The sequence below is a fragment of the Tyto alba genome, unplaced genomic scaffold (genome assembly GCF_018691265.1).
Source record: "Tyto alba isolate M040663 unplaced genomic scaffold, T.alba_DEE_v4.0 Super-Scaffold_2, whole genome shotgun sequence".
Taxonomy (NCBI): domain Eukaryota; kingdom Metazoa; phylum Chordata; class Aves; order Strigiformes; family Tytonidae; genus Tyto; species Tyto alba.
This window is the reverse complement of record NW_024881282.1, coordinates 18,576,490-18,720,668: the sequence shown is the minus strand read 5'-3', so window position 1 is coordinate 18,720,668 and position 144,179 is coordinate 18,576,490. Positions and strand designations below refer to the sequence as shown.

The 144,179-nt window shown below is 40.7% G+C and overlaps 3 protein-coding genes across 5 annotated transcripts in view; 1 reads left to right on the top strand and 2 right to left on the bottom strand.

Moving 5' to 3' along the window:
• Positions 1–1,981, bottom strand: part of FDX1 (ferredoxin 1) — a 14,353-nt gene extending 12,372 nt beyond the window's left edge. The window contains exon 1 of the mRNA XM_032991109.2: positions 1,689–1,981. Within this exon, the coding sequence (XP_032847000.2) occupies positions 1,689–1,849 (161 nt within the window). The 5' untranslated portion in view covers positions 1,850–1,981. The remainder of the gene's footprint in view (positions 1–1,688) is intronic.
• A 33,881-nt stretch (positions 1,982–35,862) lies between these two features.
• On the top strand, positions 35,863–77,374 carry RDX (radixin). Its single transcript, XM_042792377.1, has 14 exons — positions 35,863–36,185; positions 43,874–43,945; positions 53,980–54,063; positions 58,956–59,051; positions 60,441–60,715; positions 65,665–65,748; positions 66,193–66,339; positions 67,782–67,878; positions 68,516–68,679; positions 69,329–69,459; positions 71,621–71,781; positions 72,752–72,844; positions 73,688–73,930; positions 74,931–77,374. The coding sequence occupies exons 2-14, from the start codon at positions 43,934–43,936 to the stop codon at positions 75,093–75,095; spliced, it is 1,752 nt and encodes a 583-aa protein (XP_042648311.1). The 5' UTR covers positions 35,863–36,185; positions 43,874–43,933; the 3' UTR covers positions 75,096–77,374.
• A 15,258-nt stretch (positions 77,375–92,632) lies between these two features.
• Positions 92,633–138,256, bottom strand: ZC3H12C (zinc finger CCCH-type containing 12C). Of its 3 annotated transcripts, XM_042792622.1 has the most exons (7): positions 136,164–136,194; positions 135,863–136,082; positions 116,522–117,288; positions 104,704–104,843; positions 101,618–101,852; positions 100,570–100,676; positions 92,633–99,821 (listed from the first exon to the last, which is right to left on the bottom strand). In XM_042792622.1, the coding sequence occupies exons 3-7, from the start codon at positions 117,214–117,216 to the stop codon at positions 98,425–98,427; spliced, it is 2,574 nt and encodes an 857-aa protein (XP_042648556.1). In that variant the 5' UTR covers positions 117,217–117,288; positions 135,863–136,082; positions 136,164–136,194; the 3' UTR covers positions 92,633–98,424. The 3 variants fall into 3 exon arrangements, with proteins under 3 accessions (XP_042648556.1, XP_032846961.2, XP_042648555.1); XM_032991070.2 differs by lacking the exons at positions 135,863–136,082; positions 136,164–136,194 and adding an exon at positions 138,164–138,256; XM_042792621.1 differs by lacking the exons at positions 135,863–136,082; positions 136,164–136,194 and adding an exon at positions 137,584–137,965.
• Between the last annotated feature and the right edge of the window lie 5,923 nt (positions 138,257–144,179).

Genomic DNA, 144,179 nt, shown 5'->3' with positions numbered 1-144,179 from the left:
ACTAAGTATTTGTTCAATATCCAAAACATACCCTTTCCTCTATTATATGGTGAAGCGATCACAAGTAACATGGACCAAAGAGCAAGATGTTTGGCCATCCATTAGACCACTGGAACCTTTGTAAAAGACAAGTCATCCTCCTCCCAGTTTTCAAAACACACCTGAAATGGTCTTCACCTGTGATTACACTCTAATCTGGCATAGCACCACAGTGTCACAAGAACAGTCCTGCCCTCCTTCCTTTGCTCCTCCTACCCCCAGTGCCCACACTGCCATGCAGTAAACTGCGTCCGGAGACAAACCTGGCTGAAACCCAAACCTCACAGGTCAATGGCCGTATGAACATCAAAACTGGTACATTCAGATCTGCCCCTTAAATTAAATTTACATCAGTTTAAAACAATTGCTTTATTAAAACTTTATGATGCAAAAACATAATCTAAACTTTATGATCAGCTTAAACTGATCTCTTTCTAATGGAGAAATGTGAGGGTCAGTCATTCAGTGGAGACTTATTTTTAAGCCACTCAGCAGGGTCACTCAGACAAAAGATCTAAACTAGCAATTTACCAATCTCATATGAGAGTCCTAGACCAAAAAGTTAGTTTGTCCCTCCACAATAAAAGTATCTGCTGGAACGAAGTAAAAGAGCACCTACAGGAAAGTTTAAAAGCAAGCTATTGGAACAACTTTGATGGCGAGGGCACTACCCAACCCTCAGGAAACAGAGTAGGCTACGCCCCTGCTGTTGGACAACTGAGTGTGGACCCTGTTCCAAGTCAAAGAAACTTCTCTAGCAAATAAATTAGGCTTTTAAAGCTTCTGTATTTTAAATACCAACAGTGACCTGTAGACTCTGACCTATCTTTGAATATAATAGCCAGAAGGCCATGCATAAACACAGCCTTTAACTACATGTACCAAGTTACAAGTCTATAGTTGTGGGCTGTGGAATATTAAATGCCTACAGATGTAATGCATTTTGAAACACCTACTCACACACACTGGTGAGGAGAGGAGGGGTTCTGCACACTCAAGATGCACGAGTGCTCTTCAGTAAAGAAAAACTATACCAAAGGCAAAAGAGATCTTCAGTATTAGGCTCTCACTCATGTGTGCTGTACTTCTACCTAGTCAGAGTTTCACCAAAAAAAAAAAAAAAAAAAAAGCAAGCACTGCACGGAAAAGCAACACTGATAAGGTCACAGGCTTTCAAAATGCTACTCTGAGCATGAGGAACCCTAGTTTAGCTTTTCATAACGTTACCAGCTTTCAACGGGACCCCGGATCCCCTGGGCCCCGTGGCCGAGCCACCCCGCAGGGCCGGCCCGCAGGCACCTCCGGCCCCCAGTACAGCCCCGCGGGGCGCGGCTGGCGCCCCGGGGGCAGTCAGTGGAAGGTTTCTCCTCTCCCGCAGAGCCCTTCGGTGCCACCGCCCCGGGGCGAAGCGGGGCCGGGACGTGCCCCGAGCGGGCCGGGCAGCGGCAGGGCCGGGACAGCGGGGCACGGCGGGGCCGCGAGCGCCCGGGGGAAGGTCACGCAGCGCCCGCCCCCGCCCGGGTGCCCTCAGCCCCGGGGCCCAGGCGCCCTCAGCCCCGGGGCCCAGGCGGCGGCCCAGCACCGTACCGAAGGCGGCGGCCGCCGCCGTGAGGAGCCCGCCCGGCGCCTCAGGGCCCCGACCCTCTTACCTGAGGACCGCCCGGGCAGAAAGGCTGAACAGCCGGGCTGCCCTCACGGCAGCGCTGCCGCAGCCCGGCCTCGTCCCGCCTGCCGGCGAGGCGGAGAAGAGCCAGCGGCGGGAGGAAGCAGCGGCGGCGCGGAGGAGGCGGGCCGGCCCCGGGGCAGCCATGGCGACGGCGGCGGGACGGCACGGGAGCGCGGAACCTCCGCGCCGGCACCGCGGGCGGGGCGGGGGCAGAGTCCCACCCCTTACGCCTCCGGCGCCAGCTACGGCGATTCTCGCACTCGCCTGCGTAGCGCACGTCCCGCCCCCTTCTGACGGCGGTGAGCGGCGACCGCGCGACGGAAGGAGCGGGGTTACGCAAAGTGCGCAGCGGCGCGCGGCGGGACGGGGGCCGGGCCCTTACGGAAAAGTCGCCGGGCGCTACTCGGCCCGGGGGCCGGCGGCGGGGTTCCCGCCAGCTTGCCTCTGGCTCCTTCGGGCCACACCGCAGGCCGGTGAAAGCTCTCTGGTTCCCGAATGCAAGCCCTAGACCCAGTCTTTCCGGGAAGGTGGTCCCGTACAGCCTGGCGTGTCCTGCCCCTCCGCTCGGTTGGGTCTGAGGGGTCTCTTGTCGCGGCCCGGGCCTGGCCCCTGAGGGCGCCTTGGCTCCGGGCAGGGCGGGAAGCACGGCCCCCGGGAAGTGCAGCTCGGGGGCCTCAGCTGGCCGCGCCAGTTCCTCACTGGTATTTCTTAGAAGTCAACTTCTAAAAGCCGGGCACCGGCAAAGGGACGGCAGTGCTATCAGAGGTTTTAATGGGAGGTGAGCATTCATGGTGAATGGCTCAAATACTGATGAAAGATTAAAACAAAAAGAGACATTTCACAGGACAAGGCCTTGGTAGGAGATAATAGCCCTGCAAAACAAAGAAAAGAACAGACGGAACTTTGAATTGAGGAACAAAGAAACCTCCCTTGGTCATGTGCTCAGAGATACCGTAAAGACTGCCCAAGTCGTGTCCTTTAGAAGAATTTAGCTCATAATGTGAAAACTACACCTCTTGATGAGAAAAAGCCCTAAAACACTCACCTTTTGGGTTAGGCAGAATAGTAAAAAGGTGCTGTAACTTCAAATGGAGATGAGGTCTGTTGTTAACCAATGAGGAACAAAGTGGTAAGAAACTAACCACAGGGCATTACATTAAACATGTATTCTTGTAATTTGAAGTGTATAAATACTTCGCTTGCCTGTGTGTGGTGTGCTAGCTTTGTGGAATTACCACCTAGCACCCGTCGCTGCGCAGAAACGGATTAAACAAATGTCTTGACTCTGGTTTTCGGCTCATTGCACACCAGCTGAAAGAACCCAGATTTAGGGACAACAATACCATTATGTGCAATAGGAAATTTTGATATTTCCTGAGCAATTACAGACAGCACATGTACACTTAATTAGGCTCTCTACAATGTACACATTGCTCTACACGTTTTGATTAGAAGGTACTGGAGAGTGCTGAATGAATGAGAAAGAAATAGAGCACTTACTTCAAAATAATTCATTCAAACAAGAGTGGGAATAAATGGGGAAAGGGAGGAAATGTTGTTTACCTCTTATGTGCTTGACATAGCTAAGATTATTCCTGATGCCTTATGATATTAGGAGTGTGTTTTTGTTACAGTAAGATCAGAGGGAGATATCAATATACTGTATAACTTAAACTCATGTATTTTCTTTAAGGAGAGGAGAAGGTTGTGGTGGATGTTATAAATTGAGACCACAATGGATCATAATCCAATTATAATTTTATTAATTATAGCAAGTAGAATATGAGCAAAGACAGCGCTGGACGACAGGGGAGTCTGCGCTCCGCCAACTGCCGTACTGATCAGTTCAAACAGTTCCTTTTTATACATTTTTACATTCGTGGTTGTCTTTGATCAGTACCCCCTTCTGCTTGCACAAGTATCTGGTTTGTGTAAGCAATTGCGGTTATCTTATCTCACGCAGTCATCTTGTCTCACAGGTTATCTTGTCTCACACAAGTGGTGTCTGGCAGCTATTTGCATAAGCAGTTTTTTTGTCTTTTGCCGCCTAACCTTTACATTGAGCTTAACATAAATTTCAATAAACAATACCCTTAGTTCATAGTTTCTTACAATCCCCCCTTTTTCTTTTATCCTATTATTGTTTATTAGATGCTACTTTCATTTTCGTCACTGCAAACAAACCTTTTTCCACAATTCCAACATTTATCATAACACTCTCAAGATAATACCTTACAATTACAATCATAGTTTTCACGTGGCATAACGCATTCACAACAATCTTTTCCACCAGGAAGCTCCTAATAGATCATCCCACCATTCTGAGTCTAACATTGAGGGTGTTTTCAGAGCACCATAGGTAAAACAGCTCTTATTCTATCTGCTATGTGCAGTTGTCGCCTTAATGTTTTTGCCGTGTGTTATTTATTCCTTGCTTTGTTCAGTTAATCCAACAAGTTGTGACCAACATGCAATTTGCTACTACTGTTTCACCTGTTGGTGTTAAGCAAATTCGAGCTGTGTGCCGAACTGCACAGTCAACCGTACTATCAGACACTCTGTAAACAATAATCAACAATTTATTAGCAAACAAGAACCTGAAATAATTAACTGTATAACAATCCAGCAAAGTCCCACGCGACACAATCAGAAAGAGAAAAAGTAAGAACCAAAGATATCAGCACTGTCCTTTGGATGTTGTCCTTCGATGTCTTGTTACCCTTACTCACGGGGCGATAGCGACAGAAAGATAGAGTCCAAGAACAACAGTCACACGCCGCGCGGTAACTCCTCTGATCAATAACATTTTCTTCTTTGAACTATAAGTCTGTTTCCATCACCTCATCAAGGTTTCGAGGGCGTCTTAGTTGTCTTCGTGATCTTGGAGGATTGGGGGGAGGAGGTGATCTCCGACACCAGCCACGAGACATTCCCTCGCATACCGCGATGGCAACGACAGTCACCACCAATATAATGAAAAATCCCAACAGCAGGCCGGCGCACACGGGATCGTCCCCTACTCCCATCTTCCCAAGATTGCAATCCAGCGGGATCAGTAAGATTAGTGGGATAGTCCAGCCCCAGGCTAGCGGCTTGTCCGAGGAAGGTCCAAGTGCGCAATGAGCGGAAGTTTCTCTTCCACCCAGAATGCCTGTGCTGCCTAGATCTGGGCGGGCCTGGCAGTTGTTTTTGCCATCCGGGTATAGCCGAACTTTCGAGACCCTCCAACAACACATGCGCTTTGGACTGGGGGCGTGGAAATCCATTTTCCTGCTGCGTATGTGGACCCTGACTCCTGATCCCTACAGACCAGGCAGGTTCGCCACTCGCGCTCTCACTCTTGTACCTCCGATACCGCGAAAACAATGGAGCGTGCTTATGCATGGGCAGCAATTTATTGTGCAGCCTTGATGTTGGTAGCCCTCACTTTGTTTGCCTTTTTACTACATATCTTTTGCCCTTGTAAATGTTCCTCTTTCAAGTGCCCATGTAGTTGTATCTGCTTATGTAAACCACCATCTCCTTTGGTTAACCATGTCGAAAATTCTGTTATAGGTCTTTTCGGCGGTTTTGGTACTGGCTGTTTTACTTCTGTCACATCTTTTACTTGGATTCTCTTCTTCCCACTAAAATATCTCCATCCACCCTTCTGTCTTTGGGAAAGCAAAGCCACTCTGATGTTGGACATAACAGTAAAGCACTTGCTGCACAAATTTGCCACTATTAAAGCAAACCATACCAGGATGATTAGCAGAGGTCCGGTATAACATATACTCCCACCTCTCATGCCTATGGGGTTGCAGCCCACAGCTGAGAAAAAAGGTCTTCTTGGTGGCGAGCACAGAGGTTAACCCGGTCTTGCCCTCTACTGTTTAACAAATCCGTGTGTTAAGAGTTAGTCAGTTCAAGTGCAGCTCCTTTGTAGCCACTTCCTTTGTTTCTAAGCAAAGCAAAATTTTGGCACTTTCCGATAGTGTCCTCCCATCAACTCTCAGGGACATCACAAATTCTGGGGACTAACCTCTTTTTCCCCGTAAATCAAGGTTACAGTTCATGCCCCTTCCCTATACAGTTATAAGACAATTTTCTCCATCTGCAAGAAATACCACATCCGGTAACACATTTCACATTCACACAAAACCCACGCTTCATGACATCCATACATACACTCGAGACAAGGTATTACCCTATTAGGTTGATTTTCTAGCAATGCCTAATCGAATCCAAAATGCTCATAATCTGTTACCAAAAGCCACTCTGTAACATGTCTGTCAGTTAATGCTCGGTAAACGCCAGCTTTTCCCTGACAGTTTTTTTGTTTGGTTTTGTCTGTTTTTTTTTTTTTTTGTTTTTGTTTCCTTATACAGCAAGTAAGTAAATGAATAAGTAAATTTTCACAGTGTTACCTCTGAACCCAGTCAAAAACCCAGTCAAACCACTGGTTAAGAGTCATTCAATCCCCTCCTGATGAATTTACTTAGTCCTTTGAGGGTGACTTGTAGTCGATCAGTTGATGGTACCACAGTCCACTCCTGAGGCTTTTCCACCAGTCCTTTTCCTCAGGAGGCAAGAGTCCACCCCTTTTCTTTTGTTCGGATCGCTGTCTCGGTGATCAGCAGCACCTGAAATGGACCTTCCCACTCGGGAGTTAATGATTAATCTTTCCACACTTTTATCAATACCCAATCACCTGGTTTTACATTGTGGATATTTAAAAGCCAATGGTGGTATTTGAGGCAGAAGTCCTTTCTTTCTCAGTTTCATTAAAGTGTTACCAATGTTTCATTAAAGTGTTACCAATTCTTATTACATACTTTCTTACATACTGATCTCCTACTTCAGGGATGACAATATCCCTGTCATTACTCATACATAGTAATCCAAACATCATTTCATAGGGAGAAATTCCCAGGTCTGTTCGTGGCTGAGTATTGATCCTTAATAAGGCCAACGGCAGGCATTTAATCCAAGACATCTGAGTCTCAATCATTATCTTAGTCAAGGTTTGTTTTGAAGTTTGATTCATTCTTTCTCCTCTTCCAGAACTCCGAGGATGCCATGAGGTGTGCCATGCCCATTCGATCCCTAAGGCTTCAGATAGCTGTTGTATAATTTTTTTTTTAAAATGAAATATGTTCCTCCGCCCAAGTCTATTCTTTCTATTAATCCATATCTGGGGATAATGTTTTCCAGTAACACCTTGGATACCATGCTTGCCATTGCCCTTGGTGTGGGGGATTGCTTCCACCCAATGAGTTAAGTGAGCCACTAATACCAACAAATACTTCCACCTTTGTATTTAAGGTAGCTCTGTTAAGTCTACCTGGAGGCTTTGTATGGCTAGCTCCTATTCCCCAGCCACCTTTTTTTTTTTTTTTTTTTTTTTATCTCATTACCTTTTTGTTCACTTTTTAACAAATCAAACATCGATCAACTAGTTGTTTAGCCACCATATATATATTCCTATACACCCATATTGTCTAAGAAAATGATCACAAAGTGATTGTGTTCCCCAATGTATTTTCTAATGTATTAATGACAGAATTTCTCATGATCTGAATTTCTCATGATCTTGTTTTGTTTAACATCTGCCTTCCATCTGCTAAAGTCCATTTTCCTTCTGAATCTTTTCCCCCCTTATTTTTAAGTATATCCTTTTCTTGTTCTGTGAAATTTGGGGCTAAATTCTCATAATCCCCTGGTATTATTACCAATAAAACTACCAGTGATGATTCTGTAGCTGCTTCTCTGGCTACTTAATCTGCTAAATTATTCCCCCTTATTTCCATTGATGCTCCCCTCTGATGTCCTTTCACATGCACAATTGCAATTTCTGTGGGGAGCTTCAGGGCTTCTAAAACTTCTCTGATCAGCCGCTCGTGTACTAGCTCCTTCCCTTTTGTATTTATAAGCCCTCTTTCTTCCCATATTTTTCCAAATGTGTGGACCACTCCAAATGCATACTTTGAGTCTGTGTACACTGTCCCTTCCTTATCTCTCAATATACCAATGTCTGTTTTAGGGCATAGAGTTCACAGACTTGTGCTGACCACCCAGCAGGTAATTTCTCTTTTTCAAACACTTCCATCTTCTGCCTCTCGATAATTACATAACCCAATATTTTTCCTTCTAGGCATCGAGAGGACCCATCAATAAATAGTTTTTCTCTATAGGGCAAAGGTTTATTTAACAGATCTTCTCTTATTTTCGTTTGATAATTTATAAAATCCAAACAGTTATGCTCTGGTTCCTAAATATCCTCCCCGATTCTCCTCCCATAATTCTAGTAATTTAACCACTAGTTTTCCTTCACCCAGCACCACACCTATTCCTAATTGCACTTGTAAATCTCTACCTAGCAAATTACATCCTACCCCTGGCATTAACAACAAATCATTAACAGCATATTGATCTTCCCCTTGTATTAACACATTCTTTATAACTGGGACCAAAAACCCCTTCACCTTTAGCCCCTACAGCCCAAGTTGTATCTTTTACATAATCTTCCTCTTGGGGTCTTAATTTCAAATTTATCAAGGGCTCTTCTGTTGGTATATCCCCCAGGAGGTAGAGTCCCTGACACCCCTAGTGATTACCACCCTCATCCTGTTGGGTTACTTCAAACACCAACAGGTCCCGTATTCTCTGGGGGCATTCTTGTTTATAATGCCCCCCCTTCCCACAATGAAAACATTCCCTTGTGATTTCCCTAGCCAGTGGTGCCTCTTGGTTCCACCTTCCCTTTCATTCCCTTGCCTGTTTCAAATTGTGATTTCCCGTCTGAGATTTCTTGTGTTTATTTCTAACAGCTTCTTGTGCAGTTATCATAATTTTAGCTTTAGTTTTAGCCTTTTCTTCATCCTTCCTAATATCTACTTTCTGTGCTTCTCTCAGGAGTTCCTCCAGACTCTTATTATAATGACCTAGAGTCACTCATATCTCTCCTCCGCTCTTGTTCATTCTGATTCCACTGCAGAGGGGTTACAGGGAGTTTCCTTTCCCCGGGTATCCCCTGCTGATTTTCTCTCTCCCATATCCACATTCCAACCGTTCTGATCATCTGTCTTTCCTCAGGAGAGAAAAAAAAATTCCCGTAATCGACTGCATCTCCTCCCATGTATATATATACTGGGTCCCAAAAATTGATCAATCTTCTCTGACAGCCCCACAGGGTCCTCTAAAAACCTCCTAAATTCATTCTTATACGCCCTCACTTCTACATTAGTGAGCGGCACATCCACAAATCCCATCCCCCCTTGAATTCCTGCCGCTGGGACTTCCCCGCAAGGGATTAACCCTAGCCGCCCCGTGCTCCCTTAAACGATTTCCCTTAAATCATGTACGAGCCGATATTTCCCATTTGGTTTCTTTACAGGCAGAATGGGGGTGTTAAAGGGTGACATACAAGGCTCTAAGATTCCTTGTGCTAATAATCGATCAATTTCTGGTTTTAATCCTCTCCGTCCGTCTAGGGAAATGGGATATTGCTTTACCCTCACAGGTATGTGGGGTTCAGAAACTTGGATTTTAATCGGTGGGATTTCCAGTCTACTAATTGTGTCCGGAGAGTACCAGACATCGGGGTTAATTTGTTTTTGCTCATCCACGGTCAAAGGATAAGTAGACACTGTTAGCTCTTGATTTTTTCACTTTAATTTCTAATTGTAATTCAACAATTAAATCTCGTCCTAGCAGATTAAATTCTGCTTCAGGGACGAGCAAGAGTTCACCCATTCCAAATTTATTTTCAGTTTCGAATACCACATTTTTGATTTTGTTTACTTTAAATGGTTCTCCTTTTGCCCCAATTACTTGTACTTTTTCCGGGGAAATTTTACATCCCTCAGGTATTTGTTTAATAGTCGATTTTTCAGCCCCAGTGTCTACTGAAAAGGTGAACTCCTGTTTATGGGGACCTATTTTTAATTTTATCAAGGGCTCATGATGACTCCGGTCCCCTAAGATATAGAGCCCCTGGCTCTCCTATTCCGTTTTCAATATTTCCTCATCCCTGATCCTTTCTCTGCAATTCTTCTTTATATGTCCCTTCTTTCCACAATAAAAACAACATCTCTGTTCCTTCTTTACTACTACGTTCCCTTGTTTCGTTCCAGCAGATCTGTGTTCACCAGTTCGTCCTTTACGATCCTCTCTGACCGCTGCTACCATCATTTTTACTTGTCGCTTGCTGCTCTCTTTCTCTCACCTTACATAGACTTTCTGAGCTTCTCTCAATAATTCATCCAACTCTCTATTCTGCCAGTCTTCTAACTTTTCAATCTTCTTTCTGATATCTTCCCATGATTTTGCCACAAACTGAGTTTTGAGGAGTGCTTGCCCTAAAGGGTCGTCTGGATTTACCCCAGAATACAGCTGAAGGGCTTTCCTCAGTCGTTCCAGCCACTCAGTAGGGCTCTCATCTTTCTTTTGCATTTCATTAAATGCTTTATTAATATTCTGGCCACAGGGTACTGCTTCTCTAATTCCCTGAATTACTATAGTTCTCAGGTCCTGCATATGAGTTCTATGCACCGGATCCTGATTATCCCTATTAGGTCTTTGGAGTGGCCATTTAATATCCGCTTGAGGTCCCTGGGCATGTTGAGCATCCCACAGTCTCATTCCTGCTCGTCTAATCATATCTCTTTCCTCGGTAGTAAATAATTGACCAAGGATAGATTGCATCTCATCCCAAGTATAAAGGTTTGGTCCAAAAAATTGATTTAATCTTTCTGCCACTCCGAGTGGGTCCTCAATTAAGTTTCCCATCTCGGTTCTTTTAAAATCTCATAGGTCAGCTGAGTTTAGGGGTACGGAAATATATCCAATCACGGGTTGAGGTCCCCCCATGGGTATTTCCCTTAGGGGGTACATCTGAGCTGCCCCTTTTTGGCTTCTAGTTACACGTCTAGGAGGAGGGGGAGACTCTTGTTCCGACTCCGGTGGGGGAGTGGGCGCTCTGGGGACCTCTAGAGGGGCTGTGGGAGCAGGAGGGGAAATGTAAGGAGGGGGGGTTAGAAGGGTTTCGTCTAACCCTTCCTTCTTTTTCTTTTGTTTAGTTTATTTCATTCAGCGGGTAAAGTCTAGCTCCCAGTCTTTTTAGCCACACTCCCGCATACTGACTTTCTTCCGGGTTAAGGGGTTTTTTATTATTAACCCAGAGATTTAATTGTTGCCTTATCCAATCTTCTTCTGACCCGCAGACTGGCCAAAAGACATTTTTAGAAATCTTCTTCCCTCCCCATATCTTAGTACAATATTCTATCATTTTCTGCTTATCTTTCCCTAGTGTTCCAGGGAAATATCTCCAATTGTCTAAGATATATGCCAGAGGGGTATTCTTAGGTACAGCGGGTACCCTTCCCATGGGAGTCGAAGGCTTGCTGCCCTTCGCCCCCATCTTCTGGATTATCCACAAACACACACTCACTTGCCCCCCTTGTTCCTGGCCCAGTCCCTCGCGGGAAATGGGAAACGCAGTACTTAAGGGTCCGCACTCGCTTGGTTCAGTATATCGAACCTCTCATTCGTTATAATCCAGGAAACCCAATCCCGCCCGAACGGTAAACCCGCGAACAAATTCGCAATATACTTACGCATCCTGCGTCTTCGTCCGGACTCCCGTGCACAGAATTTTTATGGGATTTTACCGGTTTCTCCTTTGCTCATTATTCTAGAATTTAGGTTCGTCGGTAAGGATGGGGTGGGCTATCAATCGCGGGGCCGCGGATTGCCGCGGGGCGCCTCCCCGGAGGACAGAAGCCCACCGTTCCTTATCCGAGTCACGGCACCATGAAATTGTTATAAATTGAGACCACAATGGATCATAATCCAATTATAATTTTATTAATTATAGCAAGTAGAATATGAGCAAAGACAGCGCTGGACGACAGGGGAGTCTGCGCTCCGCCAACTGCCGTACTGATCAGTTCAAACAGTTCCTTTTTATACATTTTTACATTCGTGGTTGTCTTTGATCAGTACCCCCTTCTGCTTGCACAAGTATCTGGTTTGTGTAAGCAATTGCGGTTATCTTATCTCACGCAGTCATCTTGTCTCACAGGTTATCTTGTCTCACACAAGTGGTGTCTGGCAGCTATTTGCATAAGCAGTTTTTTTGTCTTTTGCCGCCTAACCTTTACATTGAGCTTAACATAAATTTCAATAAACAATACCCTTAGTTCATAGTTTCTTACAGTGGAGATGTAAAGAGCCTCCAAACTGTCCATAAAACAAGCGACTCAAATGTGCCAGTTTTCTCTGTTTCACGTATAGAGCTCCTACCCTCTAAGTCAGACTCGAGTCATTAGAGGGGTTCCCTTTACCCATTACAAATGTGGCCAGCATAAGATTTTACATAGTCTGAACCTTGTCCTTTAAGCTTTATTTCAATTATTGCTATGTCGAAGTAGTTTTTATATCACCTATGCTGCATGAATCTTGTTATACCAAGTTTGTTTCATGTCATTATCCTTCACAATCCAATATTCTTTCCATAAAAGAAATGTAGTGCTGTCCCCAACTAGATTTAGCATAGGATTTTAAAAGTGTTACAATTACCTAGATGCACAGTGTATCTCTACATTTCAGCTGACATGGGGCTGACCATTTTATCTAAGCAATTTCCTTAAAAACTACCTGTCACAGAGGCTGCAGTAACTTTCCAACTTTGAGCTGTTCTTTGATTACTAGCAAAATAATTGTGTTTGTTCAAATATACCGTTCGTAGAGTAATACTTTTTAAATATAACCAAAATCAATGTACTCAATATGTTTATTAACTCATATATTACTATAAATGCAGTTAACAAACGTTAATATATCCGAGCAGTCACTGAAATAAATAGTCTGAGGGCGAGACCCTCAGGTAGTATACTGGTATCCCCTCACCCACGCTAAGCTCTTTTTCATTGGGTTTCACTGTTTTGCAACACAGAAGAATGTGGCCACAAATAGTACAGTTTATTTCAATATTGTCACTACAGCATAGGGTCATATATACATACTCGTAAAGCAGTATATTGTTAAATACATGAAGCTTTATGTGGACTTCTAATATTGTAAAGCCAAAAGAGCACATCACATAATCTAGTCTGACTTTAACCAGAAGGCTGCTTGTCATAAATTAATGGTTAATGCAGGAAATAAGTCTGTAAGGGACCCTCTGGACCTTTAATATCAACCTTTGCTGTCACATACAACTCAAGTAACTAAATATAGAAATATTGATCAGTTTCTTAAAGTTTTCTTGCTGGTATTAACTGCACTGAAAAAAGGTCCCAAAATTTCAGTCCTTGGAAGGGTAGAAGGCCTAATTATTTATTAATTTTCAAATAATTTAGTTTATTCGCTTAATTCTTACTTACACCAATTTGTCCCTGGCCTGTACTGCCCATGAGTTTAAATAGTTTTTGTTCTTTGTGATGTTCATCCATCATTTGTTGTACCCCCTCCAGCCCTTTTATTTTAGCCTCTGTTGTTACTAGTCTCCTTTCATAAGACAGGAAACTCTTCTGATTATCCCACTGAGATATTTGTGCATATGTCAGTTTGAATTTACCCTTGTTAAATGTGAGCGACTAGTTAGTACATTCACTTCAGGTCTTGTACAGTGTCGCTGATAGAAACAAGTGGTCCTCATACATCCTAAGATTATATTTTATTTTTTTCCATGTAGACTTCAAATTAGTAGCCTCAGATCATTTTGTGATCAGTTAATAACCCAGATGTCCCCTGTTGCTTCTTATCAGTGAAGCTACCATTAATAGCAAGGGTTCTTGGCTCCCTCCAACTGAACACGTAAGCGCTTTGAACTTTGCTTCGATCTGCTTTCATGTGGGATTTTCATTCATACACCATTTTAATGATGGCCATTTCCATTAACCAGCTTTACCCCCCTGTTGGACGTGTTCCATAGCTCTGTTCCAGCCCTCAGACTGCCATGGCCCTGAGCACGTTACCCCCTTGCAGGAGTTTAGTTGGCAGAGTCCAAGGTCAGCTCCTTCACTGATAAGAGCAGTCATGAAAAAAAGCTAGTAGTGAGAGCCTGGCTCTCTCTTCCCTTGAGAGCCACTTTTAAGCTGAGGCTTTGTGCTGGCCCTTGCCTGTGCCACAGTGCAGCCATGCAGCAGCTCTATTTGCACCATCTTGCATCTCTGTGAGTCTGGCCCTGATCCCGACTTGCTGACTTGGCATCCTGGCTTGGCCTCGGACCTGCCTCATCACTGCAGCCGTGCTGCGTGACCGCGAGACTGTGTCTGACCCTGACACAACCCAGTCTCAACCCAGTCTTGAATCTGGCTTGCTGCTCCATATTCTGGATCCTTGTTGGTGAGGTGCCTGCTTTCACATGCTTGGGTGCTTAGCTCCTGGCACACCTTCCATTGCAGAGCAGCCAACTCTTGCTGTTTTATCTGGCACTCTCCACCCCCAAAACCAGAACCCTCCTAGTTCTCTCACAATTTCTATATAATGTATGCTTTGGGATGGGCAAGTGTCATGGTTTGAGCTCAGAGGGCCACTGAGCACCATGCAGCCTCTGACTCCTGCCCTCCCTCTCAGCACAGAGAAGGAGAAAATAAGCAAAGGCTTGGGATTCGAGATAGGACAGGGAGGGATAAATCACCCATTATGGTCATGGGCAAAAGGCAGACTCATTAGGGGAAGAAAAAAAGAACATAAATTTATTACAGACACTAACAACATCAACACTTAACAGACAGAGTAGGACAGTGAGAAGCATTACCACATCTTGAGAACACCTTCCCCCCACCCCACTCCCTTCTTCCCAGGCTCAGCTTTGCTCCCGATATCTCTACCTCCTCCCCCCAGCAGCACAGGGGCAGGGAATGGGGGGTGCAGTCAGTGCTGCTGCTTCTTCCATTTTCGGGGTGGGGCGAAACTCCTCTCACAGGAGACAGCCCTCCACAAACTTTCTCAGACATGAGTCCCTCCCACGGGCCACAGTGTTTCCCTCACTGCTCTGGTGTAACACCAACTTTCTTCAACTGGATTCTCTCCCACGGCTGCAGCCCTTCCCGAGCTGCTCCGGTGTGGGACACTCCCGCATGCTGCAATCCTCCCAGCGCTGAACTACAACAGCGGGGGCTGCTTCTTCCCACAGGGTCCTGACTGCTTTTGGGCGCAGCCACCTTCGTTGGCCATATGGGCCCCCCCCCAGGCCATAAATCAATGTCTGCTCCACCGTAGATCTCCATGGGTGGCAGGGGGGGGCGCCCTGCTGTCTCACCACAGGATACAGGGGGGTCTCTGCTCCGGCACACCTCCCCCCTCCTTTCTTCCTCTGTTCCTCCACTGACCTCAGTGTTCACACAGCTGCAGCAACTCCTACTCACAAGTCCAACTCCTCCTCCCAGGTCCCTTCTTAAATGCGTTCTCACAGAGGTGCAGCTAGTTGGCTCGGCCTTGCCCAGGGGTGGAGCCGACTCAGAGCTGGGGGAGCTTTGAGGAGCTTCTCACAGGGGGCCACCCCTGTAGCCCCCTCCCCTGCTACCCAAAATTCCCACCACTCAAACCCAGGACAGCAAGCTTGAAGAAAATGGTGGAGCAAATTAGGTCAGGATACCTTGATGAAATAAGAGTAGCAGAGTGAAATAAAAGAGGGAAGAATTACAAATGGTGTGTACCTAACATTTCTCTGAATCTCAGCTTGGTCAGGTGCAAGATTTTGTTGCTTGTCTCCAGGGCACGTTCATTCTAATAGTAAATTCTCTGCATAAGGTGCTTTCCTATGTATTTGTATAGACTCTTGCACATGTAATACAATCTTTTCTTATAATTATGTCTTCCAATTCTTTACTATTTTTAAGTTTCTATTTGTAGGACACCAACAAACCACTAGATGGCAAACAATTTCAGCAAGATAATATACAGATATTCACACAATCTTCTGTCCTCAGCTTCACTGTTGAGGTCATAGAGTGTAGTCCCATGACAATTTATAGAAATCTGGGGTGAAGCTGATATGGGCTTTCTCCTCCTTGCCTCCCCTTCCCTTTTGCTGTTCTAGTGTTCATGAGCCAGGTGTGGGGTGGATTCATAGAGGTGATCTATGCAAAACTAACCTAGATCAAAAAAAAAAAAAAAAAAAGGAAAGGAAAAAGAAGAAAGTAATTGGTTTCCAGCCTTTTCAGTTCCATCATCCAGCCTACTCTGTAAAGTACCTGTGCAAAACAAGGTGTATTCTGGGAGAACAGCAGTCCCAGCTTGGATTGTTTTACGCTGATAAGCAAAGGTACCATATATTCTTCTATTTGGCATAAAATTTCAAGGTTCAGGATGATAAAAACATTACATATGTATACCAATGATCAGCAGATAATTTCTATAAGTTACTACAGATAATCTCTCTGAGGCCTGGTTTTCTATCTACAGGAGACATGGCATGAATGCATATTTACAAAATGCAAATCCAGATGTTTTAAAGAGTTTTTGAAAATAACAAATCCACCAAGTAATCAGACTTCTGTATACGATTAGCTTTTCTGGTCATTATCAGTGTCAACATGTGCTTTAACCTGGATTTTCTTGACAGCAAAATTGTGTCAAATTATCCCTTTCAGTTGAAATACTCAAGGAGATCCAGAGAAAGGGAAGGATCCACGGTCCGTGTGGAACTTTCCTTTTGTGATCATGTCCTCTTAACCTACATGGGAGTAGAACCATCTCATCCAAAGTTTCTTCTCTAAGGTAGCATGATTTCTGATATCCTAGGATTCCCCACTCTGGTTTTTGACATGACTCTTTCAGTTCAGTCCTCTGGCTACAGTCTCTCTTTGATTACAAGAGTGCAACTACACCCTCACAAAAAAAGACAGGAGAGCAGTGGGCCACATTATTTCACCTTCGCAGCCTTCATGTGACTGGGGACAGGAGTGCTCATGTGAGCTGCTGACACAGAACAATTTTTATGTGTTTGTTCCTCCAAACTATGCCATCTCTTCTACCTGATTTTTCTAATTCTGAGACCATGTAATGACCAAGGTCTTTTTCTCCACCTGCCCCTGACAGTTCATTAATGCAGACCTTAATCTAATTTTAAGCAATCAAACTTAATTCAAATATAGTAACTGATCATAGGAAGCTCCAACTCTTACATATTAATTAGTAAAATGACCAAAGGAGGGTTGTAAAAGAATGCCAGGAACTGATAAAGGAAGTGGTAAAGCTGACAGAGTGACCCTGAAGAAGCAACACTGTAATTAAAACAAGGAAAAAACAAGCTAAGCTGGAGAGATGACACAAAAAAAAAACCACCAAGCCACGAAATACCAAGATAAGCGCACAGGAACAAAGCTGCTATTTGAACCAAGGAGAGAACTTGAACTATGAGTGAGCTTTCCTCATTGACATAGTACAAACACACTCTCGAGTAGGAAAAAGCTCCCTACCAAGAAGAGCCCCTTTCTCACTAAACATGTGCAGTGACTTTAAATGGAGACAAGGCCTGTTGTTAACCAATGAGGAACAAAGTGATAGGAAACTACCACTGGCCATTACGTTAAAGGTGTATCCTTGTAGTTGGAAGTGTATAAATAAGTCACTTGCCTGTGTGCAGTGTGTTAGCCTTGTGGAATTACCACCTAGCACCCATCTCTCATTCACAGATATGAATTAAACAAATAATCTCCATTCTGTGTGGTTTTCAGCTCATTGCACACTGGGTAAAAGAACCCAGATTTTGGGACAATAGTTTTGACAATAGTTTTGGTGGCCCAGATGAGACAGCCATAAGTCTTACCTGGATGGTCTTGTCATCTTGACAGCAGAGGATCAGACTGGACAGGACTCCAGTGCACACTTGTACGTTTTCTGAAAGATTGTGTGAATTAGCTAGAAAACAGACAGATTTAAATCCTGATGATGAGGTAAAACAGAGAATGTTTAACATGCTGTTTATAGGACAGTCAACACAGAATATAAGGAAGAAGTTGCAGAAAGTCAATTGACTGGAGGGATACCAATTTCACAGCTGATAAAGATTGCATACAATGTTTACAGCAACAAGGATGAGAAGGAGAAAAAGGCGAAACAAAATAGAATGAAATTACAAGCCTCATTACTGGCAAGAGCAATAAATGGGAGTAATGTTGGAGGAAGGGGAAGGGGGAAACATAGAGAAGGAGGAGGACAGGGAGGAATAGCATAGGGGAGAGGGCCGCAAAGTCGGACTCCTTTAAGGCCCAACCAATGTGCAATTTGTAGATAGGAAGGGCACTGGAAGAATGAGTGTCCAGAGCAGAAAGGGTTGAAGGGACAGAATTGTGAGGAAAGAGGCAATTTTATTATGTTGTTGGAAAATTCAGATAGTAACTGAAAGGGACCAGGGGAAATCATTACAATTTCCCCAGTCAATCCCCTGGTTCCAGTTAAGCTGGGGAGAGAAACTATAGACTTTGTTAGATAGTGAAGCTACTTATTCAGCAGTTAATAGTTGCAAAGGATCCTTAAGCAAAATAACTACTCCTATAATTGGAATAACAGGAAGGAAAACCCTACGGCCATTCTTAAAACCGATGGAATGTAGAATAGGAGGAAATAAATTGACTCACAAATTTCTGTATATGCTAGATTGCTCCATTCCCTTGTTAGGATGAGATTTATTGTGCAAGCTAAATGCTCAGATAACCTCTGAAAATTCAATACAGTTCCATGTTCCATGTGATAGGCCTGGAAAGCTCCAATGTGTTTGCTAACAGACAAAACTTCAAAAGCGCCTGAAGAAGATATCCCAGATGCAGTGATGAGTGCAGTAATTCCTTTGGTGTGGGGTTTAAAGAAGCCTGGCAGAGAAAATAAAACGACTCCTATTAAAACAGGGCTCAAACCAGGAGCCCAACCAGTAAGAAAAACTCAATATACTGTAAGATTGAAAGTGCATAATGGATTGGAGCACTTGATCAATGCCTTCCTAGAATATGGACAACTGAGGGAGTGCCAGTCTGAATACAACACCCCTATATTGCTAGTAAAAAAGCCTCACTCTCATGAGTACAGACTGCTTCAAGATTTGAGGGCAATAAATCAAATAACTGTGGATGTGCATCCCACAGTACCAAATCCATATACCCTGTTTTTCTCTGTACCTGAAACAGATATTTATTTTACAGTTCTGGACTTAAAAGGTGCCTTCTTTTGCATCCCTGTGGAGAAACAAAATCAGACAATCTTTGCATTCGAATGGGAAAGTCCTACCACTGGAAGAAAGGTACAACTGTGTTGGATGGTACTCCCCAAGGATTCAAGAGCAGCCCTACCTTGTTTGGTAACGTACTGGCAAAGGAACTGGAGCAGTGGCAAGGTAACAACAACGTGACCCTGTTGCAGTATGTTGACAAGATACTAACTGGAGCGGACAGTGAGGATTGTTTAGAGGCCACTTTGTTAAATTATCTAGGGTTGGCAGGGTATAGAGTCTCTAAGAAAAAGGCCCAGATATGAAAAGAAAAGGTTCAGTATTTGAGTTCTGAGGTATCAAAAAGACAGAAGTTACTGGGGGCGGAATGAAAGAAGCTATATGCCAAATTGCCATGGCAGAATCCAAGAAACAGGTGAGAGGATTCTTAGGAACAGCAGGGTTTTGTTGCCTTTGGATTCCGAACTTTGGGTTGCTAGCCAAGCCTTTATACAGTGCTATTAAGGGACCAGGAGAATTGTTGGACTGGACCCCTGAGTGTCGAAGGAGCTTTGATGACATGAAAAGGAAATTGATGGAGGCTCCTGCTTTAGGCCTACCAGATATGACAAAGCCTTTCCAACTCTATGTGCATGAAAGACAGTACATCGCCCTGGGAGTAATGACTCAAATACTTGGAAGCTGGAAGAGACCAGTGGCTTTTCCAAACAACCTGATGAAGTGATTGTTCGGCCTGCTTGTCTCGACCCATAGCTGCTACCGCTTGGCTGATACAGGAGGCATGAAAACTCACCTTGGGACAACCCATGACAGTATTGGTACCTCATGCAGTGTTAGCTATTCTAAACGGTAAAGGACACCACTGGATTTCTCCAGGTCCACTGGAAAAATACCAGGTCATCCTAATAGATCCAGAGGATGTGACTCTGAATGTGGTATCTATGCTGAACCCAGCCACTTTGATGCCTACTGCTGAACAGGAACCCTTGCAACATGATTGCTTAACTACAGTTGAAGAAGTCTATGCTAGTAGACCAGATTTGAAAGATGAACCATTGGAAAATGCAGATTTGGAATTATACATGTGTTAAGACAACAGTTTTGACAATACAACCAGTCAGAAATGCGTGGAGATTCAGTCTGTAGCTGAGCGAGTGGGACACACAGGCTGGGCAATTGGTTGTTACTTTCAGCCCAGGAGCATAGGACTTGAGAGCAGTGAGGTCTGAAGTAACCCATGCTGGAAAGAAGGCAGGAATGTGAAGGAGAGGTCATCAGCCAAGGAAAGATTAATGAATGGATAGGTAAAATGTTCATGGGGTGGTTGCTTTTATTTTGGGAATTAAGTGGTTTGTAAGCCTTTCTGTAAAAGGCGGGTAATCTGAGTAACATCGAGGTGTGTGTGTAGCTGCCAAGTGATTCTGCAGCTAAAGGGACATTTGGGAACTCTGGCACTTTGTTGGTGAGGATCCGGTAACTGCAGTGCAGCAGGGCAGGAGGGTGTTTTGTTTGCAATTGCTTTGTCTTTGCTGGTTTCACTACAGCACCTGAAATACAGCAGGAAACTGATAGAAATGTTTGGAGTTTTGTCATTCAAAGAGGTCGAGCTCTGGAAATAAGCCAGAGCCTGGTGTTATCCAGTCAGAGGGGAAAGCTGAGGAGGTGGGTCTGTCTTGTGACAGGAAGGTGAATTGCTGCCATGGAATTCCGCTAAACTGTAAATAATTTGTTGCATCAAAGTCATGGTTCTGTCATACATAAGAGACTATGAAATCTGTGTGGGAATTTGCATCTCTGAGTGGGGGATTTTAAAGTTAATTGTCTGAAAGTCTTGATACTCTTTAGTAGAAAAATGTGTGAGTTTTTCCACAGGGAAACTTTTCCTACTCTTCTAAATTTCTGAAATTCTTCTACTTCATGTTATGCATAAAAGTGCATAGCAACAGCTCCCTCCTATGATAAGTTGAAAAAGTGTGTGGACAGTTTAATGTGGAATTTTCAAAACAAAGAAGAATTTGTCATGGCTGAGTTAGAGCCAGATTTCCATTGTGAATATTTGTCTCCATCAACAGGGGATCTTAAAGTGTGTTCAAAATACAACTGTACAATGTCATGAAAGGCAAATCCGCTGCAGGCTATTAAATACAAAAACACCATGTCCTGCTCATGTCTAAATTCCTTCATCTGCAAGTTGTTGGAAGATGGGAAGGGATTCTGGTGAAGTCAGTGCTTGCTCCATTCTCACATTCTTTCCCAAGTGTCGACTTTGACAGTTGCTGGAGACAAAATACTGGGCTTGAGGGACTTTGGTCTAACATAAAATGGACTCTTCTTTGGTCTAACTCCTTTCTAATTTTCATGCATATAATAACACCCTGGAGTTGAAGTTGTGGAGTTCTTAATGGAGGACAGGAGTTGAGGACCAAAATCGATGATGCCTTCCCTAGTGAATTTGGGCCGGGGCAATCTTTTTTCATTACTTTCAGTGTCCCAAGTCCTGATCAAGATAGTAGAGTCTCCAATTAAACAAAAAAGCCATTTTCCGACTGCACAAGATTTGTGTTGACAATGAATTACAGCCTGATAGCCACTCCTATTGCCCACTTCCCATCTCCATGGATAATGCTGTTATGAATTACCAGTAACACATTTTTACTCTCTTCCCAGGGGTCTTTACAGTTGTTGTGTAAGAACACACGCAACAAAGTGTACGCAAAATCTCTCTATTAAGCAAGGATGTTGATTGCTGTAGATGCAGCAAGTCCTGTTGTTGTGTCAGTAGCAAGCAGAGTAAGTGCTGTGTGAGGTCCTGCATACTGGTTTTTACTACCTTTGAAAAATACAGCTTTGTATAGCCTGCTAGGAAGGAATTCATGTACTTTTAGTGGTAGCCTATTGGTTTGTAATGAGAAGCGGCTCAATGACACATGAGAAAGTCTTTGGTATAAGATTCTTAGCCAAAGCATGATGCAGAAATGTCGTGTGCTAAGGCAGGAGGTTTGTGTGTCCACCAGGAGGCACAGCAAGCTAGAGCTCCATCTTGCTCACAGCCCTGAATGCGCTGCACGTACCAGCAGTGAAGGGAGCCAAAATTTTTCATCAGATTTTTACATCCGGAAGTAGGAAATGGAGAGATTTCTAGAATAAGTGAAAATGTAGAGAACTGGCAAGAAGCTGAAGAAATAAAATGCATATATATCAAAATGTTCTCTGGTCAAAGGCTAAAATTTCAAATAAGTTTTGTTACTGTTGTTCACAGTCATTGGAAGTCATAATTGATACGACTGAAAATCAAAATGCTGGTCAGTGTATAAAGCAATACTGGGGCTCAGCTTCTTAGGGTGTACATCAGCAGTCGTGTAAGTGGCCAAATTAGATACCTCCACGTCCATGTGGAGAAGGACAGAGTTTTGATGCTGCAAACATTTATGCATGTGGATGGTTCTATCTGTTTTATCTTAAAAATATAAAAGAAATTACAAATCCACCCAGGTGCTTACCAATAAGTATTTGCACATTTGGGACTCCATGGGAATCCAGGTTGTAGTAAGTTTATCAGTTATGCTTCTCCTCCCAACAGTGTGACTGGAGTTAGAAACAATGATCCTTCTCTCTTACATCCTAGGAGCATGTATATCACACCAGCAACGTGAACAGTGGTGTTTTCAAAGCTGCTAAATTTTGTAATTTTTTTAAATTACTGCAATCAAAGCCTTATTTTCTGTCATTTCGAAATCAGGTAATCAGCTAGGAACTGAAAATCTAAAACCAAGCAAACAAAAAGTTTTCTTCCCAGGCTTGAAGAGAAACCTGAATATAAGAGCACGGAAAGGAAATAAAGAGAACCCCAAACTATTATTAAGGCCTCATGTCTTTTTTTTTTTTAATGCCAGCCTCATGACTTTCTGGGAACTGATTTATTGAAAGCCTTGGTTTGGCAATTCTGTGCTTGGCTAGCTTGGGCTCTACCCAAGTCCCCTTTTTTCTTGGCAGCACTTAAAACAGTTGAGATGTAGCCTATGCTCCTTCGTAATCCAAGATTACTGTGTGCAGTCAAGAACCCTTAAGCATGGGAAATGAACAAAGCGACCCCAAGCCGTGGGGCCCAGCTGGCGGTGCGGGCTGTGGGGCTGGGGTGAGGAGCCGAGGGCCTGCTCTGCTTCCTTGGGACCAGCTTCTCCACGGGTTTAGTGCAGCTGACACACTCCAACTGGTGTAGAAATTCTGTTTTTGCTTTTAAATCGCGCTAGTTGAGCTGGCAATAATCCAACTGCGGGGAACTCAGTTGCGTAGAGAGAACTCATCCGATATTTCCAGTTCTTCAGCATTTCCAGGAGCTGCTGCTGCACACCAAAGAGGCAGAGCGTGCGGCCATCTCCTGCGGCAGGTCACGTCCAGCTGGAACAGCGCAGCAGCCGCGCCAGGGGTTTTCGTGAGCGTTCAGCAATCTCAGCAGCAAGGCAGCAATAAAACAATGCTTCCAATGTATTGCACTGGCTTTGCCTGTCGGCTCTTATTTCAAGGCAGAGCATTCTGCTGGCATATATGTATCATATAGTAGGTTTCTCTTGCACTGCTCCTAGGGCTCTTAGCCAAACTGCTGGCACAAGGCTGGCGTTAGTGAGCCATAGCAGTACCACCATCGATCCAAACTGCTGAGGTAACTTTCTACCCTACTACTTTTTTATACACTTCTGTTTTCTATACAGAAACAAGGGTAACAGAATCATGCAGCTCTCAAGTCTTAAAACAGGCCAAATTCTTTGTTTTAAACTGGGACAGCTGTGAAGTTAGGAGAGTCCTGATGCATTACACCAGCACATATCTGGGCTAACCATCATGATGCAGAGGTCTGTGCAAAGGCAAATAAATGAATGTCTAGCTCCAGTGTTTCTGCCCTATGTGATTAAGCATGGTACTTCTTTTAGTAACCTTAAAAGCAAATGTCTTTTAAAGTTTACTTGTAACATCCTGGTCTCACTGACTTACCTGCAATTGGGATTTCAGGACTGGTGTTTGTTGCACTTAACAGCTTTTATCTGTAAACTGTTGTCTTATTAAGGTGGATGAAACTTGAACTATCCAGTTATATAACAGTGAAGAAAACACTTTTCCAGAAATTAGTTTATCAAGGGAGGGTGGGGGGTGGGAGCCGTGTCCTGAGCCAGCATTATTGCAGTCATTGCAGAGCCGCTTGTGTCTTTTCCATTTGCTAGCTGGGACATCCAATTAATTAGACTCAACTTCTTTCCTTTTGTATTTACCCATCCTGGGTTAATAGTTTAGAGGGTGTGTATGAAAGACTGAAGTTCCTGGCACTGAAAACATATGAATAGTTTTATTCAAAAGACTAGTCACACTGCATGAAAGACCAAGATGTCATCACACAACAGCTAAAGCAAAAATACTTGGATTTTTATATCTGTATTACTACACAGCACTCAGATTGTACTGAAGCAAAAAATACTTCAATTAACACAAGGTCACAGAGTTCCATGCTCATTAAAGTGTATTATATGTTAACAGAAGCACGACAGAAGTTAGCAGTTAGCGCCCGCCATGCACCGGAGCACAACCCGTGTCAAGGTGTGCCTGTCCCTCATGCAGATGTCAGCCTCTCAAGCAGCCCATGTGACACCTGCAGAAATGCTCTGCCCAAAACTGAGCCATACTTACTGTAAAAGAATCTCTGAGGTGTGCTTGCTTGCTCCCGGATCCCCATGCCCTAGCAGGTGGCTTGACGCTGCACAGCAGGGTTTACGCCTGACAGAGCGCATCCGTTCTAGAGGAAGAGTGTGGGGCATCCCTCAAAGGGCAGCTGAGATTCACCCACTCAGACCAATATGAAACCAGAATTAACCACATCCTTCTCTGCAGCATTAATGTCTCAAGTTCATCTTCCTCTATTTCACAAGAAAAAAACTGGGGGGGAAATCCTGTGTTCTCTTCCCAGATTTTTGCTAGAGCTCTGACATCTTGTATAAAGAAGTATAATGGTCCCTGCTTAATTTAGGGTAAACAGCATCTTGTAATCCACCTTTGCTTGATTTGCTGAATTATCTTTCTTGTCCCACAGATTTGTTAGTGGCTTTGCCTACTTGCATAGGAAAAATACCAGTCCAGTGGTTTAGACCTCACAGAATCTGGAAAAATTTAGATCACCAGTTCTGCAAACCAAAATGCATATGAGCAGTTCTTTGATTAAAATGATGAGGACTACTAATGAGACTCATAGATCTTGTGAGACTAACTTTACTCTTTAGTTTAACTTACTGCAATAGAATGTAGTGAGCCTTTGAGTAACAGATTACGTTATGTACCACACAAATATTTTTGTAACGGATTTCTGAATATATTAAGATACAGATTAGTAGGTTATCTTAAACTGATGAAGAAAAATGTTAGCAATTAAAAATCCCTTCCAGGGATTTTGAAAACATGATGAGAAGCAAATGACATCCTGCTATATTAACATCTTGAAGAAGGCCTGAACATTCTATGTAGCATTGCCCAGAAGGTGCTGGTCTTGACGAGGAAACTTCAGCAGCAGTTCTCACGTGGGAAGATGAGGAAGTGAACACCGAACGCAGCTACATCTCGGCGCAGGTGACAGTGCAGCTGCTGGTTTTGCACACAATATCTGGATTAAAGCCCCTGTGCAGACTTCAGGTGTGTCTTCATTTTTCTTGTAAAACCACCTTAACAATACAGCCTCCCTTGCTGTATTTTCCAGGATGTGGTGTTTCAGTGTCACCATAAAACTACTAATAAAAAAGATGTAAGCAGTAATAGTGTGACTATGCTACTACTGAAAGATAGGCAGGTTACAGTAAGAGCTGGATTCTCTTCTTCCATACAGAGTTGTATAGTAGGACTAGTGCCATGAGATTTTGTGTATGTGGGAGAATGAATATCAAAATGAGCCTTTGCAAATACAGTGAACTTTAACAAATCTTGAGTGGAACCGTGACAGACACTTCCACAGGGAATGGTAGCGCTTCTGAGGATCTTAACAGTTAGCGACTGCATTTTAAGTTAGAAATTTTAATTGCTAAGCAGAACTATAAACAGGAATCTAACTCACCATTTTCATGGTCTGTTGCATTTGCGAACAAGGTTTTCTGAGCCCAAACAGTTGTACAGTAACACCTGAAATGAATCTCTGCATAAATTAATTTCCCAAAAGCCTAAGTTGCCTGGAATAACTGACTTCCTACAGTAATGAAGGATTTTCTGAATAGTTGTGTAACATGTATTTCTAACATTCTCCTAAAGGAAACTAAAAACTGACCTTTCAGAAAGAGGGAGTTTGGAGCAATTACTTGCTCTTCAGTAGTCTCTTTGAAACTTTGCTTTACAGAATTAAACCTTAGAGATTCCTTCCCCTGTTTTTCCTCAAGGCATGTATAGCTTGATCACTGACATGCTCTCTCTGTGGGCTAAACCTAGTTTTATTTTGAAGAAAATGTGGATTTGAAGAAAATGTGGAGCTCACTGGAGCGTACAACTTGCCATACCACATTACATTCATTTAGTCCAGTTGTGTATCTCTAACTGTTGTCAATTCCCAATGCTTCCAAGAAGATGCAAAACCAAAACAAACCTAAACATATTTTCAACAGAATTGGGGTGATGGAGACTTCATCCTAACTACTAAATTATTTAAACTTTGTGTTTCAAGCTGGTTTTTTTATTTGTTGTTTTGGTTTTGTGTGTGTGTGTGTGTGTGTGTGTGTGTGGTTTGTTATTTTGTTTGTTTGTTTTTTCTTTTAATATCTCTTATATAAATAATAAGAATATCCAGAAATACAGTAATTCAGGACAAGAGAATATTGCCCTCCCTCTTAGGATCTTGCTGTGTGATTTGACTTCAATAACATCCTGGAGCAGCAAGTTTCACAGTCTGTTTTGTTCTTTGATGAAAAGACAACACACCGGTTCAAATATATGAGTTGTCAGCTACACAGTCTGCCTCCTCTTGTACTACAAGGCTAAGAAAATGAAAGCTCACAAACTGCATTCTCTATTCTATTTTTATGTTTACAAGCCTTTTGCTAAATCTTGACCCAGAATTTCCAAGGAATATTGACTAAAAAGTGATGTGTAATAATACTGTACTTCCCATTTACAAACACCTTAACAAAAAAAGAATGTAGAAAGGAGGAAAATAAAGTAAGGGAAATGGGACAGCAACTACACTTTCCCTAAAGCACAGTAGTTATAATTTAGAGTTGCCCCCTGATTTCTTATGGCGTGTGACGGCTACTTACCTCCTTAGGTAGTACTTTATTCAGTGGTCCTTAGTGTTAAATCCAGTGGATTGACCACCTGCCTCAGTTTAGGCTGTTGCATGCCAAAGTGTCACCATGGATTTTGGGTTAGTTGCTCCCAGTCACTTGTTGTCCCTTCCTACTGCTCATCCTGCTGGCTGTTCCTTTTTACTCGTTAGTGATTTTGTGCTTTGTCAAAGGACATCACATATAAAGACACAAATAATCCTCATTGCCCCAGGAAGACTGTTTTTTACAGAGCTTTCCCTTCCCCTTCTAGGAGCTGCTGCAACTCCAGGCTGAAAGGGAGGTTTTAGATTAGGATGACTGCTAGCCCCGAGCACATTTACTCTGAGTTAGTTTGCCCAGGCTTTTCACACATTACTGTAATTACATCACTGTTTCAAATTTATACCATGCTTTTTCTCAGTGGCTGACGTTCACAGAAATGCAACAAAGCATAAACTTCCAACAGAAGATTTCAAGCCTGCCCGTTTCTGTTCAGCTCTTTTTCTATCCACAAGATGCCAAGGGAGCACTCACCCCCTCTTGGTTTTCCATTCCTCTACAGTGCTCAGGAAAAGGCTATTGTTTTTTTTTTCCCTCCTAAGCCTCAGGCTTACATATTTGAACCTCTTCTTACTTATTTCATTTCTTAGGCAAAAAGTTATAATTCAGTTAGAGGCCTTTTTTTCATGCCCCTTCAGTGTCTCCAAATGTCTCCTAATTCTGTACTCTTAGGCTGCAACAGAGCTGTACACAGATTTCAGCTGTATGATCTGTACAAATATGAATCTTAAATGTTTTGTTGATCATAGCCACATACTGTACTGTCTACACTGATACCTCTGTCTTTTTCTGGAAACAGTATTGTTAACATATAATGCACAAGATTATTTTTTTCCTTCTCTACCTCGTGCAAACTTCATTTGTCATTGTGCTCCCTCTACACCACCACTGATTAAATCCTCCCAGTCTTTTGTAGATTGACAATAGAAATTAAGTTTGCAGGGCTCAGCTGAAGCAACGAGGAAAAAAAATGCTCAACTGAACTTACACAATAGGAAATGATGTAAAGAAGCAAGAAAAGGCAGATCTTCAAGATACCAAATCTCCGTTTTCATGCAAAGCCTCAGTGGTTTCGACTGGCTCGATGCAGAAGAAACTCTATATAGAAGATGATGAACAATCAGCAGGGCAACCAGAATAACTCTCCTCTTGATCTGCTAAGTGGGAGCAAGGAATGCATTTTGTTTAAAAGAAACAAAAAGTGACCAAACCTGAAGTCTTAGCGGGAGGAATGTTTAATCTCATCCAATTAAACTCAAAAAACGAGCATCTAAGCTATAGAGATGCATGCAGCAGACACATGTTCAAACTACTTCCAGAATTCATCAACTCCAGCATGTAACAAAATTTTGAACTTTCAGATGGAAAAAGTAGTAACCAAAGCTGCTGGTTTCAATGTAGGCTCGGAGTAGCATTTAATGCCAAATGTTGAACTTTAAAGTGCATGATGTACAGTCTAGTCTGAACATTAGTTCAGGACACAGGAAAAAATCATTAGTTTTTTATCAAGATAAGTGACTTGGACTGATACCTCTTCTACCTTCATAGTGGATCACAGTTTTATAACTATTTTCAGCCCAGCTTTTGTCATCAAATTATGTTCCTCTTTAAAACCTATTAGCCAACTTCAACCAAATGCAACAAAGGTAGGGGCCTTGGAAGAAATTAATATCCTACAAATGTCATAAAAATAGCCATAAAAAAGAAGAAAAAGTCAGCTGAGGTGTCCCCAGCTGGGAAGGATTGACTGAGTGATCTCATAACTGCCGGTCAGCAGGGAATCTACACCAAGCAGAGCTCTGGGGTTTGCCTCAGGCACAGGAAAGAATTGCAGCTACACCAAGACAGTCAGTTACAGTGCTCTGTTTCCAGGCACATACAACCTCAGTCAATCTAGTTTCATGGAGCAACTTATTTATTTTGTAATTTCAACTTCAGCAGCACCTCAAGTATCAAATCTGTCCTTATGTGCCACCCATTCAATATCTATTCACCAGTGAACTTCATGAATGACATATAATAGAAAACCATTAGCACAATTTAGACCCTTAAGGGGACTAAGTCAAACTAATTTTCCATTTCAATTTCATCATATTAATTTCTTTGGTAGTCCTTAACATTCTAGTCCACCTGGTTCTTCAACTGCCTTTGAGGTATCCTTAAGAATAGCCAAAGACTGTGTCTCTTCATATTTTTTTAAAAGCAAATACTCTTAAATCTTTCAGAACTTCTTCATACACACTGAAATGAAAAAGGAGGAGCCTTTAAAAATATGATTGGAGACATAGCACACTGAAGATCTTAGCATCCTAAAATTATCTTGCCTTTCTCCCTTTCCTGCCTTATGTTTCTCTTTGCTGAACTTTAATGGAAGGTGATTTGCTCTGATAAGGTTCGATTGCAGCATAATAACTGCTCCAAGAGCAGGTGCCCTCTTAAGGCTAAATCACCTTCCAGACTCAAAACTGCGTCTTCGTAGGTGTGCTGATGATATAGTCTTGAGATCAATCTAGTTCTACAAATGAAGTGCTGTGCTTGTGAGGTGAAATAAGATGAATCTGGGGGTATCCACTTCAGCAATAGAGCTGTAGCTAGTTTTAATGACAAATGCTTTGCTAATATCAGCTCAGCCTTTTTGTTCCTAAATTCCTTCAGAAGCCCAGACTGTCTGCAGATTTATGACTTTGTACTCAGAACTACTAGTAGATTAACTCTGAAATAAGCCAGTGATTTCAATGGAGGTATAACATGTGAAATAATAGAGGAATTGTATTCAGTCTTTACTTCTTTACATAATGTTCATGCTGGGACCTTTTTTTTTTTTTCTATTGTTTTTTTCAGCAGAGTTTCATGATTAGGGCCTACACAGGGTTTAGCTGCAAAGAACTTTGGCAAAAATTGCCATCCGTTTTCTTCTAACTAAAACATTTTCTTAATAAAAGTGGGCTGAGGAGACTTGTGGAATATCCCCTTTAAAGAGGTGATGGGGTGTTTCCTTTGATTGTGCAGGCATTTTTTCATCTTTTGTGATGCTACTGGCATGCTATCAAAAATGTCCCATATCTGGAAAACACAAAACTGAACAGTCTACTTCAATTTTCATTATTTTTTTTCTAAATATATGTACATATTCCAGGAAATTCCCATCTTAAAAGAGGAGTCTTAGCCACTCTACTTGGATGAAGTTGAGGGCAGAGATGGACTTCTATTTTGAGGTTTTGACATGTCCATTTTGGTAGAACAGGGAGATGACACAAAGTTTTGAGAATATATCCTGCATGAAAAGTTGTAACTCTCCTTCCACAGTCTTGCTTATTGCTGCTTATTAATAAGGAAGCAAGTAAATGCAATAAAATTAGAAGGGGTCAGGAGCTAAAAATACTTCAGTGACTGATTCCTAGTAAAAAGCTCTACTTTTTAATATGATTTTGTTTATTCACAAACTTGTATGTCTATCTCAGAACACTGTACATGTGCCTTAGGGGGAAAAAAACCAAACCAAACCAAAAAAACAACAACAACAAAAAAAAAACAACCAAAAAAAAACCAGAAAAAAACAACCAACCAAACAAAAAAACCCCAAAAGCATTTGCTTTGTCTCTAACAGTTGTATATATTTTTTAAGCTTTCAAACACTTGCATCCAGTTCCTTGGTAACCATATTCCTTTCTTTTTTCCTACAGAAATAGTTTCATCAAGAAAGTTGTTGTCTGGATTGGTGCCTTTAACTCTGCCTAATACCTTACAACCTATTTTATTTCAGTATAAATACTTAACATTATTTCGCTGAAGTGAGTACCTCCACGATTATCAATGACTTTGATTTACAATGCCATGAACGTGACCCTGCTACAGCCACATTATAACTAAAACAAACGCTGTCACTTAAAAAACAATGCTGTCACTGCAGAACAACTTGCACTTGTCATAATAATTATAACTATGAATGAGATAAAAACATTAAGTGGCCAGAAGCAGGAACTGCAGCTTAGTGTCAGCTGCCAGATGACATGCATCAGCAAAGACATGTTTGGGTGACATGACAGAATAGCAGTGACACAAGATAATATGTCCCATCTCGGGTACAGGAAATCAGACAGCCTGCCCCAACCTTAATTGCAAAGCAGCTTAATTTGTTAACTTGTCTCTTCTGCAATTACCAACAGTTACAAAAACAAATCATAAAATCATAATGGTGGTTGAAAAAATAGATGGAACATAAGGACTGTGTTATACATACTTTGTGTACAAAAATTAAATTAGCAATTCATTACCACAGAGAGGCGAGTACTGTTTCATTTAGAATGAGTTGCTAAGACCCATATTTGACACTGTTAAACACACTCCTCTCCAAGTGATTTTACTACTTCCATCTTGAGCAGAAAAGGTATTAAAATTTGGCCCTGAGATAGGCTGACACCACTGTGGTATCTGCTGTAGTACCAGAGACTAAATACCTAAGAGAAAAGCGGAGATGTGTCACTGGAAGAGGTCACGGTGTGTGAGAGATGGTCAGTGGTAAAGCCTTTGGGCTTCTCACTCACCCAGGCCCTCGGCCAGCGTAACATGTCTGCTTCTGGTGGGCACAGTCATCGAGGGGAGCAATGTTCTCCTTAAGCCTTTCACCGGCAGAAATTCATGGGGCCGCAGGACAAAACTTTTGCAACCAACCTTACAGATTTCCAGTGGTGAAGGTCTCTGCTGGCCAGCCAAGTTTCAGTGTCAATGTTAGAGGCTAAGCTTTTTCAGCTAGGTTATTAAAACAAAAGGTAGAACAGCCTGACACCAAGCCAGCTGCCAACACAGCAGTTCAATAGTAGATTATCCTGACTGCTGTTTTTCAGATCAGGCTTTTGGGTGCTGGTTTATTCTTTCTGTTTCCTGCATGTCCCTGAAGAGGAGGGAGAATCCTCCTTCCCTGTAACTTTCTGCACCCGAGGTCTGTCCTCCCTCACCACCACACGCATGCAGGGGGACATCCAGCTGGAGAGTCCTGGACCTGGGCTCCCCGACATCTTCCCTGGAGCTGAGCCTCCTGGAGGTGCTGCCAGTTGCAGGATCATGGCACTGAAGGACACCTAAGTGAACTTCACACAGCGATGGTATTTCAGAAAGGAAAAGGACAAATCCCTCCGGAGTCATACCATATTTTGCCTTTTAACTTGATCAAAGCTGAGACTATATATAAGCACACAATAAAGGCAACTTGGAATGCTCAGTGTTGCTACTGGAACTCTTATATTTTCATTGAAATCTGGTATTTTAATAATGCATGAAAAATACTTTTTGGAATTAGATAAATTTAATTTTAAATGACAGACAAATTTAACAACAGACATAAAAATTATTACTTCAGACATTTATTTTAATTTCACCAAATATTTTAAATATCTGTGAATTGGATTCATCTAATGACCACAAAATTCCTTCAATTCCGTTTGTTTCTAGCAAAGACTTTAAAAGGCAATCTAACGTACTTGTTGGAAAAATAAATATGATTAATGTCCATTAAGGTAACACATCCTATTATTGTTATTCAGATACTAACAAAAGAATAAACAAATTGGTTTTAGACCATATAATTAGTAATAGTAAAATTACCCTGCAATAATTTTAGACTATGTAAGGTCTGCTTCTGTAAACATATTAATAGATGAGTATGTGTGTGTTGAGTCATATGCATAAATATTCCCAGACCGAGTGGCTAGCTTCCAGGCTTGTAGGCTAAGTCCACGTGTAACTTTTCATGTTAGGGGCATGGTATGGGCAGAACTACAGTTCTATCCTAGCTGATGGCATAAACCTTAATTGAATTAGGGGATAAAGTAAAGGTGTGTTGCATACCACTTAAGCTGCCAAAAAATTCAGCAATTCATCAAGGTGATTTTTTTTTTCTTAGTTCTCATTTCCAAAATGCCTTGTCCAGTAAACACCCATTGGGATTATACATTTAGCTTTAGTAAAAGTAGACTCTAACACACAACTGAGTCTTCACTGACTAAAGCTTTATGCCTTTGCAGGTGCACTGAAAAAGAAGAGAAGCACTGGTCCATAAATCTTTACTTTCAAAAGCGATTCTGGGTTTGATTCCTCAAACAGGGCAACGAAAGTTTAAAATCTGTTTTTTAATGAAGAGCTGTATTTTGGCATTACTACTGGAAGACAAACTTTTATATCTTGCAGTTATGGCATTCTTATCATTATCTTTATTACCTACCTCTTAAAGAACTGTGTAAGTTAAGTTGATATGGGTATCTGAAAGCTCTCTTTATTGCCTGTAGTTCTTTCTGTAGTTTCAATTTCACAGCTGAAAAGAATACGATCTCTAACTACACTTTTGTTTTTACTGCCCTGTTTTATCAGACAAACTGCAATTTTACACCTTGTTAAGGAAGCAAGGTGAGAAGAAAACCATATTATACTGTTGACAAGGAAGATAAGACTATTATTTACCTTGCCATTTTTGAGCAATAATATTCTTCATGTAACAGGATAATTGATAAAACATATCCTATGGTGATAATGCACAAATTGAAAGGAACTTTCTTCCACATGCTATCAACACTAGTAAAGAAACCGTGCCCTAGTGCAATAATCCTACATTTGAGCCAGTTCACAATGGACTATTTTGGAAGTAAAGCGAGCCTTTAATTCAGTCAACTAAAGTAAACACATTTTATCTGTGCACTGCACTGAATCATAGACAATTTCTTTAGTTGACTGAATGAAACAGGGTTTGGTTTTCTGTGTTTTTTTATATGTTTTTTTCATTTCCCTTGGATCTTACTCTGACCTGCTGGAAGAAGCCATCTGAACAGGGAAGAGTAACCTACAGTGCCTATTAATGGCAGCTGGTCAGTGGAACTGCCTATCTGCAGAGGCTGAAAGACACTTCAGAAGTTTAATGAACTGCAAAATACTCTGTTTCAAGACAGGATGTTCTCCATGATGAAGAACAGAAAGAATGAGGAATTAGCCAGTCACATCTTCCTTGGAGCAAAACGACATAAACAAAGCTGGAATTGAAATTCTGGCCCATGGGAGGAAATTGAACATGCCTTTAATAGACTGAGATGTTCAAGTTCTGTGATGATGACTGTGAGAGAAATGCCTGTTTGAAATACACAAATGCACAAAATCATCACCGATTAAACTCATTAAATGCCTCTAGAAGAAGCAATTAAACTCAATCTTATATAATTCAATTTCATCATAGTTTGTATTATGTAGTCATCTAGTTTATTGGAATGTTCTTTAAATTTCGTCCAAACAAATTAAAAAAATATATATATATATAAACAGAGAAGCTCCCACGTAGTCTCTGGGAGATTTTTCCTTGTCGTTTGCCAGGCTGCTCTCCTCTTCTTCCCCTTCTCCCAACCTCCAATTCATCTTAAAATGTTCTTCTTTTTGAAGCAGCTTTGATTGAAAATTCCTCTTAGTTCTTCCCCCAACCTTTCTTTCTTTATCAAACAGCCAGAGGGCGAGGTGTATTAATAGCAGCTGCATGACTCAGAGTTGGTAGCTCAAGTGGATCCCTTTGCACTGAGCTTTGCTGTTTGGCCTCCCTGGCTACGTTGCCACCGAGCTCAGGGAGCACCTTCACTTTCATGCAAACAAAAATAAACAACGAAAGCACGGAGGGGGCTGGGACTGCTTCAACCTCTCTGTCCTTCAGAAGGATTCTCCTCACTGCTCTTTTCTTCTCCGTCCCCACTGGGACTGTGTATAAAAAAAATGCGTATGAAAAAATGTGATCCCACGCCCCCCATGTGACTCTCTCCTCCACCTGAGTGATGAAAAGAGGGAGGTGAAAAGATGAAAAGAGCGAGGGTCCCGTCACTGGGATGAGATGGAAGAAGGTAACAGGGTCGGCACCCTCCACTCAAGCGGCATTCCGTGCCATCTCCCTCATGGCTTCTCTTTCCTCAAGAGCCCCCCCAGCCCCCGGCTCCCCGCAGCCCGAGCCCCGCTCCCGCCAGCTCCGCGCCACCCTATCTGCCCCAACACCCGGCCTGCCCCCGCGCCCACACCCACGGGGCCCCTGAAACACACGCCTGCCCTTTTCTCCCCAGCCAAAAAGGAGGGCACGTTATTTCCTCGCGGGGCTTTGACTGGAAAACACCCACGCTGCCAACTCCCCCGTCTCTGGTTTTCCCGACACTTTCTTTTCCCGGTTGCGGTAACAGAAGAGCCTTTCCTCTTCCCCTCCTTTACGCGAGCAAAAGAGTTTTTCGGGGACAGCTTTACCGCTGAGCAACTATTACAAGCAGACACGCGCGGGCAGAGCTCGGCTCGGGTAATTTCTGCGGGGCTCTCGCCTCTTCGAGCACCGGCTCAGCCCGAGCGCGCAGCGGGGGCTGCAGCGCCGCGCGGGCTCTGGCGTGCCTCGGGGCCGCCCGCCTCGCACGGTGGGTGTGTTCGCCGCCGTCCCCTCACGGGAGCTCCGTCTCTCACCCTGGCTGTTCCCCCCCGGGAGCCCCGGTCCCTCGCCCGCCCTCGCCACCCCCTCCCCTCCCCGGGCCGCAGCACCGCCGCCTCCTCCACAGCCGCGGACGGCTCGCGCAGCCGCCGGCCCCCGCGCCCCTCCGCCCCCGCCGGGCAGCGGCTTCGCGCCGCCTGGCGCGCATGCCGGGCCGCGCCGCGCATGCCCAGTGCGGCCGCAGCGAGCAACATCTGATAGGGGGGGAAAATCTGAACGGTGGCGGCCGCCGCCATATTGCGGAGCTGTCAGCGGCGGCCGCGCTTGGCGCCTCGTCCCCGGCGGCGCGGCGAGCAGCCCGGGGCGGCCCCGCAGCGCCTCCTGCCCCGCTGCCGGCGGGGAGCTGCGCGGCCGGGGGGGGCGGGACGGACACCGCCCTGCCCCAGGAGGAGCGGAGAGCGCCGCGCCCAGCCCCCCTGCCCCGGGGTCTCGTCCCGTCCCTCCCCTCCCCTCCGCCCGACGCCGCGGAGCGCACGCCCCGCTGGCCGGGGAGCGGAGCCCCAGGTGAGGCGGGAGCGCCGGGAAGCGGCCGGCAGCGGGTGGGTGGGTGGGTGGGTGGGGGAGCTGCCCGGAGAGCAGCGCGGGGGCGGCGGGAGGTGTGGGGGGGAGGCCGCCCGCAGCCCTTCGGGGCGCGGAGCGGGGTTTGGGGGGGGGGGGGGGGGGGGGCGACTTATTGCGGGCTGGGGCGCGGGGCGCGGCGCTCCCCGCCGGCGGCGGCTGTGAGGGGGAGCCCGGGGCGCCGACCCCGGCGGCTGGGAGGGGGCGGCGGGCGGGCGGGCGGGCGCTTTGTTGGGGAAGCCCCGGGAGCGCGCAGTCGGCGCGCCCGTGCCGCGCAGCCCCCTCTGCATTATTCATGTCCCCGAGCGTCGCGGCTCTCGAGGTTACTGTAGACATGTGGCAGTCGGGTCGGCCAGCTGACTGTGGCGGTGTGGAAGAATAATAAGGAATTACTTCATAAACAAGTGCTGTGAAGCATCTGTTGCTGTCTATTGTTTTCAACAAATGCACATTTTCAGAGTCCTTAAGTACCGGCCGACGTAATGGGCATAGTGGCTCTGAATGAGCCTTTGTGCATTGTTTTTTTTTTGAATGGATTAATGTTTTGTACAAGTCGTGGGCATTTGTAATTAACCTTGCCGCTTAAAGTCGAGCGCAGATAAGGGGTTTTAGTTTCAACTTTGTGGAATTTACTTCTCTTTTGTCCATTTTCTTAATTCGAATATAAGAAAAAATAGCTCTTTGGATTCTATGCCAACACAACTAATCACGTCAGTTGTAAGGTGCTATTAAGCTGTCTATTCCAGTCTGTGTAACACCCTAGACAAGTATTTCATGTTCCTCTTTCTGGTGTAGGCTTTTAAAAAGATTCTTTTTTTTTAAATTGAGTTATGGGAGTTGCAGTTCTGAGTTTTAATTAATTCTGTCTCTGTGACTGCTTTGTGTCAGGCCTTAGACGTGTCCCTGCATCTTACTCTGTTTTGTTTTCATCGGAGATGCTTGTCATCATGTTTTATGTCACAGAAATATTTTGAGGATGCATCTGCCTGCACAGCACTTCGTGTATTCAGAAGACTGTAGAAATACCATTCTTGCTGTCAGCTCTTATATAGTGTGTTGGCACAATGCTGCTGGGCAATATGTGTTGCGAGGGAAGACATGGAGTTGGTATACAGTAACGTTATAGCTATGGTGATGAGGTGGTTTTTTGATCGTTAAAGATAAGAGACAAGTAGTAACTGTCTGTCGCGTTATAGGCCTTACCTCTATTGATCTATTGATGTAGCATAAGAGGGGCTGTGAGAAAAATAAACTACAAGTCAGTGCAATGTTCCCAGATAAGCAGGCTCCCAGCAAATGACACTTGCAAGGCAGTGGCATATTTCCAAGCTTTGTGCTCAACTGACACAGCTCATTCTTCTATCAGGTTGGGAGACTAGAGAGTAAAAGTACAACAAACAGCTTTAGGAAACACCGAAAATGACATGGTATGACATGTCAGGAGCTGTCCAGAGAGTTTTTCTTGAGTGCTGACCGAAAGAAATGGTGTAAAAGTGTTTGTAGAGATGACAAAGTGTTCTGGTCAGACTATTTCTGCCATTGCAGTAGAGAGCATTGCAGGGCTTGATGATAATGGAACTGCCAGAAAAAAGTTGGTTCACAGAAAATTAAAGCCATAAAGAGAGTGAGAATATGGATCCATCTACAAGATGCAAAATTAGGGGGGTAAGAAGTGGAGAGGTTATTATATTAAAAGGCAGTTCTTGGTAAAGAAAGTTAAGTTAGACATTGCCAAAATAGATATACGGCCTTCTTCATCAATCTTGCTTGGCTTTTTGAGAAGGGGTACTTCTGTTGGCAGAGGTAAAGATGGAAGTCATTTAAGGTATTGCTTCTTTGTATGGGATGTGTTAAATACATCAAAGCGGTCCTATCACTTTGTATAGCATTAGGAGTCTGTGGGAGTAGAGGAAAGGGAGGATTTTCAAGTCTGTAAATGTAAACAAAGCGTTATACAAACTTCTGAAGAAAGTCCTGATTGTTGAAAGATACTGATCCATTAAAGCAGCACTCATTGTATCTTGCATGCTCAGCAAGTTTACTCCAGAGCTGAAGGGGCCTAGGTAAACTCTTTCCTTTCAAAATTGAAGGGCTGCATCTGTGGACTAACTTTACCAGTAGGCTAATTCTTAGCTGTGCTTTGAATTTAAACACTTTTTTTCCTTTCTGCTTTAGACATTTATTTGTCACTCTGTGAAATGAAACCTTCAAGTCATGTAGTACAAGGAAAAACAAATATTACATTGGCTCAGAAAGGGAGTTAATAATCTTTACACTAGAACATTTTGATTTTTAAGAACTGTAGCTAGTGTATATGGAGACAGATGTGAGTGGCCAGTTCATGTTTCCTTTATTTTATGGAACTAGTTCTAAGAGACTTAACAGCATCATTCAGAAAACATAATACCTGGTTTTGAAATGGGATATACCCAGATTTTTGGTTAGTTCATAATTCTTTGCTAACTGTATTTTTAGAAAAGGTTTGTTTCACTTTGAAACAACAAAGTACCTGCATCAGTCACACTTCTTAATCTCCATTTTTGCTTGTATATCAGATGTATGTAGGAAGACTGGCCATCCTGTCATTGTAGGACTCTTCAAAATCTTAAGAGTTACTTCAAATAGTGCAGTTGTGGGTACTTTGAAGCTAAAAATTGGAGCTAAGGTTACTAAACTTAATAAATATTAACTATATGTAAATTGTATAGCGCATCTATAGCATACCAGTTTATTAACTGGTAAAACTGCAAGGATTGCACAAATATTCTTTGGCTGGTCTGTGTTGTTTTTTGTTTAACTACTGTGTTGGCAACTGCCAAATTTTCATTTGTACTTCTGAAGTTCTCAGGATCTCCAGTTTAGAAGAAACACTTCACTCTTCAAATATAATTACCTATGAATAAATTTAATGTATAACAGTTGTATGGGTTATATTGCAATTATTTTTCAGAGCCACAACAAGCCTATCTCAAGTGTTTCAGGGAAGGGAAGATTGGGGGAAATGGTGGTTTTGAGAAGGTAAAGATAGAGTACTCAAAAAAAAAAAAAATCGGTATGTAAAGCTCTGTGTGTGATATCTACCAGTGGTGAAATCTCAATTATTTCATACTAGTTATAGAATTCAGCTCTCTTTTTTTTTTTTTTTTTTTTTTTTTTTTTTTTTTTTTTGGTGAGATAGATGTCTTGGTTTGGTTTCCCCCCTTGGTTTGCTTACATTGCAGACAGTTGTGTAGATGACCTCTCTGTCCTGTCCGAAAAAGATGTAGGTAGAAGTAAAGTCTGTGGTGAATGCACTTGTTTATTGGACTGCAGCAAGTGTGTCATTAGGGAGCTGTTAGTCTAAAAGATGATTGCCCTGCAGGCATTCACAGGCTGCTCTGGAATAGAGAGGCGTTTTTGTAGAAAGCCGAGACCAGTTAGTCAGGTACAGTGGCCTGTAAGTTGCATTTTGCTGCCTCCCCAAAGATCTAAAAGTTTTAGGTATCACAAAAAACGGGATGGTGTAAGACTTTGAAAAGAAAAAGTGTATTAATTTTAAATGAATTCCTGTAAGTGAGCTACACTGCTGTGGCTAAAGCTCTGTGGTCCCTGCCATTTGTATGTAGGAAAACAGATGATGAACCTCTTGCTAGAGCTCAGGAGGCACGCTGCTGAAGAGCCTGCTTCTGAGAGATGGTCCGAAGTTGTCAGATGGGGATCCCACTTTTGAGGGTTGGTTCTCTGCCAGCCAGGCGTCCTGCTTAAGCCTTCTGCCTCCAATCCCATCCTCACCTGACCTCAGCCCCGTGGCTGTGTCTATGAATGTTGCTTTTGAAAACAGCTGCTGCATAAATTATTTGACAGAATTTTGGCATCAAGCATTTTATGCACCATCATTTTCTGAAGAAAGCTTTCTTTGTCATCTTTCAACAATTGCTTTATTTGTTGGCTTCTGTGGCACAACTGGAAACATGGATGATACTGATTTAAAAATCCAAACTGCCTGGTATTGAAATGACTTGAAATTGCAGTTCTTCATTTCAAGAGCATTTTTGAAGTTCTGGCTGATTTTTTTGTTTGTTTGTGGTGTGGAGCCTGATGGTATTTTGGTGGTTTGGTCCAGAGTCCAGATTACTGCATATGCTGTGAAGGTTTTGAGGGCTGGAGTGTCGTAGCAGTAGGAGCTTTGCAAAGTCATAACCCTGCTAATCCTGACTTGGAAGAGGCACCTTTGGGAACTGAAATGCCGAAGTGATGAGCCTTTATGTCTAGTAGGTCACAAGCTGGTTTCAGAATGCAGGAAGTGACAGGGATATCCTTCCCAATCCCAGTTGGCTGGGGTTTTTTGGTGTTGTTTTCTTTTTTTTCCCCTCTATTTGCAATGCCATTTCATATGAGTGTTAAGATAAAAGTAAGTAATTAATTGTTTCAAAGATAAAAATTTAGTAAAACTGCTATGATTGCATCCACTAAATATAAATTTATTGGAAACGCCTAAGTAACAGAAATGAACTCCAGTAATAATAGTGGAGATGCACAATATTTTGTCTGGCAGTGATTTTTTGGTTTCTTTTGGCCAAATATTTTCCTTATATTTGTTTTGTTTTTAATGTTAGCTGGTGCCAATAATTGGAGAAGATAGGGTGTTATTTTTCTATTCAGTGCTTATTTGATTTCAATTTTTGCACAGTTTTAAGATTTGTGAACTTGATTTTTATATACATATAATACTTAGTTGCAAAGCTTTTGTGTGAATATACTATTTTGAATTTGCATAATGTTTTTAGTATGAAAATATTTAGAAAAAGGCTGTTTTTTGCATTATATATACAACCGAAACAATGGTTTAAGTTATACACCCTATCAGTTGAGTGATTTTATTTTTTTTCTTGTAATGTGGTACAAGTCAGCATAGTTTAAATTTATTACATTTCTTTATTTTTTTTAAAGGCATGATAGATTTTTTTACTCTAGAAAAAGATATTGCAGCAAACAGTTCAACAAAAAATACCTGAGCTATAGATTTTTTTTTTTTTTTTCTGTTGCTCATATACTGTGATAATTTATCAGGCCCATGAGACCTGGGGGGGCTGACAGACTTCATTTTTACTGAGTTTTGCACAAGAGAATTCTTGCTTCTCGCTGATGGCTTCATTTTATCACATGTGAACAGTGAATGTTAGTTCTGTAAACTCATTTAAATTACATGCCTACCAGTTGTTATTTGATGACATAGAATTATCCTATAAAACTTTCTAGCCATGTTTCTGATTTTAATAATTACCTTAAGGTTTTAAAATATGTTTTCAAATAAGTAATTAAGGGTTCTTTGATAGAAGTTTAACAAAATGTTTGGGTAAAACCCAAAGCAAGAATATGGGGCATACTTATTGAAAAATTTGCAATGATATAATGATGTATGATGGTATGAGTCATTTTAGAAAGTGATAGATGTGGTCTCTCTTAGAAAGACCTCAGAAAGTAATCAGTTGATAACATAGTACTTGGCCTTGTGCCATATGCTCTCATTTGTCTCCTGGAGACTGGACTCACTTATCAGTCATCCTACCATACCCCTTATTTTCAATGCTAATATAACTATAGGCATATCAAAATAATTGTGCTACTTGCTGTTCCTTTTAGTATTGTTGAGTTGGCACACTTATAAAATGGTGGATCAGAATGTAATTTAACTTTTGCATCGTTAATTAACTGAGTTTAACTCTAGGGTTTCAATCTGCCTTCAGTTTTGCAACCAATGAGCCTCTACTGTCAAAAAGGTGAACACAGGGACTACTACAGCTCAAAATCCTGCTTACTGTTAGCAGATATTAGAGCCAAGCTTATTTTTACTACTCCTTTCAATTTTTCTGAGGTGTACATTAGGGAAAGGGTGGAGTAGAGAGGTCAGTCTCTTCTGTGAACTGGAAATGTGCTGTTGAATTTTATCAAAAGCCAGTTTTGTAAGCGCTCGAAAAAACATACTTTTTATTTTTCCCCTGAAAGCTTTTATGGTCAATAAAAAAGGGGGGGGGGGGGGAGAAAGGAAGTTGCAGAAAAGTGTATTCATATTTTTCAAGAATATATCAAACAAGAACTTAGAACAGTAGTCTTAATGATACTGTCTAATACTTTAGAACATCTTCTGTAATTAAAAAAAAAAATTACTGGAAGATAATTGTCTTTATGGTAGGCAATGTATTATAGCTTTATAGTTGTGCTACATTAATTATATAATAATATAATTTAAAGATACTGTTTTAATTTTTTCAGGCTGTTTTTTCATTCAACAAAATTTACTCCATATCTGCATTACACCATTAGACCTCTCTTTCTGTAATCTTTAGTCTTAACATTTGTTTTTCTTTATGTACCAAAAACATTAATGCTTCTTAAATTGTTTTCATCTTTATCTCTTTTTTTTTTATTTTTTCCCCAGACCCTCTTTTCAAACATATCTCTATTAGAAAAAGAAAAAATGAAATGCTAGTGCTCCTCAGGTTGCTGTGCAAATGTTTTAACATTTAATGTATTTTTTTATTGCCGAGAAGCAAGGAAAAAGAACTACTTCTGTAAATATATGTAACAATACTTTATATTTGCATTTTCCTTTGAGAAATAATTTATACAAAAGTTTGCTTTTGATAAGTTAATTACATGTTTTGTTTTTCTCCTTATATATATATATATTTTTTTTTTTTTTAAGCTCTTCTAAAAATTTTACTCATCTGATGCAGTCATGGAGTTATAATACCAGAATCTTGGATTATTCTGAGTAGTCACTTTCATTTTTTCTATTATAAATGTAATTCCAGTTAATATTATTTCTGAAGACAGTGCCATCTTTGGTACTCTCTGCAGACCAGCAGCAGGACTGATTTGTGGAAGTCATTACTTTAAAGGTGTGCAAGAAGCTGACCAGCTGTTTGTTCATCCTGAGTTAGAACAAACTGAAAAGGAGTCAGGATGCTATCAACCAATAACATTGCAAGCATATTTTTTTTCAAGGTGTAAAACCTTTTTGGCACAGAACACAATAGTGAATACTTTCATTACCATGTAGACATAACTTACAGTCTTTCCTCTTTAAAAAAAGGTGCTCTATTTTAAGCAGAGCAGATTTTCTTCCTTTTTTACTGTGATGGTGTACTCACATTTCTTCTGGGAAAATGACTGTATCATTCCTTCACTGAGAGAAGAGAGTGCTTTTATAGACATGAAATGCAGTTTTGATGCTTTAAAATTGTTAGGTTTTTTTCTTTGTTTCATGATGTTTCAAGTTTGACTAGAGTTGACGGATTGAATTGCAGCTTTGGAGTTCCTTGTGCAAATTCTACTTCCTCGTAAATAACATTAAAGGTTTTTAATCCTAGATGGTGTCTGCAAAAGTTTTAAAAAGAATTTGTATTACTCGGGGAACTGTTGTCTCTTTATTCTAACATTAGTGGATTAAACTTCTACAAAAACTAGAAAGGTTACTACTTAGAGACAGGTAGATTATGGTACTGGCTAACTTGCTTTTTATTTATGTCATCTACTGAAAAGTGTATTTTGTACATGTAGAGCACTTGTTTATCAGCTTTGGAATTTGTACTATTTGATGTACATGAACTCTGTTTTGATTAATTTAAAAACAACCCTTTTGTTTTTGACAGAAGGGGACAAAGAGCTTGCTGAAGACTTAAGTGGACAAGAGACTAAAGAAAACAAGAAAAATGCCGAAACCAGTAAGTAGCTGTTTTCTTACTCATCTAAATCTAACAGGGTTTTCACGCTTTAGAGTGGTGATCTTATAACAGTTCTGGTTGTTCTGACTCTGCCCTTTCTAGATTTCATGAGATCTGTTAATGTACAAATGGAGTTGAGATAGTTTAATACCAAAGTGTGGAAAAAGGTCAAGAAAGCTTGGTACTGCAGATTGCATGAAGCACACATGGAGACGGGGATAATACTTATAAACCACAGTGAATTTAGAGCCCATTTGGCTGGCAGGAAGAATGACTTTTCAAGGATTGCTGACTTGGAGATGAGAAGACATACAGTGGTTAATGGAAGCATAATTTGAGCCTGACTCAATGTCTGTGAGAATCAGTGGAAGGATTTGCTGGAGGATTTAGTAGGGGAAGACAGAACATGTGTGAAGTGTCTGTGACAGCAACAGCACTAAGTTAGGTGGTAGTTTTACCATGGTGGAGGGTATAACCCAGAAGGTAAGTGTTGAAGTGAGGAAATAAGCAATATTTGCAGTCTCCTATTCATCTTGCTTCAGCTGAGATAAGGGTTCATCTATATTCTGTCTGGCGGGGGGGAATATCCAATTTTTGGTTTGATAATCGTTCTAGAGTTCTTTCAGGAGATAACTATTCAGCAAATTGATTCTTTTGCTGTTGACTTAATACTGATTGCTCAGGATTTCATCTGCCATGTGTTAAATGACTTTTGGTTGTCTCTTCCCTTTGTATCCAGTGAGGAAAGCATTCAGAAAGGGAACTGAATTGTCAGGGGAGATTATTTCTATTAAACTTAAATGTGTTTATGTAATAGCCTTCAGGCTTGCTTTGTTTACTGGTGTTTCACTGAGGTAGTAGATTAGAAGCAGGGCAGATCTATTACTAAGAATGCTTAATGAATAGCGTTAGCATGGGACTGCCCAAGGACTAGAAGTTCTGTTGTGAGCTTTGCTCTTGATCTACTGACCAACTGGCCTTACTGTATTGTTTCTGTAATTTCTACTTTTCCCCACTGTGGCTTGGGGGCAATATCGTAGCACTTTCTGAAGTTGGAAATAGTTACTCATATCCCGCACTCTTCTTACAGAAAGCTGCACTAATAAGGGCAGGAAAATGAATTAGCAGTGTACTGTTTTCTGACCTTTTTGAGCCCTGGCTATGATAATTGTATAGTGTCTTTGATAGAGTGTCTCAACTGGAAAATTGTATTTTAAGAATGAGGCAAACAGTCACTGTTAGCTCATATGGTTCCTCAGGACCCCAACTCCATGCAGCTACAGAGCAGTGAAGTCACAGAAGTGATGACTAGAAAAAAAAGCAGCCTGAGGGAGGTTACTTCTTTTTAAATTTGGGGATTTGAACCATGAAATTTAGGCAGGCAGGGTTCCCTCTATTTTAAGGACCTGAGAAAATCGTAGGTAATACAGTTTTAGGGTTGTTCACAAGAAAAGCAATATCCTTAGAACTGAGATTGCAGAGGTGTTGGGAGAGCTCACAATCCACCCTAGATATGGAAATTACCTACCACGTCTTAGGAAAGAAGCAGGACTCATGCCCAAGATGAAAATTGTTTTTCCTTTTGTGTGAGGGCCTTTATATAAAGAGTTCTCATATGTTGGGCTGTTCTCGTATGTCTCCTGACGATGTAGGCTCATGTGAGATCTTAGAAGGAAGGTAAGTGAAAGGAGCCGTTAAGAAATGAATTCAAATTGATTATACTTCTTGAAAAATGTCATGGATTTCTGTCTGTAAGCTACAGGTTGCTGTAATTATAATTCCTAATCAATGAATGAAGAAGTAGCACACATGCCAAAGATTAAGTAATTTTACCTATAAAGATCAAACTTCAGGTATTGCTCTGGTTACTTCTTAAATAGTTGGTTACTTTGAAGCTTCCCCGCCTTTTTTTTTTTTTCTCCCCCCTCTCCTCATTTGGAGACTAAGAGCCTCGTCATTGATTATGTTTAATGAATTCGACATTGTTCTTTGAAGAGTCTTGCTGTTCTGCTAGGGTTTGATAGTACTAGACTGTAGACGGTCTCTTGCTCTGGACATTCACTGTAGCTCTTACCAGTTGTCTTTAAGACAATCCACAATAACCAAATGTACTTCTAGTCCGGAAACTATTTGTGCTTCAACTCCTTGTTCTTTATTTTTGACAGCTGCTACAATAAGACTGTTAGTGTTCTGTAGCTTTATTACTGGAGGTCTTTTAACCTGAAAGCTAATAAAATAATCATGGATAAGAACTAAGGAAACCCAGTTAACATAACTGGGGTTCTCCATGTTTTTGAAATGATTTTTTGTTTGTTTATGATGCATAACAAATAATTAAGCTGTAGATTGGTTTAGATCAGTAAACACTAAATCACAGAAAACCCAATGGAATGGATTTTTGTGTCACTTTTTTGTTTTCACATTGAAAAGTTATGTAGTATTCCAGACAAAATTAAGTAAATGAAGACCAGTAAAGCATCTTGACATAGTTGAATTTTAAAGCAAAGATCTTTCATTTTCCCATAAGTTTCAGTCTGAAATAAGGTTCGTGCCGCTGTGAATGGTCATCTTACACACGGTAGTAAAATGTGTTTGTTGCTCTTAGAGGCTACTAGGTTAAATAGCATGAGTGAAGAGGCTGTTTGGAAAGGGTAAATAATATATTGTCCTGAGATATTGCTGTAATATGTGTCTGAAAAATACACATAATTGAAACATTTTCTTGTTTGATTGCTTTGATAGAAAAGTCTGTTTGTTCGCTTTAGCTGTATTTGTAACAAAGTGGCTTTCCATTCTTTCAAGCAGTTCACTCAGCATCTCCTCTACTTTTAAAACAAAATAGTTCTGAGACTTAGTATTCTCAGTTCTGCCTAGCAGTGAAATATTAAGTTTCATTTAGCTTCTGTTGTGATACATCTAAAAAAAATTGGAGACTTCTTTAATTAGATCTTTGCTGCTGTATTCAAAATTTGCATTTTTAATAGGGCTGTTTTCAGTGTGCTTAGTTCTCTGCTTACTGGAGAATAGAGTATTTGTTGAATTTTATTTTCAGGGCTTTCCTTCTAAAAAGAACAGATACAAAATGTTTCTCAGCTGTATGCCATTCTCCCAGATCTTTACCAAAAATAGAAGCATAGAAACTAAAATTAGATATCGTTAGTTACATAACTGTCAATCATTTCATAGGCTAAGAAGATTAGGTTTAATTGACTGAAATATTGGTTGCATTTATAGGGTAAAAGGGGAGTTAAAATTATCAACTGTTTTTGCTGGTAGTCTGCAGCATTTCTGTACAAGATTGAAAGGTGTGAAAGAGAAAGCGTTACGCTCAGTAGTAACGGGTAGATGTCAACATTACTAAGACTAAAAAAAGAATTATTCAACATTTTATGATATTGTATATTCAGAAGGAGTAGATATCAGATTCTGCAATAATATGGATGTTTTAAATTTGAATGGATGCTTACAAGATCAAGTTAATTTCTGTAGAGTAAATGAACTGAAATAGTGTATAAATTAATTTTTGACTAGAGTGTTGTTTTACAGGAAAATCTTTGAGATGAGTAATGCACTATTTGAATTACAGTTTGAATATGTGATTTATTTCTGTGGTATACACAACTAATGTCAGTTTGGAGGACTGCTTTCTTTTGACTTGTCTGTTAGTAAAATCTACTTGCCATTATTCTATAGTCTTCTGTTCCTAATGCTGTTTAATCCTTACCTTTTTACCTAATCTTCTTCACTGATTTTTCTCTTGTATCTCTTCCTGTGTCTGCTTTGAGGTCGATATGGAGAGTGTGCTGTATTTGTACAGTGTGTAAAGCAGTGGGATCAATATACTGCTACTCCTCAAGACAAATAATTTAATATGCAAACTTCAGTACAGTAATTGGCTGAACTAGTGTGAAGAAACTCTTGGAAGAAACTTATTTTGCTGCATGCAGTTTTCTTATAAGAATGGGACTGGTTTCTGTGGCTTTTACATGTAACTAATTCATATAACATTTATTAAAACAAAGCAAACCAGCTGGAAACCTTTTTCATGTAATTTTAAGTAGCTTTCTTACTAAATATTGATGCCTACTGAAAGTGCCACGACTAATATCTGCAAACAATGCCTCAAGTACAGTAATAGGTAGTATTAGACTATTAAGCTATCAGTTTTGTGCATATTCTATGGCTTATATCTACATTTGAGAAAAGATCTGAAGGTTAATGTGATCTCTGTTTAATATCCCATTAAATTGTGGAGGGTTGAATTTAGATACTACAGTTAAGTGTAGAAAATTTTTTTCAAGTATTTAATGCCGTGAAAGAATACAACAAAAATATAATTCCCATATGAAATGCATGCTTTTAATATGTGCACATGGATGTTTATTGTTCCAGGTATGTTCTTTCCCTAAGTTCATTATTGGTTTGGATAAATTCTTTCATAGAAAAATTGCTTTAGATAGTTTTTTTTATAAAAAACAATTTTGTGAGCTGTGACAAATGTCTTCATAAACCTTTAGCAACATGTATGCATTTGTTCTTCCCTTTCCCTTGACTGTGTTTAATCATTCTGAAGCAAGTCTGGTAAAATAAAGATAAACTCAGACTGCCAGTTCTGATGCCAAGCACCTGGACAAGCTCAAGAAGTGTGCCTATGTGAACCTCATGAGGTTCAGCAAGGCCAAGTGCAGGGTCCTGCACCTGGGTCGGGGCAACCCTCTCGGTATTGATACAGGCTGCAAGATGAACAGATTGAGAGCAGCCCTGCTGAGAAGGACTTTTGGGGGTATGAAAGGCTGGACATGAACTGGCAAGGTGTGCTCACAGCTCAGAAAGCCAGCTATATCTTGGGCCACATCAAAAGAAGCATGACCAGCAGGTCAAGGGCGGTGATTCCCCACCTCTGTGCTGGTGAGACCCCACCTGGAATACTGTGTCCAGCTCTGGGGCCCCCAACATAAGAAGGACATGGACCTGTTGGAGAGAGTCTAGAGGAGGGTCACAAAAATGATCTGAGGGATGAAACACCTCTCCTATGAGGAAAGGCTGAGAGAGTTAGTGGTGTTCAACCCGGAGAAGGCCCTGGGGAGACCTTATAGCAGCCTTCCAGTACTTGAAGGGGGTTTATAAGAAAGGTGGAGACCCTTTTTAGCAGGACCTGTTGTGACAGGACAAGGGGTAATGGTTTTAAACTAAAAGAGGGTATATTTAGACTGGATATAAGGAAGACATTTTATACAGTGATGGTGGTAAAACACTGAAAGAGGCTGCCTAGAGAGGTGGTAGGTACCCCATGTCTGGAAAGATCCAATGTCAGTTGGACAGGGCTCTGAACAGCCTGATTGAGTTGAAGATGTCCCTGCGTATGGCTGGGGAGTTGGACTAGATGACCTTTAAAGGTCCCTTCCAACCCAAACTATTGTGTGATTCTGTAAGGTGAAGAAGGTAACTGTCACAATGTAAGGGTTTAAAGCATTATTATTTGGGAAAAGTTTATTACAAATAGATTAAAAAATACGTATATGTACCCAGATATTAGGACAAAGCTATTTTGTCAGAAATAAGGAAAAAACATATTTTTTTCAAATGTTTGGTGATCCTTTTATGGTGAAAGGTTTGTGTCTCTGACCACTTGTTTATATTGTTCAGCAAATGAGCCAAGTTAAATAGTCACTTTAAAAGCTGTGTGGTAAGTATTGGTATTTTAAACAGAGATTTGGTGCTCTAAAGTAGAGCTTTGCAGTAGCATTTTCCTAAATGTCCAGCAGACTTTTTTCTATGCTATGCTAAAGTTTACTTTGTTCTTTATACCCTCTTAGATCAGCTTTGTTTATAAAATGAATTCTTAAAGGTAGCTAGCTGGAGAAAGCTTTGTACTAAGCATTTTCTTCCTCTTAAAATTTTTAAAATAATTAAAATAACTTGTTAACCTGCCCTTTATTTTAAAAGACCATTGTGGTCTTTTAAATACAGCTGGTGCTTGTCTGAATACTTGGCTTATGTAATTTACCATATAGTTGCATAAAGGTGATACATTCACAATGCAATTCTGCCAAAAAGAGGCAAAACTTAAAGGTGTTTGCATTTTGCCTATGAGTTGTGTGTTTTCTTTTAAATGCCACCTTATTCACAGAACAAGAGTGCACTAGCTTTGCTGGATGAACATCAGTATAGTCATGTATCTAAAGTGGGAGCTGAGAAGCTGTCCTATATCCTCTGTGTTAAAACTGTACATAGCTCCATGGGTTAGGTGTTGGAAGCACTGGAGTTTTTTTTTTGTTTTTTTTTTTTTGGGGGGGGGGGAGGGCGGGTAGTGGTGGTGGTTGGTTTTTTGTTTGTGTTTTGGTTTTGTTGTGTTGGTTGGTTGATTTCTTGGGTTTTTTTCCCCTTTCTTTTACTGTATATGTTGCAGTGGCCTAAGTCAGTGGTTTCTGGTGCTGGATGTAAGAGGGTTGGCCCAGGAGTGCTGTATTGCTGGGTGTCAATTCTGCCTGTCATCACAGAGCTGCTGGTCAGATATGACATTGTCTGCTCTGTGGAGGAGGAGGGGGAGGATCTCTCACCACATGGACCTTGCCAGAAGATTCACAAAGTCCAAGCTATGCAGTTACTAAGCCTGCAATAGCAGTTTTAAGTATTTCCCAGACATGACCACTATGATATTTTAGTATTTAATATTTGCATAGAGATCTCTAGGTCAGTAGTAAGTGATATAAATTGTTAAATTGTGGCATCAAAAGTAATGTTTGTGTGTAGCTGCTTTTTGACCTTAAAAAAAAAAAAAAAAAAAAAAAAATAATGTTTGCTGAGGCATACTCCTATGAATTGCAGTACCACCTAGAGAGTTTCTTGATTAATTTACTAGAGTAGGGTCCTTAGTGCATCTACTCAAGTTCAGTCAAAATTACATATGAATATACCAAATGAGACTCGTTGCAGCTCTTACCCTGAGCCCGTGTACAGCAGAACAGGATTTGTTTCATGACTGAGCAGCTGAAGTAATGGGCTTAGACTTGTCTAGTGCTTTGTCATGGTTTCTGAAGTTTGAAGAAAGATGTATAATCCTGGTGAGGCCAAGACTGAAAAACAGACATTAAATGGGTCTTGCGGTATGAGTAGTGGTAGCCTTCCGACAAGCTCTACAGGAAACTTTCATACATTTCTCTTGTCACCATTGCAAGAGCTCCTTCCTGTTTCTGTATTCATGTGGTAAAGTCGGTTCAGAGTAATTACGTCCAGATTAATGTCTGCCTTCATAATTTGCGGTTCAGATAATTTCCCCCTGTCACCATTGTCACATGAGGAGTGTTGCTTCAAAGTAGCTAGATATGCAAGAGCAGATTCCATGAGTGACAGTCAATTGCTGATTTTACTGGGTCTTGTCTGCTTGTGTTTTCTCAATTCCCTGCCTTATTTATAATGTAGAAACTTCTCCCATGACTCTTTTAATGTAGTTGGTTAGCTTTATTTTACAAGCAACACAACTGACACCAAAGGTTTGATTTTTGTTGAGAGCATGCTGTGTGATCGAGGTTTGGTTTAGGTAAGTACACCTTCTGGGCTCAGTCTTAGATTTTGCCAGAAGTAACCTTCTTATTTTCCATGCCCAGAAATAACTGAAGCTGTGAAATAGTGTTATAACGTTATAAAAGTTTGGTATTTGTATGCCAAAAATCTAAGTCAGTCCATAAATCTTCAGAAGAAAAATGATCAAATGTAATGTTAACTTTATAAGTTTCTTCTTAAATAACTTGTAACATTTTAATATTGCTATCATAACAAGTAACATTTTAATATTGCTATCATTTAATTTGGAACTTTCTTAGTACTGAAAGTGTAAATGTGAATTAGTAGTTGGGTGATCTGTTAATCAGAAGTTCAAAGAAAAAGAGAAGTGCTGAAGACTTAAGTAGTTACTGTAATGTGCATAAGTGACCAGGTACTGCTAATGTGTGTTTGTATTTACCACAGATGTAGCAGCTGTGTGCTCTTACAGCACTCAGATTTTATTTGAAGCAGTAATGTCCAGCAGCGAACAGGATCTACAGGCTGTGTTGAGTTTGCCTCTGTATTACATCTGTTGTTTTACTGTCTGAGTATTTTAGTTCCTGTGAGGGATATAGACTCAGGTAGTAATTCTTGCGTTTGTAGATGACATTTGTTATAAGGATATTTATGCAAGAAGTTTCTGCTGCTGCTCTTAAGAAGTCTGCTGCAGTTAGTTAAACTTGCTGTGCTTTGTCTTCTGTGACGCTTCTTGTTTTGGCAGTGGTGATGTTACATAACAGAGGCCTTTGGCATTTAATAAAGTTACATTTTAGCCTTATCCTTTGTAACTTGCTTATTGTAGTTGCCCCAAAGCAGGCTTCATTTTTAAAATTGAAAAACTGCTCTAAAAAAAATTAACTTACTGTAATTAAGGGGCAGCCTGGCACACTTAAACCACTGCAACTGGCAGTGAGTTAGACCTACCATTTAAAATGGGTTGTTCTGTTAGAGAATAAATATTTTTTTTTTCTCCTTGAAATGGGCAGAGTGAGGGAATCTGTAGGAAACACATCTTTTTCTTCCTCCTGACACACATCTTCTAATTTTTTTCTTTTTGCAATAAAAAATTACTATCTTATACTCCAAAGCCTTCAACTCTTGTTCTTTATCAGTGTTTGCACAAACAAAAAAAGTTTGTTAACCCCCTGTTATCTTCCTTGTTTTCAGGTCTATAACCTAGAGGTCCTCAGACTCCCACTACTCTTGTCTTATGTATCCAGCTCATGCCCAACGTTGTTTATCTTGACACTAAAGAAGGGAGTGAACAAGCTTAATCTGTTGCACAGGGACAAAATTCTATCTAGTTTTCTTCTTTGCACCTTAGATCTATCTCCCTTCTGTGTGCTGCCTTTTCAGACTCTCACTTCTCAAAGTATTCCACCTGGTGGCAAAATTAGGAAAATAGTTAATGGAAATGGTTTACACAGGCATAGATCAAGTAGTGTAAGAACCTGTAATACAAGTCCTAATTTATTCCTGTTCCATATTTTATACTAGAGAGAGAAAGAAATTAGAATATATCAGTGTGCCTTAAATAAGTTTCATGTTTCTGGTTTTTGCATTTATAGCAAAGTAGATTTCACCTTTAACACTTTATATTCCTATTCACTAAAGATAAATAAAATATGATACCCTGGCAGCAGGAATGGAGGACCATTCTAACAGTGAGAAGACAATACTGGCATTCAGTACTTTGTTCTGTTTCATTAAAATTCTCACTTCTGTGTGTACCAGTTGAAGAGAAATGGGTACACACTGTTGTACTTCCAAGTAAGGTAGGTTTCCAGATATCTCCTGGAATTTTTGACTACTTGTTTTAGAACAAATAAAAACAGTGACTGTCCGGAGTCATCTGGAAAATGATCCTCTATTTCAGAAGGAAGAAATTTCTTGAATAGCAGTGTTTTTTCAGTCTGTAGTAAGGGAATTGAAATGGTATAGTATTAAGGGGAGCTAACTTCTATAGTTCCTCCTTCCATTGATGAAAAATCCACTGTCCTGAGGTATACAAGCTCTAGTCCTATATACTTGAAGACCACTAACCCTCTTAATTTTAGAAGTGGCAGGGCAGGAGGCTGCTTATCTTTTTATATTGCCAAGTATAAATACCTTAAAATGATATGTATATGACTTTTCTTTTGCACATGTTTGGGAACTCACTGAAAGATAATGCCCAGTAGCTGAGTGTCTTAGTCGTCTTTAAGTGCTCAGTAGTCATGTCAGCTATCCCATTAAGTTGATTTTGAACTTTGTTCCCTGGTTTGACCTTCAAACCTAGTGTTAAATATTATCCTGAATATGCTTTTATACTACATGAAAGATGAGTGTTTTTGTAGATTCAAATTTACCATTTTTATATCTGCTGTGTTCTGTGTGTATATAAGATTGTTGAATTTCCTTACCATATATTGTTTTTCACAGGGTAATCACAGTATACAGAAGCCTTACACAGTTACAGTGTGATTTAAATATTTCTTTATTTTCTGTAGATCAATGTCAGAGTAACCACAATGGATGCAGAGTTGGAATTTGCCATCCAGCCCAATACAACAGGCAAGCAGCTATTTGATCAGGTAACTTATATGTGTCCCTGGGTATGTATGTGTTCAAACACATAAAACTATTGTGGGTATTAAGGCATAGACTGAGAAAGTGGAAGTGTTCTCATGTATAGATTATGTTTTTCCTTACATTATCTAAGCTATGCTCTCAGTTTGAACTTCCTCATTACTTCTCATTGTATGTATTTAATTCAGAGCTCTGTGTAAATAGGTTAACAGTGAGGCTTCAGTTGAATCGTGTATAGAACTGCTTTGAAATGAATGGTATTTTTTATGTCTAATCCCATTATAGTTGCAACTGAAATATAATTGTTAGAATTACACGTGTGAGAAATTTATGTAGCCTTCAGTATTTAATAATGGATGTGACAATAAAAGTTCATTAAGAAAAGCGAAGATCTCTTTTTTTTTTTTCCAAGAATGGAAGCTGTAGATACTTTTTCACTTCCTAAATGTTAGAAAAGTAATATTGTCCTATGATCCAGTTTGAAATTTAAATTAAAAAAAAAAAAAAGACGACTAAGTGGAAAAGTGATAAGTGATGGCTTTAATGTGCTTATTATGAATTGTAGACCCATCAGAACTACATATTCTCACTTGATAGTGTGTCTGTTGTACACCAGTCAAACAGCCTAAGGGTTGTTCTTACATTCATCTCATGTGACATTAGTCATCGGAATCTTGAAACAATTTTTGATTAAGATTGTGGAGTGTTTTAGAAAATTTTAAGAATAGAAACTTGGGAATATGTTGGGTTTTTTTCCCTTCATAAAAAATAAAAAAATGTTACAATGTCTAGATCTAAGATGTATGCATTTAGTTAAAAATGCAGAAATACTCGAAGTTACTCTTCAAAACCAGTTTAACTATATCAACAATTATGTCTAGTAGAACTTTTGTTTCTGTCCACTTCACTATAGATGTTTAAACTATGTAATGAGAAAGTAACACATTGAAAGAATGCCTTCAGAACTTACACTTTTCATTGACCTTTGAGTCAATTAAATATCTTACTATAGAAGTCGAAAGGATAACGTTTATTGTTTTGTAACACTGGGCTTTTTCTTTTAGATGAACAAAATTGCAAATGATATTCTGTTTAAAATGACTGACTCAACACTTCTAGCGCCCTTCCCTTTCTCTAACATCAGTAGCAGTGCATCTTCAGCTTCTACATAGGAATAGGCTTCATGACTCTTACAAAGACTTCTTGAAGAAAGGGGCTGTCCTGCTTTTTGTCAAACCAACACCACTATCAAATAAAAAGTATGGTATTCTATGGCACAGAAGCCTCAAGCTATTACTTGTCTTTTGCCAGCCTTTGCTATCTTCTGCCATGCAGTATTGGGTGGGGTGACATTCTGCTGTGTAATGTCTTGTGCCCAGGTAATCAGGTTCATCCAAATTGGGGCATTCACAAACAGGGAACAAAGATACAGCCCTGAATTATTTTTCATGCTCTCTTCAACTTTGTTCTTCAGTTCACTGTGCGGCGTTTGACATCACCGGCTCTTACAATCAACTTCTGGAAGTTTATATTGAAAAATTCTTAGGTCAAACAAAATCAACCAGCATAGTTGTATGTGAGGAGAGAAGCATTTTCAGCCTGATCTTAAATTCAAATGCAAGTTCCACAGAGTAACATCAAGAGCTGAACTGTATGGCAAAACCAGCATAAAATTTTCAGACAAAAGTTACGCTGTTTCTCTCTAGAAAGAGAATTGAACAGCACTGTTATTGAGACGATTGGTATTCAGGGTTTATGCAGAAATGGTGGACAAGACAGTAGAATTGTTATTTTCTGCAAGCAATGACCAACTTCGCCATGAATTTAGCTGTTGTTCAGTGCTCCTCTATGTTTATGGTGAACTTGTCCTATTTTTTTTAAAGTCAGTGGTTCTTTTAAGTTTAACTGGTGTTTTTTGGAGTTGTTGGTTTGTTTTCCATTCCGTATGTGTGTTTTCATCATCTTCATCTGATAGCAGACAACAATTCAACATCTGGCAGCTGTGGCTTTCTCTTTTCTCTTCCATTGTGAAACTAGTAAAGTTCTTATTTATTGCACAAACCTATTTTTTTTTTAAATTACTCTTATTTTAACATATTTATCATTAGTCCTCCTGTCTATCCTGTCAGTGGTCAGAATGGGCAAGAGGGAATACGTCCTCCTTTAGTCAACAAATTCAGCATTTATAATTTTCATAGGAGAAGAAAAACCCTGTGGTGGGTCATGTTTCCACACACTGGTGGTAATGGTGGGGATTGTTTTGTTGTTTTTCAATAAGGTGTTAGCACTGAACATCAGTACCTCTGGTTTACTGCAGTGAACATTCAGGAAGAATGGGAGGCTTGTCTCCTTTATTGCAAGTTATGCCCCACTGTCCTTTCCAGATATCTCAGAAGTCTCCCTTACAATCTTTTGGAAGCTGACTCAATTAAATTCTTGCTAGGTTGTCTTTATGTTAGGTTTTGATTTGCCAAAGCCTGTCTATTGCTCTGGTTGCTTTTCTTTTCCAAGAATATTCTATTGCCTATTAACAGGCAAGTTGTAGGATGTGATGGTGGATAAATCTGTTTTACAGATGTGATTAAGACTTGCCTGAAGCCACTTAATGAATCTTCTGAGTCAGAATCAAACTTCTAAGTTTCTGATTTTTCATATCATGCTACTGCAGTGCGTAAGTGCTTATATTGGTACAAAGTTTCAGATTTTTTTTTTCTCTTTCCTTTGAGCTGAGAGGCAGTGATAGATGATGTTCCTTCCTTATTTACGGAGTCTGAAGTAAAACAGGCTAATGTCTAAGCTGGTTTTAGTGTTGATTTGCAAGCATGTGTAACTTCATTGCAGTAGACAAGTTGTCTGTATTTAAATAATGTGCAGTGTTCCTCTTGGTTGAAGGGCTGTAGTTAGCAGGTGAGAGCAAAATATTTTGACGTGAGCATAAGCATAACTTGTCTCCTTATGCCTTATGGGCAGAGCTGTTGAGCATCTGCAGTTCTTTCTGGCTTCTTTTGCAGCTCAGGGAGCTGATCTGGTACAAAGGCTCAACTTGGACAGCTGCAAAATAAGGAGCATTCACAGTCATCTGATTAAGTCATAAATAGTTTGATCAGCATCATATAGATCTGTGCCAAAAGAAACAGCAGGTCTGAAATGTCTGTGTTGGGACTCCAAAATTAATGTTAACTCAGGACCATACTGGTAACAAACTTGTTCTTAACATTTCTTATGTTCTAAAGTAAAGGATGTAGGAATTCTAGAGAAAATAACTTTGCTCACTAAAGGAATCAGGTTGGATCCATGAACATTGTCCATTCTGTGCTTTGGAGTTTCAAGGTGAAAGGGTAGAGGAGGAAAAAAGGTGCACACCTGAATGATTGTTAATTAATAATACAAATATGCAAGGCATCAGAAGTAAGTTTGCACAGCTATCTTGTGACATTTTCTAATTTTCAAAATCTTAATTTTGCAACCCGATAGTACTACTTTAAAATGGAGGAGGATCTAAGTGTAAAATTCTATTTACTTCACATGCATCTGAATGCTTCCATAAAACAGCCTTCAATAAACCAGCTTGCCAGCATGGTCCAACCTGAGCACATACGTAAGTACTGTCATACTGGATCTTTTGGAGCCAGAGTTTACACTTATTTAATAATCTTTGCTGGACCTTTCTGATTAATTGCTTACCGAATCCACATGTACTTTTACTATGCAAAAAACTTACAAGGTAGTTCCACAGTTTCATTATATTCTGTGTAGTAAAAGTGCTTTCTATTTGCTTTGAATCTTCTATCTAATGATTTCTTTTGATACTCTTAATTCTTACATGATGAGAAATAATGAATAATCATTCTGTTTTTCTTCTACATGACATGCAAGTTTTATAGATCTATATATTTTTCCTTTCTTCATTTCTCTGCCAGTAGCCTTAGTTCTTGTCTTAGCTATGCAGAATATGTTCCATGTCATTGATCATTCTTTTCAATGTTTCTGAAACATTTCCAGTGCTGCAGCATCCTTTTTTTTTTTTTAGTTGATGTGACCAGTCCATATGTAGTACTAGAGATTTGGGAATACTGTAGCTGTGTATAGTAGTATAACAGCTTTGTTGCTTTTTTTCCTTTACAAGAACCTTGTTTGCATAATTAAAGTTGTTGTCTTTAACATACAGTATTTTGTTTTTATTAACTATCATCTTCTGTTGAGGTTCATCTTTCTTTTTACTGTTCATTCCCAGATCTTTATAGAAGGTTTTCTACAGCAGATTTTATCACTTCCTTTTTTGCAGATCACATATGAAGTCCTGAGGGACTTCCCTAGTGGTTAGGCTACAAGTCTGTTGTGTAAAATGTTTGGTTTTTTTTCTTTCTTTTTAACTAGTATATCCATAAAAAGTCCTTTCCTATATTCAAGGACAATTTTGTTTCTTTGGCCGCTTTTGGTGGTAGACCTGATCAGAAATCTTACAGGAAATCCATGCATGGTTTATCATCTAGTTCATCCTTATCCCTTTTATCATTAACTCTCATCAGATCTCAAAAATAGTTGAAGGAGGTAATTCATTCTCAGTACCTCATACTTGTCCACAAGTAGTATTCTTTACCATAGTTTTACCAGCTGTCTTTCAAATATTAGGGTTGTGTTTGTATTCCTCAGGTGCTGAGTTTGATGTAGGCAGTAAGCTGCACGTTCCAGTTGGTAGTTTGGCAACATAGCATGAGTTTGTTTAGAACTGAGGTGAATGCTTCCCTGAAACTGATGTTTTGCTCCTCTTTTAATTTTTTTTGGTCTTGTAAAACTTGATTACATTTCAGTTTGAGATGATTTCTGTTGCTTAATTACCATTAAAAACATCCTGTTTTGTAGTGATTACTGATGATTATGGATCGTTTACCTTTAGGTGGTGAAAACTGTTGGTCTTCGTGAAGTCTGGTTTTTTGGGTTACAGTATGTGGACAGCAAAGGCTACTCAACTTGGCTGAAGCTAAATAAAAAGGTAACAATTCTCTAATATTCAGGCTAGTGTACAGTTTGAAATACACTTTTATAAGGCTTGCTGCTTTAATGTTGTAGGTGAGATATAGCTGTCTTCAAATTTAGTTGAAAAGTTGCCTTTCATTTACTGCAAATGATGAAATGCAGTGTTAAGTTTGACTAGTTATGAAACAATATGCAAAACTGCATCAACATTTAATTTGAGAAGGTTTTCTGTATTTCCAGCACCATGGTGATGCATGCGTTAGAAAAACAGAAATTCATGTCATTGTCCTGTTTTCATGCAGCAAAATATATAGCATGTTTTACAGTTGGGGTGTGTGTGTGTGTGAAGTATTTGAGTTTCAGGAATTTGCATGTGCACAGCTACAGATCTTTAAAGAAGGCACTAATAATAAGCTCCTAAACGTATGCTTAGGTATCTAGTAGGTAGATTGTAAAATTTACGTCTGAAATGTTGAATATAGTACTTATGCTGCCTTATGTTCGTGATTAAATAGTTGCATTATATTTACGGTTTTTGGTACTTCCTACAAGTCAAGCAAACATGCATCATTTTGTGTGTAATGAAGTTCTAGAGGGAGTACTAGTGAACATAAAATTAAACGTGTTTTAAAAGTGCTTGAGGAATTGTCATGCATGAGATTTATTTTGTTATGAATGTACCTTTTAACAATCACTGTATTATTTGATGTTAAAGTTTAAATTTGAATGTTTTTGCTTTAGTCGTAATCAGTGCTGAAAGCTGAGCCCAAATGAAATGGAAAATTCTACATCAAATTTCAACAAAACCTAATTTTTAAGTAGAGACTTACTTAAGAACATAAGATGACCGTGTCTGATCTCTTTGCAGAAATCATGATTATAAGGCTTATCCATTCTAGAAAAATAATGTGATTAATGGAATTATGTTTTTTGCACAGGAACAAAACACATGGGTTTAGTTCAATTCTTCAAACACTTATAAAAGAATCCAAGTTTACACTTACATTGAAGAAATGTGCTGTTGTTCTTGCTAAAGAAAACTTGTTAGATCCTAATTTGTTACTTCCTGGAATTCATGCTTGGATATAGTTTTGATTTATTTTTTTAGAATATGTATTGCAACTTCTTTTTTCCAGATTTTTATTGTGATAATTAGAAATTCACACAAGCCTACAAAAAAATCCTCTTAAACAGGCTTTGAGTAGTATTTAAAAATTGTCTGATTTTTCCAAATTGGTGTACTTGATTCAGTGCCATGTGAACCTTTAGTGAGTTCCATAGTGGGCTTGTCAGGAGGCACTGGATTTTAGTGTAGAGGAGCTAAAGAGTTCATGACTAGGAAGTTAATTATGTTTAATTTACCGTTTAGTACCCTTTCTACTTTTCCTTTATTCCTCTCCCTCAGGTAACACAGCAAGATGTAAGGAAAGAAAATCCTTTGCAGTTTAAGTTCAGGGCCAAGTTTTTTCCAGAGGATGTATCTGAAGAATTAATTCAGGAAATAACTCAGAGACTTTTCTTCCTGCAAGTCAAAGAAGCGATATTAAATGATGAAATATATTGCCCACCAGAAACTGCGGTTCTTCTGGCTTCTTATGCTGTCCAATCCAAGTATGGCGATTACAGTAAGGAGATACATAAACTAGGCTACCTAGCCAATGACAGACTTCTCCCTCAGCGGTAAGTGCGACTGTGTTTGCGTCATCTGCTGCATATAAACTTAATTACAGCACATTTTTAATAATTAAAATATTGATAATGTGTGCTAATGGTAGTTTTTTTTAAGAGTGCATGTTTTGCTAGTAAAATGTAGAGATCCTAATTTAGACTTCAAATAACTGTCGTGGTTTAGGCCCAGAGGGCAATTGAGCACCACTAAGCCGCTCGCTCACTCTCTCCCTCATTGCAGAGATTGGGGGGGGAGAATATAGGAACAGGAATGGCTCAAGGAATCCACCTAAGAACTGGGAGGAGTCACTCGCCCATTATGGTTACAGGCAGAAGACAGACTCATTAGGGGAAGAAAGGAAAACATCACTTTAATTCAAATGCTAACAAAGACAACACTTAACAGACAAGGTGGGACAGTGAGAAGCACCACCACATCCAAAACCACCTCCCCTCACTCCTGCTTTCTTCCTCAGCTCAGCTCTGCTCCAGATCTCTCCCCCTCCTCCCCCAGCAGCGCAGGGGCAGGGATGGGGGTTACAGTCAGCTCCTGCTCCCTCCTTCTCGGGAGGTGGGGTGAGCGCTGCACATCCCTCCCCGGCTCCCCGTGCCCCCCCTCTCACTGCAGACAGTCCTACACGAACCTTCTCCAGCGTGAGTCCCCCCCACGGGCCGCAGCCGTTCCGGTGCTGCCCCGGCGTGGGTCCCCCCCGTGTGTTCCAGTCCTCCCAGTGCTGAACCACAACAGTGGGGGCCGCTTCTCCCCTCAGGGTCCCGGCCTCCTTTAAGTGTAGACGCCCGTCCTGGCTTGGGCTTCTCCACAGGCTTCAGGTTGGCTTCAACTCCACCATGGACCTCCGTGTGTGGCCAGCTCTGCCGTCTCACCACGGGATATGGGGGTCTCTGCTCCAGTGCACCTCCTCCACGTCCTTCTCCTTCCTTCGTGTCAGTCTTTCTCACAACTCCTCCTCCAAGTCCCAACCCTCTCTCAGGTTCCCCTTCTTAAATACGTTCTCACAGAGGTGCAGTTGATTGGCTCGGCCCCAGCCCTAGGTGGGTCCGACTTGGAGCCCAGGGGAGTTTGTGAGAAGCTTCTCAGAGGGGTCACTGTTGTAGGCCCCTCCCCAGCGACCAAAAAAAAAAACCAGTGCCACAGAAACCCAGCACAATAAAAGAAGTGTCACAACCGTGACTTTCTTGAGACCTATTTTCTGTCCTGTCCAAAACCATCTAAACAGATTTAGTTGAACGAATTTCCAAAGTACTCCAGAAATGATCTAATATTCCTGGACGCTTGCTCCTGCTAAATTAAAATCAAAATATTCTAATATAGAGGTCACTGAGATTAATTTGATACTCACTCCTTTTCTACAGTTCTTGATGTTTTTGTACATTTAAATGATATTTATTTCCTGAAAATAATTATGAAGTGTATTGCAAATGAAATATATTGCAGACACATGCTAGCCTGGACAGAAAATTTAAAATCTAAATTGTTGCCACTGCTGATGAGTACAAACTTTTTTGTATTAGTAACTCATCTAATTGGTTATGAACAGCAAGCACCAAGATTATAGTTCTGTTTCTTTATGCAACTGAAACCATGCTCCTGTCATGTTTTGGCAGCTAGAGAAGCATTGCAACACAAATGTACAATGTTAGACAGTTTTGTTATTGTAGATGAATCCATAGTGATGTATTGTGGACAAATGCGTGCTTACTGAATATGTAACATTAATGCATCCTCAAAGAAATGACAGCCATGGAATAATTTGAGGTTTCTTTAAAAGTCGTATGCTTTGTGTCTCTTATTTGAAAAGTAAAAGTGGAAACTCGCTGATTAGTGTAACTAAGCTTGAGAATTTTCTAGCAAGCAAAAAAGCATTTCAAAGGACTGTGGTGAAGTATTTAAAGAAATATTTCTAAAATGTTTCAGATTTTTAAAAATCCTGGCTAAGAGTTTGGTTTTGGCTGTTTGCTTGCTTCTTGCGACAGTGAAGTCTATATCCATGTCTAGAAAAATACCCTTTGTTAGGAAGGCAGGGAGATGTAGAACCAGTAAAACTGTCATTACTGAATGTGTTTATTCACAAATCTTGGGTTTTGCTCAGTTACGATGACAGCCTGTGAACACTGGAGTGGTTGTGTACGATGCAGATTCAAATACTTCAGATGCTCCTTTTCAGTAGACAAATGTTCAGATGCTTTTCTGGCATATGCTTTTAACCAGTCGTGTGCCAGTCTGCACTGAGTGAGCACATAGCTTTTGTATTCGTTCTAACACAATTATTCCTGTGTCGCCTCCTGTCACTGGATTTTCCAGAAAACTAACAAGTACATCATAAAAATACTTCAGAACCAAATACAATATAATGTCAAAAATACTTGTTTCCCAAAGTAGACTAGCTTTGCAAAATTTTACTGGAAAAGGTGAGACAAGATTTGCAGTTCCTGTTAATTATTGAGTCTTAATGTTCACCTGTCAAAACTACTGCATGTTTCTTGGCTCAAAACTGTGAGCTGGGTAGCAACAAGGCCTCAAGTTCTTGCTGAGGTACTCTGTTGCTAGTGATGTTTCAGCAGCAGCATGTGAAGAGAGACTGGAGGAGATCAAATGACAAGATGGCTGTTGCCAAAGATGTTGCCAGCTTTGAGGATATCATAGAAACACAGAATCATTTGAGGTTGGAAGAGGAGCTCTGAAGATCATCTAGTCCAGTCCCCCTGCTCAGAGTCGAGTCCCCTAGAGAGGTGGTCAATGCCCCAACCTTGTCAGTGTTTGAGGCATTTGGACAATGCCCTTAATGACATGCTCTAACTTTTGTTCAGCCTTGAAGTGGTCAGGCAGTCGGACTTAGATAATCATTGTAGGTCCCTTCCAACTGAAATATGCTAATTACAGCAGGTTGCTCAAGGCCTTTTCCGGTTGGGTTTTGAATCTTTCCAAGCATGAGCACTCTGCAACCTCTTTGGGCAACCTGTTGTAGTGTTTGACCACCTTCAAAGCAAAGAAATAAAGTAGAAAATTGAGTTCAAGTGTAATTCACTTGTGCCCATTGCCTTATATCTTTCAAGTTAAATTCAAAAAGAAGAAAGTGCGAAGAATTTCTGTAGAAGTAGAAATTTAACTTAATTTGTAAAGCCCAAGAAAGCACAGGTCACCATGAGGGTGACTGAGCGCTGGCACGGGTTGCTTAGAGAGCTTGTGGAATCTTCCTCCTTAGAGATATTCAAAAGCTGTGTAGACATGGTCCTGGACAACTGGCTGTAGGTGACCCTGCTTGAGCAGAGGGGTGGACAGGATGACCTCCAGAGGTCACTTACAGCCTCAGCCATTCTGTGATTCTGTGAAGAATAGCTTGGGTGCAGGACTTTTATTTTCGGGTGGGCACTTGTGTTACATTATCCTGGGATAGTATATTTTGCAATATCCTGTTTTGTCCTTTATTTTTTTAGTTGTTAGCTTTATATTATACTGCTATGAAAGCTTTTGAACTTTTTGTGAATATCTGCTGGAGGGGTAGAAGAGATAATGCTGGACCTCTCAGTGTAAATATCACAATGTAAAAATCAGGCCTGATTTAATTACAGAACTTCTTTAATAAATTAACACTGTCCTAGAAGACTTTGAATTAACTTTTTTATGTAATCGGTATTTGTAAATGACTGTCAGTATGCTTTTAGATTATTACAGCCAAAGCAGGCTGTTCTACTTTGTACGTTCAGGTGCAGGCTTCCCTAAGGGTTATATTTAGGCTTATACTTACATTCAAGACTAAAGATGAGAAAACAAACAGAAAGGATGTGCTGTCATTTCATGGTTTTCTGTCATTTAGCTTTGAACATGTCAGCTTCATGCAGATGCAAAAACTAAAATCTCTGTCTCAGTTTTGAGGAAGAAAGCCTGTTGATAGGGATGCACACTAAGCAAAATGTGTTACAGCTGCCACTGAAAAGTGCATTTCACTAAATACAGGGCGGAATAGCAAATCGAGTGACAAAGATTCTGTAACAGAAGAAACACTGCATTAGTATCTTCTGCATCACTTAGTCTATTCATTATTGTACTTTCATAAAAATGTAGGGAAAAGTAGTAAAACCTTACTTTCCTGAATAAAGAGAAAGGAAGGAAAACAACTGTTCTGACTTTTGTAGTAACATCATCTTGCAGTTTTTTGGTTTTGTTTTTTTTTTTTTTTGTTTGTTTGTTTTATTTTTTAAATTGTGCTTTGGAAGAATTTCTCTAGAAATTTTTTAAATGCTAGGTGACTGGAATAAAAACATATTAAAGTTACATGTATTTGATTTCTTACTGCAATACTACAGTATATTACAGTAATACTGAAAATTCTAGTAGGTCAAAATATAATGCCATCATTGCAGCCTCCTGTAGATAAACCTCATAGCTTTCTGAAACTGCTTCACTATTGATTTTATTTATTTAAACACCCCCCCCCCCCCCCCAAAAAAGGCCAAAAAAACAACCAAACAAAAAAAAAAAGCCCCGAGCACCCAACAAACTAGACAGCTAGCTTGTCTGAATATGTTACTTTTTCTTTCAAATGACAGTAGAATGAAAGCTTGAGTGTATCTCTGCATACCTGGAGATTAATTTGCAGCCTTATAACATGAGGATTTTATAGCTCTGCATTTTCAGGTGTTCCAAACATTACATTTTACAACTTTACTGAAAGTTGAGGTATGCCATGGTGTGACTTCTATATTCTAGAGTATAAATACCATGAAAAAAGAAGTGATTTCACACTGTTTTAAAAGTGTGTTTGTTGAAATACAGAGTTTCTGTGTCTATTTGGTTTAAAAAGGTGAGCAGTGTATAGGAAATCATGTTTAAGTTTATTCAATCAAAGCTTATGTTATGCTGCATAACCAAACTTATTTTTAAATCTTTGAAGTTAAATTGATTGTCGGTGTCGTATAATATCAACAACTTCTATTCACAGTGTGTTAGAACAGCACAAACTGACAAAAGAACAGTGGGAAGAAAGGATACAGAACTGGCATGAAGAGCACAGGGGAATGTTAAGGTAATTATGTAAAAGATGTTCCAAGACCTCTAAGGGGTGGTTCTTATTATTAGGTTGTATTTTGGGAGGTGGCATATTTGTTTGGAAACTGCTTTCTTTTATTCCAACCAGGTTAGGTGATTATCAAAATCTTCCATGAAAGCTTCAGTTAGGCTTGAGTTTCCAGTTAGGTTATTGGCTTACCTACAGAATTTCTGGTAAGGTTGTCAACTGCCTTTGTCCACAGTTGCTTGCCTCTAAAATATATTTAGTATTTCCTTATCTCCCAGGGTGAAAAGACAAAGTGCAATGATTGGACTGTTATTTGAGTATTAGGGTGTAGACCTCTACAAGTACCTGAGTCAACTAAATTTTTAACACTAATTAGTTATTCTGCAATTCCCTTATTCTTACAATGTACTTTTGATTGGTTTACACTATGACTTTTTTTTCTTCTTTCATCAGGGAAGATTCTATGATGGAATACCTTAAGATAGCACAAGACTTGGAAATGTATGGAGTCAACTATTTTGAAATAAAGAATAAAAAAGGAACTGAATTGTGGCTAGGAGTTGATGCTTTGGGTCTGAATATTTATGAGCATGATGATAAGTAAGTGGCTAATACTAATTTTTTCAGTTCTGTCCTAGGAGATCCTATCTGAGATTATACGAAAACCACCTTTTTGTTTGTTCAGTATCATCTAGCAAAACAGGTTCTCAAAGGCCTTCTAATCTATGTAGAAGAAAGAGATAGATGTTAACTGCCAGAACGTTTTCATTTTGAAGTTTAAATAGGGATGCAAAAGAAGGGAAAGGAAAAGCAGTTCGGTGGAAACTTAAATTTATGTCGCTTAATATGGATATATGATAGCTAGACCATCTTTATATGGTTTCTTTCTGTACTTTTCATTCCCTCAGGACTTCCTCTTCAGTCAGGACAAAAAGGACATTGAGAAGCTGGGCAACATGTTTAATGAGAAACATTTTGTAAGAGCAGAGACTAGAATTATAGCTGTTAGAGCATGAAAAACTTTGGTATCTAAAAGTGAAACCTTTTAGACATCAAAGAAAATCGATGAATCTTGTGTCCTGATAGAGATCAAATATTCTGTCCTACTTGAAGAGAAAGCTGAGATGTACAGAATTTGAAGAATCTGAAAACAGAACAGACTTATTCTCTTGTTTCTCTTTCCAAGCATTTGGTAGTAGTATCTGATATCAGCAGTCCTTTCACAGTGATCTGATGTTAAACATGATGTGTCGAACCCCAGATAACAGCTGTCAACTAAACTGGAACATAATGCTCTTCGATGTATATACTCTGTAACAAAATTCTGTAAGCCTTAATTGCCATTAGATGGCAATATAACTCCTGAAAGAAGGAAATACTCAGAAAATGTTCAGATCAGATTGAACCATCATCCAGTCTTTAGTATTTTCTAACTCCTGATAGTTTACAATCAAATAATTTTTCTTATGCTTGTAGATAAGATAATATGAATTGAAAAAAGATTTCTGTGGTCATGGAGAGAAAAAACTAACTTGTGCTGTTGGTGCATAACATTTTAACAGTTTCTGAACTGAATTTATTTTACTTAAGATACAAGGGAAATTTACTTGAAATTTGGAAATGTAAGAACACATACAACATCCGAGTTAAATTGAAGTACAACATTGCTGAAGGCTAATTTAATTTCAATCTTTGAAATGTCAGACTTTACTCAAATTTAAATAGTTTTGCTTTTCACTGAAAACAGAATTATCAATAGCTTATAAAGAATCAGTACGTGATTGTGATGTTTAGAATCTATTTCATGGTAGTAGAATAAGTCACCAGTAGAAATTCCTTCTGTTACAGTGCCGTGTAATTTATTCATTTGATGGAAACATGTACAAAAAATAAAACTGTCTGCCAAAATATGCTTGAACTGTTGTTATGTTTTGTAAATGTAACAAAGTTTGCTAGTGAAAATAGTACAGAGTTAAGGCTTAGTGGACATAAATAAAATTCACATCTTTGCTGCTTCTAATGAGAACTCTTTCTCTTTGAAGGCTGACACCCAAGATTGGTTTTCCTTGGAGTGAAATAAGAAACATCTCTTTTAATGACAAAAAATTTGTCATAAAGCCAATTGACAAAAAGGCCCCTGTAAGTAGTGTGTAGAATAGTATGCCTTTGTAAATGAAGAGATTTAAGCCTGCAGGGACTTGCTCTGGCATTATGGCATTAGTAAATATTTTGTGACATTAATTATTCTTGTTGGTAGAATAGTCAGTAATCAGAAGGAAATTTTGAAGTACAGTATGTTTATTTTTTTGGTCTTTTCATTCTGGTTGATACTCTTAAGGTTTCTTCTTCTTTTAATTTAAGTCAACTAATATTTTGTGATGTGTTGAAAAGCCATGATGTCAGATGTTAAATCCTCTGGCTCCCCACCTCTGTTTTTCTTTTTTATTTTATTTTGTATTACAGCAGCACATTTCATGAGACTTTCTAGGTCAAAACTCTTCAGAAATAAAGTAGAGTATAGTCTCACTTTTTTAGAAGATTAAATAAATAATTTTGTGCAAAATAGCTAACCTCTACATGGAGGAATCGAGGTGTAACTGAATTTATGTTGCAAGTTCCTGACAGTAACTAGACTTATAGATTTTGATGTTGGGTGGCTCAGAGGATGAATGTCAAATACTTGTAAGTTTAAATTTAACAAGTACAAGCATGCAATAACGCTTTGAGTTTTGTCACAACTGTATTTTCAGATTAATGTATATGCTATTTTTGCTAGGATTTTGTTTTTTATGCACCCCGTCTGAGAATTAACAAGCGAATTTTGGCACTGTGTATGGGAAATCATGAATTGTACATGAGGAGGAGGAAACCTGATACAATTGAAGTGCAACAGATGAAGGCCCAAGCTAGAGAGGAGAAACATCAGAAACAATTGGAAAGGTAATTAACAAACTTCCATGAAACAGAAAAAATTCTTCTACCCTTTTAAGAAAACTAAGTCATAGAATATCAGACATCTTGGCATTCTAGAAGAGAGAGCTGCTTTTCTTTCTGTAGTATGTAAGCAGGTTTGTGGGTTGGCATGGCTCACTTGTCGTAATAGAAAGCCGTATCTTTTTTGAGCTTTCAGCATAGTAATAGTAGCTGTACTGTTGTTTCTCATCATGTTTTTGTGAAACAGTCTTAACTTTCTGTTGCGTGATCCTTAGAGAATTTTATACTCTTCAGGTGAACCTTTAAAGCAAGTTCAGTGAAGAATGTCATGCCTTACCTATTGTATATTTAAAAAATACTGTTGCCATTTCTAGCCCAGATGAAACATCAGCTGTGTCTCAAATGCAGGTATAATTCTGGATTTACCTGGTTGAACCATAACCAAGGTTGCTAATCAAATCTGTTCATAAATTGTTTCAATGTACAGTCTTTTGAAACAGAAACTTGGTGCTTCTTGCATTGTAAACTGGATTTGAAACGTTTAAAATTACGTGCTTCTCTGCTAGCTGAGTAAACTGAAAAGTAAGATGCCAGCATCCTTAGAGTAGAATTTAATCTGAGGTTAAAAAAACCTTTTACTATTTTTTTTTCTTAGGGCACAATTAGAAAATGAGAAGAAGAAAAGGGAGATAGCAGAAAAGGAAAAGGAAAGAATAGAGCGTGAAAAGGAAGAATTAATGGAACGCTTAAGGCAAATTGAGGAGCAAACAATGAAAGCTCAGAAAGGTGAGCTCTTACTGGTCCTGGATTACTTATATCTGGTGGCAATGCTTAGTTCAGCTGGGTAGTTCAGTTCCTCAATTCTCTTTGTATGTGGGGGCTTTCTTGTTGTTTTGGTTTGGTTTTTTTAAAAATTTATTTTCCTAGTAATAACAAGAATTTAGTGCTGTATTATTTGAGAGATTCTTTTTCAGTGTTAAGAGTTAAAAGATGGTGTGCGTGCATATGTGTGTATATTTGTAATGTAAAACCAATTCCTAATATAGCAAAAGTTTCAGTTTCTTTAATAAAAAGGAAATCAATGCATATGCTGTTCAACTCAGAATTACGAAATGCTTAAAGTGCTGACGACCTGGAGTTGGAGAGAGCAGGGAAATTAGAGAGGAAGTTTCAAAATACTTCCTCTAGGATTTTGTGGAATTGAGCTTTTCATTTGGAAATTCGTTGTTCCTTCATTTTCCTATTCCCTTGTAATATTTGAGATTTTTAAAATTAAAATCTCATCTAATTTTAGTAGATTTTAGTAGTTTCACCAATCAGTTTTTGGTGTTGAACCACTCCATAGATTCCCTGCCTCCACTATTTTCTAGTCCCTCCCCTCCATGTTATTTTTTTGCTTCAGGTTTGGTTTGTATTCATAAAAGTTCTGCTTCTCTCTTCTGTTCGTAACTGTTGGCTTCAGGAACGGTACAGGGAATCACTGACTAAATCTATACAAATAAATTACATACGCTTGACACTGTTCTCCAGCTCTATCCCCGCATTTTTGAGTCTTTCAGTGTAGAATAGCTTGGACTCATCCAGACAGCTAATACACAAACCGTGCCCTGGAATTGTTTAAGGGAGAGCTATATAGCCGAGGACAAAAGGATGTCAGGGTGATTCTAAAGGTTTAACAATGTACACTTTCTCGTAACTTTTGTAAACAATATAGCCTAATTTCTGATGCAATGCATAATGTTCATGTGTTGCTGGTCTTGTTAGCCTTCTATTCATATATGGAAAAGTGTTTATATAAATGATATCTGCGTTCTGTAGTTGTCTTGGTAGTTGTGTCCTCTATCTTCGCTGGAAGATTTTGTTTGAGTAATGTTTTTTAATACTTATGCATTTATATAATTTAAGTACTCCATTTGTACAACTCCACATACTTGTAATGCTGTTCATTTAATTTTATAACTGAGGTAGTAGGCCTGGGAAAACAACTGAAGAATATTGGTTACATGAGACCTACTTAAAGCTACAAGTGCAAATATTACAGATGTGTCAGCATACCTGGGGAGATGCTTTTTTAGTGTTAAAGCATATGAAGGGCAAATGGATCATCCCAATAACTGAGCAGTTATTTAGATTTTTGGGTGAAGGAATCTACGGTAGCAATGCCTACACAAAAACATAATGGAAATTTTATCATTAGAATCAACAAGGAGCTTCAGAAGGACTTTTTTCATAGTAACTTCATTTTGCAGATCAGAGGAGTGTATTTTTTGCCTGTACAAATTTTACCTTGCAATACTGGTAGATTATTACTTCTTCCTATTTCACTTAGGGTTCTGCCCTTTAGTCTGCAATATTTTGCTAGCCAGGGAGGTAGACAACTATTATCCTTCCCTTGATTTGAAATTTTCTTGTTTGCATCTTTTTGGCTCTGTTCTACAGAGAATTTTTCTGACACATCCAGTGTTTCTTAGGTCATTTTGCTGGAAGCACACACCTGAATTGTCTGTTGCAATTAAGGAATCTTTGTCAGGCATTTCAGTAGAGTAGAAGAGTTTCTTGCTTTTTTACTGTAAGAGAGTGTGATTTAATGTATATATAATGTTCTCAATAGTAACAGTGAGGGTATATGTGCATATATATATGTACATGTATTTAGGTGTTTAGTTTTATCAGTGAGGTGATAATTTTCTGAAGCACTGGGCTGTCAGAACTGTCAGGTGAGATAAAGTATATCCAAAAGTGTGTCTTAAAGGAGGGGGGGCGGAAATCAGACACAGAGCATAGCTTCAGGTAACATGCTCAACAGCTCCTCTTAGCTTGAGGCAGCCTTGTAAATCTTTGCCAGCTTTCTAGGTTACTTTATTTTGAGCATGTTACAGCTGTTACCTGTGTTACATATGAGCAAGACCTAGGCAGTAATATTTTGTGTCCAAACTTATTTTGGCAGAGCTAGAGGAACAGACTAGAAGAGCTCTAGAACTGGATCAAGAACGAAAGCGTGCAAAAGAGGAAGCAGAGCGCCTGGAAAAAGAGCGTCGAGCAGCTGAAGAAGCTAAAGCTGCTCTAGCCAAGCAGGCAGCTGATCAAATGAAGAACCAGGAGCAACTAGTAAGAAGCTTTAACGCTGTTTTGAAACAAATTGAAAAAAGATAGTTGAAAATGAATCCTTTATTCTTGGTTATATCTGTTTTGTCAAATTGTTGAAACGCACATAGAAGTATGTGAAGTACTGTTACAGATTGTTGTGGGAACTCTTATAGAAAACTGTATTAGATTTGCTACTACTTGCAAGAATAAAATAAAACTCTGGAGCTATAGGAAATTAAATGATGAAGTAGCCATTTCAAATTGACAACACTCACTACATTCTCTTTCTAATAGTGTCAGGCTTATCCAGCTGAGAACAAGAGTAGCTTCTTTCTGCAGTCCCCTGGGAAACCTGTTCTCTGAGGCAGGTCTGTTCTGAAGTTTGATGGTGGTGTTGGGGAGTTAGTGACACTGTGGTTTGTTGTTGTTTGTTGTTTTGGTGTCCCCCCCCCCCTCTCTGTTTCCAACATTTACAATATCTTCTCACAGTCTGTGCTGGACTACTTGTAATTCAGGAGTTGTGCATAACAACTGAGAAAGACACAAAAATAGTAGAAATAATGATTTCTCAACTATAAAACAACTTTTGATCTTCATTAAACTTAGCCCACAATTCTGAAGGCAAGATTTAGCTTAATAGTACTGACATTATGATCCAGAATCATAATCCTATTGGTGAAACCATTAAGGTTGTATTGAACTGAGACAGCCCCAAACGCTACTTTGTAACTACAGCTTGCTTTTTTCTGCACTTCCAAAGCTTGCTGGGAGATTTTTTTTTTTTTTTTTTCTGGACTTAATTCCATCAGGCAAGAGTACTGATTCATCATTCCCTGTAATGTATGCTTAAAATTTCTATTTTTAGCAGAGAAGTGATGGATGGTAACTAACTCTTTTCAAGTCGAATCACAGCAGAGACTCTACTTTCTTCCACTGCAGAGCCAAAAATGATACCAAATTAAAACTTCCACTTCATTTTTTTCTTTTTCAGGCAGCAGAACTTGCCGAATTCACTGCCAAGATTGCACTTCTAGAGGAGGCCAAGAAAAAGAAAGAAGAGGAAGCATCAGAATGGCAGCACAAAGTAATGAGCTCATCTTGTGTGAAGTCAAAACTTCAAAGAAACTAAGGGAGATGAGTGCAGAAATCCCACTGGAAGTCCATAGGGTTGAATCTCTATTTCCCGTAGGCTTTAGAGAAGCGTTTCTTAAAGGTTTTTGCTATCCAGTCTACTGAAACCAGCCTATGTTTCTATTTACCTCATTTCTTAAATAGTCATGAAGGGGGAGGGGGGGGAAGCTCTCATCACAAAGGTATGGTCAAAGATTTTAAATGGCTTCCTCACGTATGGTGATGAAATAGACTGGAGCTTCATGTAGGAAAAGAAAGCACCTCATGAGGGAGATGTATGAAATTGTGAGTGGTGGTGAAAAGATGAATGAGCGCAGTAACAAAGGCACATCAAATGCAACTAGACAGCAGTTTGAAACAAAGTATTTCTTCATAAAATCTGCAATTAGCTATGGGATGTGAATAGTAATTGTGTGCACAGGTTCAAAAAGTGATCGAACAGTTTCTTACAAGTTCTGGTTGAATACAAAATTCGAAGACATTACGTTTGACTTGGAAAGTCCCTGACCTTCAAATTTCAGGAGGCTAGGAAAGTTTGAAAGCTATTGGCATGACTACCCTATTCTCTCACTCTTCTCTTGTCTACTGCTGGAAATAGCTGGACTTGTACCACTGGTTTTGAGACATGTTTTTTTACCCTGTATTGCTATTTGACAATGTTCAGTGCATAAACCAGTCATATCATTTATAAAGGACAGTTTCCATGTGTCTGAAAACATCTCAAATAGTTATTTTTATTTTTCTGACTATTCATAAATCATTTTCAAAGATGATAAGTATTGTTTACTATATTTAGGCTTTTGCAGCTCAAGAGGACTTGGAAAAGACCAAAGAAGAACTGAAATCTGTGATGTCTGCTCCTCCTCCACCTCCTCCCCCACCAGTTATTCCTCCAACAGAGAATGAACACGATGAACATGATGAGAACAATGCTGAAGCTAGTGCAGAACTGTCTTCTGATGGTGTCATGAATCACAGGAGTGAGGAAGAACGGGTAACAGAAACACAGAAAAATGAACGTGTTAAGAAACAGCTCCAGGTAAGGAAGATTCATAATTGTATCAACATAATTCAGGCTTTGAGTTTTCATTCTTTATTTGTCAAAAATCTCACTGAAATGATGGTGTGCCAAGGAAACAGCGTTTTTATCATATACTAGGTTTACTACTAATTTACCAACCAATATTATTCATAGTGTTCTAGAAGTGGTATAGATAGAAAGATTGGATGGAAGATTGTGCTTTATACCTTAAAAGTATTAGCATGTTGTCATATTGGCCAGCAAATACTTCTAATAATTATATAATGTCCAGAACATTGAATGTTAAAACATAATGCTTTCATATTTCAGTACTGAAATTCATTAAGTGGTATGAACAGATGTTTGCTTAATAATATTTGTGTTTACTTGCATTCACAGACATTGTAAATGCAAAAACTGATTTGTGCCTATTTTGGATTAATCTTATTTTCCTGAAATGGAACATTTCCTCCTAGACTAGTCTTAGCCCTCAAAGTATAATGAACTATGTTAGTGGTAACCCTTTGTCTTGTTATCAAGTATCTATTTGGGAAGGAAATAAAAGAAATGGAAAGCTGCTTCTTTTTTCTAGCAGCAATATCTTAGTAGCAAGTATGTATAATATCCTTTCTGCTTGGCCAATCACTGAACAGGATCAGGGAGATAAACAAGAGCTGTCCTTAGTCAAACATCTTTCTATCTATTCCACTTCTAGAACACTGTGAATGATATTGGTTGGTTGTCCCTTTCTTCTTGGTTGTTATAGCATGAGGCTCCCCCCCGCCCCCCCAGTTTGATGCTCACACTTACGCAAGGAAAGAATCCTATGCTCTCCTCCTCTTCCCCTCTGGAGTCTTTCTGATAGACCTCACAACTTGAGTTACTAAACAGCACAACAAGCATTTCATAGATTGGCATTCAAGAAATCCTTATCCAAGTTGCAGAATAGTTGTTATCGGAAATTCCAGAATCATTAAAAGATTAGTCAAAGCACTTATGCTAATGTTTTATTCAACAGGCTTTAAGTTCTGAGTTGGCTCAAGCCAGAGATGAAACCAAGAAAACACAAAATGATGTCCTTCATGCTGAGAATGTTAAAGCAGGCCGTGATAAGTACAAGACTCTTCGACAAATCCGACAAGGCAATACAAAGCAGCGTATTGATGAGTTTGAAGCAATGTGAGAGCTGTTATTTTGCATATATGTTCCTCGTAAAGCTGAACCACCAACAGAGAAAAAAGCAGGCCTTTGCAGATTTGGTGGATTGCACCCCACTTTGCCAAAGCACTTAATACCAGTTTGACTACAGTGGCTAGAGAACAAATTTAGGGGAAGCTATTCAACAGTAAGGCAGTCTGTCATCCCTAGCTTTTGGAGGGGGAAGGTGTGGAGAATGCTAGCAGTTTTTTCTCCATCAAGTTTTCAGTTTCATAGTTTCATATTTTTTTTATTTGGAAACTGATGCGAAGTGTATAATGACTGACAAGTGTATATATTGCTTAAACATTAAAAATAGAAGAATGGAACTGAACCTAAACTGGATAGGTGCTATTTCAGTATGAAGTTTGACATTACATTTTTCAATATAGCTACACCATTAAGAGTCTGATATTGTTGACTTTCAGTTTTGTGTGTATTTTTTTTTTTTCCTCCCAAGTGAAATTCTTTGGTGTTTCATGTCCTGTCATCATTGATGGTTTTCTTTGCCTACCTGTTCACAAAGGTCTGGATGGCAGGTGGTAGTTCCAGTAAGTATTTTTAAATGGAACACTACCTGCAGGCAGCACGTGGCTGCCGATAGGTTTGAATAATTATTGCTTTTTCCTAGGTGATTCTTTTTAGATGTGCAAAATGTTCTGATGCAGCAGAGAAAAAAAAAAAAAACAAAACAAAAAACAAACAAAACAACAAAACAAAAAACAAAGCTTCATGTGTTATTTGCTTGTAATTATTTTATTTGCAGTAGGGAGACCTGGACCTTTCTGGCAAGGGAGCATATGAAAACATCAGTCCCAGGGAGGGGACAGTATCCTACCTCACTACTATGTACATGATGACTGGTCCTTCAAACACCATGAAAACAACCTGTTTAAATTGACTACACAGTGATATCATAGAATGCTAGGAGCCCTTACTCCTAGGGTTTTGTTTTACTTTAAGATGAATTTATAGTGCTAAATACTGTCTAACTGCCTTTTGTTGAGTTTAAATTGTAAAAGCACCTTGTGTGTTTTAAAGCTGTAACCTGTCACTGGTATACTATCTCCTGGGAGGGGTGTAGAATGTGCATGTCAGTTAGTTTGTCTTTGGGTTTCCAAATACAAAATGAAAGTTCCTAGAATTGGAGTAAAAGTGTTTGTAGCTTCAGTTTTCAGTGAAGCTAGTATTGTAATTGTCATATCTGATGTCAGATCATTAAGTCCTTTCCCTCTTGAAAAGGAGACCTGCTTTTTTGAGAAATTGGCTTAGAAATTGAACTTTAGAAATAACTTGACAGTTAATGTGGACTGCAGTTATTCCTTCTCTTAGAGTACCCTACTAAATATCTACAGTGGAAGACCCTGCTTTCTCTGAGGATGGTTCAGCTCTTTTCTGTTTGATATTATGCACTCATAAATTTACACTTATCTATTAAAATTTGCCATTTTATTAAACATTTTTTTCATGCACAATAGGTTTAAATTTCTTATGAACAGTCCAACTAAGTTGTTGGGTTTTTTTTTTTTTGTTTGTTTGGTTTTTTAATTTTGTGGAGTTAAAGGCTGGCTCTGTGGGGTGACATCATGAAAATAAAATAAAGATACATTAATATATTTTTGGTTTGTGGGGCTAAACATACCTGGTTGACCTTAAGGACTGATGTGCAGATGGTGTGCACATGCTTCAAAATGCTGCTTGGTGGAAGTTGGTATTTCTACTCGCAGTGCATTGTAAGAACAGTTTTCATTTCACAGGCTTCATACATCGAAGCTTAAGCAAATTTCTGAAGTATTCCAACAGTTTGCCATAGCAGGTGAAATACTGTGCTTCCAGTGAGTTTTCATTTTTCCCTGGAAAGTGTGCACTAACACTGATATATCAGTTTCAGTGTTGGGAAAAAACACCAGTAAAGTTTGCTGTTCATAAATCTACAATATATAGAGTAGGGCTGAATGGATTAGATCCATTTATAAAGCTGTGTGATTTTTTTTTTTTTTTTTTTTTTCTAAACAACCAGGAACAACCATTTGTAATACAGATTTTTCTCAATGAACAAAGTGGTAATAGCTGCTGTCACCAGCAGTTGGGAACACTTACTGGTGCAGAAATACTAAGAATACATTTAATGATTACTTGGTGAAGTAATTTTCCACATGCTTTTTCCTTTAGCATCATGTTTTGTGTTGTACAATTAAGCTACAATTACATCTACTATTTTGGATAACATTCATTGGTTAACAATAAAGAGATACAGTTAATTTCTCCGAGGTCCATTGTTGTTATTTAATGCCCCTTATTTCTGACAGCTTTACTAAATGCACTATAATAGCCTTTTTCCAGAGCAGTGTACAAATTTTGATCATCTTTTGTTTCACACTCTGGTCAAAATGAAATTAAGAAAAATATTCAAATTTGTATCCTTAGAGAACGATGCTCTCTTTAAGAAATTACCACGTGCAGTTGGGAGGAAGCACTGGTGATTGTCGATTCCAAAACAGGATGTGAATCATCAGAGCAAACTTGTTCTCTTGAGAACAGAGGGTAATTTGGCCACATAAGAGCTCTCTGGGTAATGTAAGAACTTTCAATCACTGCCTACATATTGCTTAGCCCCATGTTAAGTGACATTTAGTTTAATAGGTCAATGTCTAAAGCGTTGAGAAACTTTCATGTGTTTTCTTGATACTGCACATTATAGTGGACAGTGCTGTCAAATATATGCATGGCCATATGTTTTGGATAATGGCAGGTTTATGGGAATTTTCACCTAATACACTTGGAGAAGGCAGGAACAGTTCTGTATAAATAGGTATACAGATTAATGTGCTAAGCAGCTCTCACATAAATGAGACCTCCTCTCGGGTGTCATTCCATTCTATCTTTATATTTGGCCTCACACTCAGTGCAAGCACGTGACCCTTTTTGTTACTCCATATGGCAGAACTTCTATGGTTATTTAAAACATGTTCTCTTAATTGTGCATATTTCTAGCTTTATATTTTTCCCTTCTTGGAGCCCCTCCTGCTGAAGCGTTAGATTTGAAATTTCTCACTTGTTAGAGGGCTTCTGCATAGGTATGTAACTTCAGAATATTGTGCTTGAAAGAGGAGGTAAGTGCTTTGAAAGGGTTTTTTAAACATGATCTTGAGGTGGAGAGAAAAGGATGCAAAATAGTGCCACTATTTACAGGCCAGACTACAATCACCCAGAATGTCTGGATGTGAAAGAAGACATTCTGTTGTCTTGAAGTAGTCCCCTCTGCACATCAAAGTCTACATTTTCTGTTGGTTGTACTCTTTGAGTACATGTTTCTTGGATACTCTGTTTATTTTGTCCAAAACAGAACAAAATACACGTCTGCTTTTTTAAACCCAGTTTGGAAAGCATAATTTTGCTTTTGCCTCTTTCTTAAAACTTGTTCTCTAGGGCTGCTCAAGTTTCCTGCTTAAGCACTTCTGAGGAAAAAGGAGGTTTGTTCTAAATGAAATACATTAAACTTCTGAGGAGAAAGTACCTCAAGTATGTTTTCTTATTTTTTTTAAAGAATATATAGAGATTAAAATGATTAAAGACCTTTTTCTTTTGAAAAGAAACTTCTATGCGAGCACTTCCCATGTCTGTTCGCATGTGGATAATCTAAAAAGTTGTTCTCCCTAAGACATCAGATTAATTTCAAGAATCAGGAATTTCAACTAAGACGATGTATCCCAGTGGGATGAGGTGGCTGATGGTAGTGTTCATAAACATACTTCCTGAGTAAAAATACAAACATAAGAACACTGAAACCTTCCTTACAAAAGAACAAAGTTCACTTTTTAATAGAAATTGTCTCACGCATTACACTGTATCTTGGCTGGGTGATAAGATTTTCCTGGAAAATGTAGTAAGTGTCAATGGATCAGCGTATAAACTGGTAATTTCTTTGACCCCCCTAGGAGCTTCTCTGTTGTTCATGCTCGGAGATGGCGCGAACCTGCCTCCCTGCAGGTGCCGTGCTGGCTGGTCAGCTGGGGGGTGGCAAGGAGATGGTTCTGGCTGGCCACCACGGGCCCTTGCCAGGCGCCGTGTCCCGCTGCTCTGCTCCCGAGCAGGCCAGTGCAGCACCTTTTCTCCCCAACCGATAGGTCTGCAGGCATGTCAGTTGTACACAACTCGTCCTTTTCCCAGTTTGGGGACCCAGTCAGCAGCAAGGAGCAGCTTATGGCTGGAAGGGATGGCATAATGGTGAAAAGTAATGGTAGAGGGCTACAAGGGACAAAAAACCCCCACGCGCACAAACGTAGTGTGCTGGAATCCTTAACTGCTCCATTTGTTCATTTGTGTGGAGTGAATAAGTGCTGGAGGGAGCTGCACTTCTCATTTCACTGAGCTGAGCCCAGATCTATAGGCATAGGCCAGTCATCTGATTTTGTTTTCGTTCATGCTGTCTGTCACATGTGTTCACTATCTGCAGACTCCAAGTTGACAGACTGCTCCTTTGGAGTGCAGTTAGAGAAAGTCTGACTTGTTTTCCTATTTATCCCTTCTGTGTGAAGAGGTTGTTGACATATCAGATGTGTAGGTTTCATTTAATGTGAATGGAGTGGACTCACCAAAGCCCAAAAGGCCTCCCCCCAAAACTCCAACCCCAAACCATAAAATTTCTTCACAAGAAGGGACCACAGTGTTTGCAGCAGTGCCTGCAATATTCTAGATATTCAGGAAGAGAGCGCTTATGCCCACATAGCTGATAGGTTAGGGAAAAACAAAGTTAGCAAAGGGAAATGGAGCATTTTGAATTGCTGGGTTTCCATTAGGTGTTTACATTGGCTTTTGTAAATAATGTGTCAGAGTGTTTCTGTTCACAGCAGTAGGCTTTAGGCATCAGAAGAAACAAGGGGAGATGGAAATGCACATCAAAAGAGGCGGCCTAATCTGTGTAACAGTTTCTAATGCACGTGTGACTGAGAGTTATTGTTTCCTGTGCTCTGGATAAGTGGATCAGGTGAAAAAAGATCAAACTCAGAGGTAGGACAATTGCATTGCCTTTTTTTGCTTGTTTGTCTTTTGGGTTTTTGTTTGTATGTGTGTGTGGTTTTGTTTTGTTGGTTTTTTTTTTGTTGTTTGCTTGGTTGGTTGTTTTTTGTTTGGTTGTTTCGTGTTTTTTTTTTTGTTTGGTTGTTTTTTTTTTAAATTGATTGCTTGCTTTTAAGCTATTCTATTTACATGAGAATAGTTGCCATTACCTGGATATTTAGCTGAAGGCTTTTAGGAAGCCTGCTGCCCAGCCCTAAAAAGTCTTGGAGTTCTTAAGGCCGTGTGTACCCAGGCTGACCTTTGTATTACATAGTTTGCTAAATTTCAGCAGAAGACATCCTCTGCAGTCTGATAATTTTGCCATAGAGCATTTCTGCATTGACAAGATAGGAGCTGTGTACATGCAGAGTTCTGGCAGCCCCACTGCTCCTTCCAGCAACGCGAAACCCATGTGTACCCATGTGAAACAGTAATCGCGTGACAGGCTCCGTGACCACATATGCTGAACTCTGCGGGATCTCATATCAAGTCTACAGCTCCCTGTGGCCTCAGCTTTCACACTTCTTATTCACCCTTGATTTCTTCATTAAACTTGATACAGTATTTAACTTTTTAATCTATAACTTCAATAATATTCTACTAAACTGAGCATTCGGTAAATGGTTGGCTACTGTGTCAAATATTTTCTTAAAATACATTATACTGATGAGTTGAAATAATCGCACTTTTATTTAAGCAGCACTTCTGATTAATTAATAATCTCTATGAATATGGTAATTGCAGTTGTATTACCAGAAAGAGATTCATTTGCATCGGGGCTGAGGCTGAAAACTTTTCTGCCAAGTGTGCTTCGATCTTCAACAAAGTAAGTTGAGAATGTGTAGGTAACATCTAGAATACACAAACCAGTCGATCCTTCTGCTGCCGCCTTTATGGCTAGGAACAAATTAATTTATGTTTGAGGGAGCAAATTCAGTGTTTAGGATTTGGGACAGGATAGCAAGCTTGTTCACATGTCAGAAAAATTTCTAGAAACTATAAGAAATCTTAATATCATTAATCAGCACTTCTGCTGTATGTTTCCTGTCCTTGAGAGTTTTTCTTCACTTTAATTCATATTTTGAGTTCTTGGATCCCTTCTTTTGCGAACAGTGTTTCAGGCATCCATCTCGCTGCTCAGTGCCAGTTTTTGTCCTCTGTACCATTTGAAAACACAGCTCTTCTTTCTTCTTTTGCACTTGGGACCTTACAGTGTTGTTTTCAACAAAGCCAGCTAACTCATCGTATTTAAATTTAGAACTATTACTGCTGCTTCTTGGAATAATCTTTGGCTTAATCTTGGCTACATGTTCTCTTATCAGGCATGCATTGTATATGCCACCTTATAGAAGAAATAACTGTATTGACTAGTTAATAATTGTTAGTGGCATTCTGGAGAACAGAAAATGTCAGAAAACAAGTATGTTAATGCATGCAGAAAACTGGGGAAGATCTGAATCACCGTCTTTATACCCATGGGGTTCAACTTTGAGCCTACCCCTAGTCACACACACAAGGGAGCATGTGGGAGAGAAATTCTGTGCTTTCATTGTGTAGCTTACCTGTCTGTGTGGCCTATGCAAGAGCAAGCACTGGAACAGGATGGCTGTGCCCTCTCAAACAGCAGAGCAGGTGGGCACAGCTGTGTGGTGCTGTGGCTTTGCCTTTCTGCACAACGGTTGACCTGGATGTAAAAATACTAAAAAAAAAAACAAAAACAAACAAAAAAAAATACAAAACATAAAATGATTGACTTTCTCCTGTGGACTCTTATTTAAAAGAGTTATGGTTCTATTCCTGCCTGGCTTCAAACCTCCTCTGCAGGTCTCCCTGGTCAAAGCTGAACTCCTTTATAGCATCAGTGCAGGTATCTTTGAGGAGCTCAGTATCTCTTCAGTCCATCTTGACTTTAAGAAGCAGTGGCAGGAGGTGAGGGGAAAAGATCTCATACCTGTCTCTGTTCATTTTAATACGGGGCCGTGAAGATAAATTCTGGAGAATCTTCTTTCTAGCAGTGGCTTCTGTATTCTTTGGGTGGCCTTCTTCATATGGGTTTCTCCCGGTCTTTGAACTGGTTCTTCTCGCCTTGCTTTACTGCTGTTGGTTTAGGTGTTTTGTTTTGTTGTTTTGTTTTGTTTTGTTTTCTCCTTGCTAGTATGTCATGCCATTTATTTCATCTGAAGAACAGTTTTCAGTTTAGATCACTGAGAGCTTTAATGCAATTAGATAACTTTGTTTCAGTATGAGAATGCAAATAAAGACAGGGAGGGAAGATGTTGCATAACTATTAGTTTAAAAACGTTGTAGGGGAAAAATGTTTAAGACTTAAGGGAAGAAATATGTTGCATTATCTGACTACTTAGATTACAGGGTGAAAACAAGAGGCAGACAGCTCCATATGGCAAGGTAGACTTCTCAAACTAAATTTATGGTAGCAAAGTGTACTCTGATAAAATTCACCAGGCTTTTTACTTATTTATTGCTGGATTCTTTAGAGAGCACTGGAGAAGAGAATACCATATATTTATTTCTTCAGTCATTTTCCCCTTAATTACTTCTCTTGTGGCTTATTCTATCAATTTAAGTGTAAAAATGCCTTTTTCCTCCCCAGTGATTTTGTAAGATTGTGTTTTGCCTATGACACTGCAACTAGCTTTGCAATCCGAAGCTTAATGGATGAAACTGTTTTCTGAGGGAAAGGTAGTATGGTTTGCTTTGTGTTTAACTGAGCTTGAGAATTTATACACACACACGTATATATAAAAATACAGCAGGGTTAAACTGGAATTTTCTAATATAGTACGTAGCATTAGGCCATGTAATGGCTGTTTTAAAGTGAAACACACAAGTTGCTACTTATTTTTATATAAACTTTGATCTTGAATAGTTTTAGAAATCCAGATTTTTAAAGCTAACTGTTTACAAAATTATTTTAAAAATATTACAGCATGCAGAGTGAGTGTGGTTCGGTTTTGTCCTTGTTATCAAAATCAGATCTATTTACCTGCATGTTTGTTTTTATCCTCCTACAAAAGCCAGTTGTTTCTGAGGATCTCTTAGTACCAGGAAACTTTTCACTGGTTTTAGTGGTACCTTCCCAGTCTCCAGTACCACTGACTGCCAGAAGCCCGTTTCTCCTTCCCACCCATGGCCAGGAATTGCTGTCAGACTTAGAACACCAGAGTGGTTTTAGTACTTCTAAATCTTAACCACATGTCTTATTTGCTTATGCTTAAGCCCTGGAAGTACCCACTGAATTTCTGCGCCAGAAAATTATTTGTGTGGGAAACAGGCTCTGGTATAAAATTTGACTTGATGTTCTTATGTGTTACGTGATGTAGCTGCGCTTGTTGACATAAAAAAGTGTGACTGAGGGCTAGTTGCTTCTGAATAGCAACACATTCCCCATGCTTATTGAATGACAGAGAGAATCTGGTAATGAAGTCTTTTTCCTGGTTCCTTTTGGATAAGATTCTGATTTATTAATACTTATAGCTGAAGTGTTTCTCTAAACTCTAAAACACTCTAAAACAATCAGAATGAGAGGTTCTCACTATAGGAAGGCTGAATTTAAAATACTGATTATTCGTTGCCTATTCACAGTATAATATATTTAAGGAAGTCATTCTCTAAAAGGAAAACCCTTTTTAAGCCACTTTATGAATTTTTTTAAGAATTATAATGAAAATTATAAATTTTTAAAATGTATCTTCATTCAAGTAAATTTTGACTAACTGTAAAGACTTCTACCAGAGAACTTTAGGAGAAAAATAAATTTGAGAGAGATTCTTTATGCAGTCCTCAGCTCTTCTTCAAAAGGCTCATGCACGGCAACAAAATTAATAAACTAAACCCCAGGGCTTATACAGCAAACAGCAGATGTGCTGTGCTAAAAAGAAGAGATATCTGAAATCATACTGGCTGTGATTGAATGTTCTACAAATATGTCCTATACTGGGTGTATTTATGCACAAGGCATCTTGTTTCAGCCACCTTTGGGAGCAGTTTTAACACGGTCTTACCGACGTCACTCAGCTGTGGTTTGTTGTCTGCATTAGCAAACCAGTCCTTTAAAACTACTCCCTGGGTGGATTTTAGGTTAGGTTCTCTATAATGCTAAAATTTGCCATCAGAACTGTACTGGTATGTGCAAGAATTTTACTCGGGCATAGAAGAGTAGTTAAAGAGAGTTGGACCTGCTCTTCAAGCTGAAAGTCAATGATGATGGGTTCTGGGTGTCCTTGGAGGCCTTGGCCACAAGAACCACGTTTCTTAAATCATTCTTTTTCTGATGCTCCCTCATTCTGCTGACCTCTTTGAAACAAAATTCAGCCAGAAATTACATTCAGAGTAGTTACAGGGGGTGAAGTATGGCTCTTTTGATGTTGCTGCATATTTCTATTTATTGTTTTTTGTTTATTATCCTTTTGCTAAATCTACTTGATCTCTCTGTGTCTTTTTGTGCAGGTTACAAAAGTACGATCTCTTGCAGCCCTTAGGATAGAAACAAGGTAAAGATCAGCTGAAGACCTGGGGTCTGCCAAGGCCTGCTATTGCCCTTCTGTAAATCTGGACAGTTTACAGCACTTTAAATTAGGTGCTGCCTGGTCTGTGAAGAGGTTTTTTTTTGGAAGGACCAGGAAGTGCTGTTACGACATTTTGTTAATGTTTGGTTCTTTCATGGTCTCTCTAAATCTTTCCTTTGTTGTCTTTTCCCAGGAGAAAATTAGCTTTTTGAAATATTTAAGCTGCTGTTCTTACCAGAAAAACAGGAAATAATACTAATATGTTAATCTTTAACATGCGATGGGACATGCTAGAGTGAATGGTGATCTGAGCCTACAAAGTGCTTGGGGGATCTTGTAGGCTTTGCCCACAGATGATGTAGTGTGGGAAGCCTGACTCTATATCCAGCCTGGGTAAAGTGAAATAAGAGTAGATACTTTCAGAGTTTTATTGGTTTTCTACACAATTTCTAATAGCCTTGATGATACATGAATAGTGTCAGATAATTTTCTAATGTAAAACTCTGGATTTAATATGTCTGTACATACATTTCCAGTGTAAGCACCCGTTGCTACTTGCCTTTTTGTATGCTATTAGGATGTGCATACTGTGTATACGTAACTGCATTGGATTGTGCACCCCGCACAAAAGCCTGAATAAATGGGTTTTAATGTTAATCCGAAGAATCACTATTCATTTGGTGATCAGTATTGCTTATTGCAAGTGAAAGGTCTTTTTTCACTTCTCTGAGAAGTCTAATTCGTTTTGTGGCACCAATCCAAAGGGAAGCTTCCACATAAACGTCTTGTGCTGTGATCAGATAAGCCATGGGAGGCTGGATTTGCAAAGAGTGGATCGCTCTTGAAGGAAGAGATGGCAGCTTGTAATTAAGGAAGCTGGTAATGGAGTTAGGTGGACACCTGAGTTATTCCCAAATTCAGCTCGCATCCTCTGGGAACATGCCAGAGCTTGGAACCTCTTGTGTTCCTCGCGGTGCCTTCCTGCACAGTGCCCTCCTGCACTGGGAACTGTGTGGGTAGATCCATCGGAGGACTGAGGCCTGAAGTGGCAGCTACCAAAACCTTACAGCATGTGCCCCAAATCATTAGCTGATAACTGCTGGGTGAGGGAGCTGCCCCGGGGCTCTGGCTGAACTGGGGTGCTGCCGGGGTGCTCGCTGCTGTGCAGGCAGCTGCCCTCCAGCCCGGCCGATGGAAGAGGGGCTCTGTGCCGTGGGCTCTCCATCCCGGCAGGGTGTGGAGCCACGTCCCCCACACCTTAGGACTGTGGGTGGGCTGTGGGTCGTTGCCAGCCTCCTGCTCAAACGCCTGCAGAGCTGGGGGCTGTGCAGAGGAAGCCTCCCCTGCCTCTGACAGGCGGTGGGGTTACGCCAGGACACCACCAGTTGAAGACAGACCCTGGGTCAGCCCTTGGAGGACAAGGTTTGGGTTCAGGACACTGATTGGAACATAAAATCCAGAGCGGTGGGATTTCAGGGGCTGCTGTGCCCTAGGCCAGCACGGGGGCCTCAGGACCAACTTGCTCAGCGCTTCAGTGATTCTTTTAAAATTGTTTCTGCAGCTTCCCTCTCCCCGCACGATCCATGCGGGAGGGTTAGAGATGTTCCTGGTGCTCAGGGGAACCAAGTCACAGTGTCCTCCATGAATTTTATCTCTAGCCAGATTTTGAAGTGTTTCTGCAATTACTGCCACAGGAAGCAGCCTTCTCTAAGACTGTGTTTGCTTCAGGTACAGTGCTTTCACTGACAGTGAAAGGTAATATGACCCGTTCATGCAAATACATCTTCAGCACAATTGCAAAATGTTCTCAATGATTTTATTTACTGTTGTGCTGCCTTTGCTGATGTCTGCCTATGAAGTTTTCTGGCTTCTGTTGTCAGTGTTGAAGTTGTCTGGTAGATGTCCTGCAGAGGGGGAATTGGGGAAGATGAAGTGTAATGCTACCTTAGCAGCCAGATTTAAAAGCAGAAACATGAAAGAAAGTGATGTTGATGTAATGAAAGCCTCGGGCTCTTTCTCACTGCTGATTTTAGCTTTGTTCAAAATGTGGCTGCTGTGGTCTAGCTGCGGCAGATCAGATGGGCTGCTTGTTGCTGGAGCGTGCAGGTTCGCACCCGCTGCTCTGGGAAGGGGTGGTGGCAGCTCCCCGCCCGCGGCTGCTGGAGGACCCAGCCCGGGGACGTCACCTCCTCTGCTGCAGCAGCCGTTTTGTATAAGCCTTGAATGAAAATTGTCGTGGTCTTCCACGCAGGGTGGCAATAAATCATGCCTGCAGGAAGACCACAGGAGGTTTCTAAGTCACCTTGAGGGGGGCGGGGGTCCAGACTTTGCCCTGGTGAGGATGATGTTGTTGTTGTTGTTGAAACAGGAGATTGGTATTTACCCACAGGTAAAGGTCTGTCTGAAGTATTGTAGCAGAGTGGTATGGTGAAAAATGCTGTCCTGCAGGGAGGGCAAGCATGAATTCAATCATGCCTGTGAATACCTGGCATGAAAGAGCGATGCCTGGTTTGGAAGGCAGAAAGCAACTTGATCACCACTTGAAGTGGTGTTTTTCATCCTTGTCCCTCCCACCTCTGTGCTATTTCCACACCTGGTGGCTGGCCAGCGGCTTTCCTGGCCCTTGCAGAAGTTCATCCTGGGTCTTTCCTCTAATTTCACAAGTGGTTTTTGCCTTTGTGGTCACGGCTGGGCCTGCGTTTGTAAACCAGCCGGGTTGCAACTGGACAGGGCTGGCTGGGTGGGCGTGTAGTGGCTGGGGTGCAGACGCTTTGGTTCTCAGGGCTTGGCCGCCTCTGCCCTGATGGCAGAAGGCAATAGCATAAACCTTACATAGATTTTTGGCTCCGTTTTTTCCAGATTTCTGCAATGGCATGACTGTAGTTCTGTTGCCACTTTGCCTTCCATAGTTCATGTGCACTGGCAAGTTAGTGAATGAAAGCCTGCATGTCTCCCCAGCTGTCAGCCTCCTACGGCAGCACTTGCTGGCCCTCCGTGGGGGGGTGGTATCCCACTAAATTAGTTTTAAAAGTCAAAAGAAAAGGATGGGGTGAACAAGTTGATTTTCATTAAAAGTCTGACCCAGGTTTAGAACAGGGTAGCAGCCCAGTTTCCTGGCAGAACGTGACACACTAAAACTTTTCATTTTTATCGTGCTGACATTATCCTTTCTCTGAAATGAGCAGCTCTGTGCAAAGTCCTGTGTGCATGGGGTTTCAGCATTAATTAAATCACTTCATCGCAAAAGGGACCAAGGGAAACGAATTTCTTCATGCATAAAATAATAAACAAACGTAACATGATCCCTCTCTGCAGTTCCTGGAGCTTCTGCCTCTCCTTGGCTGTGATAACCATGATGAGACCAGGGCAGAGCCTCAGCCTGCGAACGCTGGGGGCAGGTTAGTGCTGAGGGTCACTCTGGTCTGCACCCCCCCCCCAAAAAGAGCACGTAACTGGGGCTGAGCCCCAGCAGGTCAGTGGTTATGGTCAGTCTGCAAATCCGTGGCTCATGCCAGAGTCACCAACAACTGCTGGAGCAGCAAGAGGTGCTGCTGTGGTCTGTGAGGTGGCTGCAGCGGGGGAGCGGGTAGGAGAGCACACTGCCTGAGGCAGGGAGTTTTGCTACCGCATTCGCTTCACTTTTTACCCCAAGGAGAGAAAAAAAAAAGAAAAAAATGCATTTCTATTTCTGAAACTGGCAAAATAGAAATTAAATCCAGGTTTGTGCGTGCCTGAAAGCTTTGTATAGGTGGATGAAAGCCAAATTCCTTTGCCCTCACTCCCAAGCACCCCTGGCAAGACCCCAATGCAATTTTCCCCTTTCCAGGCCGCTTCCCGAGGGGTGGAGTGTCGGGTCATCCAAACCGCTGCGGCAGCTCCGGTTCCAGGGTGCTGTCGGGATCTCTGTAAGGCGAGCCTGCCCGACGTAAGGAACCTGCCTGGCAAACACCCCTTGCCAGCTCCTTATCCCCCAATGCTCCTCTTGCTTACGCTTCACCCAGCTCATGTAAGTTAATAGTGGCATTTAATTTCCGTCGTACCTACCTGCTGCTCTTGGCAAGTTCAGCTGGGAGGGGGGGGGGGGGGGGGGGGGGGGGAAAGCCCAGCCCTTTCTGTGGAGAACATGAAATAGAATGACACCAGGAACATCTTCTGCACACCTGCCAGGGGATGCTCAAGCGTACGTCCCAGCACCCAGCTGTTGGCCATGGAGAGAGTGGGGCACCCCTGCTGCTCAACCCACCCCGTCCTGCCCTGCCAGACTCCAGTGAGGACTGACCTCCTGGGTCTCCTACAAGCTGGTTTTAGGCAGGTCCTCCTCCTTCTGGAGCTTCTCTCCAAGCTCTCCTTGGAGAGGCTTGTGGACTGGATATATCCCCAGGGACGGGCAGAGAAATGCAGGGCATCAGCTCCTTCCTGGTGGTGGCTGCCCAGTGCAGTGAAACAGGGTCTGCAACAAACCCAATTGATGGAGGAAATTTCAATCATTTTCAACACTCCGGCTGCTGCTTGTGCCATGCTGGGTGCCTCAGGAGTGAGTCCTGGGGTTACTGAGCACAGGTCCTCTGTCTTTACGCTGAAGAGCAGGATGATGGTGGCATTGAATGCATGTGCTCTGAATGTGCCCAGTTCCTTGCCAGCATTTCTCTACAGTCACAGCAAACCTTTGGAGTAAAGTGGGCAGTTTGTATACTGGAGTAGAAAAATCTCTCGTTTCTTTGGCACAGAATGAGCTCAAAGAGCCTGTGAGGCTGGAGGACGCTGCCCAGAGCAGCCAAAGCGATGCTTTGTCCTGCTTGGAAATGGTCTTGAAAGGAGCATCCCTGAGTGGTTGTACAACAGCCTCGCTTGTAGCTCCTCTAGCCAAGGCCATGCAAGTTGTTTAGTTCAGGTTTCAGCTCCAAGATGACTGTCGGAGCCCCTTCATCTCCAACATAACAACACTTCAGCCTGCGTCAGGAACAGCTGTGATGCCTGTCAGGCTCACATGGACTCTTACTAAAGCCATCACAAGAGAAACTTGTAACCTGGTAACGGGTTCTCCAAGCCTGCCCTGCATGATGCAGGCAAGCAGATCCTCATGGGACTTAATGACTCGACTGAACTGGGAGAACTCTTTGATCAGCCCAAGGGAGAAATCAGAGGAGAAGCCTTGGGCAGTGGCGCAACCACTATCCAAAGAGACAAAACCAGATTACGCAAGCACCAGCAGCTCAGTGTTTTGAGCAAAAAAAAGGGCTAGATTTGGCATTCTTGAGGCAATCTCATAAAATGAAATCCAATCTGTGACAGAAAACTACCTGTGAAGAAACCAGCATGTCTCAGGGACATGCTGAATCACACCTGTGGCTTTGCAACTCCTCTGAATTCTCCAGCGTACCGGTTTCCTCAAAAAATGAAGAATGACCATGACTGGTAGTGGCTGAGATCTCACTGAAGGGAAGAGTTACAGCTGGGAATGCTGATGTTTAAAGCAGTTTATCAGTCAAGATCAGCTGCAGCACTTCTACTGCACTTCCCTCAGCGTTGGCCACTGCCCCTGATGAACATACCGTATGGAACAGAATGGGTGGATCTTCACGTCTGTGTGCTGCAGTGGGCTGAATGCAGCATCACAACCATAAACATAAGCTATGACTTCAGTAATTAAGCAATTTTTAGGGCACTTGGAGCTGAAAGCTGGCTGGAAGCTGGGCTCTGGGGGTGCTTGGCCCCCTCACAGGAGAGAAGAGCACGATGGTCACTTGAAATCCTGCAGCTCAAGAGCTGGAGCATCCTACAGTCAAGAGTCAAGCTGCAACTGTTTTTTAGAAAATAAATAACTCCAGTGTGGTCAACAACTAAGTAACAGAGAAAAGTTAGAACCCATTCATTACATCTTGTACTGAGCTTATGACCTGAGCTCTGGACATGCTCCAGGCCACATTACCTCTCACTGCTTGCAGGGACAAGAAGCTTATGGTTGTGGTCGGGCTTTGGGCATCTGCCCAACCCTGCCTTCTGCTCCTCAGCTCTCCAGAGGTACAGCTCAGCTTTGGAGCAGCCAGCATCAACGTATCCACGGAGACATCCTTGTGGGGTCTTCAGACAGCTCTGATCAACCTGATAAATACAGCTGAAGTAATTTGCACCTCTGAGGCCATAAAGTGAGTCCTTCTTTTACTTGTGCTTTGGGGGTTTGGAGCCCCTGCCCTCCAAACTTGCATTTTCGAGCCAGGTGTGAATAATGCGATGCTATTTTTAAAAAGTGTAAGGGAAAGCGTGCAGAGGGTGTGATTTAATTTCCTGCAAATAGATTTCTGTACCTACCATGCAGAGACACAACGCAAATGCTTTACAGAGAGACTTTTAAGTAGCTGGCCAAAGAAACAAACGGTGCTGCGCTGCGCAGAGGAGCAGCCAAGGAAACTTCACTTCGGGTGATCAATCCATCTCCTCCCGCTGGAGAGGCGATCATCCGCCCCCAGCCCTCTGTTCACGTACACCCCCTTTGCTCAAGCTCCGAGCATCGATTTACTGAACAGCAGCTGTGACAATTCAGGTATTTCCGTGCGGTGAGCTTGAAGGCTCAGCTGAGCTGTAAGGCAACGGGGACGCCTGGGCCAGCACTACCCCAGCCTGACTCCTGACGGGGTGCTCGGAGCCCGGCAGCAGATGAGAAACGCGCAAGGCGAGCACAAACCGGCACCCTGGAGCCCGAGCGGCCTCATGCCAGAGCTTGCACAGGGTATGAAGATCCACCCATTCTGTTCCATACGGTATGTTCACCAGGGGCAGTGGCCACCGCTGAGGGAAGTGCAGTAGAAGTGCTGCAGCTGATCCTGACTGATAAACTGCTTTAAACGTTACACCTATAATATGCTGGTAAAACAGTTTTTAAAGAACAATTTTATTAAGAATGTCATTCAGATAAATAAGTAAGCTTGCACAGGGGGCCACCGCCCGAAGCCGCGCAGCGACCGGCGGCGGCACGAGCTGCACCTCCCGCCCCTCGCACCCGGGTCCCCACCGCTCCTCTGCCGCGCTGCCAACGTCGGCGGCCACGGTTCGTGCCCACCAGGGTGAGTTTCGAGACGGGCACCCCCCGAGGTGCTTCGCTGTGGTATTTCCACCCAGCTGCTGGGGAGGGGCCTTTGCGTTTCGCTCCGGTGCTCCCCGCCGCCCCCGAAGGGGGGCACGGCCTCGTGGCGATGCGCTCAGGCCGGACACGGTGAAACAGCAGACGTTCACAGCTGCGCAAAACGTTTGCATTAAGCAAATGACCTGCGGTCACAACCGATGAAAGAAGGGCAACACCATGAGGGTTTTTTTTTAGGCCAATTGCTCGTTCCATCGGCGGGGCTGGCAGGCTGCTCCCGCGCCCGCACACAGGGCTGGAGAGGGAAGGAAAAGGGGTTGCAGCAAGTGCGGCGTGCTGGCCCTAGCCAGGCGCTGCAATTTGGCAAAAATACAATGCAACAGCTCCCTGTATTCTGAACAGTCATTTTATCACAGCTTTTATCAACTCCTGCTGTATCTCTGTATTCATCAGAGAACTATTCCATTCTAAGTTCTGTCCTACCCTCGTCAGCCCGCTCTGGGCCGAGCTAGGCCACGAACAGTGACGCGGTGGAAGCTGGAGATGTGTGGCAGCACTTGAAATGAGACCAGGTCCACTGGCACAATGTCTAAATCCCAATTCTGCCAAGTGACTGTTGTGGCTACTTACCCCTGGAGTTTTAGTCTTCTTAGCAAGCAAAACAAGGGGAAAGAGCCTATTAAATACGAATTATTACATTAAAAAAGAACTGATAATCTACAATCATTTATATGCTTGAAACTCTGTTTAAATTTACTCAAAGCGAGTAGTTTTGTTGTGCAGACAGGAACATAAAGCTGTCTATAACTCACTGCCACCTGCTCTCAAGACATTTTTTTTATGAAAAAAACAGCCCATCAATGAGGAAAATGAATCTTTATTTTTTTTTCTCTAAAAGCAGAATCCATCCATGTACATGGTTTTTTGTATGGTTCAGAAGGTGGTTTTACGATGTGAATAGTCACATCACAGAAATAATACAGAGCAACCAGTGAAGGAACAAAGAGCCAGTTTGACAATTACTTTCACCAAGTAGTCCAAACATTATTTTTAACTAATGTTTTTGCCAGAATGGACTTCAGGACAGTATTAAAATCTCACCTACTCAACATAAATACAGAGATAATTGGGGGAAAAGAACTACAAAAAACAATTATTGCTGCTGTATCTGCATTTTTGTTTCCTCGCAGGATGTCCTATAATATGCTGGTAAAACAGTTTTTAAATAACAATTTTATTAAGAATGTCATTCAGATAAATAAGTAAGCAACCAGCCAGCCTAATGCGGTAAATTAGACTTCATCTGAGACCAAAAGAAAAATAAAGCTGTTTAACAAAAAGTGGAGAGTTTTTGTTTTACAAGGTGAAGAGGAGATCGTTACACCTTTGGAACACAAAGGCTGAATGTGCTTAAACATCCAAGCGGGTTTGGTTTGCAGGTGTTCCCAGCGCCCACAAAGTGCCATCCTGGCCCAGTGACCTGTCAGCACCAGTGAGATCTCGCCTCCTTCGGGGAGCAGGCGCTTCCCCAGCTGTGCTCCTCCCGTCCCCAGCCCTCCCGCACCTCCGCACGCCCCAGTTTTAGTCAGGGCTTCTCTAATGCCACCCAAAGTGGCCCCGGCGAGTGCGTGTGCTGAGGTCAGGCGCACGTCTAGGCGCTCAGGACACAGGCCCCCCAACAGCCATGACATCTAAGAGAAGGGATGAGAACTATTGCAATCGTTTCGGTTACAGGGTAGATAGATTAACAAACACTACAAGCAGAAGTTATGACAACTCTTTAAGACCTGAAAATGGAAGCTGGAAAATTATTTGAAGCATGCTCGTAACTATGAACAACACACTGCATTTCATAGTGCCTTTATCCACATCTGCTACCTACTTCACAGGTACCAGTGTCTTGCCTCGCAATGCACTGCAAGGAAAACCCAGCATGATTCACGTGCAAACAGTCATTCCACGTGTGATTAGGTAAGGAGATCACCAGTTTCTGATGGAACCTTAAGATACATGAAATGTATTCTAGAACATCTGAAGATGAAGTCTGAACATCTCTCTTGTTACCTAGCAAAAGGTTAGTTGGAACCATCGTTTAACACAGATGATTTCAGGATTAGTTACATGGTTAGTCTAAACAATGTGCACATACATGTTTAATTTGAACAAAATTCGTAAACTACACTTCTCTAAAATTTACAAAGTATATAAAACACATGATTTTACATTTATAAAACCTCAGCCCTTTTATAAAAAACAAAACAAAACAAGTCCATAGAGTTTTGTTTTAAGTTTAAATCTATTGTTTTTTCTTCTCAGCAGTTTTAGTTCCTATGATAAATAAAAAATATAAACGACACTCCACCATGGCCTTATAATGCAAAGAATAAATTAGCAAGAGTCACACTGTAAATCAAAATAAATAATTTCTAAATTATTTTTATTTTAAAAAATGGTCTCTTTAATTGCACAGTATTTTAAACTTTCAGTAGCAATGAAAAGTCAGTTGGGTATTTTTCTAAATGCTCCAGATAGTATGAAAGCATTGTGTCTCATTTTTCAAGCTTTAAACATCAAAAACACCTTGGTCAAACCATCAACTGATAAAACTGATAAATGTTTTGGTAGTCTCTTACTGTGGAAAGATGCTGCAGTACACCTCAGCCAAGGCATTTAGTTCTCCGGCGCTCACCTTGCTGGGGCAAATGGCCCCAGCTTTCCGTTCCAAGTGAGGTAATCTGGTTTACTCCAGTAGCTTTGATGTTTTTGGAAAAGCATTCACCATTAGCTATGACTTGCACAGCGGATGATCACCAACAGCTCAACAACAGTCCACATATTCCAAAGGTGCAGAAGTCCCTTAAAGGGCTTCACCAGACCGGCACGCCTTCTTTCTGTGGTTTCACATGAACACATCAGGCTTCTGGCTCTCCCCAGAGCTATTCTGCAGTGAAGGATCAAGCTACAATTCAGACATACCAAAGAAAATAGGACAACTGAGAAGATACGATCCTTACCTCAGACTATTAGCAGTAGTCTTAAACACACTTGCCAAGTATATGTGTGTACATATACATATATGTGCACACACACATATTTAAACAACAACAAAACCAACAAAACCATTAATACTGTCATAGCCTGAGCGTATTTAGCTCCAAATTAGGTAACCATGGGACGTATTTAAAAACTCTAAATATTGGCAACACATTGATGTACAGAAAACAGTTGTGGGCAGTTGAATGCCTAATGTAAACGTGCATTCAGAATACTGTGTATCTATATACTAGTACTGCTGTAGTTATAATAGCCTGGGATCGTATCTAAAAATATGGAGTCTCTGCTAAGTATCAGAACAACTCTCAAGTACGGAAGACAAGGGAAAGTGTTGCCCTCTTCTTAGCAGCAGGACAGGCCTAACTTGAAGGTACTTAATCCTTCACTGCAATTCTAGCACTCAGCTGGGGCAAAGACAGTATCACTGAACTACCGTTACTGTTTAAGTAACGTGGGATGTTACAGTTCAGCTATTTGCATCAATGCAACTACACTGACCAGTATCAGTGCATTCATGTTTATTACTGGTGTCCTCTCTAAAGGCTGTTAAATGTACAGACTGATGTCTTCACTGTGGAGGAGCTCACATGCAACTCCTCATTCTAGTACCACAGCAAAACCAAAGGAAATACCAAGGCCAATATTCTGTCCACAGTAAATTTGCTTTACCCAACATCAGAGAGTCTAAGGGGAACTAGCACATCATTGCACAACATTAAAAACCACCATATTACTCCTACTCTTATACTTTTAAAGCATTTTCAGTGCTTGGATACAAAGCACAGAACCTATTACAAGAATTCTCTAGCAAGCAACACACTTTCAGGGATTCAATACTGCGTTAAACGTACACGGCCGCAATCAATACTGATAACCCGGGTCTGGGCACTGCAGCACACAGTCCCTCGCGTCTCCTCGCACTGTTTTAACAACGTGGCTAAGCCTGCTGATCCAATATGCTAGGCCAGACTGCTACAGTTACATGGTAGGAAGCATTCTGATGCTCACGCGACAGGGAAAAAGACAAAACACCTCTATTACATACACGTTTCTGTTCATGCTTAAAGGAAGTCAACTTTCAGGCAGAAGTAAATTCCTACATAAAAAATAAATGTAGAAACCCATTAAAAACACAAATATAACAATTGCATTATTAAAACAGCTGCATCTACACTATGGTGTAGTACTTAAGTGTAATTCAATGTAAAAAAATCTTAGCGTACAACTAAGATGAGACCCATTTCCCAAGTCCAAACCTCAGCGTCAGCACTGCATCGGTATCTCCATTGAAACAGGCTCTACGGGTGGTGCCCGACCAAATCCAGGGAAAAACTGTTGTCGGAGGTGAAGAGGTCCTTTCCCTAAACTGACAACGCAGGACAGATGGTGTAGAGCCCCTCCGGAATTGCCGCGGGGGCAGGCGGCGGCAGATCCCGCGGCACATCAGCGGTGGAAGCTGCACGAGCACTACGTCCTGAATTGGTTTGCTGAACATGGTTCAGATTATTGGATATGTCTATAAGCACAATGCTCTTCAGAAGCATTTACTGTATACCCAAACCCTACTTGCTGCAACACACGGTGTCACACAAGTAGTGAAAACGACTTCGTATTCAAAGGTGCTTGGACATCATTTTCAGGCAGCATTTTATCTTTATTTTAGTGAGTTCCCACTACAAAGGTTTTAGAAGGAAGAAAATGCCAATAGTTTATTTTTTCTTTTTAATATGTGAAATTGAGACAGACACCTAGATAACTAGCTACTTTTACTTGCCTAAGTCTATTCTATGTCTGAAATCTCTAATTTTCAAATTAGGGATAAAATGTTGCCCAAAAGACTAGTTATAGTTACACATTTGTGTCTCTACTAAATCTACAAATCAAAATAGTTTTCAGTTAAAAAGATACAATTTGTATCAACAGTAAAAGGTACTTTCTGGTGTTTCAGGGCCTTACTTTAAATTTCAGCAAGCATACCAAAATTATCAGCAGTAATGGTGTAAACTACTGATTTTTTTTTTTTTTTTTTAACACTGAACATTGTTACAATGGATCGAAACCTAAAACTGTTGGACGTCAGTCACGTGAGTACATCTGACATCAACTGCAAAATCTATTTCTATTTTATATATATATATATATATATATATATATAAAATAAAAGCTTACGAGGTGCTAGTAAAACCCATGACTTAAAACCAGAAATATCCCTTACTAATACTAAAACAGACTTGGTTTGTCTGTCTCTAAGACTACGCTATTTGTGGCAAGAGTCAGGCCTACACGATGCAACAGGCCAAGAACTAACTTCAGGAACACATACGTTATCTTCTCTCCCCGCAACCCTCCCCTCCCCAACCGAAACAGAAAGGAAAAAACAAAGTTTAAGTTACTATTTTGAGCTACAATATCATTACCATAGTGCAGTTAATAAACGTTGCATATCCTCAACACACAAAACCTTTTCAGGCCAGCCTTGATAAATAGCAAGTAAAATCAAACAGTATCTTAAATACAAAACTTGCATTGAGATAATTAAGTTCATTTAAAAACAGGTTAATATTTTATGAAAAGCATATTTTATCCAGTACACTTGTGCAGCAATACAAAGAAAAGACACATAAAACAACGAAATGGGACCCTATGATTTTGAACCCCTTTCTACTGACCAGAAATACACAGAGCTGGGTAACAACAGACAGGAACCGAAACAGGGTGGCCTGGTTTGGGGAGGTTCTGAGCATTCGCAGCTTCTGTTAGGTTCAAAGGGGGCTGCAAATTCTCATCACCTTTGAAAATCAGGCAATAAGGCTTTTACCTTATCCATAAAATAAAAAAGACTTTTTTCTCCTCCTCTGATTGCATCTGATCTTACTAATTGACTGCATCAACAAAACATGTAACTAGTTAAACAAAACAAAGAAAGCAATGAAAAGTGCCACACTATAAATTACCAATATATCGTTACCCATTTCACTATTAACTGGTAACAATTTTTTGTTTAAAAAAATTAAGTCAGTGCTGTAGTAAATCTTTGTTTCCTATAAATAGATGATTATAGCACAAAGAGAGCTCACAAAACAACAAACAAACAAACATATGGTGTTGTAAAAAGTTCAAAAACTTGGCTTGAAAATTGTCTGCCAGATGTAGCAAAATCCTCTTTCTGCAGGTGGTTTTAATACCATGCAGCCCAAGGACAAACATCCAACAAGTTAAAAAAATGAAAACAAAAATCCCATCAACAGGTGACAAGGATAGAAAGTGCTGCATATAAACCCCTGATGCACCAAAGATTATAACCAGAGACCACAGATTTTTTTTTTTTTTTTAATATATATATATATTAATTTAAACTGGAACATTCTCCAGCTGTGAAAATAGCCATTTAAAAATTTTCAAACTAGAACACAAAACATATCTGGTACTTCTGATGCATGGGGCTATACATACAGACTCCATGATACAGTATTTCACATAAACGGATTACTATATAACCTCCTTGCTGAGAAGGAGATCCCAAATGCTATTGTAGCAAACCTCCCTCAGCATTAGAGCTGAGCTGAAAACTACTAGACACCACAAAGATGCATCATCTCTCAATAACCTAGCTGAGATTTTTCCACTAAGATGGCTGCAGCGAGCTGCTGAGCATCTGTCACGTGAGGGTGCTTCTTCATAACCATTCTCACAAGATCAGCAGGGAAGATGTTGCAGAGGTTAATGTAAACCTTCTCCCGGGTGTCTTGGTGCCTTGGAGGGTCTTGAGGGATTCCACAGTAAGGTACTCGCCAGGTCTGGTCCTGCTGCTCAGGTAAGCTTTGGAAGGCAAAGTGCTCGTAACACGGCTGTGTGGGGTTACTTGGCAAGGAGTAGGTCTGGCGGTAGCCATAGGCGTCCAGCCCGTAACTCTGCCTATCCCAGCTTCCAAGCCCATCTTGACCAGAATAAGGCTTTCTGTGTCTTAACGGAGAGTTATCATATAAACGCGAGTCTGAAACGCTGTCTATTCTCGTGGACACGAGGGCTCTCCCCAGATGCATGGTCTTTGAATGTGACGAACTCTGAGATGCAGAGTAGTCATTTGGACAACTAGAACGAGCACCGACTGTGGGATGCTGTAGATGCACAGCCATGTAGGGAACTGGAGGTTTGTGGTGATGCTTTGGTTCTTCGTGACTATAGCTCTGCACTCGTGTGAGAGGCTCGTGGTAGCTCTGTAGGAAGGGCTGAGTGTTAAGGCGGCCATGGGGGTGCATATGTTGGCACTTCATGTTCTCCTCTAGCTGTGGGTCAGGTGAACTCATGTAAGACCGATCGCTGTAACCCACGTAGGAATCACTACTGCCACAGCTAATGCTCCCTTCGCTGCTGCAGTCAGAAGCTACAGAGCTAATCCTGTAATCTGTGTCCAAGGAGAAGCGCCTTTCAGGACTACGTGGACCAGATATACTCAGATTTGAATATGCACTCAGCATAGAGTAATACCCTACATCCACAGGAGACTCACATTTTGGATACTGGTCATAAGGCATTGGCGTTCCGTGATTTTTGGTTGCCATCATCACTGTAGGATACTGTCCCTGTGGTCTCTGATCCTGAGGTGGGAAGTGAACTCCAGATGGAAGGCCGTTAGTTAAAGGTGCAGTACTTTGGGGTTTTGCAGCAGCGGAACTGGGTATACTAACTAAAGAAGGTACAGACCTGGTTTCCAATTTGTTTTTGGTGGGAAGCTTTTCCTCCAAGTCTTGATAGGCTTGAGTCCTTATACTAGGATCCGACTGCCTCTTCGGAGCAGCACGCTTCAGCTCAGAAGTGCCATCATTTTTAGTGCTACAGGGAACGCTATTGCTTTTTACCAGTCCTCCTTCACTTGTAGTTTTGGCAGCTGTGCTTCTAGACATGGCACGAAGTTCATCAGCTACAGATCGCTGAGGCTGATTTCCTCTTTCTGGATGATAGTATTTGCATTTGTGTCCATAGGTACATTTCTTCCCTATTAATACAAATGTAATCAGATAAAAAAAAACTTTGACCAAAATCTGTTAATCATCAAACAATGGAAAAGCCCCTCATCTCAAGTTTTACTGATCATTTGAATGATCTTGGAAATGGTTTTGTGTGACACTGGGTGAGATCTAAGATCTCTGGTATTGTGGGGAAAAACAAGGCAGTGGTGGTGTGCTGCAGCTAGTGATCTAGGAATGCAGACCAACGCTACCAGCCACATTTTGAGCTGAACACGACAGTGTCAGTGTCTCTGTATACATCTGCTGCATCGGGCCAAGGAGATACACAGGCAGAAAGTCCCACAGAGCTGCAAGACCACCAGGTTTCAGCCCAGTCAAGATGGTGGTGTGCCTGTAGGGATGCTTTGCAGCTAAACTTCAGACAGCTCAATACATTTTCTGGAAGAAATCTTAGATGCCTTTTGAGCAAATCATGTTAGAAAAGGGCTTTCTAGAGCCTGTAGAATTTAGGTGCTGTTTTGGAACTATTCCTATGAATGATTAATAAAGTTGCTCCTTTACTTCAACTAGCAGATAGAAATGTTCTCTAACTAGCACATTAAAAAAATCTCTTCAGTTTCCACCATCACCTCAGCATTTCAAACATGCTCAGGCTAAGACAACAATGTAAAAACCTCTGTTAAAAAGCTTTTATTTTTGGCAGTGTTAAAATAAAGCAGAAGCTTGGTCCCTAGTCCCAGCAGTACAGAAAACTGTTGAGTTAAATCAAATTACCGTATGGACAGGGTTGCTTCTTATGTTCTGGCACAATAGGCTTCTTCCTAAGAAAATTGTCCAGACTTGGACCATGGCGACCAAGAGGATCATCAGGAGGCATAAATCTATAAAGCAAAAAAAAAAAAAAACAACCAAAAAAACGTATTATGGAAGCAAACAAGCCTTTCCACAATCCTCATGCAATGACTGAGAGCCTCATGACTGTGTCCTGGACCATAACCTGCCAGGCTGACACTTTTAAGCCTGGGTACTTTGAGAGCTGTTTTGAAAGGCGACTTTTCTGCTGCAGGTACTGCCCAAGAGATGAGTCATGGAAATAGACTGGACAGCCCCAGTCTGCTTCAGACAACTTTAGTCTAGCTCAGCTGACTGCTCTGTGGCAAAGCAGGGCTGCACACAACCCACAGTAAATCAAAGTAAGGGCAGCAATACAGGGCAGCAATTTCTTAAAATGCCACAGCTAACTTCACAAAACTGTGCTGATTGTCTAGGACTCTTGCATCTGTATTTAGGCACTGAAATACAAGTGTCTGCTTGGCAGAGTACTGAGTCCCTCCCACTATAAGAAGCCACCAGTGGTAAGTGCAGTTGATCTGTATGCTGGGGTATGAAGATACCACAGATGGATCTAAGCACACAGTTGAACTAGAGACCTCCTGAGGTTCGTTCCAACATGAGTTTTAATATGACTCCAGGATTTAGGAGTCTAACCACAGGCAATCAAAAATTCTGGCTTAGTGTATCAAGAGAATTGGAATATTATAACATAGCATACATCAAATATAGCATATACATTAGCATACACCAAAAGAGGAAAAAACTAGCATAAAAAGATATAAAGATAGTTATAAAAATGCTCTAGAAGCAAAAACCAGAATTCAAGTACTTTTAATCAGAAGACCAGGTCTATGATCGACTATTCCTCCTGTTTTCCTACAAATTTCCCACAAATGATTTAGGATATAGGTTAAGAAATTCATACAAGTCTTCAAACTGTCTTTTCCTCAATTATTTTAGTGGCACATACAAAGATAGAGTGACTTACTTGTCATTAACAAATGAATACATCAGCAAGCGTTCATCTATGAACTTCTTCCATTCAGGCTTTTCATTAGCTAGATCCCTGTAGTTATCATTAGAAACAATGATGCCATCTGACTCAAAGGCCAACTTCACTATAAATCGGTCATCGTAGCATACCACCCTTCTCCCTTGCACTCGGCGGGACGGTGTGAACACAAGAATCTTCTCCTTTTCTAATTTACGCAAGATTTCTTGATCTACAAGGAATAAGAATCAAAGGTTAAGAAAGAGAGGAAAGAAAAAGATCTTTGCTTAATCTTCGTGGACATTAGATTTGAGGAAGAAAATCCAGGCATTTAGGACTAAACATGTCTTAAATGGTTATAGTCCAGCAGAAGGTGTCTGATATATGATACTTGAAGTTACAGTCTGCAGTCAACTGGGCAATGCTTTCAAAAAAACCCCACAAACAAATCAAAACCTCCTGCTCCACATCATTTCTCTAAGACTAACACAGAGGACCTTGTTCACGTTGCTGTGGTTCAAAAGAAACAGTACTTATCAAAATGGTTGTGAAAAACTCCTCTGGTTGAAGAGGTGGTTTTAAACATTACTGAATGTTTCAGTGAATAGGAGGGCTACACCCAAGTACAGCCAAGGGTTTCCTCTAACTGAACTCCTTGGTAAAGACAGACCTCTTCCATCTCTTTGTTGTACCCAGCAAGAAACACCTTTTGAAATAATTCCAGTAGCTCATGTTAATGGGTCTGTCTCACTAAAGTTTCTGCTTAGCGAGAGAAGAGATTACTACTAGCACCCACAAGGACTAGAAAACCCACGTTCTGTACAAACACTCAGGCTCTTCACAAACACTAACAGCATCTCCTAGAAAGTTCTCTGATGTCATCTGGTAGCCAGCAGCGAATGTGGTTTTGGTTTTGTTTGTTTGTTTTTTTTTTTTTTGTTTGTTTGTTTGTTTGTTTTTTGTTTTTTTTTTTTGGTTGTTTTTTTTTTTTTTTTGTTATTGTTATTTTTACCTCTGGTAGTAGTTCAGAATGTCTTTCCTTGAAGGGTTTACAAATTTATATATAAGGTCTTATCAAATCCAAACAGACTTCTCTTTCCTCATGCTAGATAAGCATGTTTAACATTTTATGTAATTCCTTCTTGTTCTACAGAGTCTGTCAATCACCTGTCCAAAAACATTTTCTCTTTCTCTGTGTGGAACCTGGAGATCCCAAGGAGCTTTGAAAGATGGGCTCAGGCTACTACAGAGGTTGTACTTAGCACTGGGGCACATACCCCTTCTGTTGATTCTCCTAGCTATCACTCTCCTCAGAGCAGATAAGCTATTAAAGAAAAATAAACAAAAAGCTAGGCAACATCTAAAATGGCAGAAGATGCTTGCACAGTAAGTGTGAGTCACAGCTCTTAATAATGGTTAAGATCTCAAATAACTCAACTGTTTTGTAGCACAAGAAACTTGACAGGGAACGTGTTCCATCTAGAAAAAAAAAAAAGACCCCAACAGGAAGAAATACAGCATTAACATTACATATAAGCAATATATTTGATAAAAGCATTTATCTGCTTAGTAGAAAGCACACAAGATTTTAAACCAAATCCAACCTTTTTGTATTCCCCTTTGCCTGTGGTAAATGATGAGTAAGAGTGTGATGGAAGGCAATTTTTTTCCCGCACTAAGAAAGAATAAAAAAAATCTGCCATGTGATGAATGGCAGGTAATAGTAAGAAAGATGCAGCTGTTGTTGAGCCCAAGAAGTTTCTCATGAATACTGACAGTCTAGAACCATCCTCACATTAGTCATCTCAAGACCTTCAAAATTTCAGGTGGCCGCATATTTCAGGTGTGTGTCTCTGGAAATGGAGTGTCAGAACGTGTTTGACAAGACTGGTAGCAAGCAGGCTCCCTGCATCTTGATAAGAAAAAGAACCTCTGTTTTACAGAAGATACAATAACCTGCTTTGATCTTCCTCCCATTTTCATGGTCCATGATGACACATAGCAAACTGATTTTTCATTGCTAGACAACTGATCAATTTTAAGTCTTGCTACTTTTTTGAAACTCCTCTGGGGACTTCTAGGCCTACCCACAGCTCTAGTGGATGTCACAATTTATTTCTAAATAGCCGAATCTTTATTGCTTAGCCAATGCTCTTCTCATACCTCAAACACCTAGTACAGTGAAAGAGAAAGGCTTCAAGAGAAAAGACTCCACACTGCCTGTGATGAGAACAACATCTTTCCAAATATTTTCTTGCATCAACGTGATATATTCTAGTAGCAATCAAGTAAATGAAGTGTTGTGAAGATCTTTCCAGATATTTGAAAATGCATGTGGTAATCAAAACTTGCTTCCATAGTCTTTTAGAAGCCATAGCTATTACTCCCAAAAGCTTCCTCCCTTTAAAGGTAGCCCTGTTTAAAGAAAAAAACCCAATCCCCTCTCCCCCTCAAATTCTAGTGGGTTTTTTAACCCCAAATTCTCCTCTTCAACTTTAGGGCAGAGGGATGACAACTCTTCAGCCTTCACACAGAATCAATTAGTTTGATCAAGAAGTAAATACCTCTGCACCAAATTTTTTTTCTAGATAAACACGTCCAAAATTAAAATTTTCAAAAGCTGTCTCATTTATTAATAGTAACGATGAAAAGGGGAACCATTCCCTCTCTGTCAGGATAATTCCCGTTACCCCAAGCATGGGCAGTGACTCACTGCAGGTGACTGGCAGACAGGACAGCCTGGCAGAATTTGCTCACCACAAGAAAGATCACCCAGTGAATCACTAACTTCAAATGTCTCTGCTGCCAATGCTATATGGGCATAACAGATTTAAAAAATGACAATTATGTTCTTCAAGAAATAAGTAGCAACGTTAATTGAAAATTTATCAGGCCAGCAGAAAAGGAGGAGTTGGAGAGGGCATTGCTTTGTCTTTTTCCTTCCTGAAGACCTCAATGAAGTTACTACTGCCAAATATACTTTCTATTGTAGTCTTTTATTTCTAAAGATCTGTTCATTTGAGCAGTAGCACTCATGATGTGCAAAGCATCAAACAAACCAGAGAAGGTGGAACAGAGCTTACCTGTGATAAGAGCATCAGGTCTCGACTGTTCTTTCCTCCATGCTGGCACAAACACAGTAACATCCTTGTGGCCTCTTTCCAAAAACCAGTCTACCGCCAGTTTGATTCCTCGACAAGAAAACACTTCTTTGTTCCCATGGCTGAAACACACAGTAAAATTCCTTATTATATGACTTTGCTTTTCTATGACTGTAAATGGAGCACAGTGAAACACAGATCTCAAAGCTGTGCTCTTCACTTGCTCTGTGGTTTCTAAAGGTAGCTGGGAATCAGTCTGAGCCTTGTTCAAGCATTGCCATCACTTACAAAATGGTGTGGGAGAAGGATACTAAATCTGCCAAACAATTTTAGCATGTGTATACAGATTCAACAAGTACGGAAAAATATAAGCATGGAGTGTTAAAAATCCTCATAGCCCATCCAAAAGTACAGGGTGTAACAGGCACCACGGAGACTTAATAAGGGACAGCAGGAAGCCTGAAATACTGACATGAAAGAGTACAATAGTTGAGGAAATGCCAGCAGATGAGTACTGAGCACCCGTGTGCATGGTGGTGGGGGAAGGGAGAGCAGATCCCTGCTGCAGGAGCTCTGCCGGGTCCCATCTGAACAGGGAATGAGAGAGAAGGTCTCCAAGCCCAAGGGGATGACAGGTACTCTACTCTGCAGGACAGGTTAGGTGAACTGGAGAGGCTGTCCAAAATCAACACGGCAAAACTAAGAATTTGCTTAGTACTGCATTCAAAAGGAGAAATTAATTGTATATTTAAAAAGCTGTGGTGAGACAGTTAAGCAGAAACCAATCAGACACAAGCAAAACAAAAGATGTGCTTCTGTTGTGCAATAACTGTTTAAGGTAAGGCAAGAGACGCAATTAGGTAATTTTCTAAAGGCAAATGAGTCCGCAGCCAACTTCTACATCCAGTTTTGGGCATGACATATTACAAAAGACACAGATGAACTGGAAAGAATCCAAAAAAGTGAACTAAGACCTATGGGGAAAGACTAGGGGAAGTGCATTTAGTTAATCCAGAGAAAAAAAGCAGCCTGTGGATGAACAAAACAATATGCAACATATAGGAGGTAATTAAAATAGAGGACAGTGATCAACCATTGGGTGTCCACGGAAAAATCTTGGTACCCAACTCCACAGCAGAGGCAAAGGAAATGAGGGAACTCCGGGACTGGAGGAGGAGGAGGTGCTCCACGAGGAGCAGGTACATCCCCAGAGGGACAGGCAGCCTCTGGAGAATAGGAAAAGTGCAAGAACGAGCAGCAGAGAAAAACTGTGATGTCCTGACCCCAACCCCCTGCACCCCTCACTGCCTCTCCAAAGGGACTGAGTGTCACCTGCAGCGTGACAATGGTGTAGGAGAGGCGTCTGGAGAGAGGCTGCCATGAGGAAGCAGGGAAGACAGGTGTTTGTAGTGAAGCAAGCCTGGGAAAAGGAGAGATGTCTTCCTAGGTATTTTACTGTTTGTCTTTTTTATTTCCCAATACCTGAATCAGTAACTAAATATGTATGTTAACTGGCTATAAATTAAATTCAGTTCCCTGAGCTGAGTGTTTGGCATGCAACAGTACTTGGTGGGCCATTTTCCTGTCATTATTCTGATCCATGAGTTTTCTTGCTTCTGTTCCTCCCGTTTTCTCCCCTGTTCTGCTGGTGGGGGGAGCTGAGGCTGACCCACCATAGTCCCACTGGGTTAGGACAGAAAAGTCCTTAACTAGCATAAGGAACAGTTATGCCATACATTAGAAAAAGCTTTCTAACTGATCAATGGGACAGTCTGCTCACGGATTTTGGGATCCCCTCATCAGATAGTTCACAGAACAAGTCAGACAGCACTTCTGGGGCCAGTCTGGGTTCTCCATGCACAGGAAGAGACGAGCAAGTTTTGTAAGGTCTCTCCCAACCCCACAGCATTACAGAGCAGAAGAAACACAGGGGCACAGCAGCAAGCCGTCACCTTTCACTTGGCTGGCTTGTCATGTATATCAGTTATTCCACAATCTGGCTTCCAGAAAGGTAAAAGATAATTCACTGTGGAATGATTTGAGAAGGAGACAATATGATGATGGATAGCCACAGCGATCCTAAAAGTTCCTCCTACTTGCATGCTTTGAGGTAAATAAAACCACCAAGATGTTAATTACAAACTTTTCTTTTTAGTAGGACCACTTAGAAGTCCAGCTTTCTAAAACACGGCACTGCTGTATGTGAGTAACTGTGCAATGGATGAAATGTCACAGTAAAAGTGAGAAAAATTTTGAGATCATGTCCAGATTCCAGAAGCCGAGGAAGGAGGTGGCATACATGTTCACCTGTGTTTAGTTGTTGAGAGAGAACAAGTCAAGGCTAACACCTCTCACAAAGCACCCTTCTCAGCAGAGGCTGTGTTGAAGGTCACAGGCCTCAAACTAAAGAAAAAAACAAAAAAAAAGGAGAAAAAAAAAAAAGAATAAATGCTCACTACCATTATCTGGATTTAAGTGAGAAACTGTACTACTTCCTCTTCTAATGACGCTGAAGACAGGACCTGGAAACATAATCATATATGAAGACATTGCAATTATTTCTGGCCATAATAATCAAAGTTTGTAAATTTTTGCTGCCACAGGGTACTCCAAGGATAGTTTAAGTCCATCTTCTGTGCTTATAGGGATATACTAGGAACACTGTCAGGAGCAAGACATCTATGTATGGCAATATCCTGTTTAGCTGCGGATATAGGCCGCCGCAATAACATATTCCCTGGTTTGTATGACAATATCATATACTACACTATTACATTGTAATAACACTGTAATAATAAAAAATACAGCACTATTTTTTTCTATGCTTTGTTTTATACTATACAATTATTCTTGTGCTTGTTTGGCTGAAATAGTAGTATCTTTGTGTATTTCGTAACTTCCCAGGAATGGGAAACCAAACCACACGCAGATATGTCACATTAAAAATGCACATGCTCACATGCATATTAAAAATGGCCAACCATATTTGCAGCCATGGTAAGTCTAATTACATCTCCCTGTGACAACACAAAACCAGGGCACTTGGTTCACATTTAGTACCCAGTGGGCAGCCATAACACCTCCTTTGCAAAGCCTGACACAAGAAGTTACTGTTCATGCTATCAGCAGGTCATGTGCAACCATAAACATACTGCAATCCATTTTAAAACACTCAGGAAGGGCTTGTTCCAGCTACTGAATTCCAGTGAAATCACGGTACTGTTATTACTCTAAACAATCTCCATGGTTTCAAATGGATAAAACCACTTTTCACTCCTGACAGCGAACAAGCGTTTTGTTAGACTACCTTTTAGTAACAGTATGTTTCTTCCCGTAAGTCTGAGAGATCATTTCTGGAATGAAATCTTGGCCTCTCTGAAAGAAGTGGATGTTCTTGCCTATTGCTTTCCATCAGGTTGGAATTCAAGCCATGCTTTTAAAGGCAGGAGGAGGACTAGGCAGTTCAGCTCATTAGTTTTCTCTTGCCTAATACAGACTATTAAAAATTCTTTCATCCAGAACATAAATTTTAAATAAACTCTACGGAACAGAAATGGGAAATGCATTACAATGCATATGAGCTTTTTTGCATTGCTGAGCAAGTGGATTTATAGCTGGTATAAATCTTCACAATTTTTTCCACTCCTTTTCAGACATGTGCCTAAGCTGGTATCTGAGTGGATACAAATTCCAAAAAATTTAAATATTTAGTGATAAAGTCTGTGAAAAAGATGTGCAATTAAAATTTGTTCTTTTCTTCTATTCTGTTGTCATGCAGATTTGATGCTCTCTTTTTTGTGATCTTTGTGCTTCATCAGCTTTATAATACATCATATGGTGAAAAGGCTGAAATCCTGCTGCTTCTTCTGACTTTTAGAACTAATCAGAAGGAAAAAAGAGGAGAAATGTTTGTATTCCTTTGTCAAGAAACTTTCTTTTAAAAATCTCTTCCTAATTACTAGAAGTACATGAAAACTCAGAGCAGTCAGGATGACAGCTGTAGCCCTGGGTGAGGCATTGGCGTATACTGCTTTGGTTCTGCTTGCTGACTATGTTTAATCTACCACTCTTAGCTGAAGGAAGATAAAGTATATTCCTTAAGAAGTATCTATTTCTCTTTCATACCATGCATGAAAGATTCTTTTTATCACCACTTGTATATTTGGCCTGCTGATTGCTGTGGTTTTAAGAGAAAATAAAAGTGTAACACTTCCAATCAAGCATTTTTTAGGCTAGGAGAGTTAGTAGAAAGTGGTAAAACATCTGATGAGAACATTTTAATGTTCCCTGTTACCTTCCTAGTCCCCAAATTAGATTTTCAAGTGACTGTCTTGAAAAGAGTTGTGGTATACACTCCTAAAACACTGACTACTTAGAACAGTTGCAATGCTTCTGGCATGCTCTAATTCAATATTCAAACAAACACAGACCTCTCAGGTTTTGAAAGCTACAGAAAACATACATGTTGATGACAAGACACATTACAGCTGAGGTCTACAATAATGTCTGTTGTAATAAACACACGGGTTTTTATACAGCTGAAATCTGGAAACATCAACATACTTCCCATGTAAAAACGTATTGATTAAAAGCAAGAACAAGAAAACTAAAACACAGATCTGCCTGGTAAATTTGGAGAGTTATCAAACTCTTTTCTTCTATCATGTCACAGGAGGAAAACAGTGTTCAGTCCATAGCACAGAGAGAGAAGAATTTCCACCCTGTATCATATTAGTGACTCATTAGCCTGGCAGCCTGGTTTTGTCACTAGACTCATCCCTTTATTTTTTTTTTAAAGCTCTTCTAACTTCCTACATCACAGAAATAATTTGTCCCAAAGCATTACTCAGTAACCCAGGCCTTCTACTGGTCCTGTATTTGTTCCTTATATATGCATATTTTGGTGCCAACACAAAGCAGATGAAACAGTTCCCAAATGTTTTTTTACTCAAATGCTTTGAGGTCTTTGAAGGAAAAAAATCCTTGGAAGCTGTAAAATCTTTCAAAACATTTTTCACCAGTAGGGCTTCCAACACTGGGGCTCTCTATGGAGCGGTTACCAGCCAGGCATGCATGTGAGTGTCTGACCAAGCAAGTCACGCACTCAGCAGTTGGGTCAAAGCAGACAAAGAGAAGTTATGCTCAAAGCTGCCAGTGACAAGCTCCTATCCACATGATCGTTACTGGCTGGAAAAATATTTTTATGTATTCCTTAAAGTGACTTCTCAAAATAACCTAAGAAACTAGACTGCCAGTACCACCGGAAGATGAAATCTGAATCAAGGTACCAAGATACAACTGTGTCTACCAAGCTCAGCAACACACAATCTGAGAAGAGGCTAATGCAGCTAAATTGTTAGTTTGTTAAAATACATATGCAATCAAATTGCCATATAAAAACTACATATGGCATAGATAAGACAATCAAACCATCCTTTGGTTGACACAATTGAAGCTGTGGAAAAACTATGTAGACAGGGTATCAGCAAACCTTTTGCTACGGCCAAATGACCTGCCTCATGGTTACTGCACAGGGACAAGACTCACTTGCCTAAACAGAGATGTTATCTCCATGTTGCACTCTCTGTAAGCACAGCACACTTCTTTTTTGCCTAGATGTTTTCAACGAAGTTTTATATACATTTACATAAAATCTGAAACATTCTTTTCGCTGTTAGCAAAGAAAGTCTGAAAGTACCCAGAGTATCCAGGGAAAACTAACAAATATGGAACAGAAGCAAATTAATAGCTAAAATTTTCCCACTATCTTTGTAACAAACAACTCTGGTTCCTTATACCTTACTCCTTACCTCATGGTGGCAAAAGTCTGACTTTGATTCCAGCAAAGAGAAGTACCATGGCAATAACCAATTGTAGATAATTTTCAGCATTCCAACCTTATCCTTGAAAAGGATAAGCAAAGAAAAAGGACTGTGCAAATATGCTGCACTGTATTTCTTCAGAAGGAGCTCCCTCCCAATGTCAGCAGTGAAGTGAAGTCTTAAAATGAATGTACAAAGAGAACCTCAAAACCTTGCCTTTGCTGCCTCATGGCAAAACAGGACCTTCTCCCCTCCATTCCAGACTGCGGAGACTCAACTGAGGAAGCTGGGAACGTGTGAAAAGCAGGTCCAATAACACAGTGGAGAACGGACAGATACAGGGGTGAAGAGCTGATCTGCTGTTGCTAGATGGGCAAAAATCACCTTCTTTTGCCTACTGTAGTGATGTAAAGGGAAAACAGGGTAGTTTAAATCTCATTACATAGGGATATAGAACTACTATTGACTGAAATGTGCTACCTGTCTACTATCTATGCTGTGTAGTTTACATTAAATAAGGTCCTGAGTGCATTTTTATGTCAATGGACAAATGCCTTTCTTACTTCCATGGAGTAAGGTTCTAAATTAAGATTTTGCATTATAACATCATCATCTAAATGCAAAAGCCCCACACCTTATGAAACAGGGCTAGAGCTACACAGTTCTCTGGAAAGCCAGCACAGGTCACTGCTCAGGTTTAGCATGAGGTCCTATTCCTTAGTCCAGCAAATGTCTATTAAGAGCTCCACAGCTGCTCTAGGGGATTATCTAATTTTCTGTTCAGCTCTGATTTTATGTTTACACACACACATAGAATAAATCAGTGCCATCTGTAAGAGCATTCTAACAAAAGACTTTGTGTGTGTTAGGCTTAAGTGCGTAGTCACCTTTCCTCTTCTGGAAAAGGATTAAGTCAACACCATGAAAGCTAGAATAATGAAAGAACAAGACCAGATTTGAAATAGCCCATAGAAACTGTATGGCAACTCTTCAAGTCATAGCCTGCAAAAGCCACTTTTCTGCTATTCAGTTGAAAGAGGGGGTTTGCTTTGTTTTTAAAACTTTAACCAATTAATATTCTTTAGCCAATATCGGAACTTTAAACTGGAATGACACAAGATGCATCTGATCAACTGCTTTCAGTTTAAGGCACAAATGACAAGCAATGCCATCTCAAAGTTTAAGAAAAGCTTTCCAAGAATTACCAAAAGGCAGAAACTACAAACTAGTTTTCTAAAGCAGCTTCTCTGGAACAGTAGTCATCACCAGACTAGACCAGCATACATGCTGACTCTGGCTGGCCAGGGCAAGTTATTCTGGCTCAAGCTGTGTTCTGTGCTGCCCCCAAGGAACTCACAAATCCACTCATCATCAGTTGGCTAGATGCAACCAGTTACACAAATATGAACATTCAGTCAGATAACTGGACACATTCTTCCTCCTTTGTGTCAGACCCAGCTGTTCTCCCAATGACAAAAGCATCGGGGTTCATTTACAAGTCTAATATAAAAATAATCCTTCCCGATCTTGTTTTTAACTTTGAATTATGAAGCTGAATCAATTTATTTTGCAGCTACACATTCACTAGATGATATGCAGGTAGGAAAGGATCCCTGGCAGTGAGACAGCAGCAAGGCTGAAACAAAGTCACTCTTGTGTCACTCATTAAATGCTTTGTGAAACCTCATCCCTAATTAGTCATGCAATGGAGAGACAGGGCAGCATAGAGTGTTTGATCCTTTCAGAAGAGGACCGCTCTCTTATTCTACTTCTATTACTGGACAACACTCACCTTAACCTTCTTCACAAAACTCTCCTCCCTCATCAAATACATCTTTTAATGGAAAATCAGCAGTTCTTACCTAGAATAATTATAATAGTAAGTGGTATCACCAAGTACATTTATTACAACAACATGGGAGTAAGAATACAGATCACAGTCTACCCATTTCTGTGAGAACATACTGAGAGAGATCCCAAGACTCTCTCAAAAGACTGTCTACAGTCTTGCTTAGGGCACAGTCACAGCTCCCTTTAGCAACTTCAAAGTGAACTCATTGGCCACAGCTTGGAAAAGCAAAGAGGAAAGAAAAGAATAGACTTGCTAATTTATACGCTAGTTACTCATAACAGGACCCTAGACATTTAGATACAGAAATTTGAACAAGTTTGTCTGAAGTGCAGGTGAATTCCTGTATCTCCTCCACTGCTTTGAACATTGCTCTTTCACATGGAAAGCTGAAATCTTTCCTTTTAAGTATCCAAAGTGCTTATTTACTATTATCTATTTTCTTGAAGGGGAAAGGACAGATCCTGGCAGTAAACAATTGGTTGCACAGCTGGTGTCAGCAACAGGGACTCATCTTTTACAAACATGGGACCAGTTTTCATAATCAAGGACTGATTTCTAGGAAAAGGTGGGATCCACTTGACCAAGAAGAACAAAAGCATCTTCACCAACTGGCTGACCAGAAGCAGATGAGAAGTGTCTTTGCCAATAAGCCTGCCAACACAGCAATGCATGAGCAATCCAAGAAGTTTCTGGAGTGCATTGGCAGTAACTTCTTAACATGGGTAACTGAGGACCCAACGAGGGAACCCACTGGACTTCATACTTACAAACAAGGAAGAACTGGTCAGAGATGTGAAGGTCAAAGGCAGCCTCAGCTGCAGTGACCACAAGTAGAATTCAGGATCCTGTGAAGAAAGAGCAAGGCAAAAACCAGGATCACAACCCCAGACTTCAGGAGAGCAGACTTCGGCCTGTTCAGGAGAATCCTATGCGATATGACCCTGGAGAGAGGAGGGGCACAGGAGAGCTAGTTGATTTTCAAGGATCGCCTCACCAAGCTCAAGACTGGTCCACCCTGATGTGCAGGAAGTTGGGCAGAGATGACAGGATAAGACTTTCCCTCATCAGAGTTTAGGGAACACTGAGATGGCACATTCCCAAATTGCTGGGCCCTGACGGGATGCATTCAAGGGTGTTGAGGGAGCTGGCTAATGACATTGTGAGGCCACTCTTGGTAATCTTCGAAAAGTTGTGGTGATTGGGAGATGTTCCTAAGGACCAGAAGAGAGTGAATATCCCTTCTATCTTCAAGGAAGGCAAGAAGGATAATTCAGGGAACTACAGGCTGGTCAGCCTCACCTTCATGCCTGCAAAGGTGATGAAGCAAATCCTCCTGGAAATCCTTTCCTAACAAATTACATAGCTTGGGTGAAGGTGATTTGGAACAGTCAACATGGATTTATGAAGTGGAAATACACTTGACCAACCTCATAGCCTTCTAAGGTGACATGACTGGCTCAGTGGATTAGGAGAGCAGTGGGTGCTGTCTATTGTGACTTTAACAAAGCTTTTGACACTGTCTCTTGTTACATCTTTACTGACAAACTAATGAAGTGTGGGCAAGGTAAGGGGACAGAGAGGTGGACTGAAATCTCGCTGAACTGCTGCACTCAAAGGGTTATGATTAGTGGCATGAAGTCTAGCTGGAGGCCAATTAGTATTGGCGTTCCCAGGGACTGATACTGGGGCAAGGATTGCTTATCACCTTTGTTAATGACCTAGATAATTGGACAGAGTGCAACCTCAGCAAGTTTGTAAAGGATGCATAACTAGGAGGAATGTGTACATGTGTAGAACACTGGATGGGTGTGCTGCCATTCAGAGGGACCCTGGCAGGGTAGAGAAATGGGCCAACCAGGTGCCACAGCAAGTTCAACAGAACGAAATGCCAATCCTGCACCTGGGAAGGACTAAAACCAGGCATCAGTGCAGGTTAAGAGGCAACCAACTAGAAAGCAACTCTGAAGAGAAGGACCTTGGCATTCTGGTGAACACCAAGCTGACCATAAACCAGCAGTGTGCATTTGCAGCACAGAAGGCCAAGAGCTTCCTGGGCTCCATTAGGACGAGTGTTGCCAGCAGATTAAGGGAGGTGATACTTCCTCTCTACTCAGGCTTGCTGTCATCTGGAGTGCTGGGTTCAGTTCTGGGCTCCCCAGTATAAAACAAACGAGGACAATAACTGGAGAGGGTCCAGTGAAGGACAACAGAGTTAAATAAAGGACTGAAGCATCTGTCATATGAGGAGAGGCCGAGAGAGCTGGGACTGGAGAAGAGAAGGCTGAGAGGGATCTTATCCTGTGCATAAATACCCGATGGAAGGGAATAGAGGACAGAAACTGACTTCTTACTGGTGTCCAGTGACAGGCCAAGAGATAATGTGCACGAACTGGAGTATAAGAAATGTTGTTTAACCATAAAAAAAGAAAACTTTCTTACAGTGAGAGCATTCAAACACTGGCCCAGAGAATATGCTGAGTCTCCATCCTTGGAGACATTCGAAACCCAAATTGACATGGCCTTGAATCGCCACTGCTCTGTGCAGGGGACTGGACTAAAAGATCTCCAGAGGTCCCTTCCAAACTGAATGATTCTGTGATTAAATGTGGTAGAAAACAAGTAAAGACCCATTCATTCGATTATTGGATACAGAAAGACTGTTATAATAATAATCTGTTTTAAGGCCCTGTAGCATGCATAGCATGCATTTATATTTGGCTCATTTTATCTAGGTGGTCAGGAAACTAAATTGAGCATAGGAAGGCAGGTCCTAAATATTTATGCTAATAGCTGAATAAACACTAAGGAGAAGTAATTGATCTCAAGCTACTTCTGGAATGTGTTCAGTGACATTTGTGGGAAAAGTTGAACCGGAGTCCACCCACCAAGTCTGAGCTGTGCTAACTAGCTAACACTTACACAACTGTTTTGGATTTACATGAAATACAATCCAAAAACATTTTAGAAGTCTCCAGATAACTTCTTGGTTGAGTACCAGAATAGCGTTTGTTCAACTGGACATACTTCCTTTACAGCTCAAGTTGAAAAAGCAGATTAGGAATGACACATCAAGTAGAACTCACAGGAATGTCCCTATTTACAAAGAAGTAACACCCTTGCTTTACGGGCTAAGACATCTACTTATATAAAGAAAAACCATCATATTGGCATAAATAAGAGCTGTATTTAATTTCATTTTAAAAAGCCTCATTTAAAGGTAATTGACTTGATGAGGAGCTAAAAAACCCCTGGGCCTTCAGCCCAGAAATGTCTTACACGAACTTTTATTACTAAGCTAATGAAAACCACATCAAGTCACCAGAAGACTAAAATTGACCTTCTAAACCATGGTTCTAGTAATCAGATAATCCTTATGAGTTACCCAATTAGTTACTAATCAATTTGTCATTTAATCACTTATATAGCCATAAAACCTCCATCTCTCAGCATGTGTCTCTGCCATTTCCTTCTCTCTCTAATCACCGATGGAGCACGAACCTCTTGCCTCCACACAGACAAGCTTCTTGCTACGCATCTAGATGACCGGGGTCAGGATGGGTGAATGCTGTAGGTAAATGTGTTATCTGTGGGCATGTAAGTGAAAGTCTAAAGCACAGTAATCTCAGGAATTAATGGCAATAAAACCTAACTCCAAATCTTATAACCAAGACCAATTTTACAGATGGACCAGTTATCACAGAACAGCCTACCAAGGAGAAGTACCCCATAAGACACTTAATTCTAAATCACTATTTTATAATCTTAAGGAATCTTGCATGTGCTTTAACCTCCCGTATGTAACTGGTTACAGCAATTGCCCATAGCAATGGTGCCTGCCAAAAATTAACTACATACTAGACTGGCAGTAGGAAGGAGAGATTTTATAGCTGCCTACAAAGGGAGACTGGCATTAACGTATGGTTGTTCTAACAGTGAGTATAACCCATTGAACTCTTACAGACTTCTAGCCTGATTACAAGACAGGCCTACTGTGTGGCTGACAAAGATGTTTGTGAGAGAACCTGCATACAGTTTTAGTCAATTATACCGAACGTCAGTGCTTGAACAGGACAAGGTCATGCTGTTTCCATTTAAATACAAAAGCAAAAGCTTCATGGTCACATACCTCATTGCAACATTGCTGCCATCAATAACTATTGGCCTCAGGTTGTCACCATCCTCTGTCACATCCTCCTGCAGTGGAGACTCTGACCTCTGAGACTCTATGGAAGATGCTTCACGCATTACACTAGTGTTAGCATTAGTTACAGTCTGATCAGTCTCAGTTTTATTCCCCAGTTTGACAAGTTCTCCCAAAATATCATTTATTAAAGCATCAGTACCAAGTTTATTCAGTACAAGTTGAACCTGCTCTTCAGAGTAACCCAACTTAAGTGCAAACTCCAGTTTGGTTTGATATTCTTTCACCACATCAGGGGCCTTTTTCACTTCCTTAGGTACTATCTGAGCCTCTTCTATCCTAAAATCTTTCAAGATTTCATTTCTTTTTAGTATATGAGGCTCTAAGCAGGGAGATCGGCACAGCTGTCGGTGAGTCTTAGGCAATAAATGTGATTCTGATACAGAATTATTCAGTCTCTCTGAATCATTATCAGAATTTGTGCTTTCTTCAGAGTCACAGCTGGAGCTTCCAGAAGTCTCTTCAGATGTCTCTTTGTCTACATCTTCTTTCCTAGAATTAACCTTATCCATCGTTGGCTTCTCCGCCACTGACCAAGGTACAATTGCATTTATTTGTGTGCCAGTGCTCCCCACATAAAGGTGGCCTAAGTCATGCCCCAGATGATCCTTCAAGCCCATGAAGCTGCTGCATGTACTTGACTCCACTTTGCTGTTTTTCTTGTATTCCTGAATATAAAGTGTTCCGTATTCCTAAAGAGAGAACAAAAATGTTGCAACTGGTTACACATTTAATTGTTTTATATTTGTTTTTGCTGCTTCCTCAGAACTGCATTTATTCTCTCCCAGCAGATAAATACAACTTTTTTTTTTTTTTTTAAACATGGAGAGCTTTTTTTTGGAAAAACTTTTCCTAAGGAACAACCATAGTTAAGTGGATAAACAACTGATCATCTGTTTTCTGAGTGTATCAAACGTTTTTACTTAAACATTTCTAGAAATGGGTTTATGAAACAACAGGAAACCAAACACTGCAATTTTACCTACTGTAATGCAGAGACAGAAGTCTTGTCACGATTTAAAGGAACCAAGACATTTCTTCTAGCTTAAGGCAGTATTGTAACAATGCAAAAACCATGCAGCTATAAAATACAAACACAATAAAATCTTTTTAAACTAAATACCTTAAACTCTCCGTTGAACTAGAAAGAAATTAGCATAGTACTAGATTATCTGGTTTATTAGGCAAACAAGATATCATAACACATAAAATGAATCAGTAACAGAAAACATAATTAAATAAAAACTTATTTGCCCTAAAAGTCACTACCAGTTCAACTGAATATACTCAAACTATTTCTGAATTCCCTTATAAAGTGGTAAGTCAAGAAAAGCTAATTTCTCTCAACTAAGCGTCACATTACTAACACATAGAGCATTTACAGATGGGGGTTGACCTAATGGCCAATAAAACCAATGGAAGTCTTTGCACCAACTGCAACAGACCACTCATCAAGCCAACAAGGCAACAAAATTAGAAGTGGATTTCAACTCTTGGACTAGACTTGTGCAAGCATTTTGCTGAATCAAAACTGTATATAGATAAATAGAAGTCATGTAGGATGAACGAAAGAAGAAAAGTTACAGTTTTCTGGATTTCACACACTTGTCACATCAGTTTTTCTGGAGGAATATTGCATAATGGTAGTTATACAGAAGTTAGCTACCCATTTTTCATCACAAGGATTACTTCCACAGTCTACATTTAAAGGCAGATTGCTATCTCTTCCCCTTATTTTGTTCTTTTAAACAGGAATCTTTGCTAACTGCTTCAATAAAGAAAGTAAAAGATAAATTATTTCTTACAGATAAAAATGGACCATATGGACCAATTGTACTGCAAGGTTACCATGAAAAAGAACAATTTACATTAAGGGAAGACTATGAAACAAAGAGTTCTTTCACACCTCCATCTTGCAAGGCAGAATATAAAAGCAAGATATAGAGGCAAAGGACATCGCTTGAACTTGACAGATGCATTACAGACACAAATTTCATCAAGGAGCATATACTGCGAAAAAAACATTGCATTGAACAGACTCTCTTGATCTACACTAACACAAATTACAGGTATGTCTCACAAACAGCCAAAATTTCTGTCAGCAAATAATTTAACTCTCCTTCCCCCTTACAGGTTAGCATTTAAGAATAAGCCAGTATTTTTAAAATACAGTGTACTTTCCTCTTCTCAGGATAAAGATCTGAGTGTATATACAAGAGAAATTCATTCAGGTTTAAGACCAGAGAGAAGCAGCAAAAAAATCCAATCCGTGGTTCAGTGAAAGTAGACTCTATAGTCACTGAGTGCCAAGACATCACCACTGTTGTGGAGCATTTCAGTTATGGGGCACAAAAAGTTACTTTACCTAAGCATTTCTAGTTTAAATAAATAAATAAATAAATAAATCTATCACCAGCGTTTTAATCTGCAACATCTTAATCCAGTCAAGAGTGATGGGAAAGAAAAAACTCTAAAGTTTTATTTAGAACTGATCTTGTTAGAAGGCAGTAGGGCTGTAATTCTTAGGCAGCGTATCAATGAATATTACCTTCTCTTAACTCAAAACTTTAGGATTTCAAGCAACACCATAGATTAAACACGAGAATTTAGGAAATGAACCTTTTCACACAGTGATTTATTAACTAATGTAATCCACTCGATAGCACAGCGCTACTAACAAATCACAACAATATCCCAATAAAAGGATACAGTTAAAAAAACAACACTGTGGCCTTCACAGAACTGACACCAAAAAAAAAATAAATTAAAAAAAATCTCAAACAAGAAACCCCTATTGGAAGTGAGGCTGCTTAGCAACCAGCCTTTAGTTGCTAGGATGCGCTCCTTTAACATACCATCATGAATACTAGCACAGCGAAAGAATAATTTGGTATGAACAAAAGCCCATGAAAGAGAGCGGGACTTAAGTGCGTCTGATTTCCCCTCGGAGAACAATGCAGCTGCCAAACCGATCTGGAAGCCCCGACATCATTGTTCCACCAACCCCACAATCTGCTCTGACTCGAGGAAGTCTAGTTAATGGGCTACACTTTTAAGCTGGACTGAAAAGTTGAGCTGGCTCATGTACTGTCACTGCAGAATACGGGATGATAATGGGTCACTGACTAAATCCATGTACTGTGAAATGTCATTTTAGTATTGAACTAAAAGTAGAGGGAGGGATTTTTTTTGAAGGGGGGAAGAGAAGGTTGCATATTAACAGCATGGAATAAACAAAGCTTGAAGTGCATAGACCAGAAAGAGGATTTTTTTTTTTTTTTCAGTGTTAGTTTAAATAATACTTAAGTCATCCTCTAATCACTCGTTCCTTGAAGTTTAAGTGCTTTACAGCAACTACAATCATAACACCCTCCAGTGGGATTCAAAGAAGTCACTAGCATATGAATGTGTCTGAAGATCAGGCATCATATGAAACATACTTTAGATGATGTGCACATCAACTGTGTATGAAAAATGACCGTAAACTGAGATTTGTCCATTGTTGGGAATGTATACATAATCAGCCTTGCATCTATCTGCTTTAAGTCTCCTGTCAATCTCTATCTTGCTCCAATATATAATTGCTTCTTTTGTGCACAACTCTACTGTTTTTCAGAAACTATTTAAAGAATAATGTAATAACAGCAGCAGCTTTAAAATCTCCCACAGACAGTATATAGTCACCATACTATGGCTTTAAAAGGGTAGTTAAAATTATGTTTACACTGCAAACCCGAAGCTAAAAATTTCTGAAATAGTTTTGCATAAGCAGTACACTATTCCTGGCATTTGGCCTAAACCCCACATGCAAACTGTATGTATTTTCAGACAAATTTTTACAATGTCTGTGAACTTTGTACACTGTATTTGTGGTCAGCAGCATCTCTTAGAAACACTAGACTTTGGAGCTCCCAACATGATGTCCTTTATGAGATTCAGTGATTAGAACCATGAAAATCAGATGTCACTGCTGAACGCTGCTGGAATTGATTATTTTATCTTGATTTGGTTACTGAAGAGCAACATGCCAGACAGTCTATTTGAATGAATTAGTATTCCAAATAAATACTAGTATACCTATAGATAGGACAATGAAGCTCATGAAAACCAGAAAAGGTCACACTTATCCAAGAAGTAATATCAGATAAGAAGAACTCCTTGCACTCTTTATTTACAGGGAATTCTCATCATGCACATACAGTTTTAAAGTATGCTTACTGATACACTGCCATATAGCTAACAAAAATATCTGCTACAAATTCTGACTCAACTGAGAGCCAAATGAAAAATAGCCCCAAAAATGTTGTCAAGGAAGTCTTCAACTTTTGGTTATGCTCACCACAGCTGAGTAACAGAATCTGTATTTATGAGAAGGTAATAAAATGGGTAACTTGCAATTTAGACATAGTTATGACAACGGAAGTTTTAAACTACAGTCTGTTTAACGCTACAGTATCCCACCCTAGGTTCACTGTTAAAAGCCTAAAATACTGTATTACTGAGTCAAAGACATTTATCAAGGATAAATGTAATACTCCAGATTAGCACTGCGCTACTACATTGTAGAAGTGTAATATTTTCCCATTTCTTAGAAGTTACCACTATTTTCCACTAACCATTAACAGTAATCAGCCTATTAATTCACCTTCACACAAACCAGAAATATTTCTCAAAGAGATGTGGGCAAGTAGATCATCTAACCTTTTAATGTGCATTCACATTATTTCCAGTTACAATTGAGCATAAGAAAAGCAATTTAATGCAAATGTAGTTCACAGAGGAAAATAACAAGGAGTAAAACAGTGTGTCATGTGGCACAGTATAGTAGAAATTGTGTATTCTCAAAAGACTGTCAAAAGTTTCTTAAGATGCATTCTACAGTGAAATAGTTCAGCGTGTTTTCACACAAGCAGACTTTTTCTAAGTCTTCTAAACAGAAAATGGAAAACATTGAAATCACAGTTTGTTGAAACACTGTCATTACTTATCATAAACAAGTGCAGAGCTGATCAGAAAAAAATGAATGTATCAGTTATCCAAATGACAAAGACACTGCAACAATGCAAATAAAATAATGAATATGTAATAAATACCTACTGCTGTAGTTTCTATGTATTTAATTACCATTGTATTTCAGCGAGTGCTGTTGTCTGCATCATTCTATCCAACAAAGGAAGGATGTCCCATTGAACAGATTGGTTAATGCTCTGGGGCAACAGATGTCTACTGGAACTGCAGGAGACCAGCAACTGGTGGCCTGCCCATCTTCTGAAAACTTTCAATAGACTCATGCATATGTTCACACAATAGGGCATGTGGTAGAAATGCAAACCTCTTTTTAACCCTTTTATATGCTCTCTTTCCCTCCCAACTGATATATGAAGTCTTTGTTTTGCTTTTTTCTTTACAGGATCCTTGGAACACAGGCTCATGGAGTATACAGTGTTTGTTCTTCAGCCTAACATCTAAACTCAAAACATAAAACAAAACAGATTAGAAACTTTATAAAAATAGCCAGGCTAGATCTGACACACTTATGAATAGCTTTCAAAGCACAAAACCTTTGACTGGAACGTGTTCCCATCTGAGAGCATCCTAATGCTCTATCTTGCACTACAATATCTTCAGATAAGCCCACAATGGAGCTCTTCCTATTTTCACAAACACAGGAAATTTCACCCATTATATGGTATAATGGAAAAGGTGTTTGACTTTTTTTTTTCTTAAAAGCTTTTTCTACCAGTCACAAATTAAAGTAAATAATAGCTTATTTGCAACAAAGGGTAAATACCTATAACGAAGCTGAAACCTCCCCTTCTCCATAGGGGGCTTGAGGAAAATTTGTTCTGTTGATGACTACTGCCTATCATTTTCAAATTCTGGGAAATACACCATTACTGACACTTTTGAAAGTTCCTTAATACAACACACTGGGTGAGATTACATTGCTCTTTAACATACTTAGTCTTCAGATATAGCTGGTCTTCTTTCCCTCTTTTCCCAAGAGGGACCCGAAGTGTGCAAATCGCAGCCGACACACACCCTAGCTACGTTGTCCAAATGCAAACTGATATGCTGAAACACCAGAAAGGTGAAACGTCCCGTTTCTGCATAGAGAAGCCCATCTACTTACGTTCGGTGGAAAACACACAGACATTGGTTTCTTGTAGCTGTTCCAGAAGCAACTCCTCAACACGATTTCAGCTGCAGACTTCAGGCAAGCGAGCAGAACAATGAATGGACGAACAGATGGACCCGCGATGTCTTTGCTTAACCTATTACTGAGCGGACGCGGAGCCAATCACGACCCGAAGAGCTCACAATTAGTTGGCCGGGCAGATGCAAGGCAACCTCCCCACCCTGCATCAGGTTCGGAGGTTTCTAAGATAAGCAAGTTGATGTCATTCTCAGGGTCTGCCCCGGGCAGCATGTGTATTAACGAGGGGTGTGCAGCAACAATAGGCCATACAAAAGAGACTAGCAGGCAGCTGCTGTATGAGAGCCAGAGTCATTAGGGAGCAGGCTGCCAACAAGAAACACCTGGCTTGGGCAGACTTCAGCTTCTCCTCATTGTTTCTAATTCATGAAACAAAGAAAGGAATTATTTTTAAGTAGTAAAAGTTGTGAGTTCCTATTAAAATAGATCAGTCTTAAGGAATATAATCCCTTCTATTGCGGAAACAAAAAGTTCTCTGTAAGGAAAAATATTAAAGAGAAATAAATCTATCGGTAGCTATTGTAGTCCCCTTTTCTTGTTAGCAAAATTAATCATATTGGTATAAAGTGCAAGGAGGTATGAGAGGAGCCCACACTACACACTGAAATGTATTCAGAAACCACCTTCCGAATTTCCTGACACTTTTGTACAGCAGTCAATAAATGTAAGAAAACTTGCATTTACACACAATTCTAACAGAGTGCTTGTGGGTAATTTCAATGGAAGGTGAAACTGATTAAACTAAAACCACATAACATTAACATGTGGAATAATGGACATTTTTAAAGCAGTGGCATTGAAACATTAGGGCCCTTCATAGAAAGGAACTATGAACCACTCTTTTGTTCTGGAGTCACTCATATTTGTTTGCAACAGAACTTTTTTCCCTTTTATTTCACAGATCTGTTCTAGATGCCAAGATCTTCCTGTCTCTGCAATGATGAAATATTTGAACAAAAGTCAGGAGCTAGGCCACTGCCAGCTTTTTATTGGTTTTATTTTTACTGAAGTAAGTCACATGGAAACACAAACTCTAGTCTACACCTCCCCTTCTCCTCACTGCCCAATATTTCTAATACCACCAAGCCCTGCAACACACACATTTAGCAATGTAGCAGTAGCAAGGTTTGATGCTCGATATAAAAAAGTTCAGCAATGTGGACTTTCAAATAAAAAGTTGCCACTACTGGTAACTTCAGTGAAGACAGTTATGCACAGAGAATGAGGGGATTCATCTGAATGACTACTAGAAAAGTGTATTTACCAAACTTCAGCATCACTACATGACTAAAAGCAACCCTGAGGCAGCTGTCCTCCTCTGCTTGGGAGGACAGGCGATCTGCTGGGAAACATCTACTGTGATTTAAAAGAAGAAAAGAGTGAGAATAGGTCTGTTAGAACTGTTTTGAGTAATTTTCCAACCTTCATGTGGATATTAAAATGATTCAACATAGTAAATGGAATCACATATCATCATGTTATTACACTGATGCATTTATCATGTGCCCTGATATTAAGCTGAAAAGCAGAAACCCCAATTATAGTTTCTCTGCACTGTCAATTACACACTCCTAAGAACAACTACTAACCCCACTATCTTGGAGCTTTTAAGTCAGAGGCAGGAGGAGACTCCTCACTAATTTCTGCCACTGTGAACACAAAGAGTGAGAGAAAGCTACCCATGAGCACAGTAGGACGCCTGATCTCCGGCACTGGATTAAGCCTCTTTGCAAACAGCGAATAAAAGCAGTGATCTGAAAAAGCTAATCAGTCCCTGCTGTGGTATTTAGACTACCTCAGTTGCCGGTATTGGATAAATGTTAAGCATATTAAAACGTCTCTAGGCAAAACAAGAATCCAGTCCAGTTCACCTATGTCCAAGAACTGCCCTTAAATGCAAGCAGTATCACTTGGCTAGTCATTAGTTGAATATCTCCCTGACTAGAGCCAGGCACTTCTTTTGCAATACCAGAAATGCTGGTTTCGCAGAGGCGACGTATGATACCCTTTATGTACATCTGTAACAAATAGTGAACTCCGCAGCACAGAAGTGGTGTATTTAGGGCTCTACAAGCACAATGAAGGCAAGCGTATGATCTGGCTTAAAATTCTGCCTTAAAAATAAGGTTGTAACAAGTTTATTTGTGAAGACCTGCCCCCTCAATGTCTTCTACAGTAACAATATGAGTATCGCCCCCCCACTACCCCCAACAACTGTCCATACTCCAAGTGCATGTCCTCAGGGAATCAGGCCTAAACTTTAGTTGCAGATTAATGTTCATGCTAATGTCTTGCTGCAGCACTGACCATGACCAAAGTCGGAACAGATACAATCTGAAAGTTTACAGTATATTGGCTATAGAAAATATTCTAGCAAGCTGTAGTAGCATGAATTAAGAAGACATTTTCTAATTCTACCTTCTGCACAATGTCCATTACTTAAACTAGCTGCCTGTTCTGGAAGCACCTGCTCAGCTCTTCCCTAAAAGAAGTTGGTCTGTCCAAAGCTTACGAGGTGTCAGATTGTCCCATTAAATCATGCTTGTGATGACAGAAAAGCATTTGTATTAAGGTTTAACCAGCACATGAGGCTTCCTTCTGGGAATGGTGAGCACAACAAAGAAATCTTAGTAAGAAATACTGTGGCTCTCCCATCACATCTGTGAGAGGCTATAACAGCACTACTAGAATGCACACAGTGCAAATGGACAAAGCAAGGTCTACTTCTTGTGCTAAAACCTCCAAATTCAATATCCCGACTAGTTCAGCAACCTCCTATTACCACATCTAAAATACAAAAGCCTGTAAATTAAATCCAGTCCCCAAAATACAGCAAATGTAACAGCTCTTCAAATTTCTGGTCTTGCAAGATCAGTAAGCAATAAAAACCTCTTTTTGTGGCTCTTAGAGATCAGACATTGTGTACAGTGCTCATCAGGTCCCTAACACCACTTGATTAAACAGCAGGCCAGCACAGAATCCTGAACTGGTTGGAGGTGATGGGCTCAGGGACTCCATGGTGGAAGGAGATTCCCCCAAAGCACACAGAAAGGTGATGGGATGCAGCAGAGACACACGGACCAGGGTGAACCTCTCAGCTGGGTGAGGGGTGGGAAGGAGAGCATCCCCTCCCCCTCGCTGACCAGTTTGGTATGAAAAGCACGCATGGGAGGATCAGAAAGACCAAAGGAGGGAGAGCTGGAGCAGCTGGGAAATTCAGACAGCGTAGGTTGAAGATATTAGGGAAGCACTGCTATAAGGGGAAAAAAAAATACCCTAAAAAAAAAAAAAAAAAGCTGCTAGTTCCAGCCAACTCTTGTTGTTTCAAACATATTGAAAGCAAAGTCTTATTTAAAAATAAATTATTTTATGCAAGCTTACAAAATGGTCATTCCGTAACTCAAGTGGCATTATTGCAGCACTTAGAAAGACAACTTGTCCCATTAAAGTACTTCATTATCTTTTATTGTAGAACTTTATGCTAAGCCTCCAGTAATAAATGGTGTAGTGTTGCAAATGCATAAGTTAAAGCAATCACATACCATTGCATTTTTGAAATAGAAACAAAGGTTGTACGCTACAGACCAAACTTGCTGCTGTGCTATTGCAAAATATCCTACATTTACTGTTGGACTCAAGAGCTGCAATGGAGATTATTATCTTTAAAATTACAAGGTGGCAATACAACAGAAATTATTCTTTTCCACTTAGTTTGTTAAGAGATGCAAACTATCTTAAGTAGAACACTTTGAAAGAAGTTTACTTAGATTTGAGGAAGTGGTGCTCTAGACTGTATCTACAGAGTCATAAAAACAAGCAATAAACCACCACCACTCTACAGCCATACAGAGGAGTGAATTAAATGACCAGTAAGAAGTGCCTAAAATTCAGAAAAACAACTGATATTATGATAAAGATGAGTAATGCTTTGCCTAGATAATAACCAGCCTTTTTTAAAAAAACCCCATATTTAAAAAGGATCAACTGTATTTTCAAGTGCAGTGTAATTTTTCTATAAAAAAATATGCACTTTTAAATGCATTAAAACAAAGAAGCAGGGTTATTTCCCTCTTTGAAAGAAGACTCCACTGTCTGTAGTTATCCTTAAATTTTAAAACGCAGAGATGCATTTTCCAGCAGGCCATCATCTTACAAGGTTAGGAGGTCTACAGTTTCTAGTATGATCCTGTGAGTTCATCAGTATTGACTGCGTGCAAGACTTAAGCAAACCGTTGCAACAGTTTACCATAACATCTTCTAATATGTTTTGAAGAGAAGAGGAAAACCCTAAGTTTTATCGTAAGTAGTGACTACTTTTTTTGCTAACCACAGGTGTAAACAGATCCGGGTAGACAAAGGCCGTGACAATGAGCTGTTCATCATGAGATGACAAGGTGCCCGTCTGCAGCTGCAGAGTCTGCCTACATTAGGAGCCCAACAGGCTTGAGCCACACCAGCCAACCAAGCAGAAAGCATAACGCAGCATTCTGCAACAGCATCACCCATTGGTACCACACCGAGAAGCAGCTCCTGAAATGAGATGTGTTTTCTGAAGCAAAGACTTCCATTTTGGAAGTGAATAGTTTTGATCATGTGACAAAATAAAAACCACTATGTTTACCTAAGGGGATAATAAAAAAGTAGTTGCCTCAGCACCATAACTTCAGACATCCACTGTAGGCATGGATCCCTGAGCAACACTCCTTCCACAGTATCACAGAAGCACTGAGGTTGGAAGAGATTTCTGGAGGTCATCTGCTCCGACTCCTCCCCACTGCGCAAGCTGGACCACCTAGAGCCAGTTGCCCAGGACCAGCAGCACCTGAATATCTCCAAAGATGGAGGCTCCACAACCTCCCTGGCAAACCTGTGCCAGCACTTGGTCACCCTCACAGCAAAAGTGTTTCCTGATGTTCAGATGGAACCTCCTGTGTTTCAGTCTGTGCCCATCACTTCTGGTCCTGTCCCTGGGCACTGCTCAAAAGAGCCTGGCTCTGCCCTCCTTTGCACCTTCCCTTTGGTTATTTATACATATTGATAAGGTCCCCCTGATCCTTCTCTTCTCCAGGATGAACAGTCCCAGCTCTCTCAGAATTTCCTCAAAGAGGAGATTCTTCAGTCCCTTAATCACCTTTGTGGCCCTTTGTTAGACTCACTCCAGCAGCGCCATGTCTCTCTGAGGAGCCCAGCACTGGACACAGCACTCCAGATGTGTCTTATCAGTGCTGAGCAGCGGGGAAGGATCACTTCCCTTGACCTGCTGCACCACCCCTCCTAATGCAGCCCAGGACACCGCTGGCCTCCTCTACTACAAGGACACATTGCAAGCTCAAGGATTTTCCCATCTTTAACTGGATGCTACAACTCAAGTGTGGTTAAAACCTGGCACAAACATATATGTCACTATAACCATACCTGCACAAGTACACCAGGGTGTACACTGCACAGCTGGCACAATCACAGAAGTCTTGCTTGCATGGGCAGTAAGTCATGTGGGCAGAGATTCTTGTTTGTTTGTTTTTTTTTTCAGAATAGACTCCCAAAAGCATTCCACCAAATGTGTCAGGGAAATGTTTTCCTTCACTAGGCACATAAGCAATGTGACCATTTCCACAGTTTGGCTGGTTAAGGTTCAATTTTACAACTATGCCTGTGTTTGTAGGGGTAGATCCCTTCACTCCCTGCTCTGAAACAGCCATGTGTAAGTCCCACCCCATTCTGTGAGTCTTCCTTTAGGATCGAGGCCTCAGTTACTGCTCCCTGTTTGAAAAAAACAAAACAAAACCAAACCAAACCCAAAACATAGCAAAAAAACCAAACCTTTTTATTTTATTTAAAAATTAAAACATAAGGGAAAAATACAACAGCTGCCACTAGCACAGAGTGGTTTAATAGTCTTTTTAGCTTTCTTTAAAACTGCACTTGATACAATATCTTATATTTGTTTCTACTCTTTCAGGGGATGCAAGAGCCTAAAATATCTTAAGTTATTAAGAAAATGATCCAATTTAAAAATCCTTAAAAAGAAAAAAGAAAAGAAAATCACCTGCCATTGGTTTTCAAATTGCAGTTTACAGACACCAAAGGGTCCGTCCTATTTTTTCACACCTTGCCAAAGAAACCCAAGAAAATCCAACCTGCAGTTCAGCTACTTTGATGCTGGGCCTTCCAGCTCTACTGGAAAGTTTTCAGGGGTTTGAAAGCCAGAAAACATTGAAAACCCCTGACATGCACTAAGATGGTTGTTGAGCAACTGCTGTCATCAACACCAGGGCAGCGTGGAACATGCTGCCGATTTCTGCAACAAATAGGGAAACAGTGTTTAAGATTATCTCTGGAGTACACTCTGTTTAATTTCTTAATTTTATTATTTACAAATTGAAGCAGAAACACTGAGATACAAAGTACTCTAGGAAAGAAAGTTTCCAGCAATACACATTAGATTTGATCTCTTCCCACTTCCAGAATGAGTCACGGTGTCTGGATGCTTTCTGAGCACGAAAATTTGAACTAATTAACTTTCCCTGTGACAATATTGGGCGGCCAGACAATGACTACAACTGTACAAAGTGTACGCCGTCATGCTTAGCAAAGTACTTTTATTCAAATTTGTTCTGTCAGAAGAAAATCCTCTAACAAAACATGGTTATGTGGAAAAAAAAAAAGTATTCTCTTCATTTAAATACAAATTTAAGAGACTTAGCTAGTCAACCTAACATCTTTTATCTGTGCCACAAACTATTATTAAGAGTTTGAAAGGCTTGTGAGAGGAAAATAGGCCTCTCAAACTGTCTAGCGACATGGCCAGGTTGTGTTTCAGGTCATGCTGCTGGCAACGGAGCTCCATAATCTCCAGGGTTCCTGGACAGAGTTCAAGGTGTTGGTTGGACTCTGTGTTGCCCTAAATGGCTTCACAGGGTTATGCTTATTTGAGAGACAATTCCTGTGCCTGTACCACACGGCTGCAGTTGTCATTTTGGACTGGAGCCTTCTGTGAGAGCTGCCAGCAACAGATTTTCTGCAAGACTTTCAGCCTTGCCATTTACTCTCTACTGGGATGAAAGAGACAGAGAATACATTAAGGTCCAATTTTTTACCCAGATTTAGTAAATTAAGAATCAGGGAATACAGAGATGGTCATGCAGTTTGTCGAGACACACTTAGTATATAATTATTTCTTACTTTCTGGGGAAGCTTTTAATAGACCTGACAAGTAGCAACAATAGCCAGATCTTACAGAAAGTGGGTTACTGTAGCTGCAAATCCAAGTTCAAAAATAAATAGGAAGAAAATAACTACACAGAAGTCTATCTTACTACCTAGCATTTAGGTACGGCTTTCCTTCAGATTTACTGTATCCCTGAACTCAGGAGAGACCACCAGAAAGTCCCCACACTGAACTATGTACACCAGGCTTTGAAATCCTAGTATTTTACATATTAATATAACAGCTTGCTTACTTTTGTTTAATAACCTAACATATCAAAAAGAGACAAACCATCTGTTAGTGATTTCCCATAATTTTTGTAGGTCTTCAAAGTCTCAGAGTCATTTCATTCTGAGCTCAGAAGTTTCCAACTTTTAAAGTAAAAGTTAATATTGTAGATCAAATTCCCTGATGTTTAGTCTCTACTTCATGAACCTTTGTCTTTTTTCTTCCTTTTTTTAAGCTGGAAAGCTGACTAGATTTTAGTCCTGTGACTACCTGCATAGATTCTTTCATTAAGGTTAATGTCTGAGCCCTTATTGGTTCCCAGAGCTCACATTTTGCTTGTCAGAGTCCCACCTCTGACAAGTTAGATCTGACAATGACAAATGCAAATGGAAATACTTCCTTCAGAACTGGTGATGCTATTAACATTTAGAATTAAATAATTTAGTTTAGAAGGGATCCCTGGAGGTCAGCTAGTCCAACAAACCCCCGCTCAACACAGAGTCAACTACCATAGGTTGCTCAGTGCCTTTTCCAAGTCAACTTCTGAGCATCTCCAGGGCTGGCGATTCTACAACCTCCCCAGGCACCCATCCCAGTGTTTAAGGATCCTCATGGTGACGTTTTTCTTCATCTCCAGCCAGAATCTTTTCACTGTAACTTGAAACTGCTGTCTTTTGTCCAAATACAGTATTTGTCTTCTGTATACCCTCACATTAGGCAGCTGAAGACAGCAATAAGATCCGCCTTAGTCTTGTCTTAGTAAGGCTGAACAAATTGATCTCTCCCAGTCTCTCCTTATACGTAATGTACTTCAGCCCCCTAATCACCCTGGTAGCCATCCACTGGACTTGCTCCAGTAAGTCAGTGTTTTCTCCTGTCCTTTGGAGACCAAAACTGGTCACAGTGCTCCAAATGCAGTTGCATCAGTGCCAAAAAGAGGCGAATGATCACTCCACTTGAACTGCTGGCTACGCTCTTGCTAATACAGCCTATTTGGCCTTATTGCCTATTTTTGCAACATCATCTTGCATTTATCAAGAGATGAGGCTTTACTTTTCACAAAAGCACTCCATGTCAGCAGATGAACTAAACTCTATTTACAATGCCCACTGGAGACATAGGTTTTCAGTCTGCCCACTACAAACATTTTCTCTCCAGATGCTCTCACAGACATACCGGTGAGCATATCCAAACTGCAGATCAACAATTCAAACTGCTCACATAAGTGTGCAGCAAGAAAGATCAGCCTTAAGATGATGATGCTTGTTTTCACACTAATGAGTTTGTTTATCCGAGGTGCCTCTTGTGACAGCTGTATACATTGAAAGGTAACTGATCTGTAATGTATTGATGTCTGAAATTTAGCAAGGTGTCCCGTGTGAACTAGAGACTGCTACCACAACCTCACGAAACTTTGGAGCTGCCAGTTTTATGAAACAAATCATATGGAAGACCATCACCAAATACCGAACATAACGTTATGGAGAGACCATGCATGGTATCAACACAGTTAAACTTATCAAAGCCAAAGAGCAATTATTTTGAGTCTTGAAAAAGACTGGCTGCATAATTCCACAATGCAAACACATGCTGAAGATCTGTAGTTTAAATTTCTCCTAATTTATCAGGTAAGGGTGGTTTACCAAGTTTCACTTATAACATAAGCAATTGTCAATTCAGAGAAGGCGGCAATGCTCACAAGAAAGTCACAACTTTGAATGAGTCTTGGTAATGAGGTCAAACTTGGTAATAAGCTACTGAGCACCACCTAAACACATTTATGAGCCATGCAGTCTTTTGCTGGAATCAGATGAAAGTTGTATCAATGTATGCATGATACCAGATGTTATTTTCTTCCACACAATGGCTACAATAAAAAGCTATTAACAGACAAGTGAACAAGTGGCTGGGGAATCAACAGCTGAAGCAGAAAACTCTGATTTTAATCTTTCAGCAGTAAGCATGGGCTGTAGCTCAGCAACAACTTCAAGAAACCCAGAAATTGTAATCCCAAGAGTGACAGTTCCAGAAACACTAATGAGTCCAACTCACAGCTCGGCAGGAGCAGCAAAAGCCCAGTTGGCAGCCCAGCGAGCACGGCAGCAGCAATCCCAGAGGCAGCTGCTACAGAGATTCGTGAACCCAGGTGCACAGCCCTGGGCACTTGTACATCACAGCCCTTCCCTAGCAAGAACAAACCACTTCCAGAGGTGTATCTGGCATTACAAATAGTATGTATCGGAATTATTGCTGAAGGAAAAATTATCTGAGGTTTTCAAATCAGCTGAATGTTTTAAGGTGGAAAGGCCTTAAGGGATGTTGCTGCGAACTAGGAGGCTCTCAGACCCTCCACTTAGATAAAGTGGAGATCTCCATGAAAGTGCTGATGGTACTTTTTACAAGAGAAATGTCTCTCATCAAGGATGAGGCCACTCATTGATGCTGGAAAGATTAGATAACTTGGTGATCCAAATATTAGCTTTACAGGTGAGGAAGGATTGAAGAGACGTGTCAGAGAGTCAGGGCACCAACAATAATGGTGACTAGGACAGCACCATGATGAGGACTTAGAGATACCAGATACTTACGTTAACAGTCTGCAGAACAAAAGGGAGACTAGGAAAGTAGCTTCTGTTAAAGTAAATGTAAGCTCTTCCTTTTCTAGCCAATCTCTGCCAAACCACCAAATCTCATTAGTCCTAAAATAAAAGGCCTAAATCATAGAACAATAGAAATTTTCAGCTCATCGCAAAACTTCAAAGTTTGATGGGACTGATTCACTGATTTTGCAACTTAACACACCATTTTTTCCAGTTCATAGGGGAGGATGGCCAAATGGTCATTTAGGAACTATCACGACAGTTTCTGTCAATTAGTAAGGGACTCAATGATTTAAGACTCTTCCCAGTCTCTGAGCTTTACCTACTTGCAGCAAGCAGACTGATTTCCAGGTATTTGCAATAACCTGTGTCACATTTACTGCTGAACAGCTCAAGCTTCACTGACTTCCCTGATCCCTGGCGCTCCTCTGCAACTTTCAACCACCTCCCAAGACATTCCTTTCATACCAAAAGAAATTACGGTATTTCTTCCATTGGGAGGATTATTAACGTCCATTAAACTCTCCTGCACTCCCAATCACTGAATGTCTTGCTTTGCTTCTCCCTCCTCTCTCCCCAGTCTTTTCTCAAAACTACCAGCTTCCTATTAAATAAAATCCCTCCTCCCAAACATAGCTTTAGTTTCCTCACTATCCACCCTCAAGAAAACTATAATTTTAACATTTACTGTTTTAAATGCTTTGTATAATCTTGCAGAAGTTTTACGCGAAGGACGTATTTATCCTGAAAGAGCTCAGAACCAAATCATTTTGCTCTAAAACAGAGGTATTGGGAGCTGTTATTTGTGAGCTCATAGGAGCTTTCTACATTTAAAGGATGGCAGATCCTGGGATGGTCTAGCATTTTATTCTGTATCTATCTACGTATACACACACATATACATGCACATATTATATATATATACATATAAACAGACCATCCCATTCCACCCAGGGAGGAGGACAACCTATATCAAATTTTACAGTGTTACACTGGTATCATAAATCGAGCAAATACAACCTTAAAATGTCCAGGCAAGTCAGGAGAGGTAGTCTGGTGAATGCTGTGAGGTGAGCCTGGAAGAACGATGAATCTCACAGTTGCAGAAGGTGAGCTTCATTACTCCCCAGGGCAAACTTTGAAAAGGTCTCGTCTGTACCTTTCCAATCCGGACAGCTGAAGTACAAGTCTTAAAATTAAAGTATTCTCTCAAAATATTCTCACTCTGCAGCTATGATTCAAGAATGAATGGAGCGTGAGTTTACCAAAAAGCTAAAATAACTCCTTAACTGGGGAATACAATATCCTTGCAGAATGGGTAAGTCAGTGTCAAGTGTCAAGCCCAGGACTTCATACTAAGCAAAATACAATTTGGATTTTTGGTAGTGCAAGCTCAGTCTTTTACACAAGAAACGTGAGCTAACCTTAAGTAATCAATCCCGATAGGTAAGAGAGATATGCCTAGTTCATCTAAGCAGAAAGCCCCAAGGTTATAAAAATCTCCCTCAATTCCAGCTCATCACTAAACAACATGGTAAGGAACATGTTTTTTGACAGAGCCTCAAGCTGTTACACAAAAATATTTAAAGATGCAGAGTTTTATAGTGAAAAATATCCATACAGTATTTTTCTTCTCTAACTCTGGAGAGCTGCCTATTCTGCAAGACAAGTAGAGGAAAAAATATGGAGAGAGAAAAAAAATAATAATTAAAAAAAAAAAAAGAAGAAAAGAGGTGCAGGGGGCAGGGGGAAGAGATAGTGGGAGAGAAATGCCTTGTAACTCTACCAGGAAGGCAATTACAAGCAAATCACAATTGATTTTCTATGTGCTAACTGGAAATGACTACAGTTTGAGACCAGGGGGTAAGAAAAATGACTCTGCTGCTTGTTACACTGTCTCACCTCTGCTTTTGTTATATTCTATCTTTAACATATAATTTATTAACTAAAATGAAGTAAGCATCAATTCTTCCAAGCATAAAATACAGGCTTGTTCAATTAATGGGTTTCTTAGTTCAAACATATGGTAGAAGTAGTACATTTACTGTAAATATTTAGCAAGCTTGAAGACAGGAGGCATTTTAAGCATAACTATACATAATAAGAGATATAAAGCATCACTATACAGTAACTTCAGTCTGAAGACAGAAACATTTCAGTCTCTTCATAGAAACAACTCATTGCAGTCCTTGTACAACATCTGTTTCTTACGGTACCTCAGATATAGTTTCCAGTACAACAAAAAAAACAAAGTGTAACCACCTTAATCACTAATAAGGCCACTGGCTAGCTGCCATGGCAACAAACACTACGGAAATGAGTGAATGATGAAATCTCTCCTGAATAACTTAAAAAACCCCTTATCCATGACTTCCTAGCTACATGTGGGACACTGCTTCACAGAACAGCAAAAGCAGCAGAATAGTATTTACAGAACAGGAAAAAGAGGAGTTTTACACCATAACCTTACACATTGCACATTTTCCAACCTTCCTCTTAGCTACTACAACCCCTCCCCCCGTTCTTAGTACTGTCACTCTCTTTCAAGCATTTCAGTTTTAAAAAATTATTTAAAACACAGACTATGAAAAGATCAATGACTGGATGCTGAGGCTAGCAAAACTCAGATTAGGATCTGATTTAAGTAAAAAATAAAGTGCAACCAGTGAAAAAAACTACACAGGCTTTAAGCGTTCAAGGCCAGATTCTTTTTTTTTTTTTTTTTTAATTACTGGTTTAAGCCAGAAGTCATGGATCTGATGTAGAAAATATCAAACAAGATTTCATGACTTCTGTAATAAAAGAAATAAAACTAAATCACACATCTCATTTCTACTGAACACAGAGTTGCTTAGCCATAGCCATTTCTGAGTACAACAAAAACTGACCTGAGCCAACCAAGTTCCTCGTTTTACTTCATGCTGACTCTGAAATGTCTTCTTCCAGCTCACTTAAACTGCATGTAGGATATATAAGATCTCATAGAATAAAAGTTCATAAGATTTTCAATTTACCTATGTAAAATTGAACAGTAAATAGGTTTCATCAAATATTGAACTGAATCTCCAATCTTTTCAAGTCTCATCAACTGAAAGCCTAGTTTTCTTCAAAAAAATAAACAGCTCTGGAACACCAATAATGTTTTTAAAGGTTGGTACAACCCAGAGAAGCAGGCAGTGAAATCACTCCAAGCGGACTGTTGCTCAGCTCAGCAGTCAGCCTGAAATGCACAATCTACACGGATGAGTCAAGTCTGGATAATCCCTTCATGCTCTGTCAGGTTGAGAGTATGGGGTTTGTTTTTAAATTGCATACCTTCAAAAAACTCCACTTCTCTTTGCATTTACATTGTAAGATGACATTTTTTAAAGCATGTTTTGATTTGCAGATGCCTAAAAATAGTTAGTGGAGCTCTATCAGGACCTCATAAATAATAACTGCCTTTTTAAAAGGATCACAAATGTCAATGGTAATTCTGAGATCCCCTGAGTGACTACTGCCCTATGGAAGTCTAGTGCAGTAATAAAGGTGTAATAACCATGTTGAGCTAAACCGTAAATGTTGGTTTGTGGAGAGAGGAATTGGTTCAACTGCCATCATTAGGGAAAAAAAAAAAAAAAAAAAGTTTTTCTCAAGACTAACTGGTTTAATTAATAAAAAAGAAAGGGGGGGGGGGGGAAGAGAAAACACAAAAACATTTCCCTAAAATAGCTACAAATGTGCTTTATACAAATTCTCTTTACAATGATAACATGCTCGAATTTTGGTTCATTCACTACAGTACACTCTGTTGAAGTATAATCTCACGCTGGAGCATCACCAGATAGAAAATTTAGTTAATTAAGATTTATCTAACACAATACTGGAAGAAGGGTTACCATGAATTCACTGGCTTACTATATGGGCAAATGCTAAGTGGTAAGGAGACGGTGGAAGAGGAAGTACCCTGACACTTTGAAAACCCAGACATACTTGAATGGTTTATTTTCTTTCCAGATCAAAAGACTGTGCTACTGCTATCTTAAGTATGTTGTTAATTGCATAACCCTAAGAGGTGCAGTTATGAATTATGCCTCTGCTTTGCAAACACAGACCAAGAGGCCAAGACACAGTAAACAAGACATTTCAATACATCTGCTGTTAAAGGAGCGTGGTCTCTCTTCGTCAGGATGGGTTTACTTGACCCAACTTTCAGCAGCACCATCGTATAAGGTCTTTTTTGGCCCTGTCAAAGTTACCAAACCAGAGGCAGGCACGGGAAGTGCCAGACAGGACCAGGACCAGCTGCAGAAGGTGCTGTACAAACACAGCCCAGCAGAGTTTCCTCCCCCGGGGGCATTACAAAATAACGTCACCGCTCCACAAATACAACCGTACATGCCCGGCGTTACTCAGACACGCCTGTAGAATTAGGTCCAAAACACGCAGGTGAATGAGAATTAATTTTTTAAGAGAAATTGAAACTTAAAAGCCACAGCTAGATCTGATAATGGTGCAGCCAATGCTGTTAGAGGTTTCTGCCTATTACAGTTTGGTTAAAGACAACTTAGGCAACCGGTTCTCTCACCCGAAGTGCCGAGAGTATGTCTCCACTGTTCTCACAGAATTATTAAAAAACCCCACCAAAACAAAACAAACCAAACCCAACCAAGCCTCCACTCCCCGCCCCCCACCATAAAAAAAAAAAAAAAAAAAAAAAGTTACAAGCTGGGGAAGGGCAGGGTAGGTAGGGTACCTGAAATAACTTTTAAAATCCTTCTCGGACGCCCGGTACTCGCGGGTACGTGCGTGCCCCGGGACAGCTGCGGCTCCGGGACAAACAGCCGCGGGACCAGCCCCCGGGGCCAGCCCGGCGCTGCGGGGAGGCACGGCCGCTCCCGCCGCGGTCGGCGACGGCCAGGTCGAGGAAAACTTTCCGGAGGGTCGGGGCCCGCCGAGGGGCCGGCCGCGGGGCCTGGCCGAGGCGCGGGGCGGCCGGCGCCGGCCCCCCGGGGTGACGGGGCGGCCGAACGGGGCTGTCTCCTACCTCCCGGGGAAGCAGCGAGCGGCGGCGGCGGCTCCTCCCCGCCGCGCCTCGGCCTCCGCCGCCCGGCCGAGCTCCGCCGGGCGACCTCGGGGAGGCGCCGGGGGCAGGGCCGGCACCGCGGCCCCGTGTTGACACACGCGCCGGCTCGGCCCCGGCAATGGGCGGCGCCGGGGCGGGAGCGGGGAGCGGGGCAGCCGCCGCCGGCCGCGGCACTCCCCTCGCCGCCATGCCGGGGGCAGCCGCGCAACCCCGCCCCGCCCGGGTCTCCCGTGGCCCCGCAGCCACCCACCTGCAGCCTGCCGGCATCCGCACGCCGTGAGGAGGCCGGCCCGCCCCGCCGCTGCGGGCGGGAGGAGCGGCAGCAAGGTCGCCTTCACCTCCCCCGCCGCCGCCCGCCTCATGCCCGCGGCGCTGCGAGCGGCGCTCCGCGGGGGCCTGCCCGCACCGCACCGCCGGCCGCCCCCGCCGCGCCGGGCCGGGCCGCGCCGCGCCGGGCAGCACCTGCTGCTGCCGGGGCGCGACAAAACCGCCCGGGAACCGCCCGCCCCGGCGCTCGGCACCGCGCGGTGAGGGCCCGGCCTTCGCAGCGGCCTTCGGGGGTTGGCGGCTGAGGGACGCGGGTCACCCGCCGTGCCGTGGATTCCTGCCGCGGGGGTGGGGGGGGGAAGCCGCCGGAGTAACACCCTCCCGAAATACCGAACGTAACCGGCTGGGGCTGGGAGGCACCGCGCTGAGGCGGTTTGGGCAGCGGGTCCTGCCGGCCTGGGAAAGGTCGTGCTGCCATCTGAGGAAATGTCCGGGTGCTGATGGACGTTCACTGCTCCAGCCTGCCCGCGCCTTACTGCCCGTGGCTTCGCAGGTGGAGAAAGGGAGGTGGGAGAGCTTTCTGCCAAGGACAACCAACTCGGTCTGTGGCGGAGTTGGTAGAAGCCTTAATTTCCGTCCCGTGTTCTAATTATGAGATGTTTCCTCCCACCCCGCAGTTACTTTTATGCAGATTAAATAATCTACCTCTCACCTTCCCACCCAGCCTTCTGTGCTCCTGCCGAGGCGGCTGAGCGCCGGGAGGCTGCTTAGGAGATATGAATGAAACTCCGGCGTTGTGATTACGGCTGGCGAGCTGACTGGGCGTATCACATGCAGGGTAGAACATTCAGCTACTGCTACTCACAGACTGGAAGTCTCTCTCTATATATAGTTGTTATTTGCTCCTATTCTACTATCGAAGCTTACTAGAAATTCTTCTGGTATCCAGCAGAAATGGGCTATATTTTTTTTTTTTTATTTTCCATCTAATCAACGCAAATCCTACACAGAAGTATGAGCCCGAAGGGCCACTTTGTAGGGTTTATTTTTCCAATAAAACATGATAGATTTGCCTGGACAAAAGATTGTAGTGGAACAGGACTATGTTTCTTTCCTGTATACGTTTCAATAAACCCTCCTGCTTAGAGCTGATACTGGCTGTAAGAGCAATGGCATGATTTTGTCCAACTAATTCAGTACAAGGTCTGTTGAATTTCTTGGTGTATCTCATCCCCATCCTTAGGCACGAGTTTGAAGGGTTCAGCTAATGGTGCAAGAGGCTGGCTCTCTCCTCTTGGTAGTTACTTAGCTGTGCAGAAGGAGTTTGAGACCTTTCCAAAAAAAAAAAAAAGCTTGTTCTCTCAGTCCTAGACATGATGATGCTGTTTCAGAGTCATAGTGGTGTCCAAATGCAACTATGAATATTAATATAATGGAGGAAATCGGTGAAAACAAGACTCGAGTTAGACACTTGCAGTGCTACTTTGCTGCTTATCATGGAAGCCTTTGCTGGTGATTGAGGAACATATGAGTCAGTTAAAAGCACTGCAGTGCTGGAGAAAATTATTCTCGATTATCAGAATAAGAGAGAACAGAATAATATGGAGTGGAATTGATTTTGAAACTACAAGTCACGAGAGAGTTTATTAACTTTTTTTTTCCTTAGTATACTCTAGTTCCTGCTGAGTTTGTCTGAAATACCTGTTTGACCTCATCTCTTTAGAAGAGATTGCGATTCTGTAAACCTACTGTACCTTTGTAATTGATTAAAATGTGCTAGTTATAAGCATGAGTTAACTCTGCTCAAATGTGAGGTTTACTCAAAATGAAGTGAGCTGCTTGATGTCACTGCATTGCTCATTGGTAAAAACTCATTTCTTCTCTGTTGCCTCAGGAAACAAGTTGCTTCCCGATTAAAACAGATGTTTGGGAGTCAGAATCCAGGATTTTTCTGTTCCATGACCACAAACCTCAAATACAGCAGTAGTGCCTTGGAAGGAGAGGGTTGTAAGTTTTAAAAGACTTTCACTGTGTAGGACAGTCACAGGGGCTAGGGATTCATACGCCTCCAGAACTTCCCACATCTCTCTTCTGGATTTAGTTCCCCATTGTATGTCCACGGTCTATCCCATATCATTGTTCCTCAGGTTTTGCCGAAACTCAGGATTTCCGTGGCTTCTCTCGGACTTTCACACATTGCAAAACACTTTCCTGGTCAGCAATTGTAGCAAAAAGTTGTCGTCAATAAATGAGAACACACTCATGGGATTAATCAGTACTTAAAAGCAAGAGAGGGAAAATGTTCCTATTCTGGAACAAGAACCTCTTCATTTCCAGAATCTCTATTTGCATAAATACAATGTAACAATACAGAATAGCAAAAGTTTATACACAATACTTTTTCTATAAAATTGGCTTCCTATACGTGTTAACTTGAATTTCCTTTACTTTTTATGAATCTCTGTCAAGTCAGACTTGCTTTAGCAGCTTTACATCAGTTACCTCTTTTTTTTTTTTTTAATTAAAAACCTCACACATTCATATTTTCAAGATTTCTTTACCTTTTCAATTATGTTGTTCATTTAATCTGCTATTTCTACTCTCCCCTTACGAGCTACAACTGTTTTCCATGACTTGAATATTTTCTGCCTGTGACATAGAGAATGTCTCTTTTATTCCTACAGTTGTCCAATGATCTGGCCAGCTCCTGTAATTGAACCTACTCCTCATCCTCTTCACCTGGAAAACCTGCATTTTGTTCTTCCATCCACAACAATCCGCTTTTCAAGTAACCTCTGCCCAAAACTCTCTTGATCCATCTTGTTCTTGAAATGATCATATATGCCAGAGCAAATAATTGATTTCAGTAGAATATCATCACTATTAGTGCCTGTTGCTTTTGTGTTTTTAAATAGCTGGTACTTTACTTAAAGATCCTAAACATTAACTCTACTTCTTGCTGGCTTTCTGCTTCAGTTGTCTGAGTACCTTTTGCAGATTGACCCTCATCCTTTTCTTCCACTTAGCCACAGTTATGGTCCCTGGTTCCAAACTGACATCCTCAAAATATCTAGATGATTTGTCAGCTCTTCATTTAGCTTTCACCTGGCATTATTTTCCCTTCCCAGTCACCATATTTTGTCAGGTTACTTTTCCATCTCAGAATCTTGTGCTGCTTCTACCATCATTTGCGTAGAAAAGCCTACAGGCTTTATATGACAAAGCTGCTACGACAGTGTAAATTTTGTTAATTTATGTTACCACAGCAACTGAGTCATGTGAAAATGTAATGTTACATTGTTTGGTATTCTGATAAAAAACTAGAGAGATGTAGTCTGTGTAGAGCTACTATGGAGCTGGGGCTTAACTAGGTAGATAACTATGCCTACAGATTAGGTATCAATGGCAGGTGTCAAAATAGGTTTACCAGGTAGGATCCTCTAGGAATTTAAATCCAGTTCTGTTCAGTTCTGGGACAAATGGCAGGCATGTTGGAGGAGAGGATTAGGATCTTGACAAATACAAAAACGGACTAGAAAACATAAGGCCCAGGTTGGGGGGACAAAATTGAGCTGCTGAGCCTAGACAGGTATAAAAAATTGCACAAATCCAGGAAAAGGAGTAACTGTTGAAAAAGTGATCTTCCAGAAAGGAATCTGAAATCTACTGTAAGTCACAAGGCAAACATGAGTCAGCAATGTGTTTTCATGGTAGAAATAGTAAATGTCCCAGGAAGATGTGTGTGTGGGAAGCAACATGTGGTCTCTATGCCGTATAGGTAGGACATCAGGAGCCAGGGCAGGTGGCAAAAAGAATGAACAGAGGTCTGGGAAGACTAAAGGAGCTGGAGTTGTTTGGGCTAAAGAAAAGAAAGCAGAAGAAAGACATGCTAAGAGTCTTCATATACTTAAAAGGCCATTGCAAAGAGAAGGGGAATAATCTATTCTTGATAGGTAGGGTAAGATGTAATGGACTTAAATTGCATCAAGGAGGAAAAGCTTTTTTAATGGTAGCATTAGTGTGGCACAGCTTTATATTACAGAGGGTGTAATAGTGTCTCCATTGCTGGATGTCTTTAAGTACGTACTGGACAAAGAGCAAGTACTATTGATCTGGCATTGGAACTGGAGGATGGACTAGGTGGCTAATCAAGGTCCATTCCGGACCTATTTTTCTGTGATTATATATAATCTGAGGCTTCTCATTAATCACCATTCCTTTATCCAGTCCCATTGTACATTCTGTTTTCTTTTCAAGTAGGATCCCTAGTCATTCTTGTATTCTTTGGCAGACAAAAAATGTTTTGTTCCATTTTCATATGAGTGTAGTTGAGGACCAAAGCTTTTCTCGTTTTGCTGGCAGCTTGCAATGGACACAGGCTGGCGAGTTGTACTGCACTGAGCTGCTGAGATAACTATGATAATTTCATGTGAGTCAAACATGCAATAAAAATTATTTAGATGACTGTTGTTGGTCTATTCAAACACATTCTGCATAAACCCTACATAATGTTAACATAAATTTGAGATTCTTTAGACATATACTAGATAAAATTACTCAGTTCATAAAATGTTACTGCATTCCAGACCTACCTAATGCACACAATCCTAAATTCTCCGATCTTCACTGCGAGGAACCCATAGAAGTTTTTACTGCGAACTGCACTATGTTAATTATTTTCCAGACGTGACTTGGTTTTGCAAAGTCTTGTATATTTTCAAAAAATACAGTTTAACATTCAATTCTACATTTCAATTTAAAATAAATAGCTTATACCAAGAACAACTGGCATTTGTTTACTTGGCAGATCTGATCAACAGCATTCATGATAGGTTTTCTGTTTTTCCAACCATGTTATCTATTCTAATTAGTTATTATTTATTTCTACAAACTTTTGCTATTATAGCTTTGAATCAGCGTGTCTGTGAGAGCAGATCCTTGCACCTTTTGGGCACTCTAGAATAAAGAAACTATTGCAATAATTGCCAATGCTGAATACATTATTTGTTGAGCTTCTGAAGACAATGTCCATTAGGAGTTTAAACCTACCTTTTTTCCCCTTAAGGACAACTTTGGCAGATTCTATAGTCATTTTATTCTTTCAGAGAATTAGGATTTTCTTCCTGTACTGATTCCTTGTTAAAGATTAATAGTGTGCTTTTCTACACAGAACATGCATCGCCCATGTACCTGTGCTGATCAACATATTCATAGGTGATGTGTAAGAAGGGGCAGGGAATAAAGCGGCAAAATTTCATTATAATATTGGGTTTCTCAGGGTCATAAAAACAAAAATCCACAATAAAGAGCCATCAAATTCATGTGAGGCAAAGGACATTGAAGTTGTAATGAATATGTCAGTGTTCAACCATGGCTGAAAGAAATATATATTAAGAAAATAGGAAACAGAAAGCATCATTATGCCACTGTTTATGGTGCTCCAGTTTTTTGAATGCTGCAAACAGCTCTTGCCTTCATATCTCAAAAGAGACACAGTAAAACTAGAAATGAATAGTATGGATAATGAGGGATATGGGACAGCTTCTCCATGAGGTGTGGCTGAATAGACAGACTTTTCAGCCTGAAAAGGACACAGCCAAGAGAAGGTATGAGAGAGATCTGTAAACCACAGATGGCACAAAACCCGTGAATAGAGTACCTGTCTTTCTTAATATAGGAGCTAGGGAGCATCAGAAAAAATTGTCAGATGTCAGGGAGACAAAAGGAAAAATTCCCTGAAACTACCGGTGTTTTCAGAAAGTGGATGCATTCATGGAATAAAAGTCCATCTAGAGCCTTTAAAAACTAAAGTGCAGGGATCTCTGTTTCAGCAAGTCCCTAAGACAGTCCCAAGCCCCAGGTTCAAGCGCTGCTGGAGCCTTTATACATTTGTTTAGTTCCTGCATTTGGCAGAGAACGTCTTCAGCTGGCTGCTGTCAGAGAGAGGTCCTGGGCTGGACCATGACACGTGTCCCAGTGTGTGTTCTTACTTTGTTGTT

Bases quoted from the DNA above. Each gene is read 5' to 3' on its own strand.
- ZC3H12C (XM_032991070.2), bottom strand. From the start codon at position 117,216: ATGGGCTTGAAGGATCATCTGGGGCATGACTTAGGCCACCTTTATGTG. The intron at 104,844-116,521 runs GTATGTGACCAT...TGTGTGTTTCAG, and splicing joins GGCAGCAATGTTGCAATGAG to CCATGGGAACAAAGAAGTGT. The intron at 99,822-100,569 runs GTAATTTGATTT...TTGTATTAATAG, and splicing joins GAAGCAACCCTGTCCATACG to GGAAGAAATGTACCTATGGA.
- RDX (XM_042792377.1), top strand. The intron at 65,749-66,192 runs GTAATTATGTAA...TTCTTTCATCAG, and splicing joins GAGCACAGGGGAATGTTAAG to GGAAGATTCTATGATGGAAT. The intron at 73,931-74,930 runs GTAAGGAAGATT...TTTATTCAACAG, and splicing joins GTGTTAAGAAACAGCTCCAG to GCTTTAAGTTCTGAGTTGGC.